Source organism: Pteropus medius, unplaced genomic scaffold (genome assembly GCF_902729225.1).
Source record: "Pteropus medius unplaced genomic scaffold, Ma_sr-lr_union100, whole genome shotgun sequence".
Lineage (NCBI taxonomy): Eukaryota > Metazoa > Chordata > Mammalia > Chiroptera > Pteropodidae > Pteropus > Pteropus medius.
This window is the reverse complement of record NW_024354911.1, coordinates 2,886,932-3,030,551: the sequence shown is the minus strand read 5'-3', so window position 1 is coordinate 3,030,551 and position 143,620 is coordinate 2,886,932. Positions and strand designations below refer to the sequence as shown.

The 143,620-nt window shown below is 44.5% G+C and overlaps 2 protein-coding genes, 1 long non-coding RNA gene, 1 other non-coding gene and 5 pseudogenes across 8 annotated transcripts in view; 3 read left to right on the top strand and 6 right to left on the bottom strand.

The window, feature by feature from the left end:
• Nucleotides 1–11,369: 11,369 nt before the first annotated feature.
• On the bottom strand, nucleotides 11,370–27,218 carry LOC120597859 (uncharacterized). Of its 3 annotated transcripts, XR_005651457.1 has the most exons (4): nucleotides 26,524–27,218; nucleotides 19,565–22,380; nucleotides 17,167–17,324; nucleotides 11,370–11,951 (listed from the first exon to the last, which is right to left on the bottom strand). It is a non-coding gene; the product is annotated as an uncharacterized LOC120597859 (long non-coding RNA). The 3 variants fall into 3 exon arrangements; XR_005651459.1 differs by lacking the exon at nucleotides 19,565–22,380 and having other exon boundaries at nucleotides 26,524–27,167; XR_005651458.1 differs by lacking the exon at nucleotides 26,524–27,218 and having other exon boundaries at nucleotides 19,565–22,845.
• Nucleotides 22,831–22,949, top strand: LOC120598019 (5S ribosomal RNA). The gene has a single exon (XR_005651490.1). It is a non-coding gene; the product is annotated as a 5S ribosomal RNA (ribosomal RNA).
• Nucleotides 27,219–33,056: 5,838 nt separating the features above from the next.
• LOC120597824 (actin, cytoplasmic 1-like) lies at nucleotides 33,057–34,168 on the bottom strand (annotated as a pseudogene).
• Nucleotides 34,169–54,356: 20,188 nt separating this feature from the next.
• On the bottom strand, nucleotides 54,357–54,796 carry LOC120597808 (nuclear transport factor 2-like; annotated as a pseudogene).
• Nucleotides 54,797–70,348: 15,552 nt separating this feature from the next.
• On the top strand, nucleotides 70,349–121,120 carry ARID3B (AT-rich interaction domain 3B). Of its 2 annotated transcripts, none has more exons than XM_039856447.1 (9): nucleotides 70,349–70,480; nucleotides 72,979–73,685; nucleotides 100,737–100,808; nucleotides 101,017–101,089; nucleotides 112,883–113,066; nucleotides 114,529–114,809; nucleotides 114,918–115,172; nucleotides 116,512–116,613; nucleotides 118,615–121,120. In XM_039856447.1, exons 2-9 carry the CDS (start codon nucleotides 73,056–73,058, stop codon nucleotides 118,779–118,781), a joined length of 1,764 nt encoding a protein of 587 aa, XP_039712381.1. In that variant the 5' UTR covers nucleotides 70,349–70,480; nucleotides 72,979–73,055; the 3' UTR covers nucleotides 118,782–121,120. The 2 variants fall into 2 exon arrangements, with proteins under 2 accessions (XP_039712381.1, XP_039712382.1); XM_039856448.1 differs by having other exon boundaries at nucleotides 70,350–70,480; nucleotides 116,515–116,613.
• LOC120597979 (uncharacterized) lies at nucleotides 82,031–82,146 on the bottom strand (annotated as a pseudogene).
• LOC120597904 (lysM and putative peptidoglycan-binding domain-containing protein 3-like) lies at nucleotides 84,435–85,347 on the bottom strand (annotated as a pseudogene).
• On the bottom strand, nucleotides 94,750–94,868 carry LOC120598021 (uncharacterized; annotated as a pseudogene).
• A 15,599-nt stretch (nucleotides 121,121–136,719) lies between the features above and the next one.
• CLK3 (CDC like kinase 3) overlaps nucleotides 136,720–143,620 on the top strand; it is a 14,882-nt gene continuing 7,981 nt past the window's right edge. The window contains exons 1-3 of one of the 2 annotated variants that reach the window (XM_039856630.1): nucleotides 136,720–137,609; nucleotides 140,980–141,131; nucleotides 141,776–141,992. In XM_039856630.1, coding sequence (XP_039712564.1) covers nucleotides 137,187–137,609; nucleotides 140,980–141,131; nucleotides 141,776–141,992 — 792 coding nt within the window. In that variant the 5' untranslated portion in view covers nucleotides 136,720–137,186. Of the gene's footprint in view, nucleotides 137,648–140,979; nucleotides 141,132–141,775; nucleotides 141,993–143,620 lie in introns of both variants that reach the window. The other variant, XM_039856631.1, reaches the window with a different exon arrangement.

Here is a 143,620-nt window from a genome sequence, read left to right as displayed (position 1 = left end):
AAGGGCAAAAAGAAATTAGGAAGAACCATAAATACATGGAGATTGAACAACGTGCTACTGAAGAATAACTGGGTCAGGGAAGAAATAAAAAAAGAAATCAAGAGATGCATAGAAATGAATGATAATGATAGTACAACATATCAAAACTTTTGGGACACGGCAAAAGGGGTCACAAGAGGAAAGTTCATATCATTATAGGCCTACCTCCAAAAACAAGAACGAGCCCAGATAAACAACCTAACGCTTCATCTTAAAAAACTAGAAAAAGAAGAACAAATGAAGCCTAAAGTCAGCAGAAGGAAAGAAATCATCAAAATTAGAGCAGAAATAAATGAAATTGAAAACAAAAATAAATAAATAAAATAAAATAAATGTAACGAAGAGCTGGTTCTTTGAGAAAGTTAATAAATTTGACAAACTCCTGGCTAGACTCACTACAGAAAAAAGAGAAAGGACACAAATAAACAAAATCAGGGATGAAAGAGGGGAAATGATGACTGACATCACAGAAATACAAAGGATCATACAAGAATACTGTGAAAAAGTGTATAACACCAAATTTAATAACCAAGAAGAAATGGACCAGTACTTAGAAAGATACAACCTTCCTAGACTGATTCAAGAAGAACTGGAAAATCTAAATAGACCGATCAGCACTATGGAAATTGAAACGACCATCAAAAACCTACCAAAAAGTAAAAGTCCAGGACCAGATGGCTTCACCAGTGAATTCTACCGAACATTCAAAGAAGATTTAATATCTATTTTCCTCAAACTCTTCCAAAAAACCAAAGAGGAGGCAATACTTCCCAACTCATTTTATGAGGCCAATATCACTCTGATACCAAAACCTGGTAAAGATAACACAAACAAAGAAAACTACAGACCAAGATCTCTCATGAACACAGATGCAAAAATCCTAAAGAAGATACTAGCGAATCGTATACAGCAACATATTAAAAAGATTATATGTCACGATCAAGTGGGTTTCATCCCAGGGGCACGGGGATGGTTCAACATACACAAATCGATTAATGTAAATCACCACATAAACAAATTAAAAAATAAGAATCATGTGATCATATCAAAATATGCAGAAAAAGCCTTTGACAAGATACAGCATCCATTTATGATCAAAACACTTAACGAAATCAATATACAAGGAAAGTAACTTAACATAATAAAGGTCATATATGACAAACTCTCAGCAAATATTATACTTAATGGTGAGAAACTAAAAACCTTCCCTCTCAGATCAGGAACAAGGCAAGGCTGTTCACTACTGCCACTGTTATTCAATATAAAATTGGAGGTCTTAGTGCATGCAATCAGGCAAGAGAAAGATATAAAAGGCATCCAAATAGATAACAAAGAAGTCAGACTGTCACTATTTGCAGATGACATGATTCTATATATAAGACTCCACAAGAACATGACTAGAATAAGACTCCACAAGAACATGATAGAAACAATAAGCAAATACAGTAAAGTCTCTGGATACAAAATCAATGTTCAAAAATCCATAGCATTCCTATACTCTAATAACAAAGTGTCAGAAAAAGAGGTGGAAAAAATAATTCCTTTTGCAATTGCAACAACAACAAAAAATTAAATAACTAGGAATAAATCTAACAAAACATGTGAAGGACCTATACAATGAAAATTATAAGACCCTATTAAAAGAAGTCGAAGAAGATACAAAGAAATGAAAAGATATTCCGTGTTCTTGGATTGGAAGAATCAACATAGTTCAAATGACATTACCTAAAGCATTATACAGATTTAACGCAATCCCCATCAGAATCCCATCGGCATTTTTTAAAGAAATAGAACAAAAAAATCATCAGATTTGTATGGAAGCACAAAAGACCCCGTTTTGCCAAAGCCATCCTTAGAAAAAAGAACGAGGCTGGAAGCATCACTCTGCCTGACTTCAAATTATACTACAAAGAGACAGTAATCAAAACGGTATGGTATTGGGAGAAAAACAGACACACGGACCAGTAGAACAGAATCGAGAGTCCAGAAGTAAACTCATACTTACATGGGTAAATAATTTTCGACAAAAAAGCCAAAAACATACAGTGGAGAAAGGAAAGCTTCTTCAATAAATGATGCTGAGATAATTTGAAGGCCACCTGCAAAAAGAATGAAACTTGACTGTTGTCCATCACCACACATTAAAATTAACTCAATTTTGAATATAAGACCTGAATATAAGGACCTGAATATAAGATCGGAATCAAATAAAAATGTATAGAAGAAAACATAGGTACTAAACTCAAGGGCTTTGGACTTAAAGAGGATTTTATGAATTTGACCTCAAAGGCAAGGGAAGTAAAAGCTAAGATAAATAAATGGAACTACATCAAGCTAAAAACCTTCTGCTCAGCAAAAGAAATCGTCAACAAGGTAAAGAGACAACCATCCGAATGGGAAAATATATTTGCAAGCAACACCTCCAATAAGGGCCTAATATCCAAAATATACAAAGGACTCATACGACTCAATAACAACAAAAAAACAAATGATCCAATCAAAAAATAGGCAGAGGACCTGAACAGACACTTCTCCCTAGAGGACATACAAATGACCAACAAATATATGAAAAGATGCTCGACATCGCTAGCTATTAGGGAAATGCAAATCAAAACCACAATGAGATACGATCTCACACCTGGTAGAATAGCTATAATCAACGGGACAAGTAATAACAAATGTTGGAGAGGATGTGGAGAAAAAGGAACCCTCATATGCTGCTGGTGGTACTGCGAATTGGTACAGCCACTGTGGAAAACAGTATGGAGGTTTCTCAAAAAACTTAGAATTGATCTGCCATATGATCCAGCAATCCCTCTACTGGGTATTTACCCGAAAGACTTGAAAACCCATATCTGAAAAGATATTTGCACACCGATGTTCATAGCAGCATTATTCACTGTAAGGCCTGGACGTGGAAGCAACCGAAGTGTCCTATGATAGGTGATTGACTAAAGAAGCTGTGGTACATATATACAATGGAATATTACTCAGCCATAAGAAGAGATGAAATACTGCCATTTGTGACAACATGGATGGACCTCAAGATAAATATAATAAACGAAATAAGCCAGACAGGAGAACGTTGAAAATCACATGATATCACTTATATGTGGGGTATAAACCTAAAAGCAACAAATGAACAAGATAAACAAACAGAGACTCATGGACGTGGACAATAGACTAATGGTTATCAGAGGATAGGGGATGGAGGAGGACGGAGGAGGAAGGTGGGGTAAAGGGGGTCAAACAGAGGTGGGTAGGGGTAGGGTGAAACGGGTAAAGGGGATCAAATACATGGTAGCTGAAGGAAACGGGACTTTGGGTGGTAAACACACAATAGAATATACAGATGTCAAATTATAATGTACACTTGAAATTTATATAATTTTATTAACCAATGTTACCCTAATAAACGAATTTTAAATAAATAAATAAATAAATAAATAGATAGATAAATAAATAAACAATTCTGCAAAAAGAACAAAATAAGAATTATATATCTCCAAACGGTCCTTTTAACATAGGGACCCTCTATCAAATTATTTTCTTGAAATTTTAGGGTCCATTTTACACCTCCATTAGGAAACTCCATAAGGCATTATGGGTAGAGGTTCCTCTAAGCCAACTGTCTTAAATTTTATGTTGAAAATTTTTAAGAAAGGTTTCCCAGGGAATTACGGGGTCAAGTTGACCCCAGGATAACTTCATACTCTTTGTGAGCTTGAGTGGCCCATCTTTGGGGTAGGCTGGCCTTTGGAAGGAACCCTGGACCTCCCCACTGTTAGAGCTGTGTACCAAGTAGTGACAGGGATTCCTGGACATCTAAACCAGTTTCCATATATAGGCTCATGGTTGCAAATCGCTACTGTAGTGCCCCCTTGGGCTTAGCTCTGTGCAAATAGGCAGGGACAGAGTAAGGTACTTGTGGCCCGACCAACCGGGGGGAAAGAGCAAGGAAGAGCCAACAAGAGTCATCCATTGCAAAACAAATTCCCCCACCGCAGGAGGATGCCTGAAGGGTCAAGGAAGTTCAATCGACCTCGTAAAGGAAAATACCAGCTTGAGCCAGTTGTCCAAGACCCTATTGGCCTGGCCGGAGTAGAATCAGACTAGGGACGATTGGGCTCCCTGATTCTGAGTCCCTGGGAGCCTACGGTCGCAATAGGAGTAGGAGGCCAATCAATTATCTTTATGGCAGACAGTGGCGCTGAGCACTCTTGTGGTAACCACCCCTGTGGCTCCCCTCACAGACCAAACAACAACTATCTTTGGGGCCACAAGAGACTGAGGCGCCCACTCATTCTGCAAAGTCTGCTCAGTTGGTTAGGGGGCCACCTAGTGACTCATGAGTTCCTGTATCTACCAGGGTGCCCCATCCCGCTTTGAGTAGAGACTTATTAATGAAGCTTAGAGTGCAGATCACCTTTGACCCCAGAAAGCCCATCAGTCTCACCCTGGGGAGCCAACCTGCTCTAGTGATGGCTGTGACTATGTCCAGGAAAAATGAATGGCAGCTCTATTCTCCGGAAAGAAAACAAACTAATCCACCAGTCTGCTAGAAGAGTTCCCTACTATCAGGGCAGAAAAGGGGTCCTCAGGTTAGCGAAGAATCACACACCCATTGCGGTAGACCTGAGGCCAGGAGCAACTCCTGTCACACAAAGGCAATATCCAGTGCCATGGAAAGCACGCTTAGGGATTCAGGACCACATCCAACGTTTGCACGATACCGGAATTCTAGTTGAGTGTCAGTCACCTTGGAACCCCTACTGGTCAAGAAGCCTGGAGGGAATGACTACCACCCCATCCAGGACCTCCACGCTATCAACAATGTAGTGGTCATCATCCACCCAGTGGTCTCAAACCTGTACACCTTCCTGAGTTTCTTACCTGCCCAAGCAAGCTGGTTTACCTGCCTCGATCTCAAAGACGACTTCTTCTGCCTTCAGTTATCCCCAGCCAGCCAGTCTCTGTTTGCCTTTCAGTGGGAAAACCCCCACACCAGGAGAAGACACACTGACTTGGACTCAACTGCCATAGGACTGTGTGGCAAAGCACTGGCCACAGATCTTGCTGCCTTCCACAGAGACACTTTGAACTGCACTCCACTCCAGTATACAGATGACCTGTTGCTGGCTAGCTCCACCCAAGAAGACTGCTGGAAAGGTACTATAGCTTTGTTGGCCCTACTCTCTACCATGAGATAAAAGTTGTCATGGAAGAAGGCTCAAATTTGCAAACGGAAGATCAGATACCTTGGGTACATCATCTTGGAAGGACATCGGGCACTTGGACATGAAAGGAAACTGGCCATCTGTTCAATACCTCAGCCAAATACCAAGAAAGGGGTCCATGAATTCCTAGGGGCTGCCAGATTCTGCCGGATCTGATTACTAGGTTTCTCTGAAATTGCCAAACCACTGTACGAGGCCACAGCTGGGTTCAGTAAAGACCCCCTGGAATGGGGCTCCAAACAAGAAAAAGCCTTTAGTGAAATAAAGAGACTTTTGACTAGTGCCCCAGCATTAGGACTACCGGACATGACACAGGACTTTAACCTCTTCATACACGAGAAGAATGATACTGGTGGTCCTCACACAAACAGTCGGGCCATGGCAGCACCAGATTGCCTATCTGTCCAAACAGCTAGATCCAGTGGCCTCGGGATGGCCGCCATGCCTCCAGGCCTTAGCTGCATGGTAGTCCTGGTCAGAGAAGTGGACAAGCTCACGCTGGGACAGAATATAAATGTAAAGGCCCCCCATGATGTTACTGAATTAATGAATAACCAGGGACTCAAGTGGCTGACCAACGCCAGAATAACTCATCGTCAGGGACTGCTTTGTGAAAATCCACATGTCTGCCTCAAGACTGTGTGGATGTTGAATGCTGTTACTTATCTGTCCACTGAGAAAGGGCCTCCCAGCTATGATAGTGAAGAGGTCACAGATGAAGTCTACTCAAGCAGGCTGGACCTGACTGACATTCCTCTTCAGAATCCAGAACTGGTATTGTTTACCGATGGAAGCAGCTTCATCCATGAAGGACAGCGCAAAGCTGGTTACGTAATAACAACCACAGATGAAGTAATTAAAGCTGAGGCTCTGCCACAGGGCTAGTCAGCACAGTGGGCCGAATTATGGGCACTCATCCAGGCACTGTGGCAGGCCGAAGGGAAATGGGCCAATATCTATACCAACTCAAAGTACACCTTTGCTACTTTGCATGTACATGGAGCCATTTATAAAGAGAGGGGACTACTGATGGTGGTAGGAAAAGAAATCAAGAACAAAGAAGAAATCCTTCAACTGTTAGAAGCAGCCTGAAAGTGTTCTCAGGTGGTAGTCATTCACTGCAAGGGCCACCAGAGAGGAACTGACCCTGTCAGTAGGGGAAATCAACTGGCAGACCAAGCAGCTAGGGAGGCTGCCAACCAACCAAGTGCCACAATGAGTCCTGAACCAGTCTCTAAGTTTCTCCTAGCTACAGAATTGCCTCTGTCCCCAACATACAAGGAAAAAGAATAGGCCTTAGATGAAGGAGGAACCAAGAGAAAGGAGGGCTGGTGGGAGCTTCCAGATACCCAAGCTCCCAACCCTGTGCACCCAGATCAGTGCTAGATGTGTAACTTGTGCATGAAACAACGCCGGCCAAAGACCAAAATCCATCCAGGGGTGCAAACAATTGGGACTATGCCCTTTTTAAGACCTAGAAGTGGACTTTACTGAGGTCAAGCCCTGACGGGGCCACCGATACTTGCTTGTGTTAGTTTGCACCTATTCTGGATGGGCTGAAGCTTTCCCTACACACATTGAATGGACACGAGAAGTAGCTAGAGCCTTGTTGAGGAAAATTGTTCCAAGTACGGGCTGCTCCTCTCTGTAGGATCTGACAATGGACCTGCCTTTGTGTCTGAGATAGTTCAGACCTTGTCCAAAGCTCTGGGAATCAAATGGAAGTTCCACACGGCCTACAGGCCACAAAGTTAGGGAAAGTTGAGCACATGAAACGGACCCTCAAGACCACTCTAGCTAAGGTTAGTCAAGAAACCCAGTTACCTTGGATTGACTTGCTGCCTTTGGCTCTACTCTGAGCACAGTGCACCCCAAGGCCTGCAGGCTACTCCCCTTTTGAAATCCTTTATAGGAGGCTTCTCCCAGTGATAGGGAGACCCTTGACTAATAGCTGACCTAGAAATGTCCCGACTTCTGTAAGCCCTAGGGAGGATCTTCCGCTACATCACCCAGGAAACCCTAGAAAAAGCCCCTATCCCTTTAGGCAATTGTGTCCACCCCTATCTGCCAGGGGATGAAGTATATGTTAACAATCTGGACTGACCCTCATACTATTACATTAGCAACTCTCATTGCGGTAAAGGTTGCGAGTATCACCCAGGTAAAGAGAGTGACACCTCCAGAAAAATGGTAGACAACTTGGACTGCAAAGCCTCTTCCTGAGCAGCCACTCCAAGTCACGTTCCAGAAGCAGCAGAGACCTACCTGGGACCTTCAGCCCTGCTCTGGCCAACCACAGAAGCTGGCCAGTCTACGCATGGCAGAAATTTGAGGATCAACTGTCCAGACTGTCTGGATGTATTGTTATCATCCTTTAGCCCTAATCCTCTTTAGTATACCTGTCCTGCTGCCTGCTTCAGGATTGGCCTCGGTAGCACCCGCCAATTGGACTCTGAGTCAAAGAGTCACTTTAGCCCCGACCTATTTAGCCTAAATCAGGATCCCCTTGATTCTTACATGTTCAAGCTAAACCCCTCTTCAATACATTTCTAGAGGCTTACAGATAGAGCCTCAAAAGTCCGCCAACAATTGAACGAGTCATGGGGGTCCTGGTCCAGAATATGGAGCTGGGGATCCTGGCTTCTCCCACTTGCAGGTCCTCTCCTCATGCTCTTCATTGCCCTCTGTTTTGGACCCTGTATGTCTTGTCAAGTTTGTCTCCTCACGCCTAGAATCCATAAAGTTACAAATGATTATGACATCCGGACCATCCTTATACTAGCCCCTAGACCAAGAAAATCAGGAGGTTGATGCCCTATAAGAATTTAAAGGGCATCAAAAAGGAAGGATTGAAGAGGAATTTTCCACTCAAATGGCTAACCTTATAGTCAGTTCTTTGTTCTGCTTCTGTAATTATGCTTGCCACATAGACCGAAGGCAGGGTAACCTTGAAATTAACTAAAGACTCATCCTCCCTTTTGCTTTTTCTGTCTAGATAACAGAGGCATTGCCTAAGTTCCTGTCTGCAAATCTCCCACTTTGTAACTCTTTGTAACTGCCTGTAAGTCATAGTAACTCCAGTGCTTTGTATCTCTTTGTAACTGCCTAAGGACAAATGAACCAATCAGCCCATGCCGACTGGCCAAATGTAACTGCATGGATAAGCCCTATAAAAGCAAAGTTGCATCTGAGCTCAGGGTCCAGATCTTCAGAGCACTAGCTCTTCTGGAATCTGAGTTCTCCAATTCTCCAAGTGGTGCTTGATTTCTCACCGGTCAGATTTTTGCAACATTTCTGCAACAATATAACTAATGAAAATTAATTTACAATTTTTTCCCAGCTTTCTTGAAATAGACAATTAGTTGCTCATATTTACATTGTATAATCCAATGAGTTTTTTTTTCAATTATAGTTGGCATGCAACAATATATTAGTTTGTTGTACAGCATAGTGATTAGCAATCTATAAAACTCACAAATTGATCACCCCTCTAAATCTAGTACCCCTCTTCCCCCTTACACATTTATTACATCGTTGACTATTTTCCTTATGCTACACTTTATATCTCCATGACTATTTTGTCACTATCCATTTGTACTTCTAAATCCCTTTGCCCTTTTTCACCATTCCCCCAAAACCCTCTCCCATCTAGTATCCCTCAAAATATTCTCTCTATCTATGTGTTTGTTTCAGTTTTTGTTGTTTATTTTGTTCTTTAGATTATACATGTATGTGAAATCATGTGGTATTTGTCTTTATCTGATTTATTTCATTCAGCACAATACCTTCTATACCCCTCAAGGCAATATTCTCCCCTTCCTTTATGTCTGCGTGTGTCTTTTAACCTGAAGTGAGTCTCTTGAAGGCAGCATATGTAGGGGCCTTATTTTCTCATCCATTCAGCTACTCTGTCTTTCGGTTGGAGCACTTAATTCTTTTCCATTTGAGGTACTTATTGATAGATATGTAGTTATCACCATTCTTTATTCATGTTTTTAAACATGTTTCTTCTTAAGGAAGTCCCTCCAACATTTCCTATAATACTGGCTTGGTGCTAATGAATTCTTTTAGCTTTTTTTTTCTTTTTTGGTCTGGGAAGCTCTTTATCTGTCCTTTGATCAAATGATAGCTTCGCTAGACTAATTATTCTTGGCTGTAGATTCTGGGTATTCATCACGTCGAATATTTTGTGCCAAGCTCTCTGTCCTACAAAGTTTCTTTTGAATCAGCTGCCAGTCTTATGGGAGCTCCTTTATAGGTAACTAACTGCTTTTCTCTTGCTGCTTTTAAGATTCTCTCTTTGTATTTAAACTTTGGCATTTTAATTATGATGTGTCTTGGTGTGGGCCTCTTTGGGTTCCTCTTTCTTGGGACTCTCTGAGCTTCCTGAGGTTGTATGTCTATTTCCTTCACCAGGTCTGGGAAGTTTTCCATTGTTATTTCTTCAAATAGGTTTTCAACTTCTTGTTCTCCCTCTTCTCCTTCAGGTATCCCCATGACACAGATGTTTTTACATTTAATTTTGTCCCATAGGCTCCTTAAATTATTATTATAGTCTTGGCTTCTTTTTTCTTGCCATTCTGATTGGGTGTCCTTTGCTTTCCTATCTTCTATATCAGTGGTTAAATCCTCTTCTTCATCCACTCTATTGATTCCTTCTAATATACTCTTCATCTCAGATAATGTAGTCTTCATTGCTGACTGGTTCCCTTTTATAATTTTCATTTCTATTTTTATGTTTTTTATGTCTTTGTTAAAGTTCTCACTGAATTCATCTACACTTCTCCTAAGTTCACTAAGCATCTCTATAACCAGTGTTTTGAACTCTGTATCTGTTAGGTTGCTTGACTCCATTACCCCTGGATCTCTGTTCTGTTCTCTCATACAGTTTCTGCTTCTTTGTCTTCCCATTTTGGCTGCCTTTTTGTGTCTGTTTCTATGTACTAAGCAAAGCTCCTAAGTCTCCTTTTCTTATTAATGTGGCCTTGTATAGTAGGTGTCCAGCAGCACAATCTGGAGAGGGGTTCAGCTGCAGGCCAAGTTTAGCCCCAGCCTGTGTTCTTCTGGGGCCACCTGTTAAGATTCAGCAAGCAATCCACAGATGCTGTGCTTAAAGTTTCCTCAAGAAGCCCTGCCAGAAACCAAGGTCAGTTGCCACCAGTGTGGGTCTTGCAGCTACTCAGCATGTGGCACAGAACTTGTCAAGGACACAACTGGATGTGGCTTGGGTAGGGCCGCAAGTTGGGGGAGGTGGAGTTTCAGGGAATCCTCTAAGTGGAGTGACCTCTATTATCCAGTTTGATGATATCTCAGCTATGCCAGCACTGTGTCCGCACACTGGGATGGGGAGGGCTCAACAGAGGAACAATGGATACTTTTGGCACTTCTGCTTGGTAGAAAGCCTCGCCTCCAGCCCTCACTCCAACAACCCAGTGTCCCCTGTAAGTCCCTGGTGCCCCTTGAGCAGCTGACCTGGTGCTGGTACTCAGAGCAAGCAAGTCCATCACCATGAGAGTCCGGTCACAGACTCGGCCCCTTTAGGAGGCATCTGGAGCTGCCAGCTGCCACTGCCGCAGCCTCTGTCCCATTCAGCCATTGGGAACTGGGCAGCCTCATGTTCTCACCCCCTTTCACCTTCTACCATTGCAGGTTTATTAATTAATTCTCTTCCTGTTGCAGAAATGTTGCGAAATCAGACCAGTGAGAAACCAGGCACCACTTGGAGAGTTGGAGAACTCAAGTTTATTATGCCGGCAATCCCAGAAGAGCTAGCGCTCTGAAGATCTGGGCCCCGAGCTTAGGGGAAATTTTGCTTTTATATCCATGCTGTTACAATTGGCATGGACTGATTGGTTGATTTGTCCTCACACAGTTACAGACCATGAAAGTTGCTATGGGTTACAGGCACAGACTGGAGTTGCTATGGGCTAGGGCAGTTACAGAGCATGAGATTTTCAAACAGGAGCTTAGGCAATACAACTGTTATCTAGACAGAACAATCAAAGGGGAGGGTGAGTCTTCAGTTGATTTTGAGATCACTCTGCCTTTCGGCCTATGCAGCAAGCACATTTACAGAAGCAGAACAAAGAGTTGATTACAAGGTTAGACATTTGAGTGGAAAATTCCTCTTCAATCCTTCCTTTTGTTGCCCTTTAAATTCTTATAGGGCATCAATCTCCTGATTTTCTTAGCCTAGAGGCTGGCATAAGAGTGGTCCGGATGTCATAACCATTTGTAACTTTATGGATTCTAGGCGTGAGGAGACAAACTTGACAAGACATACAGGGTCCATAACAGAGGGCAATGAAGAGCATGAGGAGAGGACCTGAAAGTGGGAAAAGCCAGGATCCCCAGCTCCATATTCTGGACCAGGACCCCCATGATTCATTTAATTGTTGGCAGATTAGGGTGGACTCCTTCTATGATAGGATGACCTCAGTGTCTTTGCTGGCAGATCCAGAAACTCCCTAACTAATTTTCCTGCCTAACACTTTTCGAAGAGCCATGAACTCCCTTATTATTAGTACAGGAGGTACAGGAGGTCTCTTCTTTCATGTCTGCTTCCTGCTGAGAAGGGTCGTAGTCCCTGCCTACTGGGGTTTCATGGAGCTCTTTCCTTTTCTGCCTTAATCAGAGTGGGGTCTTGGTTTTCCTGCTGAAGTGCCATCTCAATCCCTAGACAAGGAAAAGAAGATACGAACTGGTTATTTAAATATTAATTTCTATTATTGATTTGCCTATTAAGCACTTAAAGAGTAAAAGAATATTTGGTCTAAAGTCCCCTCCCCTCTCAGTCTCTAAGGGCTCTGTCTGGCCTAACACTAGTTCTGCTAACAATGGGCTGATGACTCTTATCAATAGCCAGAGGATCTAAGTCACTGGTTTGGGGTAATTATCAGGATTTAAGGGAGAAGGCTTTTTTCCAAAGAAAGGAGGGAAGAAAACTGAACTAGATTTACTAAAAAGATTAAGAACTCTGCAAGAGATGTCTCATATCAAGAAGAAGAAGGATTGCCTTATCATGCCAATCATACAGCTCCCTTCTCAATTTCTGGGGAGGCAGGTGTAGGCCCTGTTTCCACAAATCCAATAAAGCCCATGTGAGGCTACCCAGTCTTGGACACTGCCTGGATCCTGTCAGGCTCTAATTAGCTCTGGGAATCTAGCCAACGGATTTCTCTCTGTCCAGTTTCTCCACCACATGCTTTGTTGGGAAGTGGCACTATAATACCGTTGGCCAAGGCAAATTAATTTTCCGACTGACTCCGTGAGATTTCCTCCACCTCTAGCCAGGCACTATTGTCCTATAATAGTACATTTTAAAATCCATTGCCTATCATCAGAGGTGTGTGGGGCTGTTATATTTGGCATTGTCTTGGTGGGAACTAGTTCCGTAGCTTCCCACGGCCACCTATCTCCCACATAGATAGCAGGAAGTAACAGTCAGGGAGTGAGCTATTCCTTCAGCCTTTTGAGAAATAAGTTTTTAGTTGATTGTGGTGATGGTGTAGCCGCCAGCCCCCGAAAGATACATGGACCACCAGAAATCAGTGTTATAGGAAACATGCTCTTTATTCAGCCAGCTGGGTCTGCCAGGGGTACACAGACCCCAAATTAAGCAGCCCCGAAATGTAGAGGTACAGAGTTTTTAAGCCCTAATTCCCATTCCTCATTCTGTCTTAAACACAGAGGTCTATTTTTCTCCTATTCACTACCTGTCAACCCACAGGTCAGGTGTGCAAGCGGGGGTACAGAAGCAGAAAGCTTATTGTTAGAATGTTATGTTCCCATGGGCGATAGCCTATGTTCCCATGGGCAATAGCCAAGCAGTAATTTTCCAGCCAGCACATTCCCCACTGGCCTTAGCAGAAAATCAAATCCTTGATTCTTCATGTGGAATTTGCTCATAGCCTCTATTTTGTAATACTAAAAGTTTAATAGAATTAATTCTCTTCCTTATATATGCAAACAAGAAATCGAGGAAACATGGGCCAAAAGTTAACGAGAAGAGGAGGAGGATTAAAGGTCCAGCTATAGCAGATAGAAGGGTTGTTAGCCATGGGTACCAATTGAACATCCTATGAAACCAGTTATTTGAGTCTAGTCTTTGTTTTTCCCTGGCATCTAAATTTCTCTCTCTAGTCGTAAGCTCTCTCTAATTACTCCAGAGTTATTAGCATAGAGCAACAGGTTTCACCTAGAGCCATACATAATCCATCTTGTTCTAAGAAAAATAAATCTAAACCTCTTCTATTTTGGAAGACTACTTCTGCTAGTGAATCGACTTGAAGTTCTAGCCTGCTGAGCTCAGTAAAGTTTAAGGGAGTTCTCACCTGACATAGTAAGGGGATTTTTGGGTTTAGGCACAACCAGCAATCTTGTCCTATGTCTGGGATGGTCTTATTTAAGACCTTGTGTATTGTCATTAGCAAAGTTATTAATGCTCCTTCTGATTTTGGTTGTGGCTGGTCAAATGCCTGGGCTAAAGAGATAAAAAGGAAGAAACAAAGGGTTATACTTATGTATGCTTGAGTCTTAGTCTTAAGGGCCCATCTTCCCAGCTGTCCACTCTCGTGCTGTCTTCACGTGGGAGTGATGAATCCATGATGGGATGCTGTCTACTTTAACTGCAGTGGGCGTTGTCAGGTAGACAGTGAAGGGTCCTTTCCATTTGGGTTCTAGTCCCTTGGAAGTGAACTTCTGGATTCATACAGAGTCCCCAGGCTGAAATTGATGGGGAAGTCTGTCCACTGGGCTGAGTGGGCAGCACGAACCCGGGACCAAATCTCCCTCTCTATACTTTGAAGGGCCTGTAAAGACTTAAGTAAGACAAGGATACGCACTTCTGCCTTTTTCTCATCTTCTATTTTAGGTACTAAAGGTGGGGATTTTCCAAAGAAAATTTCAAATGGGTTGAATCTATTAATATATGGAGTACACCTGGCTTGGAGAAGAGCAAAGGGGAGAAGTTCTACCCAGGTCCTACCAGTTTCTAATCCTAACTTGTCAATGTCTCTTTTAGGGTCTGATTCATTTGCTCTACTTGGCCCAAACTTTGGGGCCGGTAGGCACAGTGGAGTTTCCATCGCAAATTTAGGTAGCTAGCCAATTGCTGTGATACCTTTGCTACAGAGGCTGTCCCGTCATCCGACACTAAAGTTCCAGGGAGAACAAATGAGGGAGAATTTCTTGTAGTAGTTTCTTAGCAACTACTAAGGCAGTTTCTTTCCTGGTGGGAAAGGCCTCTACCCATCCTGAAAAGGTGTCTATAAAAACAAGTAAATATTCGTAGCCCTCCACAGTTGGGGTTACCTCAGTGAAATCGACTTCCCAGTGGTCCCCCGGATAAGTTTCTCTTTCTCTATGCCTAGGTTCTTCTATCTTCCCCTTCTTTGGATTAACTTGGGCGCAAGCTGGGCATCATGAGGCAATTTCCTCTGCGGTTCTTCTCCCTTCTGGAACATCTTAGTTCGCCCTAGGGATGTGGTCTGGTGTAGCTGGTGGGGGAGAGTCCTTCCAAGGGCCCGTGAGAGCCTGATTTTTCCATCTGGGGTCGTCCACCACCCATGTTGGTTCCTAGTGGCTCCCTTGTCTTGAAAATATATGTTCTCTTCCGCTGTATAGGTTCGAGACAGAGGCAGTTCTAGGTAAGGGACAACAGTCAGTAAATGTGGTGGGGGCCCCATTGGCCTTGTGGCCGCTGTTCTTGTCTCTGCATCGGCTCGTCAGTTTCCCTCAGCCTCAGGACTATTCCCTTTTTGATGACCTTTACAAAGAACAATAGCAAGAGTCTTAGGCATCTATATGGCTTCAAGTAAGGCTAAGATCGCCCCCTTGTTCTTGATGTCCTTCCCAGCTGAAGTCAGAAGCCCTCTTTCCTTGTAGATGGCTCTGTGTACATGTGTAACGGCAAAGGCACATCGGCTGTCAGTGTATATTTGACTGCCTTATCCTTTCCCCATCTTAGTGCCTCAGTGAGGGCAATGAGTCCTGCCTTTTGAGCGGAAGTCCTATGGGGAAGAGCCTGTGACCAGATGGTGCCAGTTAGAGTTACGACCACTGCCCCAGCATACTTCCTTTCTTCCTGCATGAAGCTGCTCCTGTCCGTGAACAGAACTTCATTGGCCACAGGCAGAGGGGAGTCTTTGAGGTCTGGCCCCGAGGAACACACGGCATCAGTGAAATCTATGCAGTCATGAATGGGGGTCTCGGGGTCTGGGTCTGGCAACAGATTGGCTGGGTTGATGACAGTAGCTTCAGATTTTAGCCATACGTTCGGGGTCATCCGGTGCCTCCCTGTTGTTGAACACCTTCTGGGCTATCTCAACAAGTTGGGACAGGTTCGTCCCTGCAAAACCTTCTAATTTTTGCAATTTACACCGGATATCAAGGGCTGCCTGAGTAGCAAAGGCTATGTTAATCACCTGCTGGTTCTCAAGGGCCTCAGGGGGTGTATACCCAGTACGCCTCGTTCAAGAAATGCTCCAGGGGATTCCTGAGGTCCCTCCTTGTATAACTTCAGTTATCTCAGAAAGATTAGTTGGCTGACGAGCAGCCATCTTAATTCCCCCAATTAGAATCTGGTGGTACCGATCTAATGCCGTTCTCCCTGCCTGAGAATTGTGTCCTCAGTCTGGGCAGGTGGAGGGAAATTCCTCCTCAATCTGTTCCCCTGCTCCCTCAACTCTCCTCCCTCCCGCAGCTATCTTTTGTGTTTTAGTCCGAATGAGTCTGCGCTCTTCTGAGGTCAAGGGGATAACTAAAAGCTGTTGGCAATTGTCCCAGGTGGGGCGGTGAGTCTGAAAGACACTCTCTAAGAGTCCCATTAACGCTTGGGGTTTCTCAGAGAAAGGCGGATTCTGTGCCTTCCAGTTGTATAGGTCACTAGTTGAGAAAGGCACGTAAACCATAAAGGGCCTGTCTGTGTGATGCCCCTGGGGTGGTGCTTCTCTCAAGGGAAGAATGGCCGGGGTGGTGGTATCGGCTGGTGCCCTGCCCAGAGCAGGAGCAGGAGGCCCATAAGGGTTACCTGCTCACGTCCAGGGAGGTGAGGCGGTGCTATTGGGCCTCTGTTGTCCTGGATTATAGGGTGGGGGAAGGTCATTGTCCTCCAGTGGAGATTGGAGGACTGAGGGACTGGGCTGTTTTGGAGTTTCAGTTGCTGCATGTTTAGGGGTACCCACAACTAAGACTCACACCCCTAGAGAGAGGGCACACTGGCGGAGCCAAGGAGGGGGGTTCTGAACCAGATTTAACCATTGATCAATGTAGAGAAACTAATCAGGGTGTCCCGGGTCTCCTGTACAATCTTCCAAACATTCCTCACTAAACTCTTGTCAAAAGAACCCTTCGGAGACTAGTTTAATCAAAAGACAGCCACTCAACTTTACACAATGTTTTTAGTCTGCCTGGAGAAAACTTTATGCCATAGTCAGCTCCTTCTACAAACCCTTCTTTGAAATGTCGCAGGAGACAACCCAAGGGTGTCTTCTGTGAACTCAGGCTTCCCCCTATCACTTGCACAGAAAACATAAAACAGACACTCAGACAAGAACAATCACTCAGACAAGAACAATCAGACACTCAGACAAGAACAATTACTGGGGTATAGGTGGACCCAGAGAAGTCTGCCACCTACAACCTAGACAAGACCAGAGACAATAAACAGAACCCAACAACAGGGCACAACAGGAGGCGGCGTCCTGCGGACTGGCCATGGTCCAGGAGATATGACTGCGCCCAGTCTCTCCACGGACCCCCACTGACCGGTCAACAGAAACAGGAAGGTACCTTTTATCCAGTCACCGAGGCCTCGGAGATTCTAGATTCCTGTCGGGACCAGGAACAAAGAGTGTGTCCTAAAGGTTGCGTCCTTGACGATTGTACTGACCTGTCACAGTATTCAAGGGCCCTGGAACGTCTCAGGTTGGCCACCCCTTTGAATCCGTAACAGGGACAGCAACCGCTTCAGAGGCCCGTCCGGTCTTAGATCCCCGGGCCACTCCCTGAGATTTCGCTGGGGCCTCCAAATGTTGTAGCCGCCAGCCCCTGAAATACACACGGACCACCAGAAATCAGTGAGTTATAGGAAATATGCTCTTTATTCAGCCAGCTGGGTCTGCCAGGGGTACGTGGACCCCAAATTAAGCAGCCCCAAAATGTAGAGGTACAGGGTTTTTAAGCCCTAAATCCCATTCCTCATTCTGTCCTAAACTCAAAGGTCTATTTTTCTCCTATTCACTACCTGTCAACCCACAGGTCAGGTGTGCAAGCAGGAGTACAGAAGCAGAAAACTTATTGTTAGAATGTTATGTTCCCATGGGCGATAGCCTATGTTCCCATGGGCAATAGCCAAGCAGTAATTTTCCAGCCAGCACAGTGAGGAGGGTAGGGGTTCAATTACTTCCTTGTAGAAGGACTTATAAACCTGAAAGGCTCAAACTAGAAGGTCTGGTACATGACCTCTGATACAAATTTGAACATAGGGATTTAGCCCCGTCCCATCAATGCTATGTGTTAGTACTTCCCTGGACTTCCAACAGGGTTCAAGGAGTTGGTTATGATTAGTTGTAATGGATTGCACTTATGTGTGGTGCAGTTAGCATTGGAGAGATGCCCATGGGAGTAGGTAGCTCTAGTATCTAGTAAAAATTCAGTTTTTCCTTCCTGCCATGTCGAGGGTGACCAGAGGCTCCACTGTTGTGATCATGGTGGATTTCTCTAGAACTGGAGCTTGCAAGCGCTTGGGCCTCCATTGTTGGAGGAGAAAGCAGCCCCTTCATGAGAGGCTTGCTATGTGGGGCAAGGGCTTATGAGGTCCACCTCTCCCCGGCTTCCCAGGCTTGAATGGACATTCACCCTTCCAGTGCCCTTCCTTCTGCAGTTTGCACATTGATTATGCGCCAGTCCTGATGATGCTACTCATGGCTGATCAAGATCGAGGCCCTACAGGTCTACAAGGTTATTGCCTAGGTTCACCTCAAGATGGTCCCTGTATTATGGCAGCTAAAATTTGTGCCTTTTTGTACTCTACTTCCTTCTTTGCCCTGTCCCAGTTATTGGACACCTTAAAGACCTCTGGCACCAAGGCAGCCTGTGGGGTTTAGGTCTAGGCCCCAACTTTTGGAGCTTCCTTTGAATATTATGAAATGTATAGCCAGGATTGTCTGGCTCTCAGACTTTGGGCCACTATTAGTATATTCTCTTAAAGCCCCAGAAAACTGGTTAAGGCAACGTAAAACACAGAAATCATTTTGGTGAAATACGGACTCCTTGTTTACTCAGAAAACTTCCAGAACACCCAAAACTTTCCATAACATCAATAGCAAACCAATAGTCTAAGAAACATTAAAACACAATTCTAATTTTGCATTGGGTTACTTTTGGAATTTAAATTTCCAATCTTGTTTAGCTTAATCCCATAAAATTTCCTCTCAGGATTTCTCCTCACAAACCTTCTATCACTTTCCTCATTCTTTCAGTTTGCTTCTTCTCACTCATTCAGAAATAACCAACTTTAAGATAAACATCTTTCCTTCAATTCCCTTCAAAATAAATCTCCATACTTTATACCTTCTGTTACCAAAAACATATTTTCCTTTCTATCATAATTAGAATTCTTAACTGAACTACCATACTACACATAACACAGACAAATATAGATCAGAGGTCATGCACATACTCTTATTTCCCTATCATCAGTATTTGTAACTCCCCTGAGGATGCATATCTGGTTTCCTCAGGGAGCGATGAAATAGATGGGGTCCCGAGAGAACTCGTTTCCCCCTCAGAGTCTGAGAGTGAAGGGAGAGAAAATTCCTGATTACCAAGATCTTTGGGAAGACGCTCCTATCAGTGGGCCAGCTAATAAGTCTGGGTCTTGGTGAAGGAGCATAGAAGCTGAACTTTTACTGGTGTAGCAGTGTTGGCTTGCCCAGGCTTGCCATTATACCAAGCCACTGGATTAACTTGTTGGTCAATGTTTTCTGGTATATTAGCTGATTCTTGAAGCATTAAAAGACTGGGGGGTCTACACCTGAGTTGTAATATCACTCTTAATTTAGTTAAAATATCCCATCCTAACGAGGGAGCTGTGCAGCTTGGAACTATTAAAAACTCCTGCTGAAAGATCTAATCTTCAAATTGGCAGGTCAGTGGTGGAGTAAAATGGTTGACTTTGCCTTCTCCTATTCCTATGATAATCGTAGTTCATGAGGAGGGTTTTCTTGCAAATGCAGGGAAAACAGAATAGGTTGTCCCTGTATCTAAAAGAAATTGAATTTTCTTACCCATTACGTCCAGAGTTATCTGGGGTTCCTCGGTAGTGATGACCACATTCCTGGAAAGAGGATGGCCCTGGGCCTCTTCAGTCACACAGTTCCCGGACCTGGGCTATGAGGGTGTTGGCTGGCCGCCTTCCTCTCTGGAAGTGTGGACAGTCAACTCTCCAATGGCAGGGATTAGTACCGGTTTCTTTGAATGTGCGGCAGGGGCTTGGGGGCTTTTCGGTACAGTCCTTTGCCCAATGTCCTACTTTCTTGCATTTGAAGCAAGAACTCAATGTCTCCTTATTCCCCAGTCTCTTAAGAGATGCTTGTAGGGTACCAAGGGCCTGGCCAATTCCGACAGCCATAATCCTGGCTTATTGTTTTTCTTTATTATGTTCTCTTTTTCTCTCTTCAAGATCTTGAGTGTTATAGGCCATGAAAGCCATATATAGTAATTGATTTTGGTTAGTTTGTGGCCCCATTTGCAGCTTTTGAAGCTTGCGTCTGATATCAAGGGCTGACTGTCTAATAAAATGCTGGCCTAACAAAGCTAACCCTGCAGGGGAAGTGGGGTCTATATTGTATACCTCTTAAAGGATTCTCTGGCCAGGTTCTCATCTTTTTCTTGAGTAATGGTTCTAAGCTTCTTATAGTCCACAGCTTTTGTATTCCTTTTTTTTTTCATTTTGCCCATGAGGGCCTCTAGAAATTTGGTGCATCTGGCCATTCCCTCTTGGGTATTATAATTCCAATCAGGATCAGCTAATGGTACTACCTCTGTTCTACGGGCATAGCTCTGGGGTTCCTAACAAAGGCCTCATCTGCTTCCTGATGGGCCGCTGTTAGAAGGCGGTCCTTTTCAATGATTGTACAGCAGGTGGCTAAAATAAATTGGATATCTTTTGCTGACTCTTCTTTGTCCTTTCCCGAGTTGGTCGGGCCACTCAAGCTCACAAAGAGTACGAAGTTTTCCTGGGGTCAACTTGAGCCCATAATCCCCTGAGAAGCCTTTTTTTAAAAAAATTTTCAACATACAATTTAAGACTGTTCGCTGAGAGGAACCTCCCCCCATATTTACCTTAAGGAGCTTCTTAATGGAGGGGGAAAATAGACCTTAAAATTTCAAGAAAATAATTTGACAGAGAGCCCCCATGTCAAAAAAGCCATTGGAGATAGACAATTCTTAAGCCGAATCAGTAGTTAATTGCCCCCCACCCGTGTATCCTACCCTGTTTCGGTGACACAAAGACAAACAAGGGTGGGTGCCTCCTCCTGAGGAGAGATGACTCAGGTGCTCATCTGGCTGTATCCTGAAGGAGTTGGGGTGACTCTTGGCCGTAGCGGACTCTACTTTGTGACTTACGATCAGATGCTGCTAGTCCAATGCCACCCTGGATCGTATGCCATACACCATGGAGCTGCAGATGAGCCCACTTGAACTCCATAGCCTTTGAGGGACCTTACAGGTACCCAACAGTGGAGCCACAAATTCATACTTGACCGAGTCAAGTGGGCCAGGCCACTGATACACTCACTTATTCACACACCAGGTTAAAACATTGCCTCCTCACTTTTTGGAAGGCCCTGACCTTTGTCTTTCCCCCTGAGAAGACCCTGACCTGTGTTTTCTAACTGGAGACTTGGAGGTGTTCAAGCTCCTCTTCCATCCGGAGACAGGACCTGACTAGGGTACTGAGCCCCGGTGCATTACCTTATCCTATAACCATTCCTGGTGAGTTGGTCCATCAATCCTATGAGTTCGGTGAGGGGCTCAGCCAGATTGAGGGCTCGGCTGTCCAGAGAGTCGGATTCTGGTCCAAAAGCGAACCCAGAATGTCACCAGGTGGCACGCCTCCTCGTTCGTCTCGGAGCCCCTCTGCTCCAGCCTGGCCGAGCCACCAGTCCAGCGGCTCAAAGGGCCAGCGTGGTTGGAATCTTGCTGGGGCCTCCAGAAATGTTGCGGAATCAGACCAGCAAGAAACCAAGCACCACTTGGAGAGTTGGAGAACTCAGGTTTATTACGGCTGCAATCCCAGAAGAGCTAGTGCGCTGAAGATCCAGGCCCGAGCTTAGGGGCAGTTTTGCTTTAACATCCGTGCTGTTACAGTTGGCATGGACTGATTGGTTGATTTGTCCTCAGATGGGGAGTTGCTATGAGTTACAGGCTCACGCAGGAGTTGCAGAGCATGAGATTTTCAAACAGGAACTTAGGCGATACATCTGTTATCTAGACAGAACAATCAAAGGGGAGGGTGAGTCTTCAGTTGATTTCAAGATCACTCTGCCCTTCCGCCTATGCCACAAGCATGTCTACAGGAGCAGAACAAAGAGTTGATTACAGGGTTAGCCATCGGAGTGGAAGATTCCTCTTCATCTCTAGTTGTAGTATTTCTGTTGTCTACATCACAGGCAACTTTGCTTGCTGTTTGCTCCGTGTTTCTGTCACAAATTTGATGTGATCGCAAGAGGGATGAACAAAGCCTCTATCATCTACGCCATTTTTTTTCCCTCTCGCATTATAAATTCTAGAATAGTTCTGTTTTCTTGCTTTGGTTTGCTTAGCAATACTCTTGTCATCCATATGTTAGATCTTTGTTGTCTCTTATTAATATTGGTCACTTTTCTCAAAACTTCTCTCTTTCTTCACTTCTTTTTTATCTTTAAGACGTTCTTTCTTTTCACCTTATATTTCTCTTTTACCATTGTCTATTGTATTTATTCCTTCTTGTGTTCATTTTGGTTTAGACTTTATTTTGTGTTGATTTTTTTTCTTTTATTTGAACAAGCCCAATCCCATCTGATCTCGGAAGCTAAGCAGGGTCAGGCCTGGTTAGTAACTGAGGGACAAAAAAAGTTATAAGGCATATAAAAAACAAATAGCAAAATGACAAGTCTCTCATTATCAGTAATTACTTCAAGTGTAAATGGGTTAAACTCTCCAATCAAAGCACAGAGATTGGTAGAATGATTAAAAACATGATTCAATCATATGTCATCTACAAGAGATCTGCTTTAGGTTTAAAGACACCAATAGATTGAAAAGGAAAGAATGGAAAAACACTCCATGAAAATAGTAACCAAAAGGGAACAGACAAAACAGATTTTAAATCAAAAGGTTACAAGAGACAAAGAAAAACATCATGAATTAATAAAAGGGTCAAAACAACAAGAAGACACAATTACTGTTGTAAACATTTACATACCTAATAACAGACCATCAAAATACATGAAGCAAAAACTGACAAAATCAAAGAGAGAAATACCTCTATAATAATTTGAGATTTCAAGTCTACGGCCATACTACCCTGAACAAGCCCAATCCCGTCTGATCTCGGAAGGTAAGCAGGGTCAGGCCTGGTTAGTATCTGGATGGGAGACCACCTAGAAATACCAGGTGCCGTAGGCGAAAAAAATAAAAATTTTTAAAAAATAAGGGATTCTAAACTGACAAGGTCCTTGCAATCCGTAAGGTCAACCAAGAGTTGCCTCACCTAAAAAAAATGTAAAAAGTAATAATAATAATGATAATAATAATTTGAGATTTTAGTACTTGACCCTCAATAATGGGTAGAAGAACATCCAGACAAGACAAGTGAGGAAATAGGGTACTTAACACAATAAACCAATAAATTTGGTTAATAAATACAAAAACAACACAATAAACCAAGTTATAAATCTAAAAGACATATAAAGAACACTCCATCCAATAAAAAAAGCATATATATTTTTTGTAAATGAGGATGGGATATTTTCTAGGATAGACCATCTGATAGGCCACAAATTAAGTCTCAGTTGGTATTTAAAAATGGATAACATATAAAGTATCATCTCTGACCACAACAGGATGAAGTTAGAAATCAATAAGAAAGAAAACTGAAAAACACACAAAATTGTGGAAACTAAACTACGTTTTTAAACAAGCAGATCAAAGAAAAACACACAAGGGAAATTACAAAATACAAAGGAAGCAAAAACATAACATACTAAAACTTTTGAGACACAGCAAAATGATGCTAAGGGGGAGATTTATAACTAAAAACGCTTACATTAAAAAACAAATCTCCTTGGGCAGGAGCAACAAAAGCAAAAAAAATGAGAATACAAACCAGAAAGTTTTATCACAGCAAAAGAAACCATCAACAAAATGAAAAGGCAACCAACTGAATGGGAGAAGATATTTACAAATGATATATTGAATAAAGGGTTAATATTCAATAAATATAAAGAACTCATACAACAGAACATCAAAAAAAAAAGCAACCAATTAAAACATGGGCAGAGGACCTGAACAGACATTTCACCAAAGAAGACATACAGATGGCCAACATACACATGAAAAGATACACAATATCACTAAACAGGGAAATGCAAATCAAAACCGCAATGAGGTATCACCTCACATCTGTCAGATGGCTATTATCAAATGACAACAAATAACAAGTGTTGACAGGACATGGAGAAAAGGCAACCTTCGTGCATCGTTGGTGGGATTGTAAATTGGTGCAATTGCTATGGAATACAGTATAGAGGTTCCTCAAAAAATTAAAAATAGAACTACCGTACAACCCAGCAATTCCATTTCTAGTATTTATCTGAAAAAAATGAAAACACTAATTCGAAAAAATATATGCAGTCCTCCATTTATTGCAGCCAAGATATGGTATAGCCAGGATATGGAAGCAATCTAAGTGTCCATTGATAGTGGAATGGATAAAGAAAAATTGGTATATGTATATACAATGGAATATTACTTAGCCATAAAAAAATAATGAAATTTTGCCATTTGCAACAACATGGATGGATCTAGAGGGTATTACGCTGAGTGAAATAAGTCAGACAGAGAAAGACAAATACTGTATGATTTTACTTGTATTTGGAATCTAAAAAACAAAACAAACAACCAAAGCAGAAACAGACTCAGAGACACAGTGAACAAATTGATGATTGCCAGAAGGGATGAGTGAAAAAAGGTAAAGGAGATTAAGAGGTATAAACTTCTGGGTATAAAATAAACAAGTCACAAAGATGTAATGTACAGCATAGGGAATATAGTCAATAATATAATAACTTTGTACAGTGATATATGGTTATTAGACTTATGGTGATCATTTCGTAAGGTACATAATGTCAAATCACTATGTTGTACACCTGAAACTAATAGTGTTAAGGATGGAAAATTTTCAAGTGAGCCAACTAGCTAAGTCAGCTACAGGGAAGAAATATCTTTAGATACCAGAAGTTGTCCCACTTGCTTGGGTGTGGTTTAGGAGGTGTATTGTATAAGATATGAAGATGGCCAATGTCTACTTCTTTAATCCACTTACTTGTTAACCAAGGTGTGGTACTAGGTGATGTATTGTGCTAATGGCCAACTTCTGCTTCTGTAATCTGCTTGCTTGCTCTAGGCTTTATAACTGTCTCACTCTCAAACCCCAGGGCTGATCTCCTCTAACCCTGCATGGTAGAGAGTCAGTCGCCTGCCGGCGGCTAATAAAGGCTCATAATTAATCTCAATTGGCTCCCTGGGTCTTAGAATCCTTCGCGCCATAACAATATAATATTATATGTAAATTATACTTTAATTTTAAGAAAATCTTGGCTTTTTTTCCTTATCTTGGTTTTTTCTCTTTGCTTTCTCTAGTCTCTGCCTTCCCCCTTCTTTAATAAACTTTCCTTTTCACTCTACAAAAAAAGATCTTAAGTCAATAACCTAAGTAAAGTTAACTAAGGAACTTAAGGAACTAGAAAAAGAGGAACAAATTAAACCCAAAGTAGAAGAAAGGAGGAAATAATATAGATTATAGTAGAGATAAATAAAATAGAGAAGATAAAGACAATAGAGAAAATCAATAAACCCAAAAGTTGATTCTTTGAAAAGATCAACAAAATTGACAAACCGTTAGTTAGATGGACCAAAAAAAAAGAGAAACCTCAACTTACTAAAATCAGAAATGAAAATGGGGACATTACTTCCAGTTCTACAGATCGCAAAAAGATTCTGAGAGTACTATCAACAATTGTACTCCAATAAATTGGGTAACTTAAATGAAATGGGCAAATTCCGAGAAACACAAAACCTACCAAGAATAAAGCACAGAGAAATAGATTTGAATAGACAGCTAACTAGAAAGAAGATTTCATTAGTAACCAAAAATCTACCAACAAAGAAAAGCCCTGTACGTGATGGCTTTACTGGCGAATTCTACCAAATATTTAACAAATAACTAGTAGCAACCTTTTTCAAACTTTTCCAAAAAATTAAAGAGGTGAGATACTTTCGAACTCATTTTACAAGGGCAGGATTACCATGATACTAAAGCCAAAGACACTACAAGGGAAAACTACAGACCAATATGTTCCTTATGAACAGTGATGCAACAATTCTCAACAAAATACTAGCAAACAGAATTCAGCAATTTATTAAAAAGATTATACAAAAGACCAAGTGGGATTTATTCGTGGCATGCATGTATGGTAAAACATGAAAATTGATCAATACACTGTATCAACAAAATGAAGGGAATAAACACACAAGCATCTCAATGTAAAAAAAGGCATTGATGTAATTCGAATTCCTTTCAAGTTAAAAAATACTCAACAAACTAGAAGGAAACTACCTCAACATAATAAAAGGAGTCTTCTGAACTATATCCCCCTCTACTTAAAAACGAGTTTGGATTTTCTGAGCACACACCAGCTAGTTGGGGATAGGCAACTGGGGAAGGGAGAGAAGAGAGGAAGGTAGAGAGGGAGCCAGGCCAAGATGAAAAATGACCAGTGCTCTCACAACAGAACAACGAAGGGGTGCTGAGTGCTCACCACAGTTCATCGACCCTCTGCGCCCTAGCCAACCTCCCTCACACACACACACCCCCCACGTCCACCTTAGGAAGATGCATCTTGGTCCTGCTTATAGGCTCTAAGCGGTGTCCATGCAGGCCAGCCTATCCTCTGAGAACCACAGCCTTCAGGGGCCATACCTCTGAGCTGGCCAAGAGCGAGGTTGCCTCCCAAGAGCGAGGTTGCCTCCCAAGAGCGGAGGTGCGGGAGCCCTGGTGGTAGACTTGTCTGTTTCCTCGGAGAGGTCCTCTCCGACTTCTAGGCCAACACTTTCATGGGCTGGGGGAGTGGATCTGAGGCCCTGAGAGGGGACCAGGACTGCTGCGGATCACAGAAGACCACAAGTCTGCCTCGTTCGCGTCTGCCGGGGTTCTCCCGTGGAATTGCCGGGGAAGGGGTGGCGAACATTCCGCTGGAGGTGGACAGTGCACCCACGTTGGGCAGCGCAGAAGCGAGAAAGGCTGAGAGGGGCGGGGGAGGGGCGGGGTGGGGTCAGGCATTTGACTCCGCCCCTTCGTGCTGGGATCAGCCTGCTGTCCGGTGCTGCTCTTTCAGTCTGGGCTGCTCGCAGCTGTCGCTTCCCGGCTGCGGGATGTCACCGCCTCCACCCGAATGCGCCGCCCTCGGCGTCCGGGGCGCTCGCATTCCTGGCCCGGTGGTTCGGTCCGGGCTCCCGCTGCGGCTGCTACTGCTGCTGCTTTGGGCGGCCGCAGCTACCCAAGGCCACCCGAGGAACGTACCCCGCATCTCCACTGTCTGGAAAGGTAGGTGGAGCCGCGCGGCCGGAGGGGCGCGGGAGCCCACGCCGCGCGGGGCGGGTGCGGAGTGTGTGGCACAGGAGCGAATGCGTAAGCGTAGCTCTGCGGGTCCCGCGCGATCCTCACAGGGAGCGTGCGGGTCTGGATGAGTGCGAGTGTGCAGTCTGGCTCACCGGAGCTGCTGAAATGCTGCGGGGAGCGAGCGGAGGTGCCGGAGCCCTGGCTAAGTAGCTCCAAGTCTGCCCGCAGCCGAGAGCCATAGCGCAGGGGCGCAGGGGAGGGGAGCGGGCCCCTCTCTCCGCCCAAGGCGCTCTTCGTCCACTAGCACCGGGGCCTCTGTGGAGGACCCTTACTCCCGCCAGGACCCTTTCCCACGTTCTCCTTCCTGAGCTGCGGGCTCCGCTGTCACGCGGGGCGCAGGCTGGGCCAGAGAGGGGGGCGCGGACCCCTTGCCGCCGCCGCCGCCGCCGCACTCTGGCTGCGGGAACAAAGACCCCGCTGCCTAACCCCCGCCCCCGCCTCGGCCCCGAGCATGGGCCGGGTAAAGGGTCGGGTACCCTATGGAGAGCTGGGACTTAGTGCGGTGCGGAGGCTTGGGGCACCTGGGCGCTGCCTCTGCAGTGCCGGCACCGGCCGCTCCCCCCCTTGTCCGCACGTGGCAGTTTTCACCAGGAATAGGTGCTAGCTTGGGGGACAGTGCCTGTTTGGCGGGGCGTGGCCATTAGGACCCCCCCTCAGGCGGTAGATGTGGGACGGGGGTGCAGCTTTTAGGCCACAGTGGTATGTGAACCTGAAGGACCCGAGTTTTCCCCAGGAGCACCTCAGTTTCGACCCCTGTACAATGGATCAGAAAGCCGGCGAGTTGGGGTTCGAGGCTTTTTGCCCTGGGGGACTGAGTTCCTCTACACTGCGTTGCACACAAATGCTTACCGTCCCCAGGACAACTGGGTTCTCTCCCCAAATTTGCAGGGTTTGCGGCCCCCTGCTGTGGTGGTGGACACGCGATGATGGTTGGGGGGACTCGTCAAGTCTGGCCCTGCCAGGCACCCTTTGATGCCTGAGGTGGTTTGCAGGGATTTCCAGAGCCTGAGCATTATCTGGGGCAGGTATTCTTAGCAGAGAGAGCGGGAGGAAACCCACACAAAACTAGTGGCCTGAACTGCAGCTGCAGCAGAGGGAATGTGACTCCTCCAAGGTCACTGGGCAATGTGTAAGCCTGCGATCGGATGCTGCTGGCTCAGTTTGGGCTGCTCGCAGCTGTCGCTCCCCGGCTGCGGGATGTCACCGCCTCCACCCGAATGCGCCTCCCTCGGCGTCCGGGGCGCTTGCATGCCTGGCCTGGTGGTTCGGTCCCGGCTCCCGCTGCGGCTGCTACTGCTTCTGCTTTGGGCAGCCGCAGCTACCCAAGGCCACCCGAGGAGCGGACCCCGCATCTCCACCGTCTGGAAAGGCAGGTGGCGCCGCGTGGCTCTCAGGATACCAGGCCGTCTTCGCGGGGATACAGGTCTCAGTGGATGTGAGTGTAACAGCTTTGAGTAAGGCCCTAAAAGCCTTTGTTTGGAAGCCTGGGAAAGACTCCCAGGGGCTTTGCTGCTGCTTCAAGACTGTAAATCTCTGGCTTATATGTGTCCAATTCTGTGATTCCTCAGGGGACTTCTTGGATTTGGCTGTGCCTTAGCTTCCCTCAGGGGAAGACCTCTTCAAGGTGTTTTTCTCTAAGATGAGAGGCGCCACGTCATTTTTTTTTTCTCTCAGCCTCCTCCCAGCGATCTCGCTCCGCCCCAGTTGGAGTAATCATGGTGAAGGGGTGACAGAAATGTACCTCCCCTCAGGCCTCCATAAGACCCTGCAGTGGCCCAGGAAATGCTTTACTCAGCAGCTATGTATAGCGCTGGCAGAGGGTGTTCCTCGGGAACTCTCGGTTTGAGTCAGGGAGTGCATCTGTCCTGTAATTTTCCAAGGGGAGAGATGAAAATATGAATTTGGAAAGTATCTGAGCTGAGATTCTGGAGCTATGCCTGTGCCTTCCTGTTCTTCCTCCTGAAATCTGTTCTCCCACCTCCAGGTGGCTTCCTGTTTGAAGGGCTCTCTGATGATGAGGATGACTTTCACCCAGTAAGTGGTCTGGCTGCTTACTGGCCTCCCCACCATTTGGGGAACATGGTGCCAAGGATGCGCCCCTCCCTGGGACCTGGTGTGTCCAAGCTGGGAGGTGGTCACAGGCCCTTTGGTGGCCAAGTCCGTGTCATAACTATTGCTTTCTGAACCTGGCAGCTTGGGGAGTCTCCCCAAGAACTGTACCTGGAGCGGGGGCGGTGTTACCTGGGACCGTCACAGGGCCACTTCCCTGATTCTGGGTGCCTCCCTTCTCCAGAGCGCCAGGTCCACGCCCTCTAGCAGCACACCCAGCTCCCGCCCAGCCTCCCTGGGGTACAGTGGAGCTGCCGGACCTCGGCCCATCACCCAGAGCGAGCTGGCCACTGCCCTGGCCCTGGCCAGCACTCCGGAGAGCAGCTCTCACACACCGACTCCTGGCACCCAGGTATGGAGAGAGGGCGGGAGAGGCTCCCCGGCGGTAGAATGGGTTTGCCCCTGCTGACCCTGCTGCTGGGTCTGGTTTGAGCTGAGCTCTGCCTGGTTCCTGGTGGGTTCCTCTCTGCGGCTGGGCTGGGGCGATTTCCCCCTCACTTGCCTTTAGGGCTCAGAAGTCTGGAGTGCAGCACAGTCCCGACTGATTCCTCCTCCTGGTAGTTCAGGAGGCTCTTCCCTCACATAAAGTGCTCTTCCTCATCCCTGACAGGGCCCGGGCCTCACCGGCTTACGTATTCCCAGTGATGGTCACTGCAACTCCCAAGGCCGTCGCTTCCAGTGCTGGGGTCCTAGGCTAGGTCGGGGTCTGATTCCATTTCCCTGGAGCGGAAGAGAATGGAGCCGTCGTCTCATGCAGGCCCCTGTTGGGACACAGTAGTTGGGCACGCCGGGGACACCGTGGGGGTGATGTGATGGCAGCGGGTGTGTGCTGGGAGACTGAGATGGCTCTGAGAGTAGCCCTGACCACTGTTTTGTCTCTAGGGCCATTCCTCGGGGACCTCACCAATGTCCTCCGGTGTCCAGTCAGGGACGCCCATCACCAATGATCTCTTCAGCCAAGCCCTACAGCATGCCCTGCAGGCCTCTGGGCAGCCCAGCCTTCAGGTCAGTCTTCTCTACTCCTGGCGTTTATGCGGCTTTCCCGGTTAGGTTACCTTGGATACCGAGCTTTTTTCCTGCTCTCTGGAGGGCCTTTCCACTGGGAATGCTGGGTCATGGCAGTGGAACAGGAGGACGCTCCCAGCAAGGGCAGTTGTCCCTTCCACTCCTGCATCCAGTGACCATGGCCCGACCCCACCGACCTCCCGGCTTGGATACCTACGGCAGTTTTGGTCAGTTCATGCATTCCATGACCATTGACTGAGCACTGAAGATGTATATACCGGGCCTGGGTCCAGGACCTGGGGTAGAGACAAGCCATCTTCATCCCTGCCACAGAGGGGCTCAGGCAGTTAGTTACTGCACTGGGAGAGCAAGAGGGTGAGAAGCCCTGCCCAGGCTTGACGTGAGGGCCTAGGTCAGGCAAAACTTTTCTGAGGAAGGGTTATTTAAGCTGATTGTCAAAAGAATTAGCTAGAGGTTATCTAGGCAGGGAAGAGGGTGTTTGGGGTGGAGGGATGGTATCCAGGCAGAGGCAACTACTTGTTTGAGCGAGTGTGTGGAGGTACCTGACATACTCAGAACTACAAGGCCCGAAGGCGGTGTCCTTGTGGATAAGATCCTGAGATGGAGTCAAGACTACAAGAGAGGCTGAGGGTTTCGAGAACAAATTTTGAAAGTTTATCCAATAAAAAAAAGGAAAATTTTAATATAAGGTCAAAAGAAAAGGCACAAATTACTCGATGTCTAAAGTTCAAAAGATTAAATTACTTTTCTCCTGCTATATGTATAGACACACCCACACGCACGTACAGGCACACGTGTAGGAACAGGCCTTGAGGAGGAGCCTGAGTGTGGGGGCCTGAAGTACCTAGGTAAAGAGATTAGACTTGATCCAGCAGTCATAGGGAGCCATGGAAGGTTTTAAGCAGAGAGCGACACCATCCGGTCACCTTAGCAGCTAAGTGGAAGACCCACGGGGTCAGGTTTAATTGCAGGTCTCTGTGCACAGCTGTCTGCTTCACTGTTTGCTTTGCTCTTCACAGTAAACCTGGGGGTGAGCGTCATGTCTGGAACTTGCTCAGGGTCAATAAGCCAGTAAGTGGTAGAGATAGGGCTGAAGCCTGTGTGATTTTGTCTACGCCATATGGCCCAGGTGGGCAGTGGGGAATGAGAGCCGGGCCTGTGGACAGCTTTTCTTTTCCGTTCCTTTATCTTGCCCAGCTAGAAACCTATTCACCCTCCTCTCCAGCTCTGGAGCTTTCACTGGCTCCACTGTAAACTGAGCCTGAGTTGGTTTGTGTGGGTTTTTAAAGCCCTTCATATCCTCACTTGCTTGCCTGCTTCCCTGAATTTGTGTTTTTTCCCCACTGCCTTCTCTTTTCAACATTATGAGGCCTACCCTAGAAGGAAGCCCCTGCAGGTCAGTTTTCAAGTTTCTACTGACCAGTCTGTCACATCCCTTCAGACTTAGAGCCAACCTTTATCTCTTAGCCACTTTTGGAATGGGCAGAAAACCTCCCCTTTTCCACTGCTGTTCTCGAAATGGTCAAGCTTTTCAGTGACTCCCTGATGAGTATTTATAGGAATTTCTATTCTCATGTCTGTTAAATGCCTTATTACTTACCTCTGCTTCTTTCTACATGATGCTAATACCATGGAAACTTTGTGGCTGCCAATAGTTGGTCCTCACCACCTTATATTTGGGAGTTCATGAGAAGTTCACCTAGTATAATATTCTGCTCATGCTGCCGTAAAAAAATAACTAGAAAGAAAATTGCCAAGGACTAAGTAGGTTAAACAACAGAAATTTATTTCTCACAATCCTAGAGACTGGAAAGTCCAAGATCAAGATCCAACAGAGTTTAGTTTCTGTTAAGGACTCAATTCCTGGTTTGCAGATGGCTGCCTTTTTGCTGGATTCTCACCTGGCCTTGCCTTGGTACGTGTTTTTGGAGAGAGCAAGAGAGATCTCTTTCTCTTTTTTTCTATAAGCACCCTCATCCTATTGTATTGGGGACCCACCCTCATGCCTTCATTTAACCTAAATTTTATCCTAAAAGCTATATCTCCAAACAGTAATTTTGGAGTATAGGACTCAACATATGAATTTGGGGGGCATAATTCAGTTCATAACACCCAGTTTCATTATAAACGTTGTCCTTGGGTTTTTGGTTTTGTCCCCATTTCATTGTTGTTGCTTTCTTTAAGGTGTACACTTTATTAAACTGGTCTCAACTCAGTGTCCAGGTAAGCCCTGGCTGCCTCTCTACTTCGGCCCACTCCCAGGGAGACCAAAACCTCCATACATCTCAAGTTGGGGGGAAAAAAAGGGTGCCATGATTGTTGACCATTCAAAATAAAACAAAAAGAACAAGTATTAAGATAAAGATTTTTTTAAACATGGGTTACATAATTTATACAAAAGCAACACTATCACCATCCCCTGTGTGAACCTGGGTGAGGGCTAGCCCTTCTTAGGAAAAAGTAGGGTGGCTTTTGGGCAGGCAAAGGACTTCATGTAACAATACATGTCATGATATTTGGAATGACTATTTTAAAAAAGAATAACATACAATTAAAGTCTTCAGCCGCATTGTAGAATTTTGGGGATGCTCGCTCAACCAGCTGTTGTCACCTTCACTGTTTCTATTTTTAAATCTGGAGTCAAGCACCATATAAAGCCATGCCAAGCTCACCTTGTTTTATTTGCGAGTTAGGGTCTATCAAGAAAGGGTGTAACCAACTAAGTAACAATCCACCCAGAAACATTTTCAGTGGGCAGTGGAGGGGCCGGACTCATCATACTCCTGCTTGCTGATCCACATCTGCTGGAAGGTAGACAGCAAGGCCAGAATGGAGCTGCCAACTCACAGAGAGTACTTGCACTCACAGAGCACAATGATCTTCATCATGCTGGAAGCCAGGGCAGTCATCTGCACCCTGTCGGCAATGCTGGATACATGTTGATCCCACCAGACAGCTGCATGTTGGCATAGAGGTCCTTGTGGATGTCAACATCACACTTTATGATGGAGTTGAAGGTAGTTTTATGGATGCTATAGGATTCCTTGCCCAATAAGGAAGGATGGAAGAGGGCCTTGGGGTGGCAGAACCACTCATTGCTAATGGTGATTAACTGATCGTCAGGCAGCTCATAGTTCTTCTCCAGGGAGGAGCCGGAGGCCACTGCTTGAAGTCCAGGGTGACCTAGCACAGCTTCTCCTTGATGTCACACACCATTTCCCACTCAGCTGTGGTGATGAAGCTGTATTCATGCTCCATGAGGATCTTCATGAGGTAGTCCCATCAGGTTCTGGCCAGCCAGGTCTAGATGCAGGATGACGTGGGGGAGGGTATACCCTCATAGACGGGCACAGTGTGGGTGATCCCATTACTGAAGTCTATCACGATGCCAGTGGTATGGCCAGAGGCGTACAGGGACAGCATGGCCTGGATGGCCGTATACATGGCTGGGGTGTTGAAGGTCTCAAACATAATCTGCATCATCTTCTCATGGTAGACCTTGGGGTTTAGAGGAACCTTGGTCACCAACATGGAGCACTCCTCAAGGGCCACAAGCAGTTCATTGTCGAAAGGTGGTGCCAGATCTTCATGTCATCCCAGTTGGTGACGATGCTGTGCTCAATGGAGTACTTTAGGATCAAGATGCCCCTCTCACTCTGGGCCTCATTGCCCACGTAAGAATCCTTCTGGCTCATGCCCGTCATCACACCCTAGTGCCAGGGAAGATGACCTGGGCGGCATCCTTGCCCATGAAGCCAGCCTTGCATATGCCAGAGCCATCTACCATGAGCGCAGTGATATCGTCATCCATGGTGGTATAGACTGGAGATGACAGTGGAGAAATAAAAACAAGAGGCCTGTGTTGGCTGGTGGATGCAGTCTCAGCAGTCTGCTCTATCTGTTTTTAAGTGGGAATCCAGAGAGATTAAAAAATACCTTGTCTCATTATGCCGAGTGAAATAAGCCAGTCATACCAAAAAAATGTATATACTGTATGATTCCATTGGCACAGAATACTTAGCTAAAATCATAGCGACAGAAAGTGTAATGGTAGTTGCCAAAGGTTGGGGGGATGGTAGAATGGAGAGTTATTGTTTAATGGGCAAAGAGTTTTGCAACATGAAAAGAATCTGGAGATGGATGGTGGTGATGGTTGCACAATTATGTGAATGTACTTAATATCACTGAACTGTACACTTAAAAATGCTTAAGATTTTTATATTATTTATGTGACATAAATTTTATATGTAATTTATCACAATAAGAAAAATTTGGGAAGGGTAATTATACTACAAGTCGTAACTATATTGTTCTGATGTGGCTATGATTCATCTCATTTTCAAATTGAGTGTTGAAGCACTTTCCACTTCAGAATTCTATACCTGAGTGGAATTTGCTTTCTACATAAAAGAAACACATCACTTCACAATAGCCCAAAGGTGAAAGCAACCCAGATGTCTATCGACAGATAACTGGATAAACAAAATGTGGTATATAGATACAATGGAATATTATTCAACCTTAAAAAGGAAAGAAATTCTGACATAGGCTATAACGTGGATGAAACTTGAGGACATTATGCTAAATGAACTAAGCCAGTCACAAAAAGATAAGTACCATGTAATTCCACTTACATGAGATAGCTGGAGTAGTCAGATTCATAGAGACAGAAGGTAGAATCGTGGCTTGTCAGGGACTGGAGGGACAAGGGAGTGGGGAATTACTAATTAGTGGGGACAGAGTTTCAGTTTGGGATGATGATAAACATCTATGATGGTGATGGTTGCACGATAATATTAATGTATTTAATGCCACTGAACTGTGTACTTAAAAATGATTAAAATGGTAAATGTCACGTTATGTATATTTTACCACAATGAAAAGAAAAACATAAACGACTCCCCTTCCCTCTACCGCCAAAAAGAGAACATATCAAAATCTGAATGATCCCACCCATTCAACACTGTACTGGAACTCCTCCAACCCTTCACTTGACTGAAGGTTTTTCTATAAATGGAGATTATGAGTTCACTGAAATGATCGTTTAATATATAGATACGTATTGCTGCATATGTGGGTCTCTTTCTCCTCCTGGACCCTGAAATAGTAATGGACAAAGAGGAAATTACTACCCTATGGCTGGACACTTGCTTCACAAATGTTCAAGTGTCTATTTTACGCAAGGCATTATACCAGGAGCTGTGGAAAATATGAAAATGAAGCATATACAAGAAGTTCATAGTCTGGAAGAGGATATATCCATGCATAAATTTTTCTATGAATAATATTAATACTAGATAAAATGTGAAATGTACCCTTTTCTGTGCCCTCAAAGCTCTCTGTACTTTCAATTGTATGTGTTTCACAGCGTTGTCATTAACTTCGTTTTTCTTTCTCTTACACTGTGGTAGACTATGTCGATGGCCCAATTCGTCATCCTCCCTGTGTCTATGCCCTTTGCCATGTAACTGTGCAGTGCTGTCCCAGCATGAGTGGAGTAACCTGCCCACCTCTTGAGTCTAGCTTCTGCCATGTGACTTGCTTTGGCCAATGGAATATTAACATATATGATGGAAGCAGAGGCTTGAAATAGACTTGAACATTGGAGTTGCCTTTTTGCACCTCTGCCATCACTATGAGAACATTCCTGGGCTAGCCTGCTGGAGGACAGCAGACAAGTGTTGCAGAGCTGGATCCCCTGAAACACCCCAGCAGAGGCCGGCCTCGATTAGCTGTCAGATGACCCATAGACATGGGAGTGAGCCCAGCCAAGAAAAGTGTGCAAATTATAATTGTACAACTTGATGAATTTTCATAAAGTGAACACATCTATATAATCACCACCCAGATCAAAAATTAGAACATTAATAACATCTCCTTAGCACCTTGCATGCCCCTTCCCAGTCATTGCCCACCTCCTCCTCCAAAAGTAATCATTATGTTGACTTCTAACACCATAGATTAGTTTTGCGTGCTCTTGAACTTCTTCTAATGGAATCATAGCATACATAGTCTTTTGTTTCTGGCTTCTTCCATTCAACATTATATTAATGAGATTCTTCCAGGTTGTTTAAATAGCAGTAGTTCTTTCATTTTCATTTCTGTATAGTCTGGCATGGTATAGATATAACACAATGTATTTATTAATTCTTTGTTGATGTACATTTGGGTTATTTTTCAGTTAGAACTATTAGGAATAATGCTGCAATGAATATTCTTACATTTGATGAACATATGTATACTTTCTGCTTTATACATAATTAGGAGTAGAACTGCCAGAATATAGGATAAGTATATATTTAGCTTAATACATATTGCCTAACAACTTCCCAAGTAGTTGTACCAATTTATACAATTTATAGAAATGTATGAGAGTCTTACTTTCTCCACATCCTTGTCAACACTTGGTATTTTCAGTCTCTTTAATTTTACTCATTCTGATAGGTGTATAGTGGTATCTCATTTTGGTTTTAATTTACATATTCCTCTTGACTAATGAGCATAAGTACATTTTCATTTGAATATCTTCTTTTGTGAAATATCTTCTCACGTAAGAAAACTCAAATTGTGTTCCATAGACTCTTCTACTGTAGGATCAGAATGGCAGCTAGGCAGGTCATAAGGCTCACAACGAGAGATCCTGAAGATAAAATAAAAATGTGCATCAGCTCGAACCTAGCCTTATCAACATCAGGAATGATATAGTGGAATTCTAGCATAAGACACTGAACTTTATAAAGATCAAATCAATACCCCAGAATACCCCAGGTAATGGTTTGAACACATGGTAACATGGAGTCTTCAAAGGAAACTCATTGTCTGGTTGCTCGTAGACTCACAAGTTGTCAGATATATTGGAAACAGCAGGACTTCAGGATCTGGTTCTCAGTCATACAGGCTCAGAAAAGAGCTTTTGCAGAGAATATGAGTCACAAATGTAAAAATCAGAATGCTGTTGTAGTCATACTATGAACCAAGCAAGTCTCTCATTAGGTCACTCTCCCTATAAGAAAACAACTTAGAAAGTCAAATATAATCAGAAGGCTACATGGTGAGCTAGAATCAGAGCATGAGAATGGGAGAAAGGGGCTTGGAATACCAGGAGTGTTTCCAAGACCCTCAGTAAAAATGGATCTTCCACTGGAACTGGACAGGATGTGACCTTGGGCTAAGCCTCCCTCTGCTCTACAAGTGCTCAGATGAACACTGCCAGTGTCATTTCAGAGACACTTTTTCAGTGTTTCCAGTGCTAACTATTCCCTCTTCTGATCAATTTCTTCTTCAGCTATTCTAGAGGACATTTATTGCTTGTATTCCTATCATCCTTTTCCCCCACCTCACTTCCCAGAGGTCCTTTTTCAACAGACTGTACTTTCTATTTGGGGATCTGATCCATGTAGTTCCTGAGATGGTTCTATCCTAGATCTAGGTTTGGAGCTCACCACCTGGACCAAAGCCAATCAGCACATTTAATCCTCTGAACCCAGTGATGGGTTGAACATGTTAATTGGAAATGCTGGGATCCTGATACTTTGTATTTCCTATTCTGAGTGAATGAGAAAACATATAGCCCCAGGAACCATCTGAGAACCACAAGGAGATCAACCTCAGATTAGGCTGACATAGGGAGAAGGCAGAATGGAGAGGTGAAGAAAAATAGGATACCTGAGGATTTCATTAAGCCGTTGGATCAAGCAAGCACAACCTCTGGACTTTTCAGTTACTTGAGCCGAGATATTTCTTTTCTTATATAAGACTGCATTGGTCTGACAGACCTAGTTAGCTATCCAATATCTATTCTCCTCTTCTTCCTTACTTACAGAATCTCAATTTTATTCATAGTTTAAAAAATATTCATGTCCCCATACTCCCCTGGACCCAAGGATGGCAACATGACCAATAAAGTCATTGGGTAGTGCTTCTGAAAAAGTGATTGGTTTCCTGATTTTAAAAAAAGAGAGAGAGAGAGAAGACTCAATTGGCCCATGCATTCTGCCTTCCCCTACCTCTTCCTCCCGCCTACAAAGCATACACACTATCCAGAAGAATAACAGCCAACTTGTGATCGTGAAGACAAAGGATGGCAGAAGAAGCTAGAAGGAGCCTGATTTCTTGAGCAGCTGCACCCGTCCCGGACTGCCTATCCCAGACTCCTCATAACATGAGAAAAGCAAACTCCTTATTGATTTAGCCACTTTGTTGGGTTTCCATTAAATGCAGCCAAATCCAACCCTATGAGATAGAAAATTCAATACACAGAAGGATACTGCAAGTAATATTATCTGCAATATGGACTTTTTTGAGTGGTAGAGATGGAGATTGGGGTCATGAGTATCCAGACATTACATACTGGAATGCTGAGAACCTCATTATGCTGTGGTGAAACATTTAGTCAATCTGCTCTTCTGTGGGAGACACCCCACATGCCTATCAAGTCTGAAGTGTTAGGGAAAATAGCTCGAATAATTCAAAATGTTGGCACATGCTGGTGCTCCTTGCCACTTTCAACAAAGTCCTGAAAGAGACCAATGAACTAGAGTTATCCAGGCTGAAGAAAAAAGGGAAAGAGTTCCCACTGGACTAAGGAAAACATCTGCCTGCAGCCTGCAAATCTACTTTAGATGAGAATCTCATAATTTGGAGATTGGCAGTGCTAGAAAAGATAAATCTGTTCTCCAAATGGGAGTAGTGGCTGCCAAGCAGTACCTGAGAAGATAAGACTGATGTCCTGGGCCTTTCCTAAGCTCTTTTCTTTATAAATCACCACTCGACACAGGACGTGAGGTCTGAAAAGTGTTCTCTTCCCACTAGAACCTTTTGTTTCCAATTGTCTCAAGTCAGTAAACATTAAGTTGAAGACCAGAGAAATAAGAGGACAGAGGCCAAAGGTCATAGAGGAGGATTTTCATGTTTAAAGACGATGGATGGATGGATGGATAGTTAGATAGATAGATAGGTAGATAGGTAGATGTAGATGCAGATATAGATGGATATATATATGTGTGTAATATATATTTATTTATTTATATATACATATATGCATGCTTTGGCTGTGGTTACTCAAACACAGGATTGAAGAGGAGGCAAATAGATGGGAAACGTACATTTCTTAAGGGAATTCTGTCACGAAAATGAAATTATAAGAACCTGGCAAGCAAAACTTATCCTTTTTCAACCCCATGCTCCTGAACACACAGAACAGAAAGGGCATCTTCCCCAAAGTTCACTTCAGTTATGGTTAAAGAGGATAATAAGAGGAAGTTATCTCCAAAAAAAGATGGAACCTGGACCACAGCACAATCAAAAAGGGAGTTCATCCCAGAGAGTGAGCTGACCAAATAAGGGAATTGCTGGCTGTCACGGAGGGATCCTGGCCACTCCTGTCTAGCAGGATCTGGAATTTGCTGTGGATCTAATATTCGCAATAGCTTTGATGTGCTTCCCATTCTTCTCTTTCCCATATGGAAGTTTTATTTTGTATCTTCACTGCTATTGTATATGGGATATGTTGTGGAAGGACAACTTGCCTTTTAGTTAGTAGGTTACTGGACTGTGAGGATTCACCTCATAGGATTAATGGAACTGCATATTGGGTAAAGGTTCTGGCTTTTGAGATGGATGCAGCATCTAGATGAGACTTTGGAACTGTCCCCATTAGGAAAAGAGTAGATTTCACACATGGCAGATGGATAGCCAAGAGGGTGGACTGTGGCGGTCACTGCCTTCTTCCTACCTAATAACCATTATCTTTTCCTGCTTTACTAGCAGAACCTTGAATTTGTTGGGGAAAAAAGTTTTCTGGCCAGTGAAACATAAGCAAAACTGCCAATGATATCTGGAAAAGCTTTGCCTTCTGGTTACAGATGTCACTCCTCTGTCTTTTTTACTTATTTATTCTTCTCTCACCTGGAACCAGTTGGAAACTTGAACATTCAGGAAAGAATGGAGAGCATTGGAAATGGTAAATATATGAATAATTGTTAAAGACTACTTTTTGCTCTTGGTTTCCTTAGAATGTATATGGCTATTTAAAAATAATGTGGGTTTTTCCTCTGGAATATTCTAAGGTTTAAAGGTTTGGTAGTTTCTCTTGTGAATCCATCCGGACCTGGTGATGTTCAGTACATGGTGAAATCTCATGCCATCCCACTTTTTCCCATTCAGGACATCGATCATCCCTTTGTCCAGTGTCTCTACACTATATATGATCCTCGCCTGTTAGTCACTTAGTAGCTGTCTTGGTTATCAGATAAATTATCAGAGAGAGAAAGACTACATTTATATACCTATTATCACAGTAGATTGTTATAATTCTTCTATTTTATTATTAGTCATTATTGTTAATCTCTGTATCTAATTTTCAAATTAAACTTTATCACAAGTATGTATATATAGGAAAAGCATAGTATATATGGGATTGAGTATTATCCACAGTTTCACCTGGGGGTCTCGGAAAGTATTCCCCATGGATAAAGAGGGACTACTGTATTGAGAACAGATTGCTGAGAGCAAGCCTGTTAGGAGATTACTGCAATAATCCATGTGAGAGATGTTGATGGCTGGCCCAAGACAGGGCAGTGAGAGGTGATGAGAAGAGGCTGAATTCTGAATGTATTTTGGAAGTTGAGCTGACAGAATATGTTTCCTGACCAATGAGATGTGAGGAAAAGCAAGAGAACAGGATGACGCCCAAAATGTTGGCCTGAGCAACTGGAAGAATTGAGTTGCCCTTAACTTCCCATTGACCAGAATTTAGTCACATGGTATAGTAGGCCAAATTCTAAGAATGCTCTCAATGTCCCTTGCCCTTGTACAATCCCTTCACCTCTGATGTGATCTATATGATCTGTATGATCTCACTCCTCTGTTTACATTATATGGCAAAAGGAAGACTATCCAGGTGGGCCAAATTTAATCACAAGCCCTGTAAAAGCACTTTTTTCTTCTGGCTGGTGGGCAGAAAGGGAAGTCAAAGAGACTCGAAGCATGAGAAGTACTTGCTGTACTGATGCTGCTTTAAAGATGGAGGGGCCTGCAGGAGAAGGAGTCCAGAAAGCCTCTAGAAGCAGAGAGCAGTCCCCAGCTCACAGAAAGGAAATGGGACCTCAGATCCATAGTCACAAGGAACCGGACTCTGCCAGCAATTGAGTGAGTTTAGAAGCAGTTTCTTCCCCAGAGCTGCCAGACAAGAGCCCAGCCCAGTGAACACCTTGATTTCAGCCTTGTACAACCCTGAGCAAGAAACCCAGCCAAGCCCAGGCTTCTAATCTATGGAATTCTGAGATAGTAAATTCTGAGATTGTTTTAAACTCTTAAGTTTGTGGTAGCTGGTTATACTGCAATAGAAAAGGAATACACATGGCTACATGTAACTCTTAGGGAGGTTTGAAAATGGTGTTTTCAGCTGGGCTTTCATGTGCATTGTTAAATTTGAGGAGGTCTATCATGAAAGAAAGAGAAGAATGAGTACTGGAGGGGATGATAAGATGCTCTTTCTCACTCCGTAAACCTTCATTATCCAATACTATGGACACTAGCCACATGTGGATATTGAGCACTTGAAATGTGGCCAGTCCAAATTGAGATAACCTATAAATGTAAAACACCCACTAGATTTTGAAGACTTAGTATGAAAAAAAGGAATTTAAAATATCTCGCTAAGTATACTTTATATTTATTACATTTTGAAATATTTTTGATATATTGGATTAAATAAAATATGTTATTAGCCTAAATTTCAACTTGTTATTTTTTACCTTTAAAAAATTGGTTATATTTGTAACTTAAAATTTTAAATTACATATGTGGCTCATAGTATAGTTTTATTGGACAGTGCTGCTGTGGACTTGTTGCAGAAAAGCTCCAAAATCAGACCAGCGAAAAAACAAGCAATAACTTGCAGAGTTGGAGAATTCAGGTTTATTATATGCGGTCCCAGAGGAGCTAGTGCTCTGAAGATCTGGGCTCCGAGCTTAGTTGCAGCATTCCTTATATAGAGACTTTTTACACAAGCTGATTGGTTCATTTGAACTCAGACCATTACAAACGGCGGGAGTTGCTATGGTTGCAAGTAGTAACATTGGTAACATGTTGAGAAGGGTAGGAGTTGTTATGGGTTAAAGCTGCAAAGTGTTACAGAGTGCGGGAGTGGCTAAGGGGTACAAAACAGTTACATTTGTAGAGCAAAGGCAAGTGAGCCTTCACAGCAAGCATATTTACAGAAGCAGAACAAAAGCTGATTAGCTTTTAATGAAAATTCCTCTTCAGATTCTTGTATGTCTCAAAATTTTTTACTTGTAATGAATTGAATTTTTTAAAAAGTTTATTTTCATTCAACACTATGGATGTAAAAGGCAATGTTCCCATAAGAAATAATGGCAAAGAAAGGAGTTCTTACACTCAGCAAACCTGTTTACCCAGACTACCTTAATACATTAGTCGATGCATGCACATGTATAGGAGGAGAGGCTGGTGGAGAGATTGGAGGGTCTAGGAAGGAAAGGAAGTTTAGGACATTAGAAGACCGCCATCATGGGGATAGAGATGGTGTTATACCTTCATGATTCGTCCTTTGAGGCTGGGCACACCACGGTCCAAAATAAAATATAAGTTCTAGTAGCAAAGAGGGAGGGATGGCTGTAATGTAGGTAGATTTCAAAACCTACCATTATGGAAGGATAAAGAAAATACCATCTGTCACAGCGCAGCCTCTCCAGTACCTATATGTACTTCCCTCTAGTGGTCGATAGTGGCACTTCGGCTAGGTGGATCAGAGTGCTCTATTTGTCCCACCTCCACCACCCAGTTTCAAACCACCATCATCTCAGGCAAGAACTATCCTAAGAGATTCCTAATTGGTCTCCATTCTTCCACTCCTGTCCACCAGAATGATCTTTTAAAACCTTCATCAGATCAAGTTACTCCTCTGCTCAAAACTTGGGAGTAACTTTCCTTATCACTAAGAATTAAAGCTGAAGTCCTCACTACCCCTACACCATGACTCGTCTACCCTTTACTCACTCCACTGTAGCCACACTGGGTTGCTTGCTCTTCCTCTGCAGGTTTAACAGCAAGCATGCTCACCCCTTGCATTTGTTATCTCTTCCACCTGGAACACACGGCTATGCTCAAATGTCTTATCACCTTGTCACTCTAAATAAAAAATACAGCCTCCCTCCCACCATACCACATCCCCCTCACCTGGATTAATTTTTTTCCATGGCATTTAACATCATCCGACATATTGCATTGCCTATTCACTTGTTATGTGTATATTATATATTTATTACCTGTGTCCCCCTACTAGAATATAGACTTTAAAATGACAAGAATCTTGTCTGTTTTGTTCACAGCTGTATACCCAGCATCTTGACTAGTGCTTAGCATGTAGTAGGTGCTCAAAAATGTTTCTTGGATAAATAAAGCAAGATCTGAACAATGAACAGACTTTCTATGGCCTTCATTGTTTCACTCTTGTATATCAAAATTTGATGTCACACCAAGATCAACTCCACAAATTTATATAAAATTAATAAAGTTCCGATTATAATCCCCACAGATTCCTTTTTAATTGGATTAAATTATCTTAAAATTCACTTGAAAAACATGAAGTACCCGTGGATTCACGTGACTCACCAGATATCATATGACACTATAAAGCTACCATAATAAAATCCACATGTTATTGGCATAGGAATAGACAAACAAACCAGTGTGACAGACTAGAAAATCTAGGAATAGCTATCTCTTTAAAAGAATATAACACATGAAAGGTGAAATTTTAATTCAGTGGGAAAAGGATAATTATATAATAAATGGTGTTAGTATTATACTAGGAAAAAATTGGACCCCCATTTTATACCACTTACAAAAGTAAGTGCCAGATAGATTAAATGCTGAAATGTAGTTGGTACTTTTAGAACCCTAAAAAAAGTTCAAATATTGTTAATTTTGTCCTCACGCCTCTATGAAGGCATATTACTGATTTCATCAAGTCAGAATTTATAGTGCACATTCTTAATTCCTTTCCTTTAAAATATCCCATTTCATGGCTGGGCCCAGGCAGAGTGAGGAGAGAGTCCATGTGGGAAGAGGGGGATTGGTAGTGGTTAAGAGTGAGGTGTGGGAGCCCAAGCACAAGGTGGGTTTCCACGAGAAAATGGGGACGCGGCAGTAGCCACTCAGCTGGGAACGTCAGAGTCCAAGCCAGGTGAAGAGGCAGGGGAGGGCAGTGGCAACACAGAAGATACAAAGGGACTGATCAAATAAGTAAATGCAGTATTTTGAGGACAATGAGATAATGGGAGCCAGGTTTCTCAGTATCAGAATAAAAGGACAAAGACCGTAATGGAGAAATTAGGAAAACCTTGTGGTGTTGCATTGGAGTAGGAATGGTTTTCATTCAATATAAGTAGGTAATGATGTTTGTGTAAGTGTATGCGTGTATGTATGTATACAACATGTATTTCCTAGATCTGTCCTCCGAGTGACTGGAAGCAGTGACACCCTAAAGCAAGGAGCCCACTTAGCACCGAGATCTTAGATTCCGAGTGTTAAGAAGCCTGGCAGAGACTATCTAAATCAAATAAACAAGTAATCAAAGTTAACATCAAAAGTAATGCAACAAATTGAAATTGTGCCCCACCTGATTAGTTACAAGTGGAAGAACACAGAATCACTTCTGTGATTTCCTGCCAAAGTGCATGACTTGAATCTGGACATGAGGATACAGTAGACAAACCCAGATTGAAGGCCTTCTGGAAAACAACTGGCCTGTCATCAAAAGTGGTCATGAAGGTCAAGGAATGATGGAGGATATGCTCCAGACTAAAGAAACTAAAGAGGGATGAAAACTAAAAGAAAGGTATGATCCTGGGTTGGATTCTTTTGCAAGAACATTGTAGGGACAGTTGGTGAAACTTAAATGGGATCTGTGGATTAGATTGAAGTATAATTGTCAGTGTCCTGGTTTTGATGGTTGTAGATGGTTAGGTAAGAGAATGTTGTTGTTTGTAGATAATATACACAGTAAAGTGATTGACAGGGTGACGTACTCTTGCTGGCGACATACTCTTAAACGGCTCAGGACAAAAATGTTCTTTGCACTAGTCTTACAATTTTTTATAAGTTTAGAATTATTTCAAAATAAAAAGAAAGGGGGAAAAATCTTTTTTTAACCATTAATACAATGTGGGAGGGAGTGAACATAAGTATATATTGTTGTCCATTCCATGTAAATGCAATTTTTTTCTGACCCTTTTTTTCTGATTGGAATAGAAAAGAACACATTTTCCAAATCGGTTGTTGTATAGCACACACCTGAAGCCAAAGTGACCTCTCTAGCAAAGATTCCACATCTAGCACAACTGCTGTGATCAGGGCTATAGTACCTGGTTGAGCCCGTAGTAGGCTATACTCACCCTCCAGGATCCATGTGGGCTCTGCAAGGGTGAGAATGGTGAATTAAATAAGGACAATGAAAACTGCCATCCTGCATCTTTTAGATCTTTAAGGATGAAACTAATATCTGTTACCCTACTCCCAGTACTTTTCTATGTTGACCCCCAGGAGTAAGCCAATCCCAATTACACAATCAGGGATTGGGAAATGACTACTGAGTGGGTCCAAGGACCCAGTGGACCCAAATAAGCCAAACCTAAGACAGGATTCCACTTATTACCTGGCTCCCATGGGCCTCCAGTTCCAATGGAAGGGAGCAGATGACACTTCAAGTCTCCAGTATAAATGTCAACACGGATCCTGTGTCCAACAGACCTTGATATGTCCTTTTCAAGTGCAGTTACCCAAATAAATGGCCATAGGTCTCTTTGGGAAAGGACTAGGGGAATCATTGCCATGTATTTTTGCTATAGTGTTGAGATCCTTCCTCCTAGGGACCTGGCCACCTCTTCAGTCATGGGATTCCAGGTCTAAAAACTGACTCAAGTCGGAGCAAGGGATTATGACTTTTATTGGGGCTATTGCCTTCAGTCTTCCAGTCACCTATCTTTAATTTCTTCTGAAGTAGTACCTTGACAATTGCCCATCTATTTTGCCTCTAGGTACGTTTTGCTCTATTAACCATCTCCATAACTTTCTATGGACCAGGTCCTCCTGGCTGCCACTCCAGCCTTACCAGCCATTATGATAATTACCATTCCTTACCTTCTGGAAGTTAAGCATGACCACTTTATCTTTATTGTTTCGGAGTCTCATTATCCCCATTGCTATCAGTGATATTTTAACAGTCTCTTTTATCGTCAGTCTTGGTCTACGGAAGAGAGTTACCACTTAACTCTTTAGCGATTCTGGCAGGCCTCACACCAGCAAATTCTTTAAGGTCTTGGGAAATAGAGTGTCTTCTGAGCCTTTCCATAACAATCTTACCTGGCAGGTCTTCTGATTATCCATAGTGTATTCCAGCACTATGGATACGGCAGAGTATCGCATTGACCCACTTCCCCGAGTCTTTTAATCCCACCTCCATATTAGAGATCCACACCTGTGAAAGGAAGGATGCAAAAGCAGGACTATGCAGAAGGAAAGTCAACCTGTGCCAAGGACTCAACAAAGTCTCAGCCCATCAGCAGGTCACTCTGGAGTGAGAAGTCCCATTATAGTTGCCCAGCATCAAGTCTACATGGCTGGTCCTTATATCCCAACTTTGGTCAGTCACCAGATGCAAACTATCCCAGGAAGGACACGATCTCAGGCAAAACAGCCTCCTGAGTATTCCATTGTATGATCACACCCCAATTTGTTTATCTGTTGTAACACAGATAGACACTTAAAGTTGTTTATAGGTTTTAGCTATTAGGAATAGGGCTAATATGATTATTTTTGTTTGTGTCTTCTAGTATTCTCATGTATGCATTTCTGAGGGTATATACCCAGTAATTAAATTGCTGAGTTATGTATATTTAGTTTTACTAGGAACTGCCATAGTTTTCCAATTGGTTGTACCAGTTTGACTTCTCAGGAGCATTGAATGAGTGTTCCAGTTTTTTTACATCCTCAACAACAAGATATCATCGGTCATTTTAATTTTTGATATTGTGGTTTTAATTTTTCTTTCCTTGATGACTAATGAGGTTGAAAACTTTTCATGTTTATCAGTCAGTTGCATATTCTCTTTTGTGAAGTGCTTGTTTATATCTTTTGCCCTTTTCTTAATTGAGCAGTCTGGTTTTTTTCTTATTGAATTTTAATATTATAGTATGTATATATATTTTACAAAGGGTGTTTAATTCTGTACTGCAGATAGCCTGAGTTTGCACCAGAACCCAAAGGGCCCTTCTGTGACTTGCCACAAATTACATATACAACATTTTCTCCCATCTCCCATACACAAACACTTGTGTATGTGTACATGTGTGTATGTGTGTGTTCTTGATAATTGTCCATTGTTGAATATATGTATTGCAAATATAAATTCTGTTTTTATAATGTATACTATATAATATAAATATATAATTATTTCCTGAACTATTTGAGAGTAAACTGTAAATATGATGCCCTTTTACTCCTAAATATTAGAGTATGTATTTCCTAAAACAAGAACATTCTCTTACATTAAAATACCACAATTGGGTTAGGTATGTGCACACTTTCTACTCTGGAATAAGATTTATAAACTTTCCCCTTGGGTTTGTATCATTTCCAAAAGAGCACTGTTGCATTAGCTTTTACCTGAAATAGAGAGGGAAAAGCCATGTGGTTTAGCAGATGCTTCGAAAGGGATAGGGATGGGAGAATGATGACAGATACCAACTGGGAAAGGGACAGAAGATAGCTATGATGAATGCTATTATCTTTATGTTTGTCACAAACCATTCTTGGGTTTCTTCATACATTGATTTTGTCTGACCCTCTTGTTATTTCTCTTGAAGATTTGATTAAGTTCAACCCTATTCTGTCAACTGTTCTAGTTTCAGTGGAATCTTGTATTTCTGGTTTATTATAGCAAGAAATCATGCTCTTGAATCCAAAATATAGCATGATTATAAAATCCAAAAAATAGCATTGATACAATAATACTATCTAACCTAAAGCCCTTATTCAGATATCATCAACTGTCTCAATAATGTTCTTTAAAACAAAGAACAAATGTATTTTTTCAGTTCAGGACCACATATTGCATTAATTGACAAGTCTTGAGTTTCCTTGAATTTGGAATAATACCTCAGTCTTTCTTTGCCTTCCTTTACCTTGTCACTTGAAGAGTGCAGGCCAGATATTTTGTACAAAGTCTGTCAATTTAGGTTTATCGGTTTTTTCCCTCATGATTAAATTTTTGTGGCAGGAATGTCACAAATATGATGCTCTGTTCTTCTCAGTTCATTAAATCACGAGGCACATAGTATCTACTTGTCCCATTACTGGTGATGTTAACTCTGATCCCTAGGTTAAGGTGGTGTCCGCCAGTTTTTCCATTATAAAGTTATTCTTTAAAAATTAAATAAAGCTATTCTTTGTCTATTTGTAATTAATAAGTATCATGTGGGGAGATATTTTTACTCTATATCTTATTCCTCATAAAATTTTCACCCTCTGGTTTTAGTATCCATTGATGCTGTTACTAATTCTTTTAATTGAAAAAGTATACATGACCCAATGGTTTTTAAAAATCAAAACAACATAGTGAATATAATGAACAGTAAGTCTTCTGAGATCAGATGCTCAGACTCCTTTCTCCTGTTACCTGTTTTTCATGTGTCCTTGTGGCACAGACTGTGGCACGTGATACTAAAAACCCATTTCACTTTCTTATTCCTGGATCTGAAGGATGACAATATTTCCTACCCTGCCTTGCAGTGAAACTGGACTCATGAATATTGTTCTGGCTCAAGAGCTAAGAACAGAAGTGATATGTGCCCTCATGGGCCAAAGCATTTAATGCCAGTGTACAACTCCCTAGCTCTCTCTTCCCTTGCTATAGCAATTGTGAAGTCCGTGGCTTTAGATGGTGGAGCCACGAGGTGGGAGCCTGGATTCCTAAGTCACCACATGGAGAAGAGCAGCTCTGAAGGGTAGCCCATCTCACATTGGACATGTGTATACACAAGAAATATCAGCCTTTGCTGTAGTAAGTGACAGATATTTCAAGTTTAATATGTTACTTCAGCATGTTTTAGCTGACCCTGATAAAGGTTTCTGGAAATGTTCCTCACATATTAAAAATATGCATAACTTCGTTGTATGTATATAGACAAATTATGCAATATTCTGTAACTTCCTTTTCTTACCTAACAACATCTTTGAGATTTTTCCACATCAGAATATAAAGCTCATTTTTCTTAATATTTAGAAAGTGCTCTATTATATAATGTACTTTAATACATTTAGAAGGTATGTTTCTTTAATTTAAATTTCTTGAATAGGTACTACATACATACAGTTCAAAATGAAAACAGTTCAAAAGAGTGTATGTGAAAAATTCTCCCTATCACAGCTTCCCTGAGCCAACACACTTCCCACCAAAGGTAACCAATATTACCTGTTCTATACATATACTTCCAGAGGTATGTTATACACAGGATGTTTAAATGAACCTCAGTTAGTCTCAGGTTTGGCTGAGACCCAAAAACAATAAAGTCATATTCAGAGTTAGATGTAAATCCACTAATACAGGATTTGCAATCAGAGATTGTAGAGAAACAATTTTTCACCCTTAGTTCACCACCTATCTCTGGCCTACAAAAGGTGTTGGAGAGACCAAAAAAGAAAGAAGGTTAAAGATTTTTAGAGAAAGCTATTGGTGTCTTGAATCATTGCCACCACCCCTAATCTCACCATAAGGGGTGTCTGCTCTCACCTTACACTGATATAAGGAGCTTTACTAGAATCCCACAGCAGCACATAATATGTGTGTTCCTTCCAATTTGAGAGACACAGTGACCAATGTCTCTGAGTTATGCCTGGGACATGGTGAAGGGTGAAGAGCTGGCTCTGGCATCCCGTGGGGTAGAGATAGGGCTATGATTGGGATGTAGCAGCACTCCCAACAATGGGTCAAACGAACATGTTTCCATCCATAAAAGAGCCCCGAAGAAGTACTGTCTTGGATCCTGTTCAAGAAAGCTGCCTAGAGAAGTGAATGGACTTTAGCAGAGGAAGGTGGAGGCATATCACCAGATGCCCAGAGAAAGAACTGTAAACAAACAACTGTAAAAGCAATGCATTCATCTATGTGAAAGTAACTGCAGCAATGACGTCCCTAGTAATGGGAGGAGGGAGCTTTAAAGAACAGGAATACAGCTCTCATTTCACCCCCCAAAAAGAGTAAGCCTTAAACATCTAGAAACCCCAGAGAATGCGGGTGCCCCTTAAGACAGTACTAGTCAAGTATAAACTTTACTGTCACCCTTATTACTTCTTCCATATGTTCCGAACTTAACGGGCCTTATGGTTGTGTGAGTTCACTCATTGAAAAGGGTGCCTGGCTGCAGGTGCAAATGGGAGCTGAAATCTAGCTGGCTTTCCACTCTCCAAAACATTCGCCCTGGCAGAGAGTTGTGTCTACTTGGAGGAAGAGTTGCCTTTTTCTACTTGACGAAGAGGTGCAATTCTCTCACCATGGGATTGCATCCACCCAAAAGGGAAACCTTTCTCTAATCTACACAAAGACACCAGATGGACTGGCAGCCCCTCAGTTTAGAGGGATCAGAGACAGTAGTTAGCAAGATGAGGAAGGAGTGGAAGCACTGAATGAGGAAGGAGTGGAACTGGTCATCACTCCTTTTCCATAGGTGACCCACTTCATAGAGGCCTAAGCTAGGAGAGAGGGAGAAGCCTCAGTTTTAAATAAAATTTAAAGTGATGACTATTAGAGATGGCTCGGCATTTTGGTTACATAATTGATGCTGTTTGGGAGACTATCATGATGGGAGGACTTTTTATATATGAGTGATCGGCAAAATTGAGGAACTTAACCAAGGTTTCATCTAAGGGGGCGAGGAAAAACTAGCACCAGAGAATGAATTAATGGGCCAATGGAAGACAAAAATTAAGACACTTTCTGATTTATACCCTGTCGTGGAGACCTCCAGCTCTCTACTAATATACCTTTTCTCCTTTAGGCACAAAGCTAGGCTATATTTCCGTGTCCTATGCAATTTGATATAATCTTTAGACTAATTCTCTCCTATGGAATGTGAGATGGGTTGGGTTTAATCTGATGAATACCATTTCCAGCACTGGCTTATTAAATACCCCCAGGCCTTTTGAGCCATGTTTCTCTTGCTCGGGCCCACTTCCACGTCTGGAAATGTACTTTCCCTTCTAATAAAACTTTTCTACTGTAAAAATTACATACCTACACACACACATACATACATACATACATAAAAATAAACCCCACCATCACCCCTGCCATAAAACTCTTTTCTTTTCTCTTCTGCCAGATGGATGCAGATGGTGACAAGGGCACAAAAGATGACAGACAGAAAAAACCTGGGCCCATGAATGATGGCAAGAATGAAAGCTGCCCCACCAAGTTAACACCTGTCCAAGACTACTGTGTGAGCAGGGGAAAAAACCCTCTATTTTATTAAGTCATTATATTTTAAATTTGCTTGTATTAAAGGAATCGTAACTCTTTCAAATCTAAAAATAAAAATAAAAATAAACAGAGGTAGAAATTATTTCTTGCCAAGCAAGAGAGAATCACAAGGAAACATGTAGTCTCTGTAAACAAAGTAGAAGATAGGGTTTCTGTAGGGCTTGGGGAAAACGTGGGGTATGGGTTAAATATAAATGATTGCCTTTGATTGGCTCAAAGTTAAGTGGGGGTTAGACTGTAATTAATGAGTTCAAGAGCACACCTATTGAAGCAGGGTTTGGTGTCTGTGGGTGATTCAGCCCAAGACTGATAAAATCCTCTTTAAGTCCAAGGTCCATGAGTTTAGTTCCTATGTTTTCTTCTATGCATTTTATTGTTTCAGATCTTATATTCAGTTTCTTAATCTATTTTGAGTTAATTTTGGTAAGTGGTGATAGACAACAGTCTAGTTTCATTCTTTTGCAGGTGGCTTTCCAATTTTCCCAGCACCATTTATTGAAGAGGCTTTCCTTTCTCCACTTTGTTTTGGCTTTTTGTTGAAAATTATTTGCCCATATAAATATGGGTTTACTTCTGGACTCTCGAATCTGTTCCACTGGTCCGTGTGTCTGTTTTACTGCCAATACCATGCTGTTTTGATTACTGTAGCTCTGTAATATAATTTGAAGTAGGGCAGAGTGATGCCTCCAGCCTCGTTCTGTTTTCTCAGGATGGCTTGGGTGATTCGGAGTCTTTTGTGCTTCCACACAAATCAGATGAATTTTTGTTCTGTTTCTTTAAAAAATGCCGATGGGATTCTGATGGGGATTTAAAAATGCTGATAGGATTCTGATAGGTAATATGGTCATTTTTTTTTTTTTTACAAACACCTTTATTATTGCAGACATTTCAGGCACACATACATGGAAGATGCTGTATTGTAATTTTATACAGGATGGTTTAAGAGGCAACAAGCATCTACCTCTCTCCTGCACTCCCACCCCCAAATACACAGTAGCTTAGAAATCAGTCTCACTGAAATCTCCTGAGTATGCTGTCCTGTCAAACAGCACATCATCCAGCTCTGTGCCCAGTACAGCCAGACAACCTCCAGGGATATGAGGAAGTCTTTGGTCTCCATCCCTAGTACAGGAGAGAAGGAGTGGTACAGGTCAGGCATAGCTGCGGTGCCCTCATTAATCCTAAAACCCCTAACAGGGCACCACCCAAGTCCTGGGTTTGGTTCTAGCCTGTGGTTGCTACCTTACCACAAGGTCTCGAGGCAAGGCCTTTATCCCCAAAACTGAGGAGCATAAACTGCACCAATAGCTAAGACTTCTTGGAATTTGAAGAAGACGCGCGGCAAGGGAGGGAATAAAAGGCTTAAACATACCTTAAGGAAAGGTGTGAGGGGTGAGAAATCCTAAAGTACAAATCCTTCCAAACTCAGATGGCTTTCTGTCATAGCTCTATATCTATATTTCAACCCAACCAGGCCTGAATCTGGCTGGCTGTTCTGGACACTTGCCTTTGAGCAATGATATCTAAAGCAGTGTACAGGATCTGAGCTCCCCTCTTCTTAGATTGGGGTTTGTGAGGCACTCTGAATATAATCTTGACCCTTCTGGAGAAAGAACAGGCCCCTCTTCCTCAAAGCTCTGCTCATCCTTGGTTTTGCTGGGTCCTCAGTACAGAGGTCCTAAACCTGATGTGCCATTTTTGCCAAGGCCTCTCCATCTTCGGTGGGATTCTGGGTCATCTCTCCCATATTAGAACCCTGACCCTACCCACTGTAGAGGTCACAGGTGTCAGAACTGACTGCAGAGGCTTCAGTGCAAGGGAATCTTCAGGCCAGACCTGAGCTCTCCCCGTCTGCAGCTTACTTTCTCAAGACCGTATGGGCTGAGGAAGGGAATGCTACCCTACGCGGCTTCGGAGAGAAGCTAGATGGAAGTGCTGCTTCTGCAGTTTTCTCCTTGCAATAGGTATTGCTGAGTTGGGAGAGATGTGGGAGGGTGAGACATGAGAAGCCAATGGGGCAGGGTTGTTATTGATGCCCAGCCAACTATTAAACTAATTAAAACAATTTAAACTGTTAAGAAAACTTTTGTGGTTTTATTGTATCATGAGGCATTGAAACATCCAAGCAAATCAATATCTGGGCGATGAGACAGCTGCTTTCTTCTTCATTTCTTTGGGTTACTAGAGCAACTTGTCAGTAGATTTAAAAAAAAAAAAAAGACAACCTTTTGCATGACTTAAGTCTTTCCAAGGCATGCGCTGATACAACACAAACTTCTGTCAGATGCAACTAGTCTAGCGTCCAAACATCATGCACAATACCTCAGTAGCAGCAGCGCACTGCGCCCACTAACACCGCAGCCCTGCTCATTTGTGTATGATATTTGGAGCATCCAGAGGAGTATGAATAGTTTTGGGAAGAGGAGGGAAGAGAAAACAGCATGAGTGCCTGGCTGGGAGGAGGTCAGCCGAAGTTATGCAGGGCAAGCCTGAATACATCACTGGTGCAAACCCAAGCATCACTGATGCTCTTTAATAGAAACATCTGGTGGAACCCCATGGTCAGGTCTTCATCAGCCTTTAGCTGGTCCACAACCATACTGATGATGCAGCTATCCGGCGTGGGCTGATGGTCCTGTGCTGGGATGCTTGCTGTATTTTCTGGAATGGACGGCTAGACAACTTCTCGACAATGGCAGCTTTCCCCTGGAATTGCTGTCCTTCCCACGTAAGGCATGATGCCCCAATGTAATTGCTCCTAGATGGATTCTGTCATTATCATATAACTGGTAGTAAAGTTGAATGAAGCTGGATACAATCTGCTCCCAAATTGGCTTGTCTCCCATTCTGGAGCGTCACCCAGCCTCGTTGAGAACCGAGAGGCTGGCAGGATGGTGACCGCAAACCAGTGGGATCTGCCAGTAATATGGTCATTTTAACTATGTTGATTCTTCCAATCCAAGAACATGGAAAATCTTTCCATTTCTTTGTATCTTCTTCGATTTCTTTTAATAGGGCCTTGTAGTTTTCATTATATAGGTCCTTCATATGTTTCGTTAAGTTTATTCCTAGGTATTTTATTCTTTTTGTTGCAATTGCAAAAGGAATTATTTTTTCCACTTCTTTTTCTGACACTTCATTATTAGAATATAGGAATGCTATGGATTTTTGAAAGTTGATTTTGTATACAGAGACTATACTGTATTTGCTTATTGTTTCTAGTAGTGTTTTTGTGGAGTCTTTAGGGTTTTCTATATAGAGAATCATGTCATCCGCAAATAGTGACAGTTTGACTTCTTTGTTCCCTATTTGGATGCCTTTTATATCTTTCTCTTGCCTGATTGCACTTGCTAGGACCTCCAATCTTATATTGAATAACAGTGGCAATAATGGACAGCCTTGCCTTGTTCCTGATCTTAGAGGGAAGGTTTTTAGTTTTCACCATTAAGTATAATGTTTGCTGAGGATTGGTCATATATGGCCTTTATTATGTTAAGGTACTTTCCTTCCATTCTGATTTTATCAAATGTTTTGATCATAAATGGATGCTGTATCTTGTTGAAGGCTTTTTCTGCATATTTTGATATGATCACATGATTCTTATTTTTTAATTTGTTTATGTGGTGATTTACATTAATCGATTTGTGTATGTTGAACCATCCTTGTGCCCCTGGGATGAAACCCACTTGATCGTGACGTATAACCTTTTTAATATGTTGCTGTATACGGTTCGCTAGTATCTTCTTTAGGATTTTTGCATCTGTGTTCATGAGAGATCTTGGTCTGTAGTTTTCTTTGTTTGTGTTATCTTTATCAGGTTTTGGTATCAGAGTGATATTGGCCTCATAAAATGAGTTGGGAAGTATTGCCTCCTCTTTGGTTTTTTGGAAGAGTTTGAGGAAAATAGGTATTAAATCTTTGAATGTTCGGTAGAATTCACTGGTGAAGCCATCTGGCCCTGGACTTTTACTTTTTGGTAGGTTTTTGATGCTCGTTTCAATTTCCATAGTGCTGATCGGTCTATTTAGATTTTCCAGTTCTTCTCGAATCAGTCTAGGAAGGTTGTATCTTTCTAAGTACTGGTCCATTTCTTCTAGGTTATTAAATTTGGTGTTATATACTTTTTCATAGTATTCTTGTATGATCCTTTGTATTTCTGTGACATCAGTCGTCATTTCCCCTCTTTCATCCCTGATTTTGTTTATTTGTGTCCTTTCTCTTTTTTCTTTAGTGAGTCTAGCCAGGGGTTTGTCAATTTTATTAATCTTCTCAAAGAACCAGCTCTTTGTTGCATTTATTTTTTCTTTTTCTTTTTTTTTTTTGTTTGTTTTCAATTTCATTTTTTTTCTGCTCTTATTTCGATTATTTCTTTCCTTCTGCTGACTTCAGGCTTCATTTGTTCTTCTTTTCTAGTTTTTTAAGATGAAGCGTTAGGTTCTTTACCTGGGCTTGTTCATGTTTTTGGAGATAGGCCTGTAATGATATGAACTTTCCTCTTATGACCCCTTTTGCCGTGTCCCAAAAGTTTTGATATGTTGTACTATCATTGTCATTCATTTCTATATATCTCTTGACCTCTTTTTTAAATTTCTTCTCTGACCCAGTCATTCTTTAGTAACATGTTGTTTAATCTCCATGTATTTGTGGTTCTTCCAGCTTCCTTTTTTACAGTTGATCTCCAGGGTTCAAAGCATAAGGATCAGAGAATAAGATTGGTATGATTTCACCCTCTTATATATGTTGAGGCTATCTCTGTGTCCCAGTATGTGGTCAATTCTTAAGAATATTCCATGTGCACTAAAGAAGAATGTAAAAGAGCAGTTTTGGGATGAAAGGCTCTGTTAATGTCCCTTCTGTCCTTTTGGTCTAATGTGTCATTTAAGGATGTTATTTCCTTATTGATTTTCTGTTTGGATGAGCTGTCCATATCCGACAGTGGGGTATTTAGGTCCCCTACTACGATAGTGTTTTGGTCTGTTTCTCCCTTTAGTTCTATTAGTAATTGCTTTAAATATCTTGGGGCTCCCTGATTGGGAGCATAGATATTAATAAGTGTTATGTCTTCTTGGTGCCTGATTCCCTTTATTATTATGAAGTGTCCCTCAATATCTTTCTTTACCTTTTTTATTCTGAAGTCTATTTCATCCGATATTAGTACCACTACTCCCGTTTTTCTCTGAATGCCATTTGCTTGAAATATCATATTCCATCCTTTCACTTTGAGTCTATATTTGTCTTTGGAGCTAAGATGTGTCTCCTGGAGGCAGCATATGGTTAGGTTTTGTTTTTTGATCTATTCTGCAACTTTGTGCCTTTTTATTAGTGAGTTTAGTCTTTTTACATTTAGGGTGATTATTGAAATATGAGGTTTTCTTACACCCATTTTATCTTTTGCATTCTGGTAGCTCGGTGTTTCCATTGCTTTTTTGTCCGTGTGTGTGTGTGTGTGTGTGGTGCTTTTTTTTTTTTTTTTTTTTGGTTGGGTTTTGTGAATTTTCCCTCTGGTCTTTCTTGTTTTACGTTATATACTTCAGTTCTGAATCTTTGGCTTGTGATTACCATTATGAATATGTAGAGGATAGTTATGTATATATAAGTCCATTTTCTTCTGCGTGTGCCTTATCTCCATTTCCCTTTGAGAATTTGGATCTTTGAATCCTCCCCTCTTCTGTTGTTATTGTGTCATTTTGTCCCTAGGTATGCTGAATGTTCATTACTATCTTGCAATGGTAAATCTCTTCTTATTGTTTAAACTTATAAAGTTCCATTCTTAATAAGGGTTGCACTCCTCTGCTTCTATCCACCTGCTAGTTGCCTTACTCATAGTTATGTATTTTTTTGTCATTTCATTTTAAGTGAGCTGACCTCTTTCAGTATTTCCTGTAATGCAGGCCTTGTAGTAGAGAATTCACTCAATTTTTGTATGTCTGGAAAGGTCTTAATTTCTCCTTCATATCTAAAGGAGAACTTTGCTGGATACATTATTCTTGGCTGGTAGGTTCTTTCATTTAATAGTTTAGGTATTTGATTCCATTCCTTTCTGGCTTGTAAGGTTTGTGATGAGAAGTCCAACAATAATCTAATGGGTTTTCCTTTATAGGTTACCATCTTCTTTTCCCTGGCTGCCCTAAGAATTCTTTCTTTGTCACTGATTTTTGGTAATTTTAATACAATGTGTCTTGGAGAAGGCCTTTTTGGGTTGAGATAATTGGGTGTTCTGTTGACTTCTTGAATTCCAAGCTCCAGCTCATTCCTTAGATTTAGGAAATTCTCGTCAACTATTTGTCTGAAAATGCTTTCTAGTCCCTGCTCCCTTTCCTCGCCTTTGCTAATGCCCATTATTCTTACGTTTCCTCTCCTGATGGTAGCAGCTAGTTCTTGTATTTCTCTTTCACTATTTTTCATTCTTCACTTTCTCTCTTCTTCCTTCTGATTTATGTCCAGATTTCTGTCTTCAATATCACTAACCCTTTTCTCCATTTGGTCGACTCTATTTTCCAAGCCTGCTATTTCATTTTTCATCTCTTTCAGTGTGTTCTTCATCTCCAGAAGTTCTATTTGGTTCTTTCTGAGGATTTCAATCTCCTTACTAAAGAATTCATTCTTCTCATCTAGTTGTTTTCTCAATTCCTGCTCTTATGTTCAGATCTCATGCTCAGATGTAGCTGGCATATAGGTTAGGTGTTTTTTGTTGAGTGCTAGATGTTAAGTTTATTGTTGCTTCAAGGGGAGAGTCTGGGGACATCTCTCACTCTGCCATGTTTCTGACGTCACCCCTTGCTTCTATTTGAAACTAATTTAAATGTCTGAAAGAATGCTGTGGTATGCCTTTGTGTTAAGAACATAGATTTGGAATTTTCTCAGATGAAACATACCAATGATTCTTCCACTGGGCTGCCATTTATGTAAAAGTTTGATCACACAAACTGGTCCCCCTGCCTTAGACCTTTTACTTTGATTTTTGTGTAAGCAAAAATATCCCACTATAGGCATGACAATAAATGGTACTTGCAGCAGGGCATTATTAGGTTTGTGGTGGTAGGTACCAATTATTAAGAGTATTGCTTACGAAGTCATTGATATTATTTAAGAGAATTATATGACCTAAAGTGAGGTGTATGCAACCCAGCAACTCAATCTGGCTAGACTATGGGCTAAGTGTGGACAAGTGTTTATTGTATATAGAGTTCATTAAAGGCAAGAGTGTCAACAACAGAAACAGAAAAGGCCTATGTTGAAAAGAGCCTTAGCATATTAAAAATGCATGATCTTATAGGATGCTACCTTCTTGGTAAGAAATAAAATAAGGGGATAAAATATACAGGTATATGTATGTACTCACTTGTACAAAAGAAATACAGGATAAATAAACTAGAAATTAATGAGATTGGTTGCCTACAAGATGTGATAATGGGATGGAGAGAAAGAGAGATGGAAACAGATTGGAAGGGATGGAGGGAGGCACTTCTCCAAATATACCTTTTTGTATAGTTCAGACTTTTAGAACTACGTAAGTGGCTCAAATACTAAAAAAAGGCATATCAATAGGCTGAGGGTAGGACTTTCAAATGGAATATAACTAGAAGCATGTAATTCACCTGCATTTTCACAAACAAAATAAATAACTACACTGAAGGAGAGGGGAAAATTAACCCAGGTAACATTTGAACACAGTATGTTGACTATATACACCCTGAGATTAAAAAAGACCAAAAACCCACAAAAAACTGGAAACAAATATTGAACTCCAGTGACTGTTTGGTTTTTGCAGTGGTAGAGGTTACAATTCTGAAGTTACTTTATGTGTATTTTAGAACTGATGAAATAAATAAATATACCGTAGAGAATGAGAGCCAGGTTTCTCACTGTTCTAAAGAATTACAAATATGGAAAAATGGAAGATGGGAGTAAACCCTGTGGTGTTGAACTGAAAATTAGAGATATTTATTCACAAGGGAAGTAAAAGCAAAAATAAATGAATGAGGCTACATCAAACTAAAACGCTTCTGCACAGCAAGAGAAACCATCGACAAGATAAAGAAACAATCATCTGAATGGGAAAGTATATTTGCAAGCGATGCCTCCAATAAGGGCCTAATATTCAAAATACACAAAGAACTCATACAACTCAATAACAACATAAAAAAACAACTCAATCAAAAAATGGGCAGAGGACCTGAACAGACACTTCTTCCAAGAAGACATACAAATGGCTAACAAACATATGAAAAGTTGCTCAACATTGCTAGCTATTAGGGAAATGCAGATCAAAACCACAATGAGATACCATCTCACACCTGTTAGAATAGCTGTTATCAACAGGACAAGTAATAACAAGTGTTGGAAAGGATGCAGAGAAAAAGGAACCCTCATACACTGCTGGTGGGACTGCAAATTGGTACAGCCACTATGGAAAACAATATGATTCCTCAAAAAAACTAAGAATTGATCTACCACATGATCCAGCAATCCCTCTACTGGGTATTTACCCCAAAGACTTGAAAACCCATATCCGAAAAGATATTTGTACACCAATGTTCATAGTAGCATTATTCGTGGTGGCCAGGACATGGAAGCAACCGAAGTGTCCTACAATAGATGATTGGCTAAAGAAGCTGTGGTAGATATATACAATGGAATATTACTCAGCCACAAGAAGAGATGAAATACTGCCATTTGCAACAACATGGATGGACCTCAAGATAAATACGATAAACGAAATAAGCCAGACAGGAAAACGTTGAATATCACATGATATCACTTATATGTGGGATATAAATCTAAAAGTCAACGAACAGAACAAACAGGGACTCATGGACATGGACAATAGACTAGTGGTTACTAAAGGGAAGGAGGTAAGGGAGGAGGGGGAGGTAGATGGGGTAAAAGGAGTCAAATATGTGGTGACAGAAAGAAATCTAACTATGGGCAGTGAACACCTGATGCAATATGTATATATGCCTTACTGTTAAATTGTACACCTGAAACTTGCTGGATTTTGTTGCCGTCACTGGAAGGAAGGAAGGAAGGAAGGAAGGAAGGAAGAAAAGGAAGGAAGGAAGGAAGGAAGGGGAAAGGAAGGAAGGAAGGAAGGAAGGAAGGAAGGAAGGAAGGAAGGAAGGAAGGAAGGAAGGAAGGAGAGAGAGAATGGAGGGAGGGAGGGAGTTAGATTTAAGTTTTTCTGATATTTCCAGAATACCCAATCACCTGATGTAAGGTCATTTAGAAGCCAGTTAGTTAGTGCTGGCAATGGAATGTGGCTTGTGCCTGTTGGTGACAAGATTGAGTATACTGGGTTAATCCTTTACAACATTTAGCAAGCTCTGCCTATGAGGTTAGAAGCAAGTGTAAGTAGAGATTCCTACTCATATGGGCCTGCGTGCCAGTGACCATTTCATTGGGAAACAATTTATGAGTTCTCGAATAGAAAGAACACAATTTTTAGAGCCAAGGATAGTACTTAAGACCATGAAAACTCAAGTGTGTCTGATAATTAGCTAATTTAAGTTTTAATATTCCTTTTTGTCTCTCTACTTTTCTAAGTGATTGAGAGGGTTAAGGTCATTAAGACTTCTACATGAGAGGCAATACTTTACATAGCTTAAGAATAATTGCCCCAGTAAAATATGTTTCTCTATCATTAGACAACTAAGTTGGAATATCCTGCAGAGAGAATACAAAGTCCACTGTGATTTTCTTAGTCACCGTGAGTGCTGTTGCTTTTTGACAGGAGGATGCTTCAACTCATCTAGAAAAGAAACACACAATTACCAATAAATATTCTTAACTTATAAAGGGAGGTAATTGTGTGAAGTCTCTTTAGAGATGTTCCAAGGGACCCTTCAGACATGTTTCCAATCTGTGTCCCACCTTTATAAGTTTCCCTAGGAAAGTACACATTGACCATGTCTTCTGCTGTTTCCTCACCAGTGTTTAATATCACGGCCAGTTTGTTCCCTTTGTGGTAGTGAGTCTCCATTTGAAGTTTTCTGGTCTATTGGAGGCTGTCGTCATACGTTTTACAACCAATCTTGTGCATATATGATGAAATTCTTGAACTTCTCCATAGGCTCATCAACTCGTTTTTAAAAGAAGTCACTATTAAAGATTTCAGACTGTAGCTTGTTAGCTGAATGATCTGCTAAAGCATTTCCTTTTTTCTTCTTTTTTAGTATGACCTCTACTTAATGGCAGCAATTTCCAAGACATCAAGAAACTCATTTATTTGGTGTCCATTTGATGCAGGACGAGGTAAATCCCCCTGAGTGGGGACTCAAGTCCTGCATCGTGAGACGGAGGGTCCTGACTGTGCTCAGGAAAGAATTCAAGCCCATGCCAGAGTTAGAGACCAAAGGAAAGTTTATTAGAGAAGGAATAACGCTCCATAGACAGAATGTGGTCTCCTCTCAGAGACAGAAAAATAAGAGAGACAGCCCCTGAGTGTTTGAGGAATTCAGTTTATATGTCATTCTTAGTTTCCATGAATTACAGTTTAAACACTTCATTTCCCTATTTTCCTTTGATGGTATGGGCATGCAGTCTGAAAGGTGTGCTAGCAATCCCAGCCCTTTGTTCTATAGGTTCTCTAAGGTCTGGCCCTAGGGAATAAATAATTGGGTTTATTTTGTGTAGGGTGCAACTTAAAGACTCTATTTTCCTGTTTTCCTTTCATGGTGTGGGTAAACAGATTGTTAGTAATCCCAGCAGGAATCTTCCTTTGTTCTGTATGTGTCCTGTGGTCTGGCAGCAATTCGTTGTAGGCTCTGGTTTAACATTTAGACAATTTATGGAGTTTTCATGCCTCTTCCCTATATCACATTTCTAATAGAGATACTTAAGGAGGAAAAATATATACGTTTATATATATATTATGTTTATATATTTTATATATATTTATTATATATGTATGTGTGTGTGTATATATATTTCTTTCCATGGTATTTTGAAGTGATGGACCATGAGGTAGTATGTTAGATTGTGTTAGTTGTTTCTTGCTGTGTTTAACAAAATATTGTAAGAGATAAGCTCAGGCAAGAACATATTGGTTTGCAAGTAGAAATGAAAAGGAATAGAGGGAGTCTAGAAGTGGGGCCTTGAAGGGGTGGAGAAACCATTGAATTCCAAGAGCAAGAAAAAAGACTAAAAAGGCTTTGATAAACAAAGATCCACTAAGATATTTCAGTTAAACAGAAGAATTCAACACAGTTGCAAAGAACAGTTTAAACTAAAGACTTTCCTTCCAGTGAAGCCTATTATTTCATATGGCCTCACTGTAACTGCCATTAAGTTGGAAGAGGGAGGCACGGAATAAAGAAATAAATAAATGAAAGCTGATATTTATGTCTTCGAAAAAAATATTTGGGCGTGATTTCTGGCACAAGAAGCTGCTTAGAAGCAATTAGATCCGAAGTTTCTAAGGGAATCCTATTGCCAAAAACCCCACAAATCTGACTCAAAAAATAAGTAAAGCCATAAAACAACACTCGATCTCCAAACTTGCACCATTAGGAAGCAGACTGTCAAAGCTGGGCCATCCCAAGGAGAGCACGCTCCCCATTTCACTGCAGCCAGGGAAAACAATGGCTGAGGGAGGACTTGCCAGAAGGTAGAACCAGGGAATAAGGAAAACAAAGACAAGAGAATTTTTCCTGAAAAGCAAAACTCGGTCTAATCTAGGAACTTGCTTCATGTGAGGAAAGGGAGTCTTCATAATGTGCAGCTAGCAGGATTCCATAATTGCTTTGGACATGACCGGTTTGTATTTCCCATTCTTCCTTTTCCAAAGTTTTCTATTGCAGTTTTCCTGCCCCCGCTCTATTATTGTATATTGGTTGGGTGGGTTCATTGGAGTAGTGATGAAGTACCAACAACTTGGCTTTTAAAGTTTACAGGTTGCTAGACCATGGAGAAACTCACCATGGGAAATTAAAGAAGACTGAAATCCAGATTTTAACATGAATGCCATAATTGAATGGGACTTTTTGTCATCTCCCATGGGGGAAGGGTGAGTAGAGACTGACTGGAACAGAGACCTCTGGCTGTCTACCGAAACCATTATTCTCTTTGGGCATACAACTAGACACTTTCCCACATTCCCCTTGAATTTGGGTATGGTCACATGATAAAGTTTTCTCCAGTGTAATATGAGTGGAAGCAATGTGGGCCAGTTTGTGACCTAACGGGTGGGAGAGCACAAGATGAAGGAGCCTAGGGCCCTGAAGGACAGCAATGAAGGAGAGCCACCTCCCTGACCCGAGTATCTGTCCAGGACTGTTCGGTAAGCAAGAAATAAACGATTTTGCCAAGTTGTCTTTTGGATCTATTTGTTACAGTAGTTTTGCCCACAATACTGATACAAACCCCGTGAGTCATGCTTCTCCAACATAGTGATTATATATGTACATCCTTTTTAAACATAATTATTAATGGTAACATACTAAACACCCTGTAATGAACCTTGCTTTTTTCATTTTATGTCCTGGAAAGTGTTCCGCGTCAGTACATTAAAAATTTGTCCATTTTTTTCTTTTTTGCTTTTTGATAGCTTAAGTACCACGTGTCATTGAACCAGTTCCCGACTGATGGACATTTAGGCTGCCTCTAACCTTCTGTTAGTGTCTTGTGTTCCAGTTCTTTCAGCTGGTACTCTGCAAATGCAAGGCGCAGGTCCATGTCCAGCAAGGTTTGGTTTTACTCTCTGATTTAGGGCTTCATGTCCAGCAAGGTTTGGTTTTACTCTCTGATTTAGGGCTTCAGGTAGCTTCTTTTAGCCAAATTATAAAACTGATATGCAACATATTGTTGATTCTCTGTAGCCCATTACTGTAAAATATATAATGAAAACTAAAATATCGTTACAAGTCTAATATTTACACTGATGGGAAAAATATAGCATGGCAGTTAACAGCACAAATTGCAGTCAGACAACCCTGGATTCAAATCTCAGCTCTGCTACCTATAACACGTAACTTAATCTTGGCCAAGTTACTTAACTCCTGTATTAGTTTTCTCACCTGTAATATGGGGGTTATCGTGAGGAATAATTGATAATGTAAGTGAAGCGCTTAGTGCATGAAAACTATCAGTTAATAATACTGTAGATTTTTCCTTAATATATAATTTTTTCTAATTATCAAAGAAAGCAAAAATTAAATTTGAGTCTAAGATTAGGGCATGTATCATAACTATCTTTGTTAAGATGGGAAATTGTTTTTTCAAAAGATTAAATCATCATTCCTTTTTAAAAAAATGATTTTATTTTACATACTTTTCTGTAACTTGCTAGTTTCTCTTTAATTCCTAACACTGACATCTTCCTACATACATTTCTAATATTATCATTCTTTTTAATGGCTATAACCACTTTTCTTTGGGTAACTATTTTTAATAAGAAGAGAGCCGTCAAATCTTGTGACTAATTCATTCTAATTTTGTATCAAACTATTAAGGTTAGATTGTACTGGGTCAGGGCTATATTGTAGGTACAGAAAATTCAGTCATTGTGCATGCCATAATTAATGTTAAAGCAAACAACACAGAGGCTTCAAGGCTTTCAGCAGTGAAAAGAGGAGTTGTAGAAAACATATACAAATATAAATGCCATTCTCCTAGCACTTGAATTCCAGAAGTGAAACTGGAGGGCTGAACTGTCCATATTAGGAAATGACTGGTTGCTCCATGACCACAGTGTTAAGCTAGTATTTTGCCCTTTTTCTTGGCAGGGATGCGGGGGTGGGGGCCATGAAAGGGAATTGGTCAGGAGATTGTTATTAGATCCATTAGCTTTATAACTACTCTATTCTCTTCCACCATGATCTTGGGACAGTTATAAGCATTATAAAATCAAACTTTCACTTTAGTTGGAGAGACTGAAAACTCAGTTCAGTTTTTAATGATGAAGTTTCTGAATCAGATTCCCAAGTGATGTTATGTGTTATTCCCTGGAATTTCAGCAGGGTTAGAAACCTGTGTCAAGATTGGTTTGACTCCATCAAAGGATTCAACATATGTTCTTGCTATAAAGTAGTAACTGAAAGCCTGGGGTATAGACAACCTTTTCATCCTCTTACACTGAATATATTTCACCTTAATAAAATACCAGGAACTCCCACTATATAGTTTCCTTTAGCTAAGAATCAGGGATAAAATAGCATTCAGCTTACAACAGGACATAGCTGTGTGGGGGCAATAAAGACACAATCAGCCAGGGGCCCAAACCTAACAAAAGCAAGTGCTCCAAACTCTGTATTTAGGAAAATTCTTTTCCGGTTAAGTTCCCCCGGTATACTTTGCATCCTCTGAGCTCATGTTTCCAAAATACTTGCCTGGTGTCCTCCATAATGTCTCTATACTTTTCTCCTGAAATTGACAGATTTTTTAAAATTCAAGGCAACCTTAACAATAGAAAATGCATATTATTGTCCTTGATAACTCAAGATTCAGTGCTGGTGCTTGGAAATAAAGATTTTTGATGGATGTAAAGCCTTTGGGTATGTGATAGGCATCTATGGACGCATTTACTGCAATTGGTTGGCCCCACGATTCTGTGAACAAACCAAGCTCACAGCCGACCAGACTTCAGTTCAAGCACCCTCTCCTCTTAGGCTCACCAGTACTTGTTTTAAGTCTGACTTATAACAGCTCTGTCGGATGAGGGGCCAGATGGCTCCCAAAGCTTCCTGCTCTCTTTTGCTCTGGCAGTTTGTGGGCAGCTGAGTGCTGGGGCCACCAGAAATCTGGATGAGCTTTCAATAAAGTATCAAGGAGAGTGAATCAATCCAATGTTTTCAAAGATGAGTCACTTTAGGATTGGCCCTTTTACTTGCCTTAGAGGTCTGACTTCTATTCTCAGGTGAGGGAAAGGGTAATATAGTCAAAGCAGTTCCTCAGAATGTTGGGAAATCCCTGAGTCACAGGATTGAAAAGAATATTTGTAATGAGAGTAGCTAACTGCAGGGGAATGCTGGCTGTCCACTGCCAGGAGTCTTCATTACTTAGGAGATGTTCTCAAAGTTCAGCTTTGAGCCTCACTAATTAGGTACTGGCAGTTCCCCAGGGTTGACTGGCTTGTGGAGGCTGACATTTCATACATATAGCTCAAGACATCAGATATCAAATACCAATTGTCTGATTCAAAATATGAACAGTTTTGTGAAAGGACCCAGAAGTCAGCCTGATGGGCATCTCTCCACCCTCCTTCCAGCTCCAGCCCTGGAAAATACACTGAACACTGAAAGCCCAATCAGGCTGCAGGTAACATTAATGGTGCCTCCACCTCCACCATAAAGAATTCCCCCTCAGAAATATGTGGACTTGGTACACCCCTTTCCCCTCCCCCACACCCCTTAGACTGTCACATTCTTTCTTTACACATGTTAATGCCATTTATTCAGTAGAGGCTTTGCATGCTAACAGAGGCTCCCTGAGGCTATAACCTAGATCTCAGGAGGAGAAGAAACCTTAATAATCATCAAGTCACATTTTAATTTTCCATTAAAATGTAACTGTACAGTAGAAGGTACAATAACTGTAGGACAGTCTTCTGCCTTATTAGGGTAATCAATTGTGAAAAACCTCTTGTGGGACCAATGCATGTTGAAAATGTAATCACCATTAATTTCGACGGCAAAACATTTTATATGTTCCCTGAGTCCCAAAATTGACAACCACTCATCTGAAAACACCATAGAGTGTTTTAAGGAGAGAGATAAGATCACTTGGGCTGCATTAAGCACTGTAATTCTAGCTTTGCTAGGAAGGGGAATAGTAAGATAAAGCTCTAGTCACAGAATATGGGGCCAAGGGACAGTTTGTGTGTGTGTTTTAAACAAAAGATGGTTGAAATGAAAGCTTGTTTGAATACTAATGGAAGGATCCAATATTGCAAGAGGTTAAAGGGAACACCCTGAGCATGGGGAAGGGAAACTTAAGCACACATGGAAGTTTGGCTTTAAAAAAATTGATCATACAATAAAATTGATTGTATTTTTGTTGTACAGTTCTATTGATTTGACCACCTGGTTAAATTCATGTAACTGCCACCACAACCAGGATAGAGAAGAGTCCCAGTACCTTAAATCCTCTGTTTTGCTATCCCTTTATAGTTACTCCTCCACCCCTAACTATCCCTTTATAGTTACTCCTCCACCCCTGGCAACCACTGACTTATTCTCCACCACTACAGTTTTAACCTTTTCAAGAGTGTCATTTTGAAGTCTTTCTTTATTGTTATGTTGTTGTAACACCAAGTTGGTGGGTATATCAATTCTTTATTCCTTTTTGCTGTGGAGTAATAATCTATAGATCAACTTTTGATAGTATTACCCAGGTCAATAAATGATATCACTAGTCTACCAATTACTTGGGCCAAAAACCTTAGCATCAGCCTTGACTCTTCTCTAACCTGTACATTAGCAAACTCCGGGGCTTTGCTTTCAAAATACATCTAGAATCTGACTTTTTACCATCCCCACTGCTGTCATCTAGTTCAGGCCACCATCATCTTCTGTCAAAACAAATGTGTCCACTCTTATCCCTCCACACTCATAGCTACTCTCCATACAACAGCTAGAATGATTCTCTTAGAGACTTAAGTCTGAATGAGTCATTCTTCTGCTCAAACTCTCCAGTGGTTTCAGTGGTAACAATCCAAAGATGTCATCATGGGCTACAAGGCCTTGCATGACTGGGCCCCTGGCTACTTCTCTGATCTCATCTCCTACCACTCTCCCCCTCACTATCAGCTACAGTGGTGTCCTTGCTATTCCTACAGCATGTCAAGAATGCTTTTGCCTCAGATCATTTGAGTTTGCTGCCGCCTCTGTCCGGAACACTCTTTCCCTAGATATACACATGGATCACTCCCATCGTCAGTTCCAGTTTCTGCTTAAATGTCCCTTATCAATGAGTCCTTCTGACTAACATCTAAAATAGCAGCTACCTGACACCACTGTCTAACCCTTACCCTGCTTTGTTCTTCTTCACAACACACACACATATATATATGTTTCTGTCTCCCTGCACTAGAAAAATCCCTTAGGACAAGGAATTTTTTTTTTGTTCAGCGCTCAACAAGCACCTACATGAATGCTTCTTGCAACTAGTAGGAGTTCAATGAATATTTTTGATTGAATAAATTATAGGGAAAAGGACAGTATAAGAATACATGTAGATTTCTAGATTCCAGGGCATTCTATTTTCTGTTACTTATATGTACAGTAAGATAATCAGGGGAAGGGGTCTAGGATGTGTTGGGTTAAAGATATGCAGAGATAGTGAAGAGCAAGTTAACTAGAAAAATGCAATGAAATTTCCAGGCACTGTGCACAGCCCACTTAAGGTTGAAACTACTAACTTAGTGATTCCAATCTGTTCAGCAGAAAATTTTCTATGAAAAGGTACAGGCATGGAGAAGCATGTCGGTAAGAGCAGGATTGTAACGATGTACTGTTGAAGCTAAGATGGATAAAAAGGAAAGTGAAGAGTGAGGATTAAGTAGGGGCTTTCAAAAGGTTGGATGTCCTGATAAAGTGAAAACAAGTTGTGGTGAGGTTCTAGAGCAGTCGAGCTGAGAAGATATCAGTCTGTGGTTGGACAGAAGGACGTTCCAATTACTGATTCATGACATGATAGCGTTTCTGGTGATAAGATTCAAGTTTTTGACTGGGATTGGGAGGCTGATGTAAGGGTCAGTAGAGCTGAGCCCTGGATGTTAAATGGGTTGTCCACACTGACTATGAAATTATCAAGATGGGAGACAGGAGAGAAAGTAAGGCAAGGAGCGGGATGCACAAATAAGCAGATGCTCTCTGCAGAGTCGGATAAATGGGGAGCAGAGTCTTGAGAGTAAGCATCGGAGAAGGGTTTTGGGGAGACGACAGTATTTGGCACAAAGTCCCCCATCTTTGGAAGCTGAAAAGTGAGAACACTAGTCCATAGGAGGGATTCCAGGGGATGCCTCAAAGGACAGCCAGGTCTCAGGCCAGGAAGGAATGAGATTCAGAGAAAAGCTGATCTGGAAGCGAGAATCTCAGAGAAACCCGGTTTAAAGGTTGGAGGTTGGGGAGGGGACAGAAGCAACATAAAACCCTGACTCTCCTTGTCCTTTACCTTCCTCCCAACAATCGCCCGCGCCACATCAACTTTCACAAACAGAAAACGCGCAGAGAAAACTACACAAACAAGCACTCTTCAACTCTCCGCGGAAGTGCCCACGCCAGAACGCCTCGGTGTCCGCGCTCCCCCATTGGTGGAAGTTTCTGCCAGCTTCACCCAGCTTCCGCTCACGACTAGGTTGAGCGGGGCCGTCTCTAAAAGTCACTTCCGCCCGACCCCGCCCACCCGATCTCTTTTTGGATGCTTCCGGTTTTAGGCCGCGCCCCATCTCGTGCGGCCCCGCCCCCTCCCCGCCCTGGGCCGACGGGCCGACCCCGCGGCGCCGCTTCCGGTGCGGGCCCCGCCCCGGCTGTGGCCCCCGGCTGCGGAGAAGTCTGAGACGCAGCTGCCGCGCGGGGGCCTGAGCGGCCGCTTCCACCACCGCCAGCAGATTTGGGGCGCCCGGCACAGGTAAGCCGCGTGGGCCCAGCTCCCTCAGCCGCTGCGGGAGCGGAGGCTGCAGCAGGTGGAAGGCACTGAGGGGTGGAACGGGAGGCAGGTGTGCAGGGAGAGACGTGAAGGAGCTGGCCGGAGGAGCGCGGGGGCCGCGGAGGAAAAGTGAGAGCGCTGGGAAGAGTATGGAGACGCCTTGCGCCCATTAGGGTAATTGGAGATAAAGGGACGAGCAGAGTAAGGGGCCCCCCGGGAACTGAGAGGGCGAGGATAAGGTGGGGTCGGGGCGATCAGAAGAGAACCAGCGGATTGGCTGGGAGGACTTGGTAGAGGTAAAAGTGATACGGCTGGATTGGGGAGTATAAAGAATAGGGGTCCGGAATAACCAGGTGGGAAAGTGTGGGGCTAGAAGGGGGCTGGAACTAGAGGGATCCCGGAGCGAAGGTAAAGGGAGTGGTGGGCGAGGTTGGGTTCAAAGCTGCAAACAGTCGATTGCTCTGGGGTTGGTGGTCCGGGAACTTTAGGAAAAACAGGAGAGGGGGCCATGTAAAAGGATGAAGTGGCTTAGATTTCTCAGACAACTTTTCTAAATGTAGGCAGGTGGTGTTGTTTGGATCGACTGGCTGTTGAAGGACGGGGGAAGATGGGCTTTTTTTTTAGGCGAGGTTGTGTGTATTGAGTTGTAGAACTGAGTCATCTCAATCTTATTAAAGAGGCTGTGAGACACCTCCTCCCCTGCTAGGGACAGCATACAGAGAAGATGGTGCCACAAGACAAGAAGCAGTTCAATGACTGGCAGGACGTGGTTCAGAAATTTCCCATTCGTGATTGATTGAACGTAATGATTATAAGAAAAATTAAAATGATCACTGAATTATTTGCTTTTTTCTTTTGTTTAATTTTCTTTGACTCAGATTGTTGTTTTTTTTTTTTAATGAACACTTTTGCCAACTGGATTTAATGTAGGTGTAAGTTTTTTTTATGCTTTGTTACACTACAAAAAGGGCTAAAGGAGAATGAAAGTATTGCTGCAGGCATAACTCACTTTGTAGAGTTCTAAGAACTAAAGGCAGTTAAGTATCAAATTGGAATTTGAATCTTTCACAGACTACAAGAGGCAAAAGCAGTGCTCCTAAGATAAATAGAAAATTAGAGTTTATCTCTACTTTTTTACCTTTTTCTCTAACCCATTAAAATATTTATAAATCCAAACAGTTTTTATTGCTAGAAATGTGATTACTTCCCCATGAATTTTTGGAGACGCTAAAGGTATTTAGTTTTGTTAATCTTTCTACCCAATCCTAAAACAATGGAACAATGCAAATATCAAGTCCCAACCTGTGCAATGCAGCTCCTTCTATGTGGTGATAACATTATGTGCCATACTGCAAGTCCTCTTCACCTTAAATTTGCCCAAGCATAGTAGTAACCCATTCAGTTATGGAGACTTGCTGAGGAAACAAAACTCAAGTGAGGCTTGTTGGGGGTGGGGACTTGGAGAGTAGGAAGGGAAGCGGGAAGGAGAGGAGGAGGAGGAGAGCGTGTGAAAGGGGTGTGTGTTTGGAGACTGATTGGTAAGAATGCTGATAAACCAGCCCCCGGAATACTTGGCCTGAAAGCCTTTTCTTTTTGTATTCATTGTAGAATGTAGTAGAAGTGAATCAGAATGAAAGGGTATGTGAAGAGATTTGGCTGTTTATAAAAAGGAAGCATTAACTTGTATAGGCAGTATTGACCTATTTCAAATTAATTAACTTTAAAATCTCCAGAGGAATTTGTTTTTGAGTGATGATTGCGATTTGAAACTCTTGCCTCCTTGCCGGATTGGGGGATATACATTTCTTTCATGTTGTTGAAATTAGATTCTTTTTGAGGCAATAATGTCCAGTTGGCATGGCCCAGCCCACTTGATAAGCAGGCTGGCAGTTCGATCTGGAAAATTTGAAAAGTTTAAACCCAAGAGGAGTTTATTAAGTTATTTTCTGTGAGAGAAATTGTCTTTCTGCCTGAGAGCTCTGTGTCTAGCTTAAATGATAATTTCTTTCTCTGATGGGCCTGATAACATGAGTAATATTTTCTTCTTTGTAGGCAGGCCCTTCTTTTCATTATTGTGGTTTTTGTACTCAGTATTTGTACAGTGCAAAACCAGTTGCTTTTTCAGTAATAAACATTAATATTTGGTAATGTTGAGGGAAAGCTATCATAACACGGATGTTTGTAGACTAGATATCATCTGGATTTGCTTCTTTTTAAACCTACAGTAGTCCATCACTAAGATTTATCCCATATTTCCCATCTTAAATTCTGTTTTTCTTCTTCACACCCTTCCCTACTCACCCAATCCCCAAAACTCCTACCACTCACTCATCTTAAAACTCAAGTTTAGAAGCATATGTTTAGTGCTCAGAGCTCATGCCCTTAACTTGAGGAAAGAAAGCTTTTTTTTTTATACCTGTTTTACATAGGCTTTTTTTTTCTTCTTTCTCCTTCTTTGTGGTTTCTATTAATTACCTAAGGTTTAGACCCACTGTGCCTGCTGGGCTGTGCCCAGGTCCAGAGCCATGCCAGTTGGTGGGTGAAGCTTGAGGCAGTGATGGAGCCGCCGCAGCAGCCACAGCAGCCACAGCAGCCACAGCCGCAGCAGCAGCCTCAGCAGCAGCAGCAGCAGCCGCCGCCGCCGCCGCCGCAGCAGCAGCCGCAGCCGCAGCAGCAGCCGCAGCTGCCACTGCACCAGGCTCCTCTGCAGATGGATGCCAGAGAGAAGCAGGGACAGCAGATGAGAGAAACCCAGTTCTTATATGCCCAGAAGCTGGTCACACAGACTCTTCTTTCTACCACACCTGGGAGGCCTTCTGGCAGTCCTGCCCTGGGTCCCTTAGCCAGAGTTCCTCTGGCCACAGCAGTGACCCGAGTTTTTGAACGGAGCAACGTGAACTCAGAGCCTGAGGAAGAGGAAGGAGGTTTGGAAGATGAGGATGGGGATGATGACATTGCAGAGGTGGCTGAGAAAGAGGTCCGGGATGCTGCAAAATATTTTCATGTGCAGAAAGTGGCTCACCAAGACCCCAGAGTGGCACCCATATCTGGTCTCCTTCCAGCACCAGGGCTCCCACCACCGGGACAGCAAGCTCAAGAAGACCATACCAAAGATGCTGCCAAGGCCCCACCTTCAGTTTCTGCAGCTGGGCAGGCAGGCTGGAATCTGGATGAGCAGCTCAAGCAGGTCAGTCTTTCTGACAAATGCAGGGGGTCATTTGTTCTTCCTAAAGGCTAGCCAGAGAGGGGTACTGGATGTCCAGAGCCAGGGTCTGTGCCAGTTGTGCCTTTTTACCCCACTTTAGTGACCAGCAGCCTAGACATGAATAGACTGAATTTTTTTGCCATGCATGTTTTTTCGAATAAAGCAATGAAATATGTAAGTTACTCCTCACGTGTATTGTTCCAAGTTTGAAGTGAAAGAATGTCAGTACAGTTGTTTTTTAAGGAAGGATGAGATTGCAACAATGTTATGAAGGTTATCTAAAAATGAGATGCATGACTCTAATTAGTTTGTCTAGTAATATAAAAGAACAGTTTATATTTGCCTAAGACAGTTTCTAAGCTCCAGGCTAACCCAGGATCATGCTCTTTAAGGACAGTTTTGTTGTTTTGCAGTTAAACATAGCTGATGAGAAACTCTTGCATTATGTATATTTTCTAACAACGAGCTTTGTAGACATGATTTCATTTCATAGGAAAGAGTAGACCTCAAAATTCCCATTTTAGCCAAGGCAAGCTTAAGTGATTTTCAAATATAGCTGAGCATCAGTCAACTAGGGAGCTTTTAAAAAAATACAGATTTGGGGTTCTTAATTATCTCAGGGAGTGGAGCCTAAGGAAGCTGTTCTTAGCCAACCCTTGGACTTCTTATTCTTCTTCTCTTTCTGACCTGCAATGCAGTTTTTCCTCACCCAAAGAACAGGAGCAATGATAAGTTACTCCAGGTTAAGTGAATTATTGATGCTTAGTCAGGGAGTTCATGATAAATCTAGTAATGTCTGGATATTCCCTATAAACACATACTCTGCATGTGGTCCAATGGTGCTGTTTAGAAATCAGTGAAGAGCTGTGGATTTTCACAGGGCAACTATAAGTCACATAAGAAAATCCTTTGGAACCTGAAAAATCAGCTTCTTTGTATAAAGGAGCCTGTGCAGTTCATCTGAGTTTACTACAATAGCAGTGTTTGCAGTTGATTCCAAAGCCAGCAAAGTGAGGTTCAAATCCCATTCATCCATTTATTGCCCTTATGATCTTTCGATAGGGCTCTTCATTCTTCTGAGCCTATATGTCATCTTGTCTGTGCAGTAAAAATAATGAAGCATACCTCCTAAGGATGTTGTGAGGATTAACTGAGCTAGCACATGGTAGATAGTAGTGCTCCAGGTATTCTAATACAAACAGTGCCGTCCCTCTTGCATCCACACACACGTGCTCTGAGGCAGGGATGATGCTGAGATGCACAGAGATTTTCCGTCATCGCCAGGGAGGTAGTGGCAGAGCTAGGACAAGGATCAGAGAAGCCCAGCTTCCACGACAGCAGCAGCCTGGCCGCCAGCCCAGACCAGCCTCCAGGCTGATTGCTCTGGTTTAGCAAAACATCTGTGAGTTGCCAGCAGCCCCCGCACTGCTGTGGGGTTGGCAGGGTTCCATGCTGGCCGCTGAGTCAGCTCATAGTGGGATCCCGCCCTAACAGCACTGGGAAAGTTCAGGCCCCAGGCAGCTGGGCTGCCCCCGCCTTGGCAGCTGGCCAGCTACTGCGTGTGTGCGGTCGTTCCTAGAAAGTGCAGCCGCGTGCGAGGAACAAATGGAGTTCCAGAGCCTGTCTGTCTTCAGGAAGTGCAGCAGGTGTTGAGGTCAAGCCATTAGAGCTTTGAAAAAAGAGACTCTTCAGAACTGGCGTATGTGTGCACACATGTGCACACGGTGGCAGGCACCCAGCGCAGCAGCCCCATGGCTACGCAGCTCAGTGCTCAGAGGGCTGGCCGTTGGTTTCTAAAACCCTTTGAGTTCATTTTAAGTCTCTTGAGGCATACACTCTAATTATAGATGCCCGGCAGAGCACTGCTAAAATGTTTTATAACTGCCAGTGTAGCCAAGGCCTAATTTTGCCCCCTAAGTTTACCTTCCCCCTGGATTTGGAGAGCAAGAACTAGGTTAGGGGGTCACTGGTTAACAGTGACTTAAAACCTTAGATGCGTACCTCCTTTTTCTTCTGAATTTAATTTTACAAAATCAGTTTGTTCTGTGCCCTCCTCTGTCTGATCCTGCTTTTAAGGGAGTAAACAGCATGCTTAGGGATTAAAAAACCTTTAAGTTGTGCTTTGGAAGAAGAGCTAAAATATTAATATTGTTGGGAGAGCCTATAGAAACCATTAGGAAACACGAGACTAGCTTTTTTATTGTTCACAGTCTTGTTTCTTATGCAATTAATTTCTAGAAAGCAGAAATAGAGTACCCTCTAGCAACGATTACAGAAATGTTTTACAGTTGACACAAAATGATCTTATTGTTAATGTGTTGTAGTGTCCTTTTTCTTTTATACAACAAACTTTTACAGAGGCTTCTTTGAGTCAGGCCTGTGTTCCATGGACTAAGGCATGCTTCTCCCTCATAGCTCACAGTCTAGCCGAGGCAGTGTGGGAAGCTCAAGGGGGTTTGGGTCTTGGGTTTGCAACAGTTTTGCTCTGACCTTAGTCAACTGAACCTCAACTGTTCAGTCTGAGCTATGCTGCAGATATTTTAAAACAAGGTATTGTTTCATTCACACACCGAGGTAAAAAAATAATAGTAATAATTTTTGTCTATAGCATAGCTAGCATAATTTGGTAAACCACCAGGAATACTCAACAGTATTTTGCAAGATTTGGGGTTGGGGAGAGGTTGCATGCATCAGCCAACTGAAAAGCAAAATTTGGAAAGCTTCAGGGCTCCACAGATTATCTTTTGTTTCTGAAATCTTTCTTAGAACACGTGAAGTCAAAATAATTTCAAGGATTCTCTTTGTAGAAACTCTTAGAAAATAATTGCTTCTCAAGCGTGGATCCTTAGAAATAGTGTAAGATTCTCTGACACCAGAGCGATGGGAAGATGGATAATGCCACTGAGCCCAGTGTTCTAAAGCCCATCAGATTTTGATGGGCAGAGTAAATGATTGTAAAACAAGACATTAGACAAAGAACTGAGTGTCCCTTCTCTCAAGGGAGAGCAGTAGAGTTCTCGTCAGCATACAATCAACTGGGGAGTGTTGCTGGCTTATTAAAGGTGGTTGTCTGTCCTCTCAAAAAGGGGGATGTTTAGAAAGTTCAGGCTTTGTCTGTGTTGAACCTGTTAGTGGAGCCAGATTTCCAGAAAGGTGTAGACTCCCTCTCATAGAATAGAAAGATGAGCAATGGCTTAATAGGCATGCAGAACCAGAGTGTGTATCTGATTTTCTGCATACTTCGACAGTCACTTTGGTTACTGAGTGTGGGAAGGAAGGATGATTGACTGCTTGGTCTCCAGAATCTATTACCAGGAGTCCCTCTCAGTAATAGGGTGTGGTCTCTTGGGCTAAGCCTGATATTCTTGGTATATACTGCATGTCTTTGGAACGTTAGATGGGTTCGTTTGTTTTTTTTTTAAGATTGTGCAAACTATTGCCTGGAAGAAAATAAGATTATCAGCTTTCCCCGCTTTCTTTGTAGGTTTATCTTGCATGCCCTGAGCTTCTATAATCACAGTGAAGTCCATCTAGATCAGTGGTTCTCAATTGGAGGCAATTCCCACCTCTTCCTGCCTCCCGGGGATGTTTGGCAATGTCAGGAGACATGTTTAGTTATCATGATTGGGGCTGGGGAAGATATGCTATTGGCAAATAGTGGGTAGAGACCAGGGATAGTACTAAACAGCCTACAGTGCACAGGACAGCCCTCCACAACAGAGAATTATCTGCTCCAAAATGTCAGTAGTGCTAAGGTTGAGAAACGCTGCTTTAGATTGTGTAATTAGAAGGAGAACATTTGCTGTGCTTTCATCAGACGCTGCCTTAGGCTCTGTTCCTTTGTGTTTCAGTCTTTGTAACCAAGAAGTTTGGTAACCTTGAGTTTTCTACACTTCTATTTTCAATATTTATGTTGAGTTCATGTCATCACCTGTAGTCATCTGGATGAACAGACTTTCTGTCATTTGGGTGAGGGTTGGGACCTAGAACTTGCACTTTCTTATGTATCTCTACCAGCAATTCTTCCAGGCCAGCCTTCCATGATCTCTAAGATGAGAGACGTCTAATTTGTGAGAGAGCTTTTTTGCTCTTTTCGACATTAACCCCAAAAGGTTAAGGCAGGAATACTCAGCAAACTTATTACTTAGTAACAGATTTAATTACTAAGTCAGCATTAAATCAGCCAAAAGATATGGATTTAGATTCTAGCTCCACCACTTGGGACAGGTGTCCTAACCTACCTCTCTCAACCCACGACATCTATCCTAGAGGATGATAATCCTCTCCCACCATCCTTAGGGAGTGATTTTAAAGATATTACAAAGGAGTGGGTTTTTTTCTTGTGATTTATTGTATTATCTCCCTCCTTCCTAACTTATAGCCAGCAATTAAAAGCCATCTTGCCATAAACACAAATTGTGTAATTTATCTTTATATTTGCTAGTACCCAAGCTTGTTGGCCATTTATCTGTACCTTCCCAGAGTTATTTCAGATTTTCTAAAATTTCTTCTGCATTAGATTCATTTATTTTACTTTCTCCCTGTCTGGAATCACAGAGACTTCGATGTATTTTTCATTTAGCTCTAGACACTATATTTAAAAGGTAGAAAAAGATATTGCAAAAGTGGGAGGAAAATAAAAGTGTGGAAGATCTTTGTAAATTTTATACCATCATGAAAAGGTTAAGTGAAATTAGCCCCTAAACTACTTTTTAAAACTGTAACTTTTCACTGTTTACTACCTTTGTAGGTAAGATGCTTCATAAATCCTAGACACTACTCTAAAACAACTCTTTTTTTCTAGAGCTGTGACCAAACTGGTATTCTGGAGTTCTCTGAAATATTTTAGGATTATGTGAGCCAAAGCCATTGCACTTTTGAAGCTGCTTCTTGCCATATTAAAATAGCGATATGTACCTATTTCTTTAGGTAGAAGGAAGCTTTATATTAAATTTTTATAAGTATATGTTCAATGATTTAACTTGGGTTTTATCCTTCTTACCAAACACTGATCCTTCCACGTGTGTCCCAGATCCCATGCTTTCCTAATTTTCATGGACTTGGCTCCATCAGTGAACTCCCATTTCCCAGACTCTTTGGACTCATCCTCTTTGAAGCCTTTTCCACGTTCACAAATATTTTACTATCTCCCAAACTAAAAAGAAAAAAAAAATCTCTTTTAATCAGATCTCCCTGATTGAATTGTTACAAGGAAATGAGAGGTCACTTTTTTAAAATGTTCCCTTCTACCACATCTTCCAGTTAGCTCGTTCTGTAGTCCTAACTGTCCCTCCACTCTCCATAACAAAGCTTCTAGAGATATTTTCACTCCGTACCTCTATTTTGTCACCTCCTACTCACTCCTCAGCATACTTCAGTCTGGACTGTCTCTTCCACGTCCATGAAGTTTTTCTTGGTAAGGCCACTCAAGGACCACTGTATTGCTAAGCCCACTGATTCCAATATATATTGTTTGTGCCCATGTTTCCATTCTGAGCTCAAATGATACATTCCCATCCACTTTCTTGACATTTCTACTTAGATATTTTACTGGCATCTCAAGTTTAACACATACAAAATTCCCCTACAATTATTTCCTCTTTTATTTTCCTTCTCTGTAAATGGCATTTCTATTGAGTTGGTCATTCATATCAGAAACCTTAGAGTTGACTATTTTTTATACCTCCTATTCTGTCACTCCATCTGGTGACTTACAGTCCAAGACTTATACCAAGTCTTTATCAGTTCTTCCATCTAAATATTGAGAATCCTGCCACTTCTCTCCTCCACTCTCACCTAATCCAAGCTACCTACCTACTGCTGTAACTGTTTCTGTCTTCCCTTTCCCATTCTACTCCATTCTCTAAACAGCAGCTTGAGTGATTTTTCTAAAAAACAAATTGGATTATGTTACTCCTTCATTGTGTACTCCAAGTATGATGTCAGTTGCTTTACTTGTAAAAGCCAAAATCTGCGTAATCTGATCCTTGCCTGTACTCCCAACTACTCTGGCTTTTGCATATGCTAGTCCTCTTGCCTAGAACACTTCTCCAGACTCTTACCCAGCCTTTAGTTCCCACTTTAGCATCACTTCCTCAGAGGCACTGTCTTCAACTTAAGTATAGATCAGGTTACATGCTGTTGTTGAATATTACACTTTTATATTTATATGGTTTGTTGATATCTGATTTCTATATTGGATAGTAAGCTCTAAGAGGACTGGGACTATGTCTGTTTTATCATTGTACCCCAATACCCAGCAGAGTGATGGCAGTTAATAGGTGCTGAACAAATCTTTGTTTCTTCTGCTTTCTTTTAATTTGTGCTGGGTTTTTTTATGCGAATGGCACCATTTTTTAAATAAACTATTTTGTAGAGCATTTTTAGGTTCATAGAAAAATTGAGCAAAAGATTCAGTGATTTTCCATATATCCTCTGCCCCAACACCCACACAGCCACCCCCCACTGTCAAAATCCCCAACCAGAGTGGTACATGTGTTGCAAATGATGAACCTACATTGACATATTATTATCACCTAAAATCCATAATTTATATTAAGGTTCACTCTTTGGTGTTGTGCATCCTGTGGGTTCTGACAAATGTATAATGACATATCTCCAACATTATGGTATCATACAGAATAGTATCACTGCCCTAAAAATCGTCTGTTCTGCTATTCATCCCTCCCTCCCCCCCAACCCTTGGTAGCCACTGATACTTTTACTATCTTCATAGTTTTGCCTTCTCCAGATTGTCAAATGATTGAAATCATACAGTATGCAGCCTTTTCAGATTAGTGTCTCTCACTTAGTAATATGCATTTAAGATTCCTCCATGTCTTTTCATGGCTTGGTAGCTCATTTCTTTTTAGGGCTGAGTAACATTCCATTGTCTGGCTATACTACAGTTTATTTATTTATTCACCTACCGAACGAAATCTTGGTTGCTTTGAAGTTTTGGCAAGTATAAATAAAGCTGCGTTAAACACCTGTATACAGGTTTTTGTGTAAACGCAACTTTTTAAGTCGTTTGGGTAAATACCAAAGAGCACAATTGCTGAATTGTATGGTAAGAGTGTGTTTAGATTTGTTAGAAACTGCCAAACTCTTCCAAAGTGGCTGTACCATTTTACATTCCCACCAACAATGAGAGTTCCTGTTACTCCACATCCTTGCCAGCATTTGGTGGTGGTAGCATTTGGGATTTTAGCCTTGTTGGCTTTGTTTTTTTTTTTAATTGAAATTTTCATTGAGATAATTGTAGATTCACATGTAGATTCACATGTAGAGATCCCTGTACACTTTTCCCAATTTCCCCCAATGGTAACATTTTATAAAACTATATAGTATACTATCACAACCTAGATTTGACATCGATCAGATTCACTGATCTTATTTAGGTTTCCCAAGTTTTACTAGTTGTGTGTGTGTGTGTGTGTGTGTGTGCTGTTTTTAACCCTGTTTAGTTATACGTTTAACACACCTTCTGAAATACATTTGAAGCTGTGGATTTTTGTCAGGTCTTTTGCTGTATCTCACAAGTTTTGATATGTAATGCTTTCATTGGTTAATAGTAAACATTTCTTAATTTCAGTTGTGATTACTTCTTTAACCTGTGGATGGTTCAAGAGTGATTTTTAATTCCAAATATGTGGGGTTTATCTTTTTTTAATATTAATTTATAGCTTATAATTAAGTTTTAATCATTATGGATAGAGAACTGGTATGATTATCAGTTTTCTGAAATTTGTTATGATTTTCTTTGTGATGGTCTTGTATGATCAGTTTCTCTGATCAGTTTCTTCTAATTTCCATATATGCTTGGAAAGAATGTACATTCTTTACTTATAGATGTGGGATTGTATATCAGTCTATTAGATCAAGCTTATTGTTATTCAAATCTTCCTTATCCTTACTAAGTCTTGTTTGTGTTATCAGTTTCAGAGAGAAGTAAATCAAAATATTCCAGAGTGAGACTGGCTTTCTTTTGATTAGTATGAATACTTTTTTTTCTTACAGTTTCCAATCTTTATGTTTTGAGTCCACATATAAAAGACCTAAAATCTGTCCTTTTTGTTAGGTTAATTTAATCCATGTAGTTATTAGGATTGGTGATATTTGGACCTATTTGTGCCCTCTAACTTTGGATTTTCAGTTTAACCATATTTTCTTATTTTTTCCTTTCCTGTCTTTTGTTCATTTGATTGAGTTTTCTTTATTCATTCTCTATCTACTTTACCAATTTAGAAGTTATACTTTCTGTTTCTATTTTTTTATTGGTTACTTTAGTTTTTCTTTTTCTTTTTTTTTTTTTTAATTATTATTTATGCCTACAGCACTTGGTCTTCCTAGGTGGTCTCCCATCGAAGTACTAAGCAGGCCCGACCCTGCTTAGCTTCCAAGATCAGACATCGGGCTTATTCATGGTGGCATGGCCATAGACCATGGACCGTGGCTCCACTGGGGTGCAAACCCAGGACTTTCTGCTTGTAAAGTATATGTGCTAACTGCTACACTATGGAACCACGTCTGGTTACTTTAGATTTTTAACTTGCATTATTGACTTTTTATTCTAGTTTCAAACAATGCTAGGACCTTAGAAATTCTGGTTTTAACTTCCACCTCTTCATTTCCATCTTCCAGTTCATTTGGCCAGTATTTTAGTTCCAGTTTGTTTTAATTCCTCCCCAAAATTAGTTCCCCTGCAGCGGTCAATATTTATTTAGACTTCTCAAGGCATTTATCCATTTTTTACCATTACTTCTTATATCCCACTCTTTCTCTTTGGTCTCGGGCTTCTTTTCCTTTTTTACTAAAACTCTTTTAGCAGAGATTTGTGTATAGTAAACTCAGTCTTGATGTGTCTAAACAAGGTTTTTGAAATTCATATTTTTATTTTGCCTTGTCTTTATTTTGCCCTTACTCTTGTACTGTTGTTCATTTTAGATTCTAGATTGACCATTATTTTTCTTGACACTTTGATGATAAAATTCCATTGTCTCCAGCTACTATTTTTGCTTTGAGAAATCTATTGTCATTCTAATTGTCACCTTTGTGAATCTTTTTCTCTCTTGGAGCTTTAAATTTTTTTCTTTTTGACTCTCCCGTTTTGTACTTGTACTGCAGTATTTTAGGTTTAGTCTTAATTGTATTTATTTCACTTGGGCCTCAGTCATTCTCTTCAACCTGAAGTGTTGTTTGTTTGTTTGTTTTTGTGGATGGTGGAGGGATTGTTTTCTTCTTGGCTGCTATTTTTTCTTGACTGCTACTCTAATAGTAATATTTGAACCTTCTCGTTCAGCTTCTATGTATTTTTTTTTTAAATAAATGTTAAGATACATACTTTATTATACATAAAACAGGCAATTCAGACTTCACCAAGTCTTGCTTCTAATGAATCATTTTGGTTACATTTTTAAAAACACATACTTTTAAAAATTAAATGATGGAATCAGTATGCAAACGCTTCTTTCTAGCAGATCCATAGATTTTAAAAAGTGGCACTATCAAGCCCTTTCAACCAATCCATACACCTTTGGCCTCTGTTCTCAATTTTATGCTCTAGTTCAGGGAAAAAAAGTTTAAGTTGGACATTTTCTCTTTGAAAAACAGAGGTTAAGGGTTCAATAAGTATTTTGTCTGTTCTTGCTAATGCAAAAAGCCTCTTCTCCTTTTACTTAATGAACCATTTTCCACAACAGACCTCAGAGAAAATGAAAATTTGTTTTGACCCCACTAATTTGTGCTTGATAGTGAAATGAAGGTGGAAAAGAATTTATATAGCTCATGTTATGAATCTGATTGGACCATCTGAAATAATGCCTAATTTTAATTCTAAAAATTGTATCACATATATTATAAGGCATTAAATGTAACTAAGGCATGTTACCATGTGTACCAGAGCAATAACTTATCACAGTATGCAATTATTTCTAAATATTGCTAATCTGTACAAGTATAACACTTCACAAAAGAATTACAAAAGTGCTTTCAAATATCAGAGGCAAATATAATCCCTTAAAAAACAGAAGCAGAGGTAGCGTTCTTTAAGAGACAAAGATTACTTTTAGGTCTTGACCTAATCCAGTGTTCTGGTGGCCAAATGGCAACTTCCCAACCATAACACAGTATTTGGGGGGCTTAAAAATAACATTTAATATATAGCTTAGCCTCTGTTATAGATACTAGACATTATTTTCCCACTTCCATTTCTACTTATGTTTTCATAGCAGATGTGCTAAACTTGTTTTCAAAAACTTTCAAAATTCAGTATTAACTATGTGTGCTCATAAATAATTTTAGAATCAAATTTTTTGCAACTACATATTTTGATGGTTTAAAGTAAACTTTATTCAGTTGCATATATCTGATGCTATCATTATTCTGCTTATTAACAACCTTAAACCAAAAAATAATTTAAAAATAAAATTTAAACATAATCAGTCTTAGGAAAAAAGATGAATTTTTCAAGTTAAGAACTTTCTAGATACATATTTAAATTCATTTTTTCTTTAAGCACTAATAGAACATATATGGATTTACTATTGTCAATATCAACTATCAACTGCAGGGATTTTTTTATACTCAATCCATTTGTAAATGGCTCAGAAAAAAGGTGAAAAACAAAAGCATCTCCAGTCTCCCTAAATTCTTTCTTTGAAGTGGTTACTGAATATAATTGAGTCACCACATTCCAGATGTACAGGTGATCACTAACGTTGTAATTATGAGCTAATGCGCTGTTTTGTGTTGAACAGCAGGTGACCGTGAATCGTGATTGTAGTTTATGATCATCTTGTTTGTCAAAGGATTTCCTTTAATTGGAGCTATTCCATTTTCCCCTTCTGTCTGCTGTGATGTGGGTGTGACTCCTGAATGCAGATGTGAAGAATCCACTGTTGAATGGTGACTAACATCCACTTTAGCTAAAACTTCATAATACAGCAAATAAATTAATGGCGTTGTTATACCTACTATCATCACTACAGCTGTCCACCACCCTGTTCCCCAGTCTGTTCCACAATGAAGATCCTTACCTTGAATGTTTTCATTTTCAAATTCAAAACGTATTTATTGTGCTGTTAAGGCAGATACCACTTTTAAGGTTCTCTCTTTTGGTGTGTACATTTTACTCTTTGTTCTATGGCTTTGTCTACTTCTTTTAAAAAGCTACCAGATGATTCACTGGAAGAAAGAGAATCATTAGGTGACAGAATTTCTTGTTGTTCCGGAATGTATTGAACAGATAAAGGACATGAAGCTTATCTTCCTTTTGGAGGATAAAGTGTTTCAGTCAATGAACTAAAGTTTTAACTGGAATTTTGATAGACCTAAGGGCAAAAAAGTCTTGATCGCTGATAAGATTGTTAACCCTCGATATCCACTACCATACAGCAGTACTGAAGGGCTATGGCATTTAAAGTATCTCTCCTGTATATCTTTTGTTAATACTATAATGTCATCAAGTCTATCTCTTGATGTATTTCTTCAGATTTTCTCCTTTCCTCTGGATAGAAGCTCATACACTTCAGCATCCTCCTCCAGCACATCACTCTGTATAATTTCCAAGTGCATGTCCTTGACCACTTGAATAAACTCCTGGAAGAGGAAAACTACGAATCTGATGTCTCCCCGCCAATGTCATAATCTGTCCCATTAGCAAGGGGAGGCAAGGAGGAAGCAGCTGCCAGGTCCTCCACTGCTGTCCTCCCGGGTAAGTTCATGGCAGAGCCTCCCTTTCTAGCTGCGCTGGTCCTCTTCCTTCCCTGCCGCAGCCTCCACAGGAGCTGCCGTGGCAGTCAGCGTCTCCACCTTCCGGGCCTTGCACCGCTGGCCACTTCTGCAAACCTGTCCTTTATATCTTTTCTTTTCTATATATTTCTTTGTCACTCTCCTGCATTCTGGAATATTTTCACATTATGTTTTCCAGTTTCTAATTTTCTCTTCAGCTCTGTCTAATACTACTATAAAGTTTTTAAAAAATGTTTATTTAATATTGTGTTTAATTATACATATTTGGGCTTTCGAAACTCTGCCTATTTTTACCTCATGGTTTCTGTTCCTTTAGCTCTTTAACTAGATGTTCTTTAACTTTTTAAAAACTTTATATATGGAATTGTTGAAACTTTTTATTATGGAAATCTCAAACATGTAAAAGGGAAAATGATAATTAACCATCTGTGTCCTTTACCCAGCTTTCAGCAACCACCAACATTCTGTCCTTCTTTAAACATGTTTATTGTAAAGATGTCTTTTGATTATTCTGTTATAATCTCTAATTCATAGGTTGCAAATTCTCCTTATGTCATGTTACTCTCCCGTATGGTTTAGTTCCTCCTGTGGTTTATTTATTTTTTCTTTTTTCTGATGTAAGCTCATTTTGAGTTGGGATTTGTTTCCATGGGAGTCCCATGTACTTTGTATTATGGAAGCAGTCCTTAGGGGAGTTTTGTTTTCTTTGCTAGGGCCCTACAAGTTTAGCTGGTTGTCATTGGTTGCGGGTAATGTAAATTTGGAGTCTACTTCTGTCCCTCGTGAGAGTCCATTTCTTAAAGACCCTCTTTTTCCATGAGGACTCTTGACAGCAAGGTTCCTTGCTTCTCCAGGCTGGCCCATTTTTTTAGGCCCTAGTTTGTAGGAGATGGGAGTGTAGTCCCTTCAGGATGTCTGGCTTTATGTATTTATCTCAGTTCTGGTTCCTGGTGTGCAAGGAACCTACAGCCTAGACTCCTCTCTCGTGAAAGGTGGTTAAATCCCTAGCCCTCAGCCCTCATCTCTTAACTCTGTCTGGGTCCTAGTCTCCCTTGAGCCCTTCAGCTTCAGCGCCTGCTCATTGCTTGCTGATTCCTTCCTTTTTGTTTCTCGCTCTGTGGATTCTGCTTGCTTTCTTGGTTTCAAGATTAGTATATGTATAGGAAGTGTGGAGTGTTAAATTTTATCTAGCATTTCTAAGTGAGGTGTTCTGTGGAGAGGGAGGGAGACGGTAGAGTACCTTCACATCAGATTATCCTCAGTCATGATTTCTTTTTTTGCTTCTTTGCTTTTTATTTTTAGTAGCTTAGACTTTTTGACCTCTCGTGTGCCGGGTTCATGCTGTATTTTTTTGAGTTGTTTGAGGCAGGCCCTAATATTTATCCCCCTCTACGTGTTTGTTTTCTTTTGCAGATGAGGAAAGTAGGGTGCAGTGGGATGCTTGTACTCACTGTCAGAGAGCTGGACTATGAATCTAGGCGGTCTGACTTAAGCCGCCATGCATCCCAGGCTCCCTCTTGCTGCATTCCAGATAGTGCAGGGGAAGATTAATCTTTTTCTCAATGGTTTCATTACTCTAAAAGTACTGATTTATTTATTCTGATTGTTAAAGTAATTCAGACATTTTAGAAAATACGGAAAATATAAAAATTTGTAAGGAAGAAAATATAATCACCATAACTACATAACTTAAGCACAACTGTAAACATTTTCTTATATTCTCTTTGTGTTTTTAAAAAATGCCTATTACAGGCATCTTTTTTGATTTTTGTGACCAATTTTTATCACCTAAGAGACTGTAAGTCATTTTTATCATTAAAAAATTTATTTTAAAGTAGTTTAATTTTTTAGAAAAACATTATAGAAGTTATATTGACTCAAATAATTTTAGAAATAAATATAAAAAGTGAAGTCAACCTGACCCTCCATGGGTCATTGTTGTTAACAGTTTGGTCTAAGCCTTTTCAGAGCTCTTTCTCTTCACAAATATATTTTGTTTTTAACAAAAATAGGAACTGTATGTATTTTCTACAGCTAGCTTTTTTAGGCTGTGTTATGGCTATCCTTCCATGTGTGTTCATAAAAATCTATTTATTAATGTTTTTATAATCACTTATGAGAATTAAGTAATATGAATAGATGTTCATGAAAAATGAAAATAATACAGTAAAGTACAGAGTAAAAAATATATAGTTTTAAAAATGTGTAGTGTCCTGTTGCTGGTTCCCTCCCATCCTACTTCTCCTTCCAGAGCAGGCTGCAGTTAGGTATGAATCAGCTTCTAGGGCTGTTTCTGTATATTTACCTATTTAAGTGTGCAGTCACAGAAAGAAAAAGAGAGAGAGAAGCATAAATACAGACTATCTTAGTAGATGCTATGTAATCCTACACCTTCGTGTGTCTATTTCTGTGGTAGGGTAGATTATTCTGAGGGTTGAATTTGCTTATCGCATTACTATCTTTTCAGGAGTTTATTTGCCTTTTGTATTTGTTCTGTGATTTACCTGCTTTTAGCCTTTGCCCATTTTTCCTTTTTTATTGTAAAAAACACCTGAGGTATATATAAACTCTTAACAGATTTTTAAGTGCATAGTACATACAAACTATAAGCACAATGTTGTACAGCAGCTCTCTAGAACTTTTTGATTTTGTGTAACTGAAACTTACACACATTGAACAGTAACTCATTTCCCCCTCCCCCCAGCCTCTGGCAACCGCCATTCTGCTTTCTGCTTCAATGAGTTTGACTATTTTAGATAACTTATAAGTGAGATCATGCAGTGTTTGTGTATGACTGCTTTATTTCACTTAATGTATATACACAATTAAATTTTTGTTTAACTATTTACATTATTTAGCGTAATGCCCTCCAGGTTCATTCATATTATCACATATTGCAGGATCTCTTTTTCAATGACTGAATAATAGTCCATTGTATGTATATACACATTTTCTTTATCCATTCATTTGTCAGTGAACACTTAGGTTGATTCCATATCTTGGTTATTGTGAGTGATGCTGCAGTGAACATGGCATTAGAGATATCTCTTCAAGATCCTAATTTCAATTTTTTTTGTTAAAATATCTAGAAATGGGATTGCCGAGTCATATGGTAGTTCTATTTTTTTATTTTTTCAGAAACTTCCATACTGTTCTCTGTATGGTCTGTACCACTTTACATTCCCACCAGCAGTGCACAAGGATTCCATCTCTCTACAACCTCTCCAACACTTATTTTCTGTATTTTGTTTCTTTATTTTTATAATGGCCATCCTCATATGTCAGGTGATATCTCATTGTGATTTTGGTTTGCATTTCCCAGATGATTAGTGATGTTGAGCATCCTTTCACATATACTTGTTGGCCATTCGTACGTCTTCTTTGGAGAAACATCTATTCAAGGCTTTTGCCCATTTTGTAATTGGGTTATATATATTTTTTGCTATTAAGTTGTAGGAGTTTCTTACATCTTTTAGGTATTAATCCCTTATCAGATACGTGGTTTGCAAATATTTTCTCCCATTCTATAGGTTGCCTTTTCACTGTGTTGTTTCCTTTGCTATTCATAAGCTTTTGAGTTCGTCCCATTTGTCTATTTTTGCTTTTGTTGCCTGTGCTTTTGGTGTCATATCAAGAAATTGCCAAGACTAATGTCATGAAGTTTTCACCTTGTTTTCTTCCAAGAGCTTTAGTTTCAGGTCTTTAATCCATTTTGAGTTGATGTTTATGTGTGGTATAAGGATCAAATTACATTCTTTTGCATGGAGATATCCAGTTTTACCAACACCATTTGTTGAAGAGACTGTCTTTTCTCCATTGTGTATTATTGGCACTCTGCCAAAGATCAGTTGACTGTATGTCGGTTTTTTTCTGGGCTCTGTATTCTGTTCCATCGGTCTAGATGTCTGTCTTTATGTCAGTGCCATATTTTTTAACTACTGTAGTTTTATATGGTTTTAAAATCAGGAAGTATGAGGCCTCAGCTTTGATCATCTTTCTCAAGATTGTTTTGGCTGTTCATGGTCCTTTGTGGTTCTTTATGAATTTTACAATGCTTCTATTTCTTTTAAAAAAATGCCATTGAGATTTTAATAGGGATTGCATTGGATCTGTAGATTGCTTTGGGTAGTGTGGACATTGTAACAATATTAACTCTTTCAGTCCATAAAACAGATGCCTTTCCATTATCTGTGTCTTTAATTTCTTTCAGCAATGTTTTGTAGTTTTCAGTGTTACAGGTCTTTCACCTCCTTGATTAGGTTTATTTCTAAGTATTTTATTCTGTTTGATGCTATTGTAAATGGGATTGTTTTTTTAAATTTTCTTCTCAGACTGGTCGTTGTTAGTGTATACAAACATAGGTGATTTTCATAAGCTGATGTTGTATCCTACAACTTTCCTGAATTCGTTTATGGGTTCTAACTAGGTTTTTTGTAGACTCTTTAAAGTTTGCTACATAAAAGATCATGTCATCCGCAAACAGATAATTTTACTTTTTCCTTTCCAATTTGATGCCTTTGATTTTTTTCTTGCCTAATTGCTCTAGCTAGGACTTCCATATACTTTGTCAAATAGAAGTGGTGAGAGTAGGCATCCTTGCTTGTTCCTAATCTTAGAGAAAAGGCTTTTAGTGTTTCAGCATTGAGTATGATGTTAGCTGTGGGCTTTTCACATATTGCCTTTATAATGTTGAGGTTTTTTTCCTTTCATTCCTAGTTTGTTGAGTTTTTTTAATCATGAAAGGGTACTAAATTATGTCAAATACTTTTTCTGCATCTATTGAGATAATCATATAGTTTTTATCATTTTGTCGATGTGGTGTATCACATTAATTGATTTTAGTGTGTTGAACCATTATTGCATCCCAGGAATAATTCCCACTTGATCATCATGTTTGCGCCTTGTAATGTGCTGTCGAATGTGGTTTGCTAGTAGTTCATTAAGTATTTTGCATCTATATTCATCGTGTAGTTTTCTTGTAGTGTCTTTTTCAGGCTCTGGTATCAGGGTAATGCTGGCCTCAGAAAATGAGTTTAGAAGTACTCAGTTTTTTGGCAGAATTTGTGAGGGGTTGATATTCATTCTTCTTGAAATGTTTGATAGAATTCACCTGTGAAGCCATCTGGTCCTGGGCTTTTCTTTTATTGGAAGGTTTTTGATTACTGATTCAATCTCCTTACCAGTTATAAGTGTCTGTTCAGATTTCCTATTTTTTCATGACCCAGCCTTGGTTAGGTTGTCAGGTTCTAGGAATTTATTCATTTCTTCTAGGTTATCCAATATGTTGACATCTAATTGTTCATAGTAATCTCTTAAAGTCCTTTTTATTTCTGTGGCAATCATTGTAATGTCTTCTCTTCCATTTCTGATTTTATTTGAGACTTCTTTTTTTCTTAGTTTAGCTTTGTTGAGCTTTTCAAAAAAACAACTGTTTTGTTGATGTTTTTCTATTCTGTCTTGTTTATTTCCGCTCTAATCTTTATTATTCCCTTCTGCTAACTTTGGGCTTAGTTTGTTATTCTTTTTCTAGTTCTTTTAGGTGTAGAGTTAGATAGTATATTTGAGATCTTTTTTAATGTAGGCATTTATTGCTGTACACTTCCCTCATAACACTCCTTTTTCTGCATTCTTGTTTCAATATGTTGTGTTTTTGTTACCCTTCCTCATTTTTCTATGCTGTTTTATTTATTGGTCTGTAGTAGCTCTTGTGCAAAGGTCCTTGTCTCTGTGTTTTAGTATTTTTCGTAGTTACTGATATTTCAGCTTGATTTGTAGTTCTTTCATCAGGTAGGAGTTGAAATTTTTAATGTAGCTAAATCTATTGATCTTTCTTTTATGTTTCCGTCATACTTTTTAAAAAGGCCCTCGTCTCTACAGGATTTTTTTTTTTATTCTTATTATTTTATAATTGTATTTTTATATGTAGACCTTTATTCTGTCTTTAATTCATGGGAAGGATGTGAGATAGGGATCGAACATTTTAAGAAAGCAATGTTATTTTAGTTCTAGCAAATGGATAGCACCTTCACATATTCTCTTAATGCAGAAATTTAAGCTATTTCTAATTTTACTATTATAAATTGTACTATATTTCTAGTTATTTCCTTAGTGTAGATTTATAGACCAGAATTAGGAGATCAGGAGGAGACTAAGAACGTGAGGCAGTTACAAACAGGGACTTGAAGCTGCACTGCCTGCGTTTGATTCTCAACTCCACTGTTTGGTCACTTTGCAACCTCCTGCAAGTCATTCAATTTCTTGTGCCTCGGTTTTCTCATCTGAAAAATGGGGTTAATAATAGTATCTACCTCAGAACGTTGTGCTAAGGTTTAAATGTTTAATAGGCATAAAATACTGGAACAGGATGTAGCACCTAATACTCAGTCATTATTAGTTGTTGCTGCTACTGTTGATTTTGTTACATTCTGGGAAGGTCATGTCATTTTAATATTTTTAGTATGGGAATGTAGGAGATCCCATTGTCCCAACCCTTGCTTTACTAATTTACATCCAAATAATGGACTTCTCTTTTTTTTACGCACATTCCTCTTAACCCTCTTGAACCTTAAAATTAAACTGCTGTCTTTAGGAAATGCTTTATATTTCATTCTAGATCCCTTTTATGAATTTGAATTTGAAGCCTGCCTTCTTTTAATTATGTGCTTTCCTCTCAAATAGATCACTTAGCCTGCCACAGTGATTCTCCTGAGTTAATTCCTGTGGTTTGTCCTTCAGGTACTGACATTCATTTGAGTCCTTTTACCATCTGCCAGGCCCTGTGCCAGGTGCACAAGCCTCTCAGAGGAGTAAGTCGCCTTCCCTGTAGGAGAGAAACTCATAGCCTGGAAGAGGTGGCAGGGGCAGCTGGCATCAGAGTTGGAATTATATACCATAGTATTACCTCCAAAATTGAGCATGTGCGGTTGAGAGAAGCCGTAGAATAGGCTCTCAAAGTTGTAAATGAGGCCGACTTTTAAACCCAAAGTGCAACTAACTGTGTTCTGCCTGAGAAAACCTGCTCTATGGAATCTCAAACTTGAAAATGAAAGGATTTTTTTTCGTTATAAAATAATTCATCATAGCATTTTTTTAAAAATGTGTTCTGTACATTTAAAGTACATAGTTTGAAAAAAAGATGTTTGAAGCATTGACTTTGGGCAAGTTTCCTGACTTCTTCAGGTCTTAGTTTCCTGACTTCTGTCAGATGAGGTGTTCTCCCACTCAGCTCTCCAGCTCTAACTTCCTGTGCCCTGTGGTGTAAATGTATGTCAGCAACCATTATGAAAGTTCAGGTGGTAGATAGCTCATAGGGTGGAATAAGCAGTGCTGCCAACTCAAATTTTGCAGGGAAAAAGAGCTGGGACTTTCCGCTGGCTCTCATATGTGTACTTGGCTGGACCAGTCATCACCAACATTGCATTTTAGTTTTTCTTCCTCCTTTTGTAGGAACACCCCATTTCTGGGCAGTCTTCTTGATTATTGCATGGAGTGATTGTGTGCCTAGATGGAAAGGTAGGACTGCACCCTCTCTCCCCTCCCCAACTCTTCCCCCTTTTCTACTGCTTAATCAGAAAAGTGTTTCTTTGCTCTTTTTCCAAGCCACCAAGTTTGAATTGATCTTTGTTGCTAGCAAGAGGTGGCGAGGTGCTTTCCGGTTCCTGCTAAAGTTACCTGACAGCGGAAGGTGTGCATCTGATAATTATAACTCTAGTGCTTCTAAGGCCTGAGCGATTTAGCTAAGAGCAGTAATCCTGATCTTATCAGGAGGGTTTTGTAGTCCAACAGTGTTGCTTATAACAGTATCTTTTACTTCTTGGGACTCCCTTCTCCTTTTAGGATTCTCCTATAATCCTGTCCTTTCCTCCCTTGTGCATGTTTCATTACCTCCTGGAATTAGTTAAAACTGGGGGGAGGGTAAAGATGTTTTTCTTTTCTTCCTGCCGAGATCTGGGAATTGGACTTTAACATTACAACATCATCAACCCAGCCAGCAGTGGAACAATCACAAGTGTGGTACAGGTAATGTACCTGCACATCCATGGGTCTAGCCAAAGAGAACGTAGTTTTGTATTGCTTATTAAAAAAACAATACTAACAACAGCAATATTTAGCCCAGATACTTCAGTTACATTTTATATTTTAAAGTAATTAATTGGTATCCTTGAGTTTGGGATCAGCCCCTTTGAGGTCTAGTGATTTTGCTAAAGACTACTACATTGAAGTTCAGGCCCTAGAAATTTGCCCAGATCTTTGACCTTGAGGTTTAGAATCTGTTGGATTATAGAGAGTAGACAGAATGGAAACACATTATGGTTCTGTGCTTGCAGAGAACACTCAAGAATCTCTATAACAAAGTTGTCAGCGTGCATGGTGTTCGCGGGACAGGACAGTTTCTTCAAGGTTTCAGAATACTGGGCGTCCAAGTGGAGAGTTATTAGCTTTGCTTCTGTACTTTAAACCTGAGGAAAGGGTTAACTCTTGCCCTGGGGAGGAGTGAGGAATGGGAACTAAAATTGCTTTGGACATCTGAGCTGTGTTTTAATAAGATATTCCAGGTGGCCAAGAGTAATCCTAAAATAGCCTAGATACTTAATTGCTTTTAAAGTCAGGCACTCCTGTCTCTTGGGAGGTACAGCTCTAAGGAATGCAGTGCTGGCTCCTAAAATCTTAGAGGCGTGGTCTGGTTGCCTTTTTTTCTTTCTTTTTTTTTTTTTTCAAATCTCAATTAAAAAAAGTCCCAAGACAGCCTTCTTGGGTCAGGAGACACTGGTTAAATTTCTTCCTTTCTCCTTATTGGAAGGTTGTCAGTAAGCCTTTGGCTTCTGCTGCTGCCAGCTGCCATAACCTGGCTTCCTCTAGGACTGTGGGATTGGTTTTGTCACCCCTCCCCGCCCCCACCCCCCACACACACCCAGAGACAGTGGTCCATTTTCATTAGTGCTCAAAGGCTTACTTCCTAACTTAATTCCCTGCCCGGTGTCTCTCCATTTCCTTCACAACATACCTTTCTCACAATAAGATTCAGATTCATCCTTTCTTTTCTCTTTCATGCCCTCAGTCCAGATCCACTTGATTCTCTGATTTGGCTGCTTCTTAAGACAGTCATTTCTCCCTGGTTTTGCTACCCCTACCCCACTTCAGCCCCACTCAGACTCTCAGTTTGAGCCACTGACAGCCATCCCTGGTGCTGGCTCTTTGTCTCAAATCTTCAATACTTTTTACAAAAGTAATATATTGACATTGTAAATCATTACTGAGGGGCATTAAAATATTTTTTTTAATATATATTTTTTCATGCCTGCCGCACCTGGTATTCCTAGGTGGTCTCCCATCCAAGTACTAACCAAGCTCGACCCTGCTTAGCTTCCGAGATCAGACAAGATCGGGCATGTTCAGGGTGGCATGACCGTAGACTAAAATATTTTTAAAATGAAGTCATACTGGTCTGCTACTTGAAAGACTAAGTATTGTGAAGATGTCAGTTTCACTAAATTATTCTATAATTTCAGTGCAGTCCGAATTTTCTCTCTTCAGGTGGTGGGGGGAGAGCAAGTGATGGGTCTTGACAAATGATTCAAAAGTAAATCTAGAAAAAATAAACAGTTGTTTTTAAATTATCTCTCTCCATTAAACTGTAAGCTCCATGAGGTCAGAGGCTCTTATCTGTCTTGTTCTTTTTCTCTCAGAATCTTTTACAGTACCCCAGGTGATCAAATGTTTGTACAAGAATGAATATCAGGGAAAAAATTGAAGTGAAAATCTCCCATAATCCCAGTCTAATCAAGTGTCTACATACATTTGTACTCGTATATTATATTTTTTCCAACAAAAATGGGCTGCTAAAATAATCTAAAATGCCGATTTAATCATTTGTTTTGCTGTTCAGTAAACATCTGCTGCCTCTCCGCAGTTCAGAGTTCAGAGTTTAAATTTCCTTCTGGTATTCAAGGCATTTCACAGCCTGTCTCCACTGTAACTATTCAGACTTGGATCCTCCCTGCCAAAACATACCTTGTTTATCCTCCACTCCATGCTCATTTAAACTGTAAATCTCCCCTCAACCCATTCTTCCAGACCAGCTTCATCTCCACCTCTGATCCCCAGCCCCCTTTCTCCCATCTCCTGGGCACTGTGTGTTTTGGCACTTGTTGCCTAGCTCTATTAAATGATGTCTGTGTTCAGCTTGTTTTTCCAACTACATGTGAATGCCTTTTTTTTCCCCCTCAGCAGCTTGCACAGTGCTCTACCTGGGATGAGTTCTCAGGAAATCATTGTTGAATGAATTTGGCATAAGATCTTCACTTCTCAGGACAGAAAAGGCCCCTAGAGGCCCCCTTCCTTGTCCAGCCCTGTCTTATGTTGGATTCCACACCATGACATTCCAGACAGATGGTCATCTAGGGAAAGGAAGCTGCCTACCTCCTGAGAAGGCCCACTCCATTACTGGGCAGTTCTGATTGTTAGAAAAGTCCTTCTATCGACCTGAAATCTTCTTCTTGGTAACTTCTGCCTAGTGACTCTAGTTCTGCCCTCTAGGGCTTTAGAGAAAAAAAAACAAACAAACAAAAAACAGAACAAAAGAAACCGCCTGCTTCCTCTTCCACAAGGCAGCCTATTAGATTTTCAAAGATAGTGAATCCATTTCCCCCTCTGTCTTTTAGATCTTCCAGGTTTGAGGTGTTGGGGAAGCACTATTTTAACTGAGTAGCAGTCAGCTTAGACTTTGATTCATTATTTTTTGAAGGCCTTTTATGTGCGTGTCACAGTGCTAGGTGCCATATTTCTCTGGTCTCCTCAAGAGGTGTGACTGCATCTCTCCCTCCCTTCCTCCTACTCTCTCTCCCTCCCTCTCTCTTTCTCATCCTCTCTTCCCCCCCCTTCTCTCTTTCTCTCCCTCCCTCCCCTCCCTCTCTCCTAATCCTCTATACCCTGGAGGAAGATGGGGGCTCATCCTACCCAAGGTTGTTTCTTGGAGGTAGTGGTAAGAGGTTCGCAGTTCTTATTCCATTAATTCCAAGTAAGTTTCCTGGGCAGGTGTTGTGTGAGGATTGATTTCCTGGCTGGTTGCACTTCTCAGATGAAGCCAGTGAGATGAGTTAAGGAGTAGAAGAATCTCCCATTGATAGGAGCCACCCAGGGCCATGACTTGGCATTGTAGGCATTCTGTGGACAGAGGACTTTATTCTTACTCCTTTTCCTCCCTCTCTCCCTTCCTGATGTCCCCACCCAGAACACTTTCTACTGTTCTTTCAACTCTGGAGGCAGCATGGTGTAACAAAGAGAGCCAGACAGGCCTGGGTTTAAATGCTGGCTCTGTCACTTAGAAGCTCTGAGACCCTGGCTGGGCAAATTAACTTGAGCTCTTTGAACCATTGTTTTCCCATCTCTAAAATCACTTACTTCCACATTGTAGAATTAAGTAAGAAAATACTTTATTAAACTCCTGGCCCAGTTTTTACTATGCAGATGATGCACAAATAGTAGCTTCCTGCTCCCCTATCTTTCTCTACCATTTTTGAGGGATTAAAAGGCAAAACGCTCCGTGCCTTCACTGAGGAAAATGAGCTGAATGTGGGTATAGTAGCCAAAGCTAGACTTGGTTGGGTATTTGGGAACAAACTGTCAGTTTCCTGTGAGCTCCTGGTGAGATCAAAGCTGTTAAGAGGGTTCTCAAGTAGAAGAGGCTGAGAAAGTTGTAAATGGCAGTAAATGACCACTCTGGCTACCGTTGACTCCTGTACACATTCTGGGCTATTAAAAACTGCCTGCTACCCACAGGCTAGCAGAGCCTATTCCCCTAACCATTAGACTTGTATGCAGTGACCCTCCACTGGAATGCTTTTCTTGGGGACTCCTCTTGATCCTTAAACTGCTGAGCTGGCTCTTTTTGGTTATGTCTTCCCCATCCTTGTCTCTGCTACTCCCCGCTTTCCCCGCTTTCGGATCTCACTCAGCCACACTCAGCATCCAAGAAAAAGTCATTTCTGGGCTGATAACTTTGCAGCAGTCACACCTACACCTTGTTGATAGGTCAAGAAACCTCCTGCCCACAAACTTGAATTGTGTTTTGCATCAATTGTTCAGAAGAACCAAGAAAATTATTGCTGAAGCCTATAATCCTCCCAATGAAAGGAGGAGGGGAGAACAGAATTGTGGGGTTGGAGGCCCCATGGGGGAGCCCGTCCCTGTTTTTCAGCAGATATGTCAGCGCTTTCTATGTGCTGGGGGCTGGGGATCTTCTGACAGGATGCTTATAAACTGGGGCCATAGGCAGATGCAGAAGTAACCAGAACCCAACTGACACAGCCCAAAGAAGAAAGGTGTTAATTCTGCCTGGTGGGCAGAGATGGAGCCTTCCTAGAGGAAACAGCATTCAAGCTGGACTGTGAAGGGGGTGAGCAGGGTTCAGGAATTACTCTTACCTTGGCCAGAAAATTCTGTGAAGCGGGGTCGAAGTTTAACTGCCCCAAGACAATAAGAGAATAATGCAAAGCAAGCGGGCATTTCCCCATTAACCCCAACTGAATATTTTAAATTATGTAAGGGACCCTCTTTGCCTTTCAACTGGACAACAGGAAGCACCTCTACTTCAGGGCAACTGTTTTCCCCATGTTTTCTTTAAATAGTAGTGGGTCAAACAGTGGGATTGCTCAAAGAGTTTAGTGTCCCATTTCTCTTCTTTATTGGCAGGTCTCCCTGTCCTCCTGGTCATTGAGCTAGGGGCATTTCAGGCTAAGATCCCATAACTGAGCATATTTTTAAGCTAAGTGGTTCACACTTAGTGGGCTACAATTAATGCAGGTCTGACCATCCCACTGCTGGGATTCTGTGGCAGTTTGGCAGAGCTGGAGAAAGCCAAGGGGTCATGCTGACCCCCAGCCCCCATCCTGTAAGGCTCCTTGGGTGTTTATTTTCACACACAGGCTGTACTGGCTTGGCCTGTTTTTACACTCCTCTCCTGCTGTGGAAAACCCTGTCCCATTCTAGGTTGTGGATTCTGTCCTCTTCACCTAACTGAGTGTTAAATAGTTTCTGAGTGAGCATTCAGAGTGCTGGAAGTTACTGTAATTAGCAAAAAACAAAACAAAACAAAACAAAACTGTTTTCATCTCTCTTGGTGACAGATAAAGAATCCTGTGAACAGAACCAGCTTCAGATCTCCAGCTACAGAGAATTGGAAATTGAGCCACCACAGTAAACAGCTGACATAAGAAGCAGCAATGATCCCCCGTTAAATGTCTTTCAGCCGATGGGGTCTCCCAGGATAATTGACTTTCCAGCAGGAATTACTGGCTCAAATGAAATCACTGGGCATTAGGGCAGCCTACTGCAGCCTTTGAAAGGGGGACTGTAACTGTCTGGTTTTGCTGATCTGACAGGCATAATTCACCCTGATTATTCATTGTCCTAGTTGCCACCAGATGACACCAGGTTTCTGTTGACTGTAATTACAATATGGGGGTAAATTTGAGCTTTTTTTTTTTAAATAGTGTTCTACCCATTTGGTTATTGGCCTCCCTGAGCTGAAGGTGCTGTAGGAAGAATTCCACAACCTCCTGAGGAGATGATGAGTGCACAACAGTCAGATAGCATTTTCTGAGCACTTCCTTACACATCTTTTACTAGATAAGCAGGGAAACAATTTGGTGTAGTCTGTTTCATTTCAGTTGACGGTACCACTTCTTGGTTATGCTTACTTCCCTATGTGCTACATTGCTGCTGTCAGAAAGTGGGTCTACATCTCAGAGCCCACTTTGAGTAAGGGGAGCAAAGGATGGCCCCCAAATGTAACTGATAAGACCTCCTGTTTTCAGGCATGCTTCATTAAAGGAAAAAGAGGAAGAGACTGGAATTATGCTTCCATTTTATTGGCATGGTTTCATAAAGATCCCTGTGCAGTCCAAAGAATGTCCTCCCAAGAAACCTCTGCTCCCCTCTGCTCCCCATCCCCAGATGGCCCTCCCCAACCTCTTGCACACCCTAGCCAGTTGGGTGGTTTGTGCCTGCATGTGTACTTGTGTGTGAGTGCGTGCACATGTGGTCCTGGGAGAGAAATGAGTGTGATGGGCTCAATGTGTCCAATCCCGTCCACTGGGTCTTCCACTGACCAGTGAGGCAGGAGTGAACAGCAGACTGCTATTATGACATTTCATACACCCCACTAGCAGATGGTCTTTTTTATTCCTATATGGTATATGTGTTTGTATGTTTTTATTTTTGAAGAGATGCTCAGTTGGTTCAAATAGCTGGTTAATTCTTTTTAACAATGAATGTAGTTCATCAAGCATTCACTGGGGCCCAATAAGTGCCAGGCAGTGTGCTATATGCTAGAGGTATAAAGATCGTCTTTGCTCTCAAGGAACTTACAATACAGATAATTCTAAAATAATATGTTAAACTCTAAGCGTAAAATGTACAGAGATTGCTTACAGAGTACTTAGCACAGCCAGAAATTAAGAGGAGACTGCCTATAGAAGATGATGCCTGATTTGAGGAATAAGAGTTACCCAACCGAATAAAGGTGAAAAGCAGATTTCAAGAACATAACAAAGGCATATTTATGTTTACCATTTCCTCCCTCCAATTGACTGGTATTGGTTTAACCTAATCAGTTAAATTTGGATTGGGTTTTCATTATTTTTCCAATGAAAATGAATTTCAGCTTAGTTGCACAGTCTCTGTACCTTGGGAATAATCTTAGGCCCTGGGGAGATACTAGGGAGTTCTAATCCCTAGACTTAGGGCTTCCAGTGGTGAGGCTTGGCTCAGAGACCACAACTTTGGGATCTGTGTCCTCCTCCTTTTGAGCCTCTATCCCCCACTCAGAGCATTATATGGAAAGCCAGGCTAGCTGGCCTCACTATATAATATACAAACATACCATAAAACATACAAATACATATGCTATACAGAACCTGCAGAATAGTGGTACATCTCAGAGTGGTGGCTTCCAGAAGATTAGCTATGGATGAGCAGGTTCTCAGAAAATTGGGCCTTTGTATCTTTTTCTTCCAGGATTATCAGATATAAGTAGTACCCACTTACCTCCAGCAAATGGAGGTGATTGTTCCACCTGACTCCCTCTCATTTGGGAACCATAATTGAAAACAGAAAAAACAAGCTGTCCCTATAAGGGTGGCAGGGATAGTACCTGAGTAGTTTTATAGTGTGAGCCAGATAGCACAATTGCTAAGGGTCTTCATCTTCCCCCTAAATGATTGCCTTGCTCTCTAGCATACTTTTCTTATTCCCTTCTGAACTCTCTGCTTTGTTTCCCTTTAGAATGGTGGTTTGGCCTGGAGTGATGATGCAGATGGAGGCCGGGGAAGAGAGATCTCTCGAGATTTTGCCAAGGTCTGTAATAGTTTCTTTTGTGATAATGAAAGGGGCAGTTCTGTGGTGAGTTGTTGTATCTAATACCCAAGGAGTAGGGCAATAGGCCTATGAGTCACATTTGTAGTCATTCAGATGGTTGTGTATCTCTGGTGTAAGACTTCCTGCATAAGATGGAATTTTTCTTTTTTCTTTTTTCTTTTTTTTTCTGGGGGGATCGGAATTGCAGCTGTATGAACTAGACGGTGATCCGGAAAGAAAAGAGTTCTTGGATGACCTCTTCATTTTTATGCAGAAGAGGGGTGAGTGTGTAGTCTACTCGTTTCAATTCTGTGAATATTTATTGAGTGTTTACTGTGTACAAGTCACACTTCAACTTAACTCTTCCCCACAGAGTACCAGCGTCTTAGCCCATGAAGATAAGACACATTTACTGCTGATTGGTTTCAAACTTAGCTGAACAATTGACACCCAGATTTAAGAGAGCAGAGAGGGCCTTGGCAAAAAAATAAACGGAACAATCATCCCAATTGGATTTTGCCTTATTTTTCACACTCTTCTGATTAACTGGTCTCTGGAGTCATTTCAAATTCAAATATACTTTTTTCTTAGCCTTACAGCTTCTCTGGGCATCACTTAAACCAGTATGTGCAGCTTCCTGTTGCTGCATCTCGCCTTATAGAGACTAAGAAAGGCTAATGAAAGAATATAGGCCCCTCAGGATTTGTTGGGAGAGTCTGAAATGACCCATGAAAAGGAAAGCTAACTCTTTTTTTTCTTATCCATCAATTCTTTGATTTTTGCATCCACTGGCTTAGTTGGCATTCCTGCAGTTTAACTGTAGGGTACATGGACATCTACTTTATAATGCACCTTCAAACTTCTCTCCTCTCCTCGCTCCCCATCACCCACCCTCAACCATCTTCACTTTGGACCGCGGTGTGACAGAGTCTTGAGCACAGTGACTCAACTTCCTGGCTTTATAGATTGTCATAGCAATGGGTTCACCAGCCAGGTCAGCCCTCAGGAAGCATGGCCAGAATGCCAGCCTCCCTAGGAGAAGGTCCTCAGCATCCTGTATAGCTCCACCTTCATCACCCACAGGACAAAGCCATGGGAGAGAGCTGTTCCACCAGCCTCTTCCCCATGTCTAATCATGCAATCCCTTGGTTTCTGTGTCAGCTCCTTGGTTGAGTGAGACCTGGCAATGAAATACTTCTCTTATCGTAGGCTGAGCTATACTGGCAGCCCTAGCAGCTAAATATTCTGAGTAAACTTTTCTCTCCCTCCCTCTTTTCACCCCACCACCCTCATTCCTCTCCACCTCCTTCTCCCTCCTTTACCTTCCGAAGCCATATTGCCTTCTTAGTAGTATCTCTATTACTGCTGGTTTACTCATAAAAACAATTGAAAGTTTTGAGGCTCAGTGTCTCCCCATCTCCAAGCATATCAAAGCAGTCTAAGCAGCCCTAAATTAGTTTACGCCTTCACCTGTTATCTAGAGCTGCATGTGTCAGTGAAAAAGAATATAATCCTGAAAGATAATGTAATTGGCAGCAGTGAAACACCCTGGTTGCCCTGAGAGGGAGAAATCCACTTAATACTTTGGTCTCCCCTTCCAATTACCTTTTAATTATTTACAAGCTCCACAAGCCCAGCTGGTGCAAACCCAGGAGCTGATCTCGTCTCAGAGGGGCTGCCATAGCAATATAGATTTTAATCAGGAGTGTAGCTCCACTGCTTTATTTTCTACTTTATTTTCTTCCTTCCCAGAAGGATTTTTAAAGGAAAATGGAAGTTATATCAGCCTATTCAAGTATGAAGATCCGTAATGGTTTGTTTAGTACTGTGTGTCCCCACTAGAGTAGGAGCTCCTTAAGAACAGCCACTTTATCATTTCTTTGCATCCCTAGTGCCAGCACAGGGCCAGACGGGGAGGTGCTCAGGGCTGTGTCTGCTGTATGAGCAGGGAGGCCCGCGTTCGACAGTAATTGGAGGTTAGTAATAGAGAGCAATGAGTGCCACGTCTCTTGCTACTCCAGAGTATCTGAGGACTGCCAGACTGCCATCTAGTATATTTCTGGGTGAACCCAAAGCAAGAGTGACTCCCTTTGATTTTGTCAATTTATGGTCATTCGGGTCCTGAGTAAACCTTTCTCCTGTCTTCAGCACTTATGTTAGGTATTTCGCTATTTGCTGGCATCACCGATAGAACGGAAACGGTTGAGTCAGTTTCGCTACTTGTAAATTACTAATACAAGGTTTCTCAGCCTTAGCATTTTGACTTTGGGGACTGGATAATTCTTTGTTGTGGGGGCACCTCCCTCCACCAGTCATAATAACCAAAAATGTCTCCAGATATTGTAAATATCCCTAGGGACATTTGTCTCCCTATTGAGAACCACCGCTGTAGAAGGATGGGAAAGAGAGTGAAGATCTGAAATTTCCTCTACAGGGAAACTTTATGGAAACCATATTACCTCCACTCAGGTAGAAGTACCTAAGGCAGCGAGGCCTGTGTCACAGGATATTGTGAGCACTCCTTCTGTGGCTGAGTGCCAAAGCGAGGGTGCGGGGCCCCCATCTTGGGCTGGAGTGCAGGGTAGGCCTTGGAGAAGAGCTGCAGCTCTGGCATACCAGGGTCACAGAAGTGGAGGAAGCCACACAGGTAGAGGTAGAAACACAAAGGTGTACATGGCCCAGGCACAGCTGGAAGAACTTTTGTCTGTGTCCTGGATGAGTCAGTTGTCACCAGACTGTGAAGAGCCGTGTTTGGCCAAGAAGTTAGCACTCCTGTCTATGGACATAGCAGAGTTATTAGTTAAAACATGAGGAGTGTTATCAGAGCTGGGCCTTCAGGACACTTATGGCAAGCAGTGTATAGTTGGGCTGGAGAGGGGAGACAGAGGCCAGAGGGACTGTAGAGGCTGTTCTCTTAAATTCACAGTGATTTCCCTGGTAAACTCATGTCTGATAGTCTCAGTTGGAGCGGGCAGGTCAAGAAGGTTGGGAGCAGCTTGCACTTCTAATCATGTGAAGCTTGCTTGCTATCTTTGCTCTGCACCGAATGATGAGACCAAGGCCCCTAGACATTTGTGACTTATTTGTCACTCCCAGATTGGAGTGTCTGAGGCACTCAGGAGCCAGAACTTGTAAGCTGGGTCCAAGAAAGAGCATTCACATACCTTGGCAGCAGGTCATCCTCCAGAGCTAATATGAAGGAAGGGGTAGATTTCACAGGAGCCACTAAAAACGGCCTGAGTTTCAAAGACCTGCCAATGCCTGCCCACCTGGGCTGTGAGTGGGACCGGGCAGCTTTGACACAGCAAGATGCACTGCAGAGGAAGTCAACAGGGCTTCCAGGGCGGCAGCACACAGCAGGCCACCCCAAATGACTGCAGCTGCAGGTGATAAAACAGCTGTCCAGTGGGAGAGGGGGCCAGGCTGTAACTGCTGCTTTTTGTGTTGGCTCTTTTGCTTGTTAACATGTTTGGGTGAATTGACTGCAATAGATGGGCCTTTCAGCTCACAGCACCCTGGTTTCTAAGCCAGACCAGGGTGACTTGTGTCCTGGGGACCCCTCCCCCACCAGCACAGCAACACATCCTAGAAGGATCCTGAGAAGAAACCAAGGCAGTGCCCACTCAGGCTCACTGTCTCCCTCCTGCCCTAGGAAACAGCCGCCACAGTTCTGTCTGGAGGCATGTGGCAGAAGAAAGAGCTCTACACTGACAAGTGTAAAGCCAGGGCTAACATTTCATCCTTCTCCATGATCTTTAGCAAATTCTTCCCTTTCTGGGGGCCACAGTTTGTTTTAAAATGAGAGGATTCAGTTAGAATCAGTTTGGAAATTTCTTCCAAGTTCTGTGTTCTGTATTACGTGTCCATGATTGAGTCTGTTGAGCTACCAACAGATAAAAGCCACCTTTCATGATCAAAAAAAGAAAAGCTTTTTTTTTTTTAGCAATTTTCTATCAAAATAGTTTTATAAAAACTAGACCAAAGATTCCCAAGACCAAATGCATCTCCCCTTTCCTTGCCGAATAATGTGTTTCCTCTTTTGCTTACTGAAGCCAAATTGAATTAAACAAGTTACCTCGATACTGTGCCTCCTAATGTTTCTCTAGAATGGTTAGATTTCAGAACTCTGGTGCTCTTTTTTGCTCACCTTTTGCCATGTGCGCATGCATGTATATATAAAATACACATGGTTCTTTGCCAAAAATAAAGCCAAACAGTTGTAGATAAAATTCTGTGCTCTTAATTTAACTCACTGTGCATGGTTTCGGAGATATCACTCTCTGGTTGGTAGATTTTTCTAGGAGGAAATCTGGCAGGGGGGCAGAGTGGGGGTGGTGCTAATTTGGAAGTCTGATAAGCCATGGCTTATACACAGTTCCATCCTTCCTTCATCATTGAGGAAGAAAAGCTTGTTCTCTTGTTCTCTAGGCTAGTGAAACAGAAGTATGGTCTCATCCAAGAGGAAGAAGATGATGGTTTTGTTGTTGCTTTTATTATTATTATCCCATGCACTTTATAGACCCTTTCAACCCATTATCTGACTTGCTGCTCCCCACAGCTCCAGCTCTGTGGGGTAGAGAGAGCAAAGGTTATCAAATGAACCATGAATAATTAGCCCCCAAGTAAAATGACTTACCTGAGGCCACAGAGCAGATTTAGCACTTGGTTTCCTGATTCCCTGGTCCGTCAGTGCTCTTTCCCTCTCTTGCGTGACCATTGTAAAACTTGGCTTCTAGCACCAGCAGCTCCATTACTTCTCTCTCATTGGGGCAGTAGACACGCCTTGTCTCTCCTTTAGCCATTTAAGCCCCACAGAGAGTGCTGGCCTATCTCCACAGGCCACTATCCGGTAGGGTCTGATAGTATCTAGCTGATGAACGTGGGGTGGAACTCTTTAAGGTCTATTTCTCAGTGAAGGACAGATGTGACAATTCATAGTGGCACAGAGATTGCCATCTGTCAAGGCAAGGATGGGGTGGGCACAGGAGAGAGAAGCCCTAACAACAGCACCTTGCACACTCCCAGAGGGCCCATTAGCAAAGCTGTCCTCTCCAGCCCCTGCCCCAGCTGGGTACACCAAGCTAAGGAACTGTTTGGTCATGTGGAAAAATTTTGTCAAGACCTCACCCAGAGAGCTGCCCTCCCTCCCCCACAAGTTCTGTTCAAGGCTGCAAACTGACCTTGGTTTTCCCAAATGGATTGTTGGATCTGTTTTTGATGTGTACATACAAAGAATTTACTGTGGGAAAAGGGCTTGGTCTGCCTCAAAGTGCAATTTGAGTGTTTTTCCTTCTGTTGTGTGCTTATCTATCCATCTCAGGCAAGGAAATGTTCATGACATATATTGCTTTGCCTTTTGGTGGAGGTACTTTCTGTATAGTCTTTGTATCTTGCAGTAAAGGTCTGTGCTGTGGACACTCTTCCTAATAGGCTAAAATATGTCTCTTTGTCAGATGAAATAGGCTTTAGGGCCTCATTTTCTAACTTTATCCCCAAATGAAAGTCTAAAATGCAAATCTCTGTCTCTGGATTAGCCCTTTGTCTGAGGCCTGATCGTTTTCTCTCCCCAGGTGATCTAACTACTGTTGATACACTGTTTTTCTTTTTTCCATATTTAATAGTCATTTAATACCCTGTAACTACCCAGTTATCCATGATAGTGGGAAGGGATCCTGGTTTTTGAAAGGCATGATTAATTTGAATAGCCCACTTTTATAATCAAATTCAGCTTCTTTCCCTTCAAATTTTTTGATACTTAGAGCACTTTGTAAAATTGGGTATATGGTTTTGCTTCCTTTTTTTCCAGGGTGAGCTCTAATAATCAGTAAATTGTCCAAGGGTTAGTGTAGGGAAAGTTTGAAGCGAGGGTTTGGCCCTCTTATACTGTGAGAAAAATCTACTGGGTCTTGAGAGGCTAGTGGCATGGATTGGCAGTGGAAGCTCAGATAGCTGCATACTGTCTGGGCTAAAGGCCCTGGAGTTGTACCTCTCCCTATCAGCCTTCCACTCCTTCTCCTGAAGACACCAGCCAGGTCTCTTGATCAGCAGCAGTCAGAGCAGAGAAGACCTGACAGTCCACCTCCTCCTAACTCCTTGGCCACTTCTCTGAACACAGTTTTTAAGGAAGGAGACAGCACAGCCATAACCATAATTTTATTATCAGCCGTCATAGAATATAGCATTGCACATTGAACTTCACTTAAAGCAATTAATCAGAGCTAGAATATCAAAAAGGGCAGTGAGTTTAAAATTACCCTCTCGGGTTGTGGTACCTCCAGAACTTCTGAGTATTGCTGGTGGGAATATAAATGGTCAGAACAACTTTGGAAATCTGGTAGTATTTACTAAAGTTAAACATAGGCCATCCCTAATACCTGGCAACTCTGCTAAGTGTGTGTCCAAAAGAAATGAGTGCTTTTGTTCACTGAAAAACACATGCAAGAATATTCATAGGAGCACCATTCGTTATAGCCAGACACTGGAAAGAACTCAAATGTACATCAGCAGTAGAATAGATAAATAAATGGTAGCATTGTCACATGGTGGAATACCACACAGCGGTAAAAAGGAATGAATTACTGTATGCAGCTGGGATGACGCTCACGGATCTACTGTTGAGCAAAAGAAGCCAGACACAAAAGAATATACACTATGTGATTTCATTTATTTAAAGTTCTAGAAAGTCATCTGTGGTGATATGTGGTTACCTCATGGGAGGGCTAGAGTTGGGAGTGGGTATTGATTGAGAATGAAAGAGTTTTCTGGGGCACTAGAAATGTTCTGTATTTTTATCTGAGTAATGGTTATAGGAGTGTACACAGAAGTAAAAATCCAGTGAGCTGTGTAATTAAAATTTATGCACTATACTGTGTATCAGACACTCAGTGGGAAATCGGAGGTGGAAGGCTTAAGGTACCTGTCCATTTCTAGGATATTTGCGTATCTTTGTGCCCTGTCTGGGGGAGTATTGACTTCACACTGCACTGCACACTACTAAACACTGCTGCTCAGTTTCCCAGAGGCAGGTATTTTCTGCATAAACAAGTCAAGGGGAAAATCAGCAGTCATTTCTCTGCTTGTCCCTGGGCAGCAAGATTAGAGCAGGGAAAGAATTAATATGCAGAAGAATGGACAGGAAGCCTGTCGGTCTGCCTGTGCAGATTCCCCGCTTAACGTGGGTCTTGACTTTCTAGGCCGTCCAGGCTCTGGACAGGCTGTGGAAATGATTAATGATCTTTTTCAAAGCCAGGAAAAAGCAGCAAGGGTCCCTGGCAGGGCCACACCCTGGGTCCTGGGCCTTCACCCCTGACCAGTAGGCAGAAAGGCAGCCATGTGACTGGGGTTCCTGCTCCCTGATTGCTTCTGGTCTTCATTGGAAAGTGCCCATTCTATCTTGAAGAAGAAGTGGCCCTCCCTCTAGCACTCCTGGCATCCCCATCTTTGTCTCTAGTGCCATAGAAGATTGTCTCCTCCCTTTGCCCTCACCCCTACTCCCTGCTCTCAGTCTCAATGATAGGAAGGAAAACAAAGTGCCAGGGAACTGCTTTTATTTGGTTCCATCTGCTCCAGAAGTTCCTGGTCACAGCTTTGGCTTGCTGGTGCCAGTCCCCAGCAGCATTCCCACCACCAAGGGTTAAAGCCCAGGAGCCCCGCAGCTTCACTGGATCCAGGCCCTCATAAAAGCTTTTTCCACATAGCCCCTGGGCTGCCTCAGGCTCCCTGGCTGAAATCTGATAAGGGGCCTCTTTGTTGGGACTGTCAGTCTCCTTTATTGAGGAGGGAACTGGAGACTAGTGGCATTTCTTGGGGTACCGATAAGGCCCTGCATTCCTGTCAGAGAGAGCATGATTAATTACCCTCAGTCCTGGCTCCTGCTTTGATAGCAGTGACTGACAGTCCACAGGCTTCTCTGTTAGGTGCTGGGAGGCAAGATGAGATGGAGATTCAGCCTCCTGCAAGGCCAATACTAGTGCCCCACAAGGAGCTGTCTTCAGTAACTATTTGCTTCCTTTCTGGTTCTAGGCAGGTTGCTCTAGCATTTGTTGTGGGCAGAGGCCTGTCCCCTCTCAAGTGCAGAGCTTCCTTAGAGGAAGATGTAATCCAGCCCAGAGAGCAGCCCAGAGCCACACATACACACACACACCCCCACCCCACCCGCAAGGCTGGGGAAATAGCCATTGCTTATGGCCTTGAATGTCACATACAGCCCTAAGCCACCCAGTGCCTTGCATAGAAGATCCCAAACCCTCAAGGTCACTTGGGAACATTATACCATAATTCAGGCAAGCTCCTAAAACCAGGTCTCTCTCCCTTTGGTAATAGCCATGGCTATCAATTGTTGTTTTAAGTTTTTATTCATAGACCTATAGGACTTTAGAACTGAAAGTTGTCTAGTTCAAAGTCCTCATTTCAGAGAGAGAGAAACTGAGGCATGAATATGTCACTCTCCCACCCCTCCATCCCCAAGTATGATGTATTCTTTTTTTTTATTCAGCAGGTGAACTCAGCTAAAAGACCTCTCTCCCGTCTCATCATAGTTGAATCTCCTTGAGACAAAGGAGATGGCTGCCAGGTCCATTAGGCACAGAGCAGACTGCACAGACAGACCAGCCTGAGGATCTTGCTTCTCTTAGTTGTCAGAAGTATAAAGCCAGGGCAGGATTTGTGTTTGGATAGTCTGGATAATGTGAGAAAACCACACCATCATCCAGAGATGATCATTACTCAGAATAGCCTCAGCTTTGTTTCTGACAGTTCCGAGGGGCCCACCTGCACTGGGAGCTACTTTTATTTGTTTTGCAGAGGGACAACCATGATGAAGAACGTGCCCGTTCCCTTATCCACTGATCTCTGGAATGACGGAGGGACCCATGTGAGGGAATACAAGATCCCCATATGCCCAGAGTGGAGCTGGGCCACAGGGAAGGACTGCAGGGGCCACCACCAGGGTTCCAGTACACCCCTAGCCTGTGGTTTCTCTGTGGAGGAGCTGGAAAGAGGTCAATTTTTAGTTAGGTTTATATAGCCTTGACTTCAGACGTCACTTTGACCCTTCCTTGCCTTCTCAGGTTCTGTCTCTACTTCTCTTTCCTTTACCCCTGAGCAGTTCTCATCCTAATGTAGTTACACTCTGTATGACCATAAAAGGGTGAATTTTTAATGAAATTTCTCCATCTATAGCATCGTTGTCTTTCAAAGTAGCCATCGCAAATAGCTAAACATTTGGTTCAGTGACCACTCAGAGTGAATTTATAATTCTTCTCTGGGGAGTTGGGCTTCAGAGCCACACTAGAAAATCTGTCGTAGTTTATGGCTCCATCTCATCTTCAAACAAAATCAACATGTATGATCATTTCTAAAAGTAAAATACACCTTTTATATTTGAAGATTTACCACCATTGGAGAGATTCAAAATGAAAATAGTGTAAACTCTGAAGGCTTTTCACAAATGGAGGTCCAAAAATGCACACCTGTTCTGTGTTCATCACAGATCCAGCCAGCTTCCCCTCTTTAATATCTGTTTTCCCTTCTTTTTGGTCCCCCTGAGTAAAGTTATGTTTTCTTTATCTTTTCAAAATCTCCAACTCTCCATCCATTCTTCTGCTGTTCATTCATTGCGGGGCTTGGATGCAGAGAGCTTGAGCACTCTGGGCCTCACTTTCCCAGTGTGTTTAACAAGGGTCGTGATCCTAACGAACCTGCTAGGGCCTGAGAGGAGAAGGTGACTTCCTCTTGGGATACCAGATGTAACAATTAGAAAATAGTTCTTTGCTGAACTTTAGGGTTTATAGGACAAATGCTGAAAGAGAAGACATCCATTAGAACATTAGAATATTAGTTACAATGTTATTCCTAGAGGGAGTGAACATTGAAGGCCAGTGTAGAGAGTTTGGAGGCAGATCATTTTAGTCTTGATGAGGAGGGAGAGCACAAAGCAAAAGGTAGAGGAGAAATGAGCTTGGTTTTTTGGGGTTGTAGTGAGGAGACCCAGCTAATGCGAGAGTGAGTTGTTGGGATGCGCTGGAAATACTTTACACATGATCTTTTAAGGAGCATTGGAGAACTCGGTCATAAGATTGAACATGTGCAATGAGATGGTAGGCCGTAAGAGTCTTTGTAGGTTTTTGTAGTCTTTGTAGGAGGTGAGTAATATGGTGAAAGTAGTATTTTAATAAAATTGTCTGGCAGCCGTGTACAAGTTGAGTGCATTGATAAGAGGCTGCTGCAGGCCCCTAATGATGAGCCAGCGCGGGCCATGTCTAGGGTAGTGGCTGCAGGCCAGAAAGGGAGACACCTCAAAGGAGTAATAAGTAAGCTTCCTAACAATCTGAAGGTTGGTGATAGTGGAGAGAAGAAGAGACAGTGCTGCCTCCAAGATTCCTGCCTAAAACCTCAAAGAATGATGTGTTGTTGGGAAAAGGAAGCGATGGGAAAAAGGAGCTAATTTAGGGGATAAAGGTGAGCTCAGTGGGAACACTCGGACTTGTAGCGAACAAGTCACATGTGAAGATGTCCTGGAAGCTTCTGGAAATGTGAGCTTAGGGTGCCTATGCGAAGGGACCTTGGGAGCGGTCTTCCCAGTCTCCAGGCGATGCCATGGAGGGCATGAATTCACCAGCACTGTTAGTGTGCTTGGAAAGACAGGCCTCCAAAAGGAGATGGACCTTAGCTCTGTCCTGTCAGCAGACTGGTTCTGCCATACCAGGCTCTCATCTTATGACAGGGAGTAAGGTAGACTGTCCAGAACAGCACAGGGAGAAAAAGTTAACCAGTATACGAGCTGTATGTCTTCAGAGTATACCAACAGTCCTCTGACAGTTTACCTGTGAGTTTTTGAATATAACTCTATGACCCCTTTATCCTTGATCCTCCAAAGACCAGCTGGTCAAGACAAAGGCCTTGGAGACCCCCTGCTGTCTCTCAACATGGAAAAAGAGGCTGGGTCCTGCCATAGTAGTCCCACATGTTCATGCTCACACTGCTGCTGCTTCATAAATGTAGGAGCCTTCACTCCATTCTCTTGCTCGAATTATCCTATAAAAGAGTTGGTGAGGCTGCCATTCCAGGACTGAGAAGAGAATACCATTCCTTGAGAGAGAAGCAAGAAGAGCCAAAACAAACAGCCCTTCTCTAGTCAGGCAGGCCTAACGTCCACCGGCGGTCAGAGAGATTGGGGCAGTGGGAGGGGGCCAGGGCAGAGGAAGAGCAGCCTGTGTACAGTACAAGGAGTTTACCATCAAAAGGCAACAAGTCTCATACCCTGCCCTGGACGATGACCCTTCCCTTTGGAATTCTCCCCTCTGACCTCTAGATCATTAATCCCGAGGCTGCCAAATGACAGTCATCCATCACGCCTCCTGACGAGCATCCCAGCCGCCCATGAAAGGAGCCTGGCCCCGCCCTCCCTGCCTCCCCTGGTGCTCATTAGTGGGCCTTCCTGCTCGGTGCCAGGTTTCCTAATCAAGGCCCTGGCTCCTCTCACTTCCCTTCAGGGCCAGTGGGCGGAAGCTGCTCTGACCCTCCTCCCTCTTTCAAAGGCGGGGAGAGGGTGGAGTGATTAGTGGGGAGAGAATTGTTGAGTGGCTTTTCATCCCCCTGGAGACCTGTTTCCAGCAGCTCCTTTGACGTGGTGGGGACACAGGAGAGAAAAATGAATTTTTTCATTCAGAGAGGAGGAAGCAGACAGTTAATCCAGGTGGGTGAGCCAGGCAAGAGCTCCCCTGTCAAGGAAGTCTGACGAGGCAGAGGAGTGAGTTGCCACATCATTAGGGAACAGTCTGGACTCAGTCCTGCTAACAAAACTTTGAAATCATCTAGTCCAGCCTCTTACTTATAGACGAGAAAATGTACCCAGAGAGGCTACATGTTTTACCCAGGGCCACCGAGCCTGTGAGTTGGACCTGTCTTTCTGTTCATCCCTGTTCATCCAGGCTTTAGGAGTTTCAGTCAAGTTATACTTATAAGGAATTCGTGAACATATTTCCAACTCAGCAAAAGGTGGGCATACACAGATGTCTTTTTTTCTCTGCTTGAGGTTGACGCAACCCTTTGATTCTCTCTTTGGACAACAACAGGAACCCCCATCAACCGAATCCCCATCATGGCCAAGCAGATCCTTGACCTGTATATGCTGTATAAGCTGGTGACAGAGAAGGGAGGCCTGGTAGAGATCATCAACAAGAAGATCTGGAGGGAGATCACCAAAGGCCTGAACCTGCCCACATCCATCACCAGTGCCGCCTTCACCCTGAGGACCCAGTGAGTGGCCAGGGCTGTGGGGAAAGGAAGCTGAGACTAGAGAAAGGGAATGTTTCAACCTAGAGCAGTGGTCCCCAACTTTTTTGGCACCAGAGACCGGTGCTCCTATGAGGATCCGATGCCTGATCATCTGAAGTGGAACTGAGGTGATGATGCTAGCACTGGTTGGTGACTGCAAATACAGATGAAGTTTTGCTCGCTGGCCCGCTGCTCACCTCCTGCTGTGCAGCCTTGTTCCTAACAGGCCACGGACCAGTACCAGTCCCTGGCCCAGGGGTTGGGGACCCCTGACCTAGAGGGAAGGAGGAAGGAAGTTCTGTTGTTCAGTGAGCAAGATGAGTGGGATTCCTGAGGCAGCCAGGAGCTTTCTGAGAGAAATCCTTCACTAGATCGAAGCAATAATGAGAGCTGGCATTTTCCGAGTATCCTGTAGGTAGGTTGCTATGTCACCATTCTGTTGCATTCAAACCTCACCATCAATTCTGTAAAGTAGATGTCATCCTCATTTTCTAGGTTACCAAAACTAGATATCAGAGGTTAGTTTGTTGATAGCCATACCAGCTAGTAAGTCAAGATTCACACCTGGGACTCTGCTTCTGAAATCCACACTCTTTCCAGGACATCATCTCCCATACAGCACCTCCACCCGAGGCCAGGCCCTTCCTACCTGACACTCAGCTTGCCCAGCAGCACAGGACCCAGAAGAAGGCAGGCAGGCAGGCCCCACCGGTTGGTGACTGATTTTTGTCACCATTTGAGTTAATTACAAGGGTGATAGAAACAGTGAGACCAAGAGTAGCACTGGAGCATGAAGGCCAGAGGGGATTCTCTTTCAGAACACTCTGGAAGTTTCTCTGTGAAGAATGTGGAATGAGCAGCTGATGTATCAACTAGGTAGCATGTCATGTCCTTGTTGAAAAGTAGAAGGGTTTTATCTATTGAAACTGTTCCAGCGGAAGTGGGGAACAGAGCTATAACTAGTATAGCAGTTCTCTCAAGGTTCCGGGGTACAGAATTGCTTCCTGGGACATCTGACACAAAGAGGGACAGCACTTCTAGGTCCACACACAATGAGAAGAATTACCTCATCTAACCAGCCTGACTTGGGTTGCTTAGGAGGTCAGGGAGCCAAACAGACATGTCACAACATGGCCTCGATTTCTCCAAGAGTATTAAAAAGGTGCCGAAACAACCGTGAAGCAATAGCAGAAATGGCTCTTATTTCCCTTAATGAGCAATGTCTCCACTTTGAGCAGTGTTCAGAATTGAGTAGCAGTTATAGGGGCCTGGGCCAGAGCTGCTAGCGGTCTCAGACTTTTCTCTTTTGTTAAGTGCACCAGGTTGTGCTCCTCTGTCCTAGAGGCCTGTCCACAAAGGCTGCTTCCACAGACCAAGCGACTTAAACGGGATGGCCTCTGGTGCCATTTTAGATTACTCTCCTTGCTTCCTTCCTTCCCTCCAGGTACATGAAGTACCTCTATGCCTATGAGTGTGAGAAGAAAGCCTTGAGCTCCCCAGCCGAGCTCCAGGCAGCCATCGATGGCAACCGGCGGGAGGGCCGGCGGCCCAGCTACAGCTCCTCCCTCTTTGGCTATTCACCAGCTGCTGCCGCCGCTGCTGCCACTGGGGCCCCTGCCCTTCTCTCCCCACCCAAGATCCGCTTCCCCATCCTTGGGCTGGGCTCCAGCAGTGGCACCAGTACCAGCAGCCCTCGGATATCCTCAGCAACCACTCTCAGGAAAGGTATGCAGGGTCCTGGAGGAGGAAGGAGGAAGGGAGCCAAGTTCCTATGTCCAGGACACAGGTGGGACGGTAGATTGTGGGTCGGTCCAGCTCTGGTGCCTTTGCCAGGTGATGGAGTCCCGGTGACAACAGTGCCTGTGCCAAATCGGCTGGCTGTGCCCGTGACCTTGGCAGGCCAGCAGGCCGGCACCCGGTCAGCCACACTGGAACAGCTGCGGGAACGACTGGAGTCTGGGGAGCCACCTGAGAAGAAGACATCCAGGCTGTCAGAGGAGGAGCAACGCCTGGTACAGCAGGCCTTCCAGCGCAACTTTTTCAGCATGGCGCGGCAGCTGCCCATGAAGATTCGGGTCAACGGCAGGGGTGAGTGCTGGGCCCTGGGTGGCTTCATTCAAGGAAGGGCCTGTTCGGCTCATTCACGTCTCCTAGGACTGGGGTAGGGCCCCTTCAGCTTCTGCTTTCCAGGCCCCCAGAAGAGTCTAGAGTCCAGAAAGCCACATGGAGCCTCTGCAGCTGCTGAGGAGATCTCACCAAGCTGAGGCCATTTTCTAGGGGACCAGAAATTGCCTCAGGCAGTGCCCTATCCCTATTCTCTAGCAAAAAGAAGTAGTTGTTCAAGGAGGAGGAGCCTTCGGGAGGACAGCTGCTGTGTCTCTCCTCTACCAGCCTTTTGATCTGTTGAAATTAAAGGGCTCAGCCTTCACCCCTTACCTCACCAGATGTGAGGATGTAGGCAAGTGCAGGGCGGGTCTGGGAGGAAGACAGCACCTCCATTCCTGAGGCTTAGTGAGGGACTGAGTTGCCTCAGGCCAGGCTGCCACTGACCCTCAGAACAAGTGGGAAGGAGGAAATTCAAGTTTGGCAGCATAACTGATATCCTTTCCTGTCCCCTCTACATTTTTCAGGTGTCCCACCTCCTTGTCCCCTGAACCACACACTGCATGTTCCTTGTTTCTCTTCTCCCTCTTTCCCCTCCTCACACACATTTTCTTTGCCATTCTTCCCCTGGATGCTGTCTCAGAACAAACATGAAATAAGCATGTATGGGGAAGAAATCAGGTGTGGAGGGAGTTGTGCCCCTCCCTCACTTTCCCTGAGTGAGGAGCAGGAGGAGGCTGGAAATAACAGCCCAGACAGCAGGGCTCTGCTCCATTATTCATTCAGGGCCTGGTGCTCCTGGTCCTGCACAAGCCAGAGGCTAACAGAAAGGCAAGTCATTTGGAAAATTCTTTGCCCTGCGTATGATGAATAGACAGAATCTGGGGGTGAGCTGGACGAGGTGCTGGGCAGGAAGACCCTCTTCTTGAGACCCTCCCAGCCTGGCGAAGGGGAGGAAAAGGCAAGGGGAGTCCTCAGAGGCTGAGACTGGGTCTTCCTAATCTTTGATTCTCAGCCTGATGGCTATTAGGTGCTCAGTTAGGTTTGCTGAATCGCGTTGAAAGCGCCAGTGCATGGCCATGAGCCTAGGTCAGACTCCTTGCTGGTGGTGACCCCTTTTCTCTGTGAGCAGAGAGACTTGCGGGGAGAAAGTAAGCTGTAGGATGCTGGTGAGCCTAGGTTCTTTTCCAGACCTTGTATAGATGCTTTCTAACAGTGGGCCTTGGCCTGCTGTGGCCAGTCTGGGGACATGGGGGAGAGCCTTAGAAAGGATGACAAAAGTGCTAGAAGGCTTGACTGTGCCTGCTGTCTCCCTTGTCCCCAGCAGAAGACAGATCAGAGGCCTCAGCCACAGCGCTGAACCTGACCACAGGCAGCATCGGGAGCATTAACATGTCTGTGGACATCGATGGCACCACCTATGCAGGTGAGTCCCTTGGAACTTGAGGGAGGCCCACAGTGTGGCAGCCAGCCTCAGTGCAACTCCCTGGCCGGCCCTGCTTGTCACCCTCCTTTCTGCAACCTTCCCAGGGATGGCTTCCTTTTAGGAAGTCTCAAGGGTCTGCAGATACACCGGTTCTTCTGGACTGGTAGAGGCCGAGGGTTGCTAACAGGATGATAGATCCCCTTCCATCTTTGACAGACAGTAGAAACCCTTTGTCGAACCCTTTTGGACTAATGGTTGGCTTGATAATTGAAAAAGTCATTCAGTGTGAAGAATCATAGTCTATATCCATGCCTTAAGCATTGTATTATAAGTTAGATTGGTGTCCACCATTACAGTCTTCTCATGCATGGATCTCCTTTCTTTGTGCTTCAGCTGTTCTCTTCCTAAACGTGTCATTCCCTTTCTTTTAAATAGATCAAGGACAACGTAGGCAAAGTCATCTGAGTACACAGAATCAACCTATATTTTTATGATTTTTTTTCCCTAATCATTCAGTTGTCTCTCCCTAAATCTAATTTTAAGTGCAGCTTGATAAGTAGGGGCTAAACAGCCCAGGCACACTAGCCAGTGGCCACGTGCCGGGAGCCCAGACATGGGCCACCTGTTTTACAGAGGGTGTGGGAGATGCGCCTTCCATCAAAACCGGGGTGTTTTCCCAGAGCATGCTTCTGGCCCTTTAATGCTCTTGTGCTAAGGGCTAGGCCCGCTCAAGGAACCACCCTGCAGGCCTCATGTTTTGGATCTGTGCTGGGCCACCTGCTGCAGATCAGGGTCAGGGCAGGAATACAGGGTCAGTGCCTGGAAGCAGCCTGCAGAGAAGCAGCAATGCCAGGTTACCTTACTAGTCACTGCTTAGTTGGTGCTTCAGAGGCTACATTCAGAGGTCTGTGCCTGACACAGGAGGCCCTCTAGAAGACCGGGTAGAGCCCAGATGCCCTTTGCCTTCTGGCAGTGCTGTGGTGGTCTAGTCGGTTTGGGGATTGGGAGTGGGTCCATGCAGAAAGCAGGGAAGGAAATTGGGGCCTGATCTCAACATCTCGTTGTCCGTTACCAGGAGAAAGGAGATAACACCTCCTTCTCTCTCAGAATGAGGAGCAGGCAGAAGAGAGTCGGCTCCCCGAGCCTCACCTGTCTCAATCTACATCCCACCTGTGCCCCTTCTCAGAGGATATGCAGTCACACAGGCCAGGAACCTGAAAGTTGTTCCTGAGTGCCCCCTCATGCCCATCCTCGTCCCCCAGAGCTGAGTGGATACCGCTACTCTGTGTTCTTGTCATCCTCACCACTGCTGCCCTGGATCAGGCCTCTCCCCATTTGAGTAGCTTCCTTGCTGGCCTCCATCACCCATAGTCCTCCCAGCCCCACAGAGAGCCTTCTGAAACACACATCTCATGATGTCCCTCCCTTTTTAAAACTTAAAGGGGCTTCACAACTCCTATGGGGTAGGACTCAGGCTTCCTTAGAGGCATGCAGACCCTCTGTCACTTTGCCCTCCCATCTCTCCGGCCTTATCTGCCTCCGCGCCTTCCCTTAAGCACTCTGTGGTCAGACCACATGACTCTGTTGGCCTCCAGCTCGTTTGCCATCTCTCTCTGCTCACAGATTTCCTCTGCCTGGCACATTGTCCCTAATTCTTCTTTTGACCGCTTTTTCTAACAGTCCAGGCATGGTCTCCCCTAGGACTTTTCCAGACCAGTTTTCCCCTGCCCTCCAAAACCTTTTTGTTCCCACAACACCCTGGATGCGCTTCCCCTCAGAGTATATTTGACATTTCAGCAAAATTACTCTGCCTACCTGTCTGCCGCCTCGCCAGCCTATAAGCACCTGGAAGCAGGACAGTGTCCAGGACATCTGTCAGCATCCAGCACAGTGTCTAGAGTGGGGCCTTGCACAGTTAGGCAGCAGTAAATCAGTGGAAATGAGCGGAACCCGCCCCTTGTCTCCTTATGTGCTTATACTTGCTTTTCTGCCTCACCCCAGGTGTGCTGTTTGCCCAGAAACCTGTGGTCCACCTCATCGCAGGATCTGCTCCCCAGAGCATCGGCAGCAGCGCCAGCAGCAGCAGCAGCAGTTCTCACTGTTCACCAAGTCCTACCTCATCCCGGGGCACCCCCAGTGCAGAGCCCTCTACCAGTTGGTCCCTTTGAGGGGCAGGACCCAGCTTCCCATGCCCCACTCTCCTATTGAGAGAGAAGAAAGTTAATGCACAGAATTTACCTCATCTCGCGGAGCCCACGTCAAACACCATTTGGCCAGATGTTGAGAGTTTGGACATGTCTGCCTGTCCAGGCTCCATTCAGGTCCTGCTGTATCCTGGGGACAGGGAGAGGCTGGAGGGGCAGGACAGGGCAGTGTTGTCCAATCAGGGTTTGTCCTGGAGAACTGGGCAGGGTCTGTTTGCGGCCAGCTTCCTCCAGGGTTCCCAGGCCACCTCCCATCCTGGGCACTGTCTATCGACAATCTGTAAGCCGACTCAGGGCTGGAGGCCCTCCATATCCCTTCCCCTTTAATTTATTTTCCTTCCTCTGCCTTCCACCATGACCCTAGGGTCATTGGTCTCTTCCCCACTTCAGTCTCCCTAGCTAACTCTTATGTGGGGCTGCTAGGAGCCAAGAGCATGCCTCGTGGCCCTTCTCTGGTGAGCATGAGATGACACCCTCCCAGCCCACCTTGCCTACTATGTTTGGTTTCTGGGGTGTGGGTCCCTCAAATTCAAGTCATGCAGTCTTCAGGGCCCCTTATGCCCCTTGTGGTGGTCCCAAGAAAGGGCACATGAGGGCAGTTCACAGGTCCTAGGGCCTACTGGGCATCTGCCGAGGGAGAGGCAGAGCCTCAGGGAGCTGCCCAGGCAGGCCCTGGCACCATTTCACACTGCCCTTTTTCTGATCCTCCCAGACCTCATGCTGCCCATTCGCCCTTGTTGGCCAGCTCTCCCAAAACAGCCCACTTGTCCCTTGGGCCCCCCTTCTTCTCATGGGGTCATCTCAGCCCCAACATCCCCAAGCCTGCCGATGTCAGGTTCATTGAAATACCTCAGATTTATAATTGTTGATGTTTGATTCTTCAGGAAGTATTTGCATCTCTGAAATCTTTTTTATATGTGTTTTACTGACTTTTGTTTTTTTTATTTTAAAATTTTTATTGCTATTGTAGCACCAAAGAAATGAAAGCAGATCACCCCAAAGCCAAGCAAATGATTTGGTATCTTAGCCCCTCTGGTCCTTCCCTGAGACCCCAGCAAGTAGGCGAGGAGGCAGGCAGGAGAGAGAACTCAGGGATCACAGTGGCGGGGAGGTGGTGGAACGGAAAGGCCCAGTCTCTCACAGGTTGGGTTCTGAAACCACACCAGTTCTGAAGATGGTTTTTGACTCATTTCCTACCAGAGCAGGGCTAGTCCTACCCCCTACTCCCGACTCACCGGTCGGTGCAGGACATCTTGTCTCCCCTTTACTCAACACTCCCACCTTAAGATGGGCAGGATGTGGGCCTTACAGAGGTCATGCTGCCCCAGAGGATGAGGAGATGCTAGAAAAGAGCACCATCTCTCCTCTTGGACTTGGGTGGAGCAGGCTGCTCCTGTGCTGTAAAACAAGGCTCACCTGTCAGTCAAGTAGGCCCTGCAGTGTTCGATAGAACACTACCCACTGTGACATTGTCGGGCTGTGGTGGGAGACCACAGCAGCACGAGCTCATGCCTGGCTAACATTCAGTCCTGTCTAGGAAAGAGAAATCAAGAGCTTGAGCACAAAACAGATACCTCAGCCTGGTAAGCTGAAGCTTTGTTGTACTGTGTCTTTTCTGTCCCCTCCCCTAGCCCTCCACCCACACTCACACAGCCTCATCCTCCGGGGCTGACCCTTTTCTGGCCTCAGAAGCCTTCCCACCTTACCTACCAGGCAAGCGCAGGGTGTGGGCAGAGAAGGGCATCTGGGATCTGGTGCCAGGGAGGAGCCCAGTTGGCTGGCACTGGGCCCACTTGAAGGTGTCACATTTTGCCAGTGTGTTTTTCTCAGGGGTTTGGTCACGAAGGATGGACTTTTCCCACCCAGAGGACACAGGGACAGTATGCTGTGTCTTTCTGGTCATTGTATCCTCCCCCTTTCTCTAGGCAGCTTGCCCAACTTCCCCCTCTTAGCAAACCCTCCTTGCCCTCAGGACAATAGCAGGGTCTCAGCCTGAAACCTTGAGATTGGGGGTGCCAGCAGATGCCTCTAGGAATAGGGCCGTGGGCCAAGAGGAGCTTTCTCTGAAAGTGCAGTCCTGAAGGCCGCGTGCAGGCAGTCGGCCAGGGCAACTCTGCCCCCTTACCCTCCCCATCTATATGTATTCTAACCAGGAAAAACATGATAGCACATGGGTAGCCTAGGCAGTGGATAAATACCTCAGATGTCCTCTTGCAGCAAGTGTCTGTATATGTCGTGGTTATTTTCTATCTTACGTGTTCTTGAATGTTTATATTTCAATAAACCTCTACCTCTTCACACAAGCAGGTGAGTGTTTTCAATGACTCTTCCAGTGGATAGTATTAGGGAAGAGGTGAGAGCCTTTGAGGTGAGAACAGACTGAGTGAACCACTCCTGTGATCCTCTGATTTTTCCTGAACCTTCTCCCCTTCACTGCTCACCCATCCTAACTGCAAAGCACTCATTCTCATCCTGTGTTTTATATCAGCAGGGTACCTCTGGTGTTGCGTAATCACCAAAATTAACTCCAAAGGTGTCATATCAGTGTCCTGGCAGGCACAGGGCCAGGGGATGGCCTCCATTTAGCAAATCCTTTTCGAGCTGCTGAATAAGTATGGTCCCCATGCACACGGAGCTCACAATCTTGTGTGGGAGGCGTACATGATTATATATAGAATCAGAATATTTAGAATACAGTATGACTGGAACAGTAGACTATGGAAGGGCTGAGAGAGGCTGGAGCAGCTCACTAGGGAATCTCTGGAAGGCTTCCCAGAGGTGGCATTTAAGCTGGAAGAATGAGATTGACAATTGGAGGTTATGAGGAAGAGTGTTCTCAGCAGAGGAACTAATAAATGTATATGGAAACTTGGTGGCATCAAAAGACCTGGCATTTGAGAACCGGCCAGTGCCTAGGGTTGGTGGAGTAGAGCAGCTGGGGCCAGAATGGATCCCAAGCCTAAGGGATTTGGGCTCCATCCTCTGAGCATCTGGGCACTGCTGTTTTAAAAATATGATTTTCTAGAAGGGTGATCTGGAGCTAGGAAACATTCTAGGTGTGGACACCGTGGAACACTGCCCCTGGAACTTGGGCCTAAAACGAGCGTGCTCGCTCTTTCTGCTGTGATGCACGTCCTATGGACCCAACCTGGTTTTGGCAAAACCAAAAGAAATAGAGGAAGCACCGGGTGGGTTTGTAACTGTCCTCTTCCATCCCACACCATCCATCTCACCTGTCTGCAACCCTGCGGTATCAAAGCGGGAACCCCTTTCTCTGCCATTTTGAAGTGCTAGAAAATGAGGGTGACATTGGGACAGGCTCGAGACTGATGTTTTAAAATCTTTTGCAAGAAATGACTAATCCTTTACCAATAGTTGGCATCACATCTCTCAACTTCCTGTCACATACCAGCGGTCTGTCCTGTGGAGATTCAGCGGGCCTAGTCTAGAAGGGTGCCGAAAGAGGAGAAGCAGTGTCCAGAAACATCTGATATGGAAACAGGACAGAGTGACTGTGGAGGCAACGCTGAGAGATAAGTGGCATCCAACGCTGATGGAGATGGAGAATCTAGAAGAATGGGGCACCAGGCCACTGCAATTTGATCCCATTTCCATTCCCAGAAGAAAATACAGGAGAATATCTCGGTCTGAGAATTCATCAAACTAGACCCTCCAAAAAAGTTCATCAAAAGATAACCATAAAATAAACGGGGGTGGGGCGGAGACAACTTGCAACACACAACTAAAAAGGAGTATTAGCCAGAAAGGTTTTTTTTTTTTTTTTTAATGATTATTGTTAAAAAAAAAGGGTTGAGGAGATGGGGCAAAGTCATGGACAGGTGTTATGCAGAAGAGGAAAAAGATACATATGCCTGGACCTCATTAATGATCGAGGAACTATACAGAAAACCATTCCACCATTGGAGTGACACAAACTTTAATCTTCAATACCACGTCTTGGCGAGAATGGAGAGTAAAGAGTACTCTCACAGACTGCTGAGAGAGTGTAAATTAGTCAAACCAGTCTGGAAAACACTTTGGCATTACCTAGTCAACTGGAACATGCACCTCCCCTAGAGCCCAGCAATTCTGCTAATTCTTAAGTGTGCTCCAGGAAACAGGACAGCGCTGATGATAATAACTTTGCCGCGAAACTACCAATTACTGAACACTGGTGTGTGACAGGTGCTGTTTTATTTCTTAGCATGAATTAACTTATTTGGTCCTATACACATTTATGAGATAGGACAATTATTATCCCTATTTTACAGACAAGGAAATAGGCACAGAGAGGCTGAGTAACTAGCCTGAGCTCCCATAGCTGGGGAGAAGAGCAGCAGGGCTTCTAATTCAGTGGTTACAGAGCCCAGAGTCTGCCCCAAGCACTCTCTGCATAGTATCTCATTGAACACCAGACCACCACCCAAAGCCCTATGAGGCAGTGACTGTTCATTTTACAGATGAAGAAGCTGAAGAGCAGAAACGTGCTCAGCGGTCACATCCACTGAACTGCAAGGCTGGGAAGGGAAGAGACTTTAATGCAGCTGCTATAACCTCTCCCCGCTGTGCCTCCCTTCCCGGGAGGTGGGGGCGGGGGTGCCGGGCACGGGCGACCCAGTGTGGTGAGTAGAGGAAGCTGAGGAGGCAGGGGTATTCGGTTGTCCCATCCTGCTCTATTTGCCGGTGCAAATTCACAGTCACCTGCCAGGCCAGAGCAGCAGCAAGCTTTGCTCAAAGCGGGTTTTCTCGGCTGCGCGCTGCAACATCCCACCTGATTGGCCAGGGTTGGCCACGTGCCCCAGCACAGCCAAGGGGACGAGGGAGGAACAGGACCGCTGATTGTGCCTCTGCCGGCCAGAGGGCGGTGCATATAGGTCTAGGTGAGACCGGAGTGCCTGTCACCACCCAGAAGGAATGGGGAGCTGGTGGCTTGGGGCTTCTGACAGAAGTTTCGGAGTCACCATCAGGAGAGGACAAAGAACCAACTAGGATAGCAGGACTAGGAAGAGCGGGGGCCCTGCTGTACTTGGAGACAGGGAGGTGCAAACCCCGAGGTTGCTGAGACACGGGGCAGACCAGAAGGCCAAGGGGTGCTGGGGAGGCCCCTATGTGCCAGGGAACAGATGGGAGCCGGGTCTGAGAGCAAGCCGGGAGTGGGGAGGCCTGGCCTTAAGGAAGGGCCTTCCTGGGAGGGCTGTGTCTGGTTTGGAGTCCACTGGGGATGTTTCCCTGGCAGGGGACACAACCACCCAGGCCCATGTCAGCAGAAAAAAAAGGGACTTATTCTAGGACCCCAGGGTGTCGGGGGGAGCCCAAAGGGCAGCGGGACCTAGGGCTGGCCTCTAGAAGGGTCTGGAACCTTTGGAAGCATTGCCCGTGGAAGTTATTCCTCTCCCTCTGAAAACGAGCTCACCCTGCCACCAAGGCCATAGAGCAAGCTGAGATGACCATCCCAAAGATCAGGTTTATGTCTTCTCCATGCAGAAGACCCCCTTGGCTGAACCAAAATCTCCCCGATTCCAATTTCTGAGAATTATTGGCTCCATCTGCTTTCACTAGAATCCAGCTTTTCCCACAGTGAAAAACAGAGCAGTTGACAGTTCCCAAGATTTACATGTCCAGTTTTCAGCCCTTGGGAGACGACTCTTTTGTCCCAAGCCCAATGATCCAAGGAAGGGCCCCATTGCTTCAGTTGGGCTCTGTACCCAGCGCTGCATCAATCACTTGAGAACCCAGCAGCCCCCACAGCAACTGTGTTGGATGGCAAGCGGGGCAGACGACGCTGGGAAAGAATCCCAGAGATGTCCTGTCCCTCCACCCTGCCACAGAGTCTCCCCCTACAAGACTCTGCTTCAGTTAAGTTAGTAGGTGGAGGGAGTGTTCAGTGACCGATTTGAGGAGGGTTCCGGGGTCACTCAGCCCAGCTGGCAGAGCTCTATAGGAGAAAGAAGCACACAGCAGAAGGGACGGGGGTGGTTCAGAAAAAGAAAAAATGGCCAAATGACCTCTAGGAGGAAATCAACCAACTGTTCTGTGGCCATTGAAGATGGTCATGCTATCAAACTCAGAACAGGCAGTGTGAAATGAGAAACCACCTTTCTGGCACAAGTTAGGGGACCAGGAGGCTTATTTTGCTATGTGACCTAGGGCGGTTCCCGACCTTCTCTGGGCAGTTTCCCTCTCCATGAAAGGGGGACTGTAGAGTGACCTGAGGCACAAGTGAATGAGAAGTCTTCAACTGAAAAGTCTAAAGCCTAGTGCCCAAGGCCTTCACCAGTACACAGAGGGTCCCTGGACATCACTTTGCTGGTTCTGGGGCAGTGAATGGGCTAAGCAAACCCCAAAAGGACCCCATTACCTTTACTGGCCGCACCCTGCCCAGCTCTACTATCCACAAGGTTTCCCCTGAGAAAGAGCCAAGTAGCTTCATCTACTGAGAGTTGGGAATCTTGTGCTGACATGGGCATTTCAAGATAAAAAAGGACAGGGAGGCCTCTGACTGCAGCCATCTGCAACAGGCCCCATGCCTCAGGCCTGACAGAGACCCCAGCCTCGGAGGCCAAAGGCATAGCTACAGGGACCTCCTATCTCCCCCAAGGAGTCCTTATCTACCCTGTGGCCTGTCAGTCCAGGCCCTCTGTGCCAGGATTGCCCAACTCACTGGGGGTGGGCAAGGGACTGACCTCAACCTCTTGTGTTGCAGAGCGAGGCTGTGAATCTGTTCCCTGGTGGCTATGGGCCTCAGTCTCCACATCATCATTCTTCCTTGACATTGCCCCAGCTGCCAACTTTTCTTAGATGCTCCTCTACTCTGTGGCTCCAGGGCTGTGGCTGAGATCTGGGGGCAGATAATGCAGAGATTGACCCCATACAGGACAGAGAGGCAGGGCAGGCACCAAGTATGGAGTAGCCCTGGCTCTGTCCAGGGAAGGGAGGCCAGCTGAGAAATCCATTCAGAACCATCAAAGCCCTCTTTGAGCCTCTGTTTCCCACCTCCAACCTGCAGATGAGGAGATGAAGGCAGAGAGAGAAACGGCCTGGGTCCCACAGGAAGGCAGGGGTCATCTGCCTGCCCTTCTAGAGAGTCACCAAATGCTACCTTCAGGGGTTGAAAGGTGGCTGGAGGCTCCTGTCCCCCAGGCACTGGAGCTTGTGATGCTCGGAGCTGTACCAGCTCTTGTTCCCTAGGGATACGGTGCCTGCAGGTTGGAAATTGGTGTCTCCCAGACTCCACCAAGGGATCTGACCCCCTTCCCTGGGGATCCCCAGAGAGCAGTTGAGCCCCCACCGCATCATGTTCCTCCATGCATTCATAAAGATGTGGACCTCGGTCCTAGTAAAACAGTACTCAAACATAAACCAGTAGCAGCTCCGGGTGGTGGGACTTATATGTTTGTCGTTGGTAGCAGCACTTACATCAAGTTGTTTCCTAAATTTCATAAGTGGTGCAAATAATGTCTTGCTGATGAAGCACTGGATAAATAGACTTTGTGACTAAAGCCCTACCAGCTGTTGGTCTAGGCACGCACAGCTGGTGGTGTTAGAACTTTAATACTGACTCACCCTAACTGGATCCCAGATAGAGGGAACCTCAGGGGGACCGGGAACCAGGCATTGTGCCAGGTGCATTGTCTCATGTCATCCTCACTTTGCCCTTTGAGGTAGGTACTGTCAGCATCCCCATCTTACAGATGAGGCAACTGAGGCTCAGAGAAGGCAAGCTTGCTCACACTTACCGAGGTGGTCATTGGTAGAGCTGATCTGAGCACAGGACTTCTAAGCTCTGAAGGCCACTCTCCTTCCATGACCCCAGGTAACTAAAAATTTCTCAAATTCAAAAATATTGCCGGGTCATACTCTCAGTGCTCCCTGTATAACTAGTACAACCCAGCCCGAGGGCTCCCCGAGGGCGGGCCTCCCCTCTGGCTACCTACACAGGGGTCCTGTGCATTGACCCAGCCCACAGGGCCTTGGCCCCCCACGCGCTTCCTTTTCGTTGATTGGTGAGCCCACTCTGCCAAGGAGTGAGTGTCTGGTGCACTCCCAAGGCCCCCTAGAGACAGTATAAGGGTGAGGAATCCTGGGGTTCAACCTAGGATGGGTCTAGGCTTGGCTCTTAGCCCTTGGTGCAGACACCCTGATCCCAACAAGCCAGGCAACCGCCCTCCTAATTTCCTGGGTTCAGCCCCACCTTCACTCTCCACGTGGCCTCAGTCTCAGCTCCTCCGGGCCCTGGTTACAAGGGCCCACGTAGTCTTTGGGGGCCTGGTCCACACAGCAAAGGAAGACCCTTCCTCCAGCCCCACCCCCAGCTTGATCTGAGGGGGCTGCAGCAGCTCTACACCTGAGTTCTCCTCTCTGCCTCTGCTGGCCCACCCCGGACAGTCCTCCAGCTCCTCTTCAGGTGTCGGCTTTGGCCACTCCTGGGGCTTGGTGGGTACAACAAGACCCTATTCCATCGACCTCACCCCGTACTGAGCATCATTAGCCCGATTATGGCCAGCGAGCTACTTGGCTAAAACACAGGACCAGTTTTAAAGGGCTAGAGAGAGTGTGACCCAGGGACAGTGACCCAGTGGGTAAACTGACCAGAGCCATAGGATCACCGAGGGTCAGAAACCCTGAGTCCTGCCAACACCACTCCCAGTGTACAGACAAGACCTGAGCCCAGAGACAGAAAGGGGCTTGAGCAGGGAGGGCTACAGGCCACACCCCATCTCCATGTTCTTGGAAACTCTGCTGCCTGAGAGGCCCAGGGAGGATTCCACAGCAGCCTTCCTCACAGGCTTTTGGGTCCTGGCAGAGCCTGGCTTGCCTCCCTCACTGGATGTGAAGGAGGTGCCTAGGGCTCAAAAAACAACACTTATCCCTACTAACTATGGCCCTTCCAACCACTCTGCAGCTGTGTCTGGGTCCTGGGATTAAATGAGGGGAAAAACAGGGCAGAGAACAACTGGGTCTTGGAGATCCCAAGTCATACCCAACCTACCCATCAGGAAGCAAAATGGGGGCTGTTACGGGTTGAACTGTGTCCCCTGCCAAAAAAAAAAAAAAAAAAAAAAGTTTGCATTCTAAATCCCAGGACCTCAGAATGTGACCTTACTTGGAGACAGGGTCTTTACAGAGGTGATCAAGTTAAATGAGGTCATTAGAGTGGGCCCTAATCCAATATAACTAGTGCCCTTATAAAAAGGGGAAATTTAAAAACATGCACACAGGAAGAGTGCCTTGTGAACATGAAAGTAGAGAGTGGGGTGATGCATCTACAAGCCAAAGAATGTCAGAGATTGCCAGCAAACCACCAGAAGCTGGGGGTGAGGCAGGAACAGATCCTCACAGTTCTCAGAAGGAACCAACCCTGCTGACACCTTGATCTCAGCATCCAGCATCCAGACCTGGGAGAGTTTCTGTTGTTTAAGCCACCCACTTTGTGATACTTGATTAGGGCAGCCCTAGCAAACTGATAAAGAAGGTGAATGGGATCAAACGTCCATGTGATAGCTCTCTGGCCCCAAAGGGACCCTGATTTAGAAGAGGACTTTCGCCTTAAAGGAGCCCTGCCTGCAGCAGCATGAACTGCATGCCATGTGTCCAACACTGTACTGAGCCTTCTACAACCAGCCCATGGGAGAAGAGAACTGTTAACTATTATTTGTTTACAGATGAGGCCCAGAGAGATTGAGTAACTTGCCCAAAGTCACATAGCTAGTATAACATATAACGTGGAGCCAAGATTTAAGTCCAGTATTCAGGCTCCTGAGCCCAGACTTTTTTTTACTAAAATTTATTTTTCGATTATACTTGACATACAATATTATATTAGTTTCAGGTGTACAACATAGTGATTAGGCATTTATATACCTTACAAAGTGATCCCCCCAATAAGTCCAGTACCCATCTGATGCCATATATAGTTATTACAATTTTATTGACTATATTCCCTATGTTGTACTTTACATCCCTGTGACTGTTTTTATAATTGGCAATTTGTACTTCTTAATCCTTTCCCCTTTTTCACCCATTCCCCTACCCCTCCTCCTATAAGCCCACAGTCTTAACCACTAATTTGGGGACAGTGAAAATCCCAGCATCCTGGGAGTGATAAGGACAGACTGAGGTAGAGATCCAAAGAGTGTCAGGATGGAAGGAGCTTGAGGCTGGGGACGGGACTAGAGGTGGAGCATTCTGGAGGCCATGGGAGCCCCTTGCAGTCCCCTGCCAGCCAGACGTTGCAGCATCCAGACCTATCCAGTTGCTGTCCCATCTCTCAGATCCTCTGCCCTGCCGTGAGTTTGGCTCATCAGCCACTCCCCACAGAATCTCTGTCTATTACCCAGGGCCTAATTCTAGCTCACTCTCCCTGGACAGGCCCAGAGCCTGGGGGCACCCACTTGCTCACAGAAGGTGAGTCTTGGGCAGTCCTCCAGGGGATGAGAGAGGGAAGAGAAATGGCCCGAGCAGTCCCTAAGGGGCAGGGGGCTGGAAGGCCCTAGAGTTCAGACCCAAGTCGGCACTGGTTTGGGTGTTGTTTGCATAGGGCTCACTCAGCACCACTTCCTTTCAGGAGTTTGAATGCCCAGAAGGCCCAGCCCTAGGTCACTCTGTGACCTGCCTTCTCACTGACATTGTCTACTGCAGGTCCCCAACTTGACTATTGCGCACATCCGTAAAGAATAGAGTCTCTCTAGACCCCAGGAAGACAGCCTCCGATCCTCAAGGGTATGCGCTGAGAAAAAGACAAAAGCCAAAGTTTTTTTCTGTACAAATGTGCGATTGCAGATTATCATTGCCACTTTGCTTATAGCCTTCTCGGAGCACAGCTCTGGACCCCAGTTTGAGGTACATTGATTTAGACCACCTCCAAGGCCCGCTAAGCACTGCTGCTGAGACCTTGCACACACCTTCCAGCCAAATCACTGGATTGCCTCCAGCTGGCAGTCCTGCAACAAAGCATGATTCCATCCTGGGTCCTTACAACACTGCATTCCCATGGCCCCGAGCCGTGTCCTTGGTGTCTGTTTCTCCGTGTCTCCGGGTGAGTGTCTGATATACATCTTGGAGTGTGTATGTATCCACCCATCTGTCTTTTCTGCTTGTACATACATACATTTGCCCAAGATAAGAGAGGACACTGGCCAAGATAGGCAGTGGGCAAGCTGGAGCTGGTCAGGCAGACAGGGCCTGGGATACTTGAGCCCTTGCTCTGGCCCCTGTCTCCCCTGTCTCATACTTCACAGTAACTCCCTCAGCCACTCCACTTCTCATTTGGTTCAAGGACTATTCACCACACTCCCCACTTTTATGTCTTTCCTCTCTGGGCCTTGGCACGTGCTCTCCCGTCTTGCTAAAATGCCCTTCATTCTTTCACTCTTGAAAGATGCCTGTTCATCTTTCAGTAAGGTTCAGAGGCCCAGAAACACCCTCTGGGGGGGAATTGTGCTTCCTATCTGCTGCCGCCCCTACCCCCGCTCCCATAGTGCCTCTCCCTTTATCAGGCACATTAAATTGTAATTGCCAGCTCAATGATTGGTGGACTCAAATCATAAGCTTTGGGGATGAGAAGTGGTCTGATCTGAATTTTGTTCTCTTACGCACAGAAGAGGGTCAGACATAGAATAGATGCTCAATGAATGCAAGCAGAATGAATGAATGGATGATGGAGCATAATGAGGAAGAGGCAGAAGAAAGGAAGGAAGTATAGAATAAAGCATCCTAAGAAGGGGAAGGGACTAACTGGCTTGCAGTAAGAAAGACAGGGAAGCGGGGAAGAGAATGGAGAGGACGGGGCTGTGGGAAGAGAGAGGAAAGAGGTGGGCAGACAGCATCCACCTGGAGAAGCCTGGCCTCATTCTATCTCCGGAGTCTTTGAGGTTTCTCCTCTTTAAATTTCAAGGCAACTGCCACCCGGTGCCAGCATGCCTTCCAGTACTCAGCCACCTTCTCATGAAGCCTGAAAGATGATTCTTTCTCCTTTAGCTGTTTCCTGAGGGACACTGGTACTTCTTGCATCTGGAGTGTGCTAGTAGAAATGGGGCAGTCTGGACACATCTTGGACCCTAGATCATCCTACTCCATTTTCAATGATTTCTTTCCAAGTTGCATGGATAGTCTTACTATGTCTTGTTGGCTGGGATGGGGACTGGGGCAGAGACACCTCTTTCATGGCTCCCCGCACACACAGAACCCTCTGTCCTGGGTAGTTTCACTCCTCAGCATCCTGACCTGAACCGAGCAGCTAAGGTTATCTCACCTCACAGCAGCCTGGCCCTGGGCCAGCAGGAGGGGCTCAACCATGTGTAGGGGAGAAAGGGCTTATTGAAACTAAAAGATTTCCTACACGCTCCCATAAAAGAGCCAGAATGTGATGACCAGGAGTGCTGATACCTGAGGAAGGGGGTCTGGCTTTGGCCATGTGATTCCGGGTTTGGTGTCAGAGGCTGGCCCAACTCCTGTCCACAGGGTCATCTCACTCAATGTGAGAGCAGAACACCACCCCAGCCTAGGGTGGACACTTTGAGGGGTTGCCCCAAGCAGCCACTTACCAGGCCTCCTTGGCCAGGGGCCACTCCCAGTGCTGCTCTCCTTGCAGCTGCTGCAACTTCCCCAAGCAGACCCCTAGTCACTGGTGGTTCTGGCCCAGCTCTTCTGAGAGTCTTGGTCACCTGCGAAGACCCCCACTCAACTAAGAGTTATGGCTCCCTTCCACCAGGGCTGTGGGGCTCACCTGGCTGGGATCTCTCTGCTCAGACTAGCCTATAGGCTTTTACCCATGCAGTCCCCTACTCTCAGAGGCCCTGATCTCCTCATCCTCTGGGACAGTCCCTCTAGGAGGCCTTCTCTGACCACCCCAGCCCACACAGGCTTCTCCATACTCCAGGCTTCAGGTCTGGACCAAACGATTTAAGGTTGGACAGTACCTGGCCGCACACCACCAGAAGGTGCTGTTTTAGTGGGCAACAATGTGATGGTGCTCACTGGAGCTGTGCTTTGTAGAGGCCCTGCTCCAATCTGTCGCTCCTGGTCATTCTCTTTAATGGTGTCCCAAGAGCCCCTCACCCGACTTTGGAATCCCCCAAGGACAGGGCCAGGCTCCCCTGCTTCTCTGCCCCCAGCATAGGTGGGCGCAACCTGGCTCAGTTGGTGCCCCGGGTTCCCTTGGGGCTGCCCTGCCAGCTGTCCTGACTTACCTGGGTGAGTGTCAGCAGCTGCTTCTGCAGGAAGGTTGTGTCCTAAGCCTGGGCAGGGATCTCAGATGCCCCCATGGAGACTCCCCTGTTCCCATCACAGCTCTGCTTCTGGCACTGCAGGCCTGGCACTAGCCTCTCCTGCGAGTATACTTAGTCCAGGGTCCTGGGGTCTCCTCCCAGCCTCCAGGCTACACTGTTATGATCCTGAACAAGTTCTTCCCTACTCTCTGGGCTCCGTTTTACCATCTGAACCAGGAGGGAAGTTGGCTGGATGATGGAAGGGTCTTACCAAATGTTGGGAGGGGATCCCTCTCTGGGCTGAACAGAAGCCCCTGCACTGCCCTCCTTCCCCAGCTACTGCTCCAAGAATGAAGACCAGAGAATGCAACACGGGGCAGGGCCATGTTCAGGGCCATGTTCAGGGCCCTGCCAGGTACCCATCTGGAGACGGGCTACTCCAGGGGGGCTCTGGGCCAAGGGGCTGTCAGCTCAGCTGGTTCAAACACTTCTGGGACTCTTCTACTTCTGTCTGCAGTAGCAGGATCCCGGGGGCAGAAGAGACTGCCCATCTGCCGGCCTGTTCACTTGTCTTCCGTGTCCTGGTCTGGCTCCCTCCACTCCTGAAATCCCTGTAGCTGGTGCCAATCCTGCTACAGACAGGCCAGGGAGCATTCTCCCTGTTGGGGGAAGGGCCGAAGGCAGCATGGAGCCCCTGGAGAAGGCTGCTTCCTCCCTGTACCCCTTCCCCGAGACACAGCAGTGTCTGTGGATTCTGATAAAGCTGAAGACTTTATCATGAGATCCTGTCTGCTCCATCAGCTGTGATAAGTCCAGTCAGGGGCTCAGCTGAGGGCCCAGCATAAACCTAGGCCCTGGCTTGTACACAAGGGACTGTGCCCCACAGTCCCGAGGGGCTCCCCAGCTGTTGTCACTACAGGCACCAGATGTGCAACCCTCAACTTTCAGCTGGACCCAAGACACATCACCTCTTCATTCCAACTACTGATGGCTCTGGAGCTCCAGTAAGACCAAGGATGCTGTTACGGAATGCTAGAGTGGGCAGACATGAAGAGACAGGTTGTCAACTGGGTCCCCAGAGTCACCTCAGGCCTGGTGGGGAGCAGTGCCTCTAGGAGCGTCAGCTGTGGGCTGAGATATCCAGGTCACTAAAGGCTTGAATATCTAGGCTATTACAGGGTGGCACTGTCCACACTCTGATGTGGAGCATAGAAGCTAGGTACCCTCCCTAGAAGCCTCAGCTTGCAGAGGCCTTCCTCTCTCCCTAGGGATTGCAGCTTTCACAAGGAGCAACTGGGCATCTAAGGAAACTCTTCTTCCACTGAGCTAAAACCAGTCACCTCCTTCCCTCTGACTCTCCCTGGGGGCCACAGGGACCTTCCTTTGCCTCTATCCAGTGCCCCCAGCAATACTAGGCGATACACTACTCACATCCAGGGGGCACCAGACCCTGCCAATCCTGAGAACATGATACCAGATGTGGGTGCCAGCCCTGAGCATTCAGGAGCTTTTGGCTTGGAAGGGGACCTTGCTAGCTCAGGGGACCTCCCTAGGGCTGAGGACAAGAGAGAGAGGGTGGAAGTCTCACTTTCTCCTTTAGAGCCAGCACCTTACATCGAGCCTGTTGAGTCTCAGTTTGCATTCTCACCACTGCAGCACCTGTACTTACTCCAACAGGGCCTCTAGTGCTACCCATAGGCTGGTGGCCAGTTCGGCCCACTGCCAGCCACACATGCAGGTCCTTCTTTGACTGACTCCGGTTCTGGGCTCTGTCGGAGCACCTGCCAGGGAGAGCACCTTCCAGGCTTCAGCCCAGGTCCAAGCGGCTGCTGTGCCCACCTTCCCCATACTCACCTGCACCCTTCAGTGTGGCTTGGTGGATAGGCACAGTCCAGTGACCAGAAGTGACAGGAGTGCCAGAGATAGTGACAGGTGGGAGGCCATGGAGCTCTGCTCCAGTGGGTCCTGAGAGGACAGATGGGAGACCCTGAAGCTGAGGGGGTCCTGCCCTCCCAGAGGACCAGCCTCTGAGACCCCTCCTCAGATGTGAAAACTGAGGCCCTAGGCTGAGCCTGCACTTAAACTCTTGAATCCTAGCCCCTTAGCCCAGGATTTTCTCTAGTAATTCGTATTTCAAATAAACACTAGCCTCAATCCCACTAAACAGTTCTCAGTTCCAACAGTTTCCATGAACTGTAGATGCTGAACAACAAGCTTATTTGGGCCTCCCTGGTCTTGGGAGGTGGGATTGAAGCTCAGAAGGGTACGTCAGTTGCCCCAGGCCATGCAGGGAGTCCACTGCAAACTGGGCCCACGATAACCCATCCCTCATGCCCTCCTCCCCACTGTGTGAGTCTGAAAATGGCAGGGTCAGGGGAATATCTAGGGGTACAGCTCTGATATGGGGAGGGGTCATTAGCCCTTGAATCAAGTCACTGCTCTGTTACCTCTGGCTTCCATAGCTCCAGCTGCGAGATGGGGGCCCTGATCCCCATGCCCTACCAGCTTAGTAATGGAACTCTTGGAGTAGATAGGGGAGCCCTCCCTCAGCTGGTGCTGGCTCCCCACCCCATTCCTCCTTATCCCCACCCACTTCACCTCTGAAGTTTGGGCCTCAGAATCCTACCACTGTCTCCCACCCACACCCCCAGGCACCAGATACCCTGCTCCAGTTCTGTGTGGGCACGGTAAGAGGACACCCACTGAGGAGATTTACTGGGCTGAGCTCCACCCCACCCTTGACTTGCCCACTCCTCACATTCCCATACCTTTCAAGATGGTACCACTATCCACCAGGCACTCTCCCCTCTATACACCTTGACTCTTTCCTTCCCCGATTTCAGATTCTTACAACCCCCTCCAAGCTCTTTCCCCACATTTCACCACCACACAAGTTCTCTCCAGAATGAACCATGAGGACTCACTCCACTGTGGCTGGGTGCTCTGTCTTCCCACTTAGAAACGACAATTCTCCACAGCAGCCCCTAGCCCTTACTGGGGTCTCAAGCTCTGCCTGGCTTGGTTTTGGAGAGGCTCATGGTCTGTCAGGTTGTTGAGCTTGTGGAGCTGGCACAGAGGAAAGCATGAGCATTGACTGCCGTTGGAGCACAGGGAAGAGAGCCAGACTCTTCCTTGGGGCTCCCAAGAAGGCTCTCCAGAGAGGTGAGGCTAAGGCTCAAAGGTGAATTAAGTGTCTTCAGAGAAGGCAAAGATGAATGTGACAGAAAACAGAGCGAGAGCAACAAGACAAGGAGATCAGGGAAGCTGAGGCCTGGAAGCGGGTGGTGAGGTGAGCCAAGAGCCCAGGGGGGCAAATGGGAGATGAAGAGGGGCAAGAGTTGCTGGTGGCAGAGTGCAGGGCATCTTCCCTGATGCCCCTGAATCATACTGCAGTCCTCAACCCTGGTACCCCAGGGCTGAGGCATGGGGAAAGAGCTTGGGCCTCAGCGCCAGAGGATGTGCAGCAAGCCTCCTGGAGGTGGCCCTTCCACTGAGCGCCCCAGCCCGGAGTTGCCCAGGTCTCGGTTGTGCAGCACTAGAATGAGGTGGGCGGGTGGGGTCGAAGTTAACCAGACTGCTTCAGGGTAGATCTTTCCCCAAGGGCGTGATGCTCTGCCTCTCTTCTAGACGTCAGTTCTTTTAAGAATTAAAGAGACAAAAGAATGAAGCTCTAATAGTATTTCAGGCACAATAGCTGCAGGGCCGCAGATTTTGGCGAGGGAGCTGGGAGACGGCTCCTATTCCGCTTTAGAAAAAGAGAGAGCTGCTCCGTTACTGGGAAGCAGAGACTCCTGGGTTCTCGATGGTGGAAGGGCTGGTGGGAAGATGGACTCGACTTATCCTTCAGAACCTGACGCCCGAGGCAGGGCTGAGAGCAGGATCCTCTCCGAGCTCCTCCGCTCTCAGCGGTCCATGCGGCCTGGTTTCCAGGATTCATGGAAACCGCAACAACACGAAGCGGTGGGAGAAGGAGACGCCAGAGTCTTCCTACCTCGTTTGAGTGGATGAAACTCAGATGAAACTCAGCTCGTGTGGCCGCGACCATGGGCCAAGCATTGGGCCGGGCCAAGAAGGGCAACTCAGACTCTCTGGCCAGACGCAGCACGCTAAGGGGCGGACCTAGGGGCGGGGACAGCCAGGCTCTCTGTCACCTACTGCGCACTGAAGCGGCTCTAGAATCTTTATTTTGGGAGGCAGGTGCATTTGGTTGGCAGGGGACCAGGAGCCGGTCTTGAGGATGCCTTAGCGTAGTAGGCATTCCGTTTTTATTTAGCTTTGTTTACTTTGGGTAGAGGTGGTGGAACTAACGGAGATTTGGTGGATACCAAGCATCCTCTCAAGCCACGCCATCAGACACCAGTTTAAGGGAGAGCCAGAGACATGGGACTAAAGGGCCTACCACAACTCCGGAGTGGATGTGCCTGCCGGGGCGGGAAGACTACACCTCGCGTCAGGGGCATGCCCAGCCCTCATTGGGGAGGGGGTGTGGCGTGGGGGGGCGGGGAAAACCTGGCTGCCCCGGCGGCCTGGCTCCGCGAAGGGGCGGGGCCTGGTGGGATGCCCTAGCCCTCCCACTTTAGCTCTGGCGTGGCTTGGTGTCAATTAGGCGCCCCCCCGCCCCCTCCGCCGGCTTGGCTAAGCTACGCCAAGCGGAAGCCCGGGGGCGTGGACGCTCGCAAACCGTGAGGTCTCCCAAAGGGCCCGACCTTGGTTTAGAAAATGGAGTCTCGTTATCCCGTCCCGACTAAGCACGGGACAGTGGGTGGGTTTTGATCCAGGGGTGGTCGAATGGAACTTAGAGGAGAAATGGCCTGCGGGGCTTGACTGCGACAGCGCGCGGGGTCTATTAACTGAGAAAAGGATGTCCGTTTGCTGCATTGCTCATGGTATATGAGATCCCCTTCCCCCAGCGGCTCCGCCCACAGGGTTCTCCCCACAAACCGCTCGGCGTGCCCGCGGGCGCTGGGCGTGCCGCCTTGGCTTTACAAACCTCCCCCTCCCCAAAGAGAACGTGGTCTGGTTTGCTTCTTTCACGTAAGCGGGAGTCGTGACAGCCTCCCGGAGCCGCCGACCGCGCACAGACCTCCGTCGTCTTTGGCGCCCTCTGGGGCCCCGGACTGGCGCTCGAGGTCTGCTGGGTCTTCACAGAGGCGACCGCGCAACAATGCCCTCCTCCCCGCTCACAGGAATGGGGTGGCGGGCGGGGTCCGGGTGGCAGAGCGGGCCGAGCCCGCCGGCCCGGTCGCAGCTGCACCTTTCGGCTCCCAGTGCCCGCCGGCCAGGGACGTTGCCCCTGTTAAGTCTTGGGGGCCTAAGTGCGTCGCGACACGGCGGGCAGCAGGCCGGGGACGTCCCCTCGGCCCTCACGGAACGAGTCTCCTCTGAAGCCGCCCGGACCCGGGCTGAGAAGGCGGGTCCTCCAGAGCCTTCGAGACGGGACCTAGAGCGGCCCGGCCACTGCGCTGGGACTGGTGACGGCTGCGTCACGCGAGGGGCGGGGCCGCCGCGGGCGGAGGCTGGAGCCGGAAGCGGAAGAGGCGCTCGGAGCGGGGAGTGGGGCCTAGCCGCAGCCAGAGCCTGGGAGACGGTGAGTGAGGTCCCGGGTCCGCGGTGGCGGCGGCGGGGGTGAGTCGGCGGGGTCGGTGCGCCAGGTGCGGGTACCCGGGCTCCGGGCTCGGTCTCAGCCTAGTCCCTTTTTTCCTCCTCGGCCATCTCAGGCCGCGACCCCGACCTCTCACCCCTGACCCGTCGCTTCTACCTCGGAGGGCGGTCACCACAGTCCCGACCTCTCGGTCCCTCGTTGTAGGAGTCCCAGCCTGAGCGGTCACTGAGCCTCCTGCAGGGATCCGGTTTCTGCTTTGCACCTGCCCACGGAATGGGGTTGGGTGCTACCTCGACTAGCTTGGAGGAGCTTTCAGACCCCTCCCCTGTCCCCGGCTCGAGGCTTGGTCCGCAGTCTCCTCCCCGCGCGGGCTGGAGTTTGATTCTGGCCCAGGCTGGCGTTCCCTCCGTCCCCCTGGGTCTTCCCCTCGTCGCCATTGGCGGCGGTTACAGGGGACGGGGCTCTTGAAATCTCTGGGACCCGGGGCGTCAGGAAAGGCCGCGAGCGAGGGCCGCAGGCCCCCGCATGTTTTGTTATGATGGAGCCGCTCCAGCCCGGGGGAAGGGCCAAGTCAAGTTGACAGCACTAATGCCTGAGCAGCTCCCGGTCCGGGAGTCTCTGTGCTTTAGTTCCGGGTGCGGGTGCTCTGGTGTGGAGCTGGGGTGGGAACCGCCTGAGCCAGGCCCCCGTCGAGGCGGAGTTGGCGGCCTTCCAGCTTCCCTCCTCCATGCCCTTGAAAAGGAGGAGCGTTTCACCCGGAGGTGGCTGCTTGCAAGGTGGCAGGTTTGAGATTGCAGTGGTGGAGCAGCGTCAGCCAAAAATAACCATGGGGCGCTCCGGTGGCTGGGATCCGAGAGGGCCGTTGCTGACCTGGCTGGCTGCTTTTCTTGTCAGTCCAGTTCTCTGGCCAGGAACAGCAACTGAAAAGCCAACTAGGCCTGTGCTCAGAGGAAAGCTGGCATCCTCCCCCAGGTTTCCTTCATATTACTTTTTTCTTCATTGTGCGGAGCAGAGCCTTCTGGAGCATAATTGTGGCCCTTAGCTTCTTTAAACCGCCCGTTTCCTGGGGTGCCAGAGAATCCGAGATAATCGGTTATAAATGGGCCTTAGAACCTTGGCTGGGAAGATAATAAGGGGCATCAGGTAGTCCCAGTACTTCACCTGCATAGAATGTGTCGAAGAAGAGTTTATTTCCTCTGTGATTGCTTTGTACGTGGTACTTTATAGCTTGTCATCTCCTTTGCCAAGTGGGTTGGGAGGTGTTATCTCTATTTTCCAGGTATGGTAACTAAGGCCTGGAGTGACTTGGTCATGAGGCCAGTAAGTGGCAGCACTGGGATTTAGTTCAGGGTTTTCTACCCAGGGCTCTCTCCCCTCTGATCCCTTGGAAAAGACTTATAATATTAAACGCTTCAAGGTGTTACACTCAGAGGTGTTACCTGGATACTTTTTAATGTTGTTAATGAAAAATTGCCTTCAGTACTTCTCGTGAACCAAGACCTGTGCTAGGCATTTAACATAAAGGCACACACTAGGCGTGTTACTTAAAGAAGTAACATAATGTAACCCTGTAAGAAATACTATCCCCTTGTTGCAAGAGGGAGCTGAAGGTCAGAATAGTTTAATAACTTGTCTAAAGGCACACAGCTAGAAGTGACAGTGCCAAAATTCAGATCGGCATCTGACTGAAGCTGTGTTCTTTCCACTAATGTGAACATGTGTGGACATAAGAATTTTTTAGGTACCAGGAGGGAGTCTTTGGCCTGGTGTGAACTAGACAATGTCCCCAAGCTCTGGTGCTTTGTCTGCCCAGTGAGGATGGGCAGGGCCTCTGTCCTGGCCACTTGAGCATCTTCCATGTCACTTACTGTCTTCATTCCATAACTTGGGTGCTTTACACAGGGTAATTGCAGGAAAACAGTGAAACATTAGTCAGCTGATCATCAAAACAAAAATAGTCTAAGTACTTGAGGAGCTGTACTTGAGGAGTTGTTGGTGATTTTACATAGTATTTATCTTCAAGGATTGCTGGGGCCTGGACTTCCAGGTAGACAGGGGAAGACACCTACTTGTGGGGAAATTGAGGGCAGCGCTTTTCTCAGGATCATGGAGAAGCTCCCAGGGTTTTGTTCAGATATGCTTCACTGCCTTGCTTATCTATCCAAGGGGAGCTGTTTGATTCTGCTCTTCTTATAGACTCTTCTCATGAGATGGGCAGTCTCAGTGTTTTTGTCCAAAAATGTGCTTGTTCAGGCTAGCCCAGGAGGTTGGTCAGCTGAATGGTAAGGCTAGCCATGGTCTCTGGCCCAGCCTTTTCATGGAGGCATTGTCAAGGTTTTGAGTGTGGGTGGAATATGGTGCTGGCCTCACATAGCTGTCTTTCTCAGCTGGTGGCTGATCCAGCCTGACAATTTCCTGTAGCGGATATAATTTCCTGCTGAACAGGATAGCGAGGTGGGCCCTTTTGGCCTGCTTCCCCAAGCATACCACCCTGAGATCGGCATAGGAGAAGGGTACTGGAGCAGGGTACTGGAGCAGGGGATCTAGAAGAGTGGAGAGTCGAATAGAGGCAAGGCAGTGCCTGGCATGGTTGGTACCACAGGCGGTCTGAGGGTGCTAAATGGGCCTCAAGCAAGACACTCGGATGCTCTGAGGACTCTGGAATCTTTACTGGTACTGAGCCCTAGTGTAGACTAGCAAGGGTTAGCCAGACTCTCAGGTGGACTATGTTTGTGAGGGAATGTTTGTGAGACCCTGTTCACCTTTTTCTCCAAGGGCCGGTCTTCTCATTTCTGCCCAACTTGTGGTCCTTGCTCCCTTGAGTGAGGTTCAGTTTAGGGCCTCCTCAAGCCAATAGGGCTTCTCAACTTAAGTACTTTCACCCTTTGTTTCTGTGTGTTGGCATCAATTCCAACAGCTGACTCTGGCCTCTAGGTTGAGAGAACAGGTGCTTCATAGTACCCCACAGACAGGCAGGAGGGAATTGAGCACAGGAGACTCCCCTTTCTCCTGGGCCTTGGTCTCTTGTGATGGGTTCACTAGCCCCCCCTATGTTCCACCTCAGCACCTGTCCTGGCTCTCTTGGTTCCCCAAGTGCTCAGGCCACCAGGCCAGTGATGCTGTGCTGGGGAGGCAGCTATTTGTTTGTTCACTGGCAGAGAAGGGTGTTACCCATTGTCTGCTCTTTGAGCAGTGTGACCTCAGAGTTCTTCTTCACTTCATAAACCCCTGGGAGGGGCTGCCCCTGAACAGAACAATGGGCCTCTTCAGGAGCATCTAGGCTGCCCAGGCAGCCCCATGGCTGGAGGTTGGCTGGCTGCATGTTTAGCAGGATTTTCCATTTCTCATGGCCTAGATGCATCACTGTAAGCGATACCGCTCCCCTGAGCCAGACCCGTACCTGAGCTACCGATGGAAGAGGAGGAGGTCTTACAGTCGGGAGCACGAAGGGAGACTGCGATACCCGTCTCGAAGGGAGCCTCCGCCCCGGAGATCTCGGTCCAGAAGGTGAGGGGGAACTAGATCAGAAGGAAGAGCTCCTTCCCTCAGTCAGGCTAGGGAGACAGTCTGGAGACTTGTGGCAGCGCTGACTTCCTTCAGGTGACTGCCACCTCTGCCTGGCTGCATCTAGATCACTGCCCTGTCTTCTTTGGGCTCCTCCCTGATCTCACCTGCATTCCTTGGCCTAAGTGTTTGCTGCCTTCCTTGCCACCCCTTCTTTCTCTGTCCTTGAGTCTTCCTTCTCCCAACACATTCTCCCATTTCCTAATCCAGCACCTCACCTGCTAACCTCTTGAGACTTCCTCAGTGGGGATTAGAAAAATAACCTCAGCCCTTTCCAGAGGTTGGTCCCTGGTCCTGTCTCAGCCCCCAGATGACAGAGAGCTCTGCCACCATGCTCACCTTCCCCAGGGCTCTGCCTCCTGTGGCACTGGAGGGATGCTGTCAATAGCCGAGGTTCTGGAGGTTGGACTTCACACATACACACTTCCCCAACCCTTCTTCCCCCAGTGTGGGTGCCTCTGCTCCAACAGGCTACCCTTGTGAGCCCTTTGCAGGAGCCCCACCACATTCTCTTATCTGGTAGCAGGAACCTGGCTGGTGGGAGGAAGGGCCTCGTCTGACCGGTGTCTCCATTCCTCTCTTGGCAGCCACGACCGCCTGCCCTACCAGAGGCGATACCGGGAACGCCGAGACAGTGACACATACCGGTGTGAAGAGCGGAGCCCATCCTTTGGAGAGGACTGCTATGGATCTTCACGTTCCCATCATCGTCGGCGGTCACGAGAGAGGGAGCCATACCGGACCCGCAAGCACGCCCACCACTGCCACAAACGCCGCACCAGGTCTTGTAGCAGCGCCTCCTCGGTGAGTGGTGGCCAGAGTGTGCTGGCTGGGGCTTCAAGGCCTCATCTCTTTCTAGCCTTCTCTCAGGCTGGCTGGTCTGGGTGAGTACTGCCAGCCCTGCACATGTGCATTTGGTATGTGTGTGTGCGTGTGTGTGTGTATGTGTTGTCTGGTCTAGGTACAAGGCTGAGCAGAGGGCCTGGCTCCTCTATCTTCTGGCCCATTGACAGTGGCAGCTGTAGGGGCTCTGGTTCCGGCGCTGGCTAGTCCCTGGCCTGTCTGTGTCTCCACATTGCTCTAGGCACAGGCTGCATGGGTTCAAGTGGCCAGGGACACTTCTTAGGGATCCTATTAGAGTTGCTGGTATATGGTCTGGAGCTATATGACCTGGTTCTTCCCACCTAGAGATTGCCTCCACACGTAACTGAATGCTCTGACGTGTGGAATGCACCCACTTCTGCAGTCTCACCTCCACACCCCTCCCCAAAGGCCCGGAGGCTGGAGTGCCTACGGGTAGGGGAGGGTCCGCCTGTCACTCAACTCAGACTGGTGGCATCACTTACGACCTCCAGCCAGGCCCTCTTTAGCCTTGCCTCTTTGCATGGCAAGGGGGACAAGCTGCCTCTGTGATGGGACATGTAAAGAAATGACAGAAAGGCCTACAGCCCTAGGCCTTGTCCAGTTGCAGGCCACATGCCATGAGCAGGGCCTGCTGGTGTTCCTAGCATGCAAGGTTCTGTAGATCTCTGCTGAGACCAAGAGCCCACACTGCATTCAGACCTTTGGGAAGGAAAACGCGCTGTGTCTCTGAGGTTATTTGCTGTCTTCTCCCCATTCCTCTTCCCTTCCTTACTCCCGCCCCCCAGCCATGAGGCCACTGAGGAGGAGTGATGGAACCAGTGGAGGGGTCAAGCATCTTCTCTGCCTGACTCTACAGTGACTTCTTTGAGTGGCCATGGGTTGCGGGTTTACTGTGCCGGCGCCCAGCATGACCTGGTGGCCTCTCTGCACACTGCCACACACTGCCACAGGAGGGCAGTGCAGAGGTGTGTGACTCTGCTTCTCTTTTTGGTGCCCTCTGTCATCACGAGGCTTTGGATGGCCCTGGCCTGTGAGTAGCATGGGTGCCAAGGCCAGGGTAGGAGCTGGCTTGGGGCCTTTGTGGGCCATCGTGGTAGGAGACCTGGAGGTTGACCAGCCCAGAGGATTCTGGGCTCCTTACTTGCTTGAAGCTGTTGGCATAAGGGCTGCTGATAGAAGGCCGTTTCTGGTGGTGTTGTTAAGTCTGGCCACGGATGCCGTCTGGGGTAGCATCTTTGCTCTCAGTAGCAGCTGTCGGGTATGTGCAGGGCTGCGTGGGCAAACAGGCAAGCAAGGACAGGCTGGGTATTCTGCAGCTGAACCCAGAGTAGCCTCTGACCATTCTGAATGATCGGACCTAGGCTGAGCCAGCCACCTTCTTGCGCCGTTTTCACTGCGTCTCCACCCTGGCTGAAGCGTCATGGGAGGGCCCGGGAGGGGAAGACTCAGTGGAGGAGGGAGTCGGCTCTCTGGCTCTCCGCACCGCCCAGCTGGTCCCCTCAGGAGCAGAGGCTGGTCGTCTTTCTGAGCATTTGCGGCACCCTTCTCTTAGATAATGTCCGAGTTTT

What these genes read in the sequence shown, in the direction of transcription:
- ARID3B (XM_039856447.1), top strand. Translation starts at nt 73,056, where the DNA reads ATGGAGCCGCCGCAGCAGCCACAGCAGCCACAGCAGCCACAGCCGCAG. An exon ending in CATTTTTATGCAGAAGAGGG is followed by an intron (nt 101,090 to 112,882) that starts GTGAGTGTGTAG and finishes GGACAACAACAG; the next exon opens with GAACCCCCATCAACCGAATC. An exon ending in CGATGGCACCACCTATGCAG is followed by an intron (nt 116,614 to 118,614) that starts GTGAGTCCCTTG and finishes GCCTCACCCCAG; the next exon opens with GTGTGCTGTTTGCCCAGAAA.